The sequence below is a fragment of the Anser cygnoides genome, chromosome 28 (genome assembly GCF_040182565.1).
Source record: "Anser cygnoides isolate HZ-2024a breed goose chromosome 28, Taihu_goose_T2T_genome, whole genome shotgun sequence".
In the NCBI taxonomy this organism is placed as follows: domain Eukaryota; kingdom Metazoa; phylum Chordata; class Aves; order Anseriformes; family Anatidae; genus Anser; species Anser cygnoides.
This window is the reverse complement of record NC_089900.1, coordinates 3,301,514-3,440,826: the sequence shown is the minus strand read 5'-3', so window position 1 is coordinate 3,440,826 and position 139,313 is coordinate 3,301,514. Positions and strand designations below refer to the sequence as shown.

The 139,313-nt window shown below is 55.4% G+C and overlaps 8 protein-coding genes and 1 long non-coding RNA gene across 15 annotated transcripts; 3 read left to right on the top strand and 6 right to left on the bottom strand.

Moving 5' to 3' along the window:
- Window positions 1-10,981: 10,981 nt before the first annotated feature.
- LOC136787325 (olfactory receptor 14C36-like) lies at window positions 10,982-12,987 on the bottom strand. Its single transcript, XM_066984485.1, has one exon. The coding sequence runs from the start codon at window positions 12,819-12,821 to the stop codon at window positions 11,862-11,864; it is 960 nt and encodes a 319-aa protein (XP_066840586.1). The 5' UTR covers window positions 12,822-12,987; the 3' UTR covers window positions 10,982-11,861.
- Window positions 12,988-24,106: 11,119 nt separating this feature from the next.
- On the top strand, window positions 24,107-34,394 carry LOC136787247 (olfactory receptor 14A16-like). Its single transcript, XM_066984396.1, has 2 exons — window positions 24,107-25,086; window positions 33,311-34,394. The coding sequence occupies exons 1-2, from the start codon at window positions 24,305-24,307 to the stop codon at window positions 33,636-33,638; spliced, it is 1,110 nt and encodes a 369-aa protein (XP_066840497.1). The 5' UTR covers window positions 24,107-24,304; the 3' UTR covers window positions 33,639-34,394.
- Window positions 25,130-33,376, bottom strand: LOC136787248 (uncharacterized). The gene is made up of 2 exons (XR_010826863.1): window positions 32,575-33,376; window positions 25,130-28,361 (listed from the first exon to the last, which is right to left on the bottom strand). It is a non-coding gene; the product is annotated as an uncharacterized lncRNA (long non-coding RNA).
- An 854-nt stretch (window positions 34,395-35,248) lies between the features above and the next one.
- On the bottom strand, window positions 35,249-38,708 carry LOC125181780 (olfactory receptor 14C36-like). Its single transcript, XM_048056759.2, has one exon. It carries the CDS (start codon window positions 38,106-38,108, stop codon window positions 37,086-37,088), a length of 1,023 nt encoding a protein of 340 aa, XP_047912716.2. The 5' UTR covers window positions 38,109-38,708; the 3' UTR covers window positions 35,249-37,085.
- A 3,624-nt stretch (window positions 38,709-42,332) lies between these two features.
- On the top strand, window positions 42,333-48,971 carry LOC125181703 (coiled-coil domain-containing protein 81-like). Its single transcript, XM_066984301.1, has 12 exons — window positions 42,333-42,775; window positions 43,278-43,339; window positions 43,846-43,999; window positions 44,245-44,501; window positions 44,900-44,970; window positions 45,399-45,487; window positions 45,604-45,721; window positions 46,618-46,744; window positions 47,212-47,349; window positions 47,657-47,802; window positions 48,082-48,207; window positions 48,778-48,971. The coding sequence occupies exons 1-12, from the start codon at window positions 42,697-42,699 to the stop codon at window positions 48,896-48,898; spliced, it is 1,488 nt and encodes a 495-aa protein (XP_066840402.1). The 5' UTR covers window positions 42,333-42,696; the 3' UTR covers window positions 48,899-48,971.
- Window positions 48,972-55,891: 6,920 nt separating this feature from the next.
- On the bottom strand, window positions 55,892-64,050 carry LOC136787229 (olfactory receptor 6M1-like). The gene has a single exon (XM_066984377.1). The coding sequence runs from the start codon at window positions 57,395-57,397 to the stop codon at window positions 56,447-56,449; it is 951 nt and encodes a 316-aa protein (XP_066840478.1). The 5' UTR covers window positions 57,398-64,050; the 3' UTR covers window positions 55,892-56,446.
- Window positions 64,051-64,297: 247 nt separating this feature from the next.
- Window positions 64,298-65,258, top strand: LOC136787169 (olfactory receptor 14C36-like). The gene has a single exon (XM_066984300.1). It carries the CDS (start codon window positions 64,329-64,331, stop codon window positions 65,256-65,258), a length of 930 nt encoding a protein of 309 aa, XP_066840401.1. The 5' UTR covers window positions 64,298-64,328.
- Window positions 65,259-67,853: 2,595 nt separating this feature from the next.
- Window positions 67,854-122,278, bottom strand: LOC136787228 (kinesin-like protein KIF22). 7 transcript variants are annotated; one of them, XM_066984368.1, is made up of 11 exons: window positions 121,477-122,278; window positions 120,521-120,653; window positions 120,322-120,449; window positions 120,100-120,230; window positions 71,261-71,294; window positions 71,094-71,163; window positions 70,492-70,659; window positions 69,992-70,051; window positions 69,644-69,684; window positions 69,309-69,473; window positions 67,854-69,251 (listed from the first exon to the last, which is right to left on the bottom strand). In XM_066984368.1, the coding sequence occupies exons 1-11, from the start codon at window positions 121,559-121,561 to the stop codon at window positions 69,139-69,141; spliced, it is 1,128 nt and encodes a 375-aa protein (XP_066840469.1). In that variant the 5' UTR covers window positions 121,562-122,278; the 3' UTR covers window positions 67,854-69,138. The 7 variants fall into 7 exon arrangements, with proteins under 7 accessions (XP_066840469.1, XP_066840473.1, XP_066840472.1 ...); XM_066984372.1 differs by having other exon boundaries at window positions 67,854-69,308; window positions 69,347-69,473; window positions 121,477-122,272; XM_066984374.1 differs by lacking the exon at window positions 67,854-69,251 and adding an exon at window positions 69,766-69,893 and having other exon boundaries at window positions 69,373-69,473; window positions 121,477-122,269.
- Window positions 122,279-133,581: 11,303 nt separating this feature from the next.
- On the bottom strand, window positions 133,582-136,759 carry LOC136787230 (olfactory receptor 14C36-like). The gene has a single exon (XM_066984378.1). It carries the CDS (start codon window positions 136,449-136,451, stop codon window positions 135,510-135,512), a length of 942 nt encoding a protein of 313 aa, XP_066840479.1. The 5' UTR covers window positions 136,452-136,759; the 3' UTR covers window positions 133,582-135,509.
- Window positions 136,760-139,313: the final 2,554 nt, after the last annotated feature.

Sequence of the window (139,313 nt, the reverse complement as noted above, 5' to 3'; positions counted from 1 at the left end):
CGGGCTCTCTGTCAGCTGCCCTGTAGCTCCTGCAGCCATGGAGGTGCCCCTTGGCAGGGCCCTGTTGGGTGGCAGGGTGCTGCAGGGCAGCACTGAGCACAGCCGCGTGGGATGGGGTCTGTGAGCACGGGCGGGGGAAAGAAGAGGTGGGCGCAGAGCAGCAGCTCCCAGCAGGGACAGCTGCAGGCAGCAGAGAGAGGGGCAGGCGGTCAGAAGGAGCTGTTGCCAGAAATGCCGTGGCAGGGGGGATTCGGGCACCTCGTGGCCATGCCCTGCAGTACAGTCCCCTTCCCCTGGAGCAGCCCCTCCCTGGCCTCCTCTCCCCCCTGCAGCCCATGGGCTGTGGGGCAGGCATGGCCAGCACAGCAGGCAGAGCCCAGATGAAGAGAAGCTCCCAACCTCAGTCTGCCTCAGAGCTTCACCCAGAGACAAGGTGAGGATGCTGCACTGGGACTGGGGCTTCTCTGCTCTCAGCTGTCTCCAGTTTCGTCTCAGGGAAACACCTGAGTGGGATGCTCCTGCAGCTCACAGAGGGGTGACAAAGGGCAGCTGTGAACAGGACTGCTGGGCAGAGCTGCTCTGCTCAGTCTTCACCAAGGGACAGTCCCTTTGAATACTGGCACCCACAGGATTTCACCAGGTCTGCACAGGAAATCTCACGGAGTTCAACCACCCGTTACGTCTCCTAAGGATTATAGGGGCAAATGGAATAAAACACAGCAAACAAACCCCCTGAAGCTTTGCCTCTGCGTTCACATGAGCTTTTTGTAACAGCTCTGCAAATCTCATGGATCTGACAAGTGGACTGAACTTGAGTTTTCCCTGTGTTCCTTTTTCCCTCCCGATGCACAGCAGAAAGTACTCCACAGCAGCCCCCACTCCCAGTGCCACTCTCAGCTAGCATCATCTTGAGCTCAAGAGAGCTGCATAAAGGTTCTTTGCAAAGAGAGGCTCAGGCTGGGGGTGATCTAAGACTTCCAATATGTTTTCCTCAGAGAAGTCTGTTCTGACTTTGTTCTGCCTTCTCCTTTTTAACAGGCAACGATTTCCATTGTCAGCAAATGTCCAACAGCAGCTCCATCAGCGAGTTCCTCCTGCTGGCATTCGCAGACACGCGGGAGCTGCAGCTCCTGCACTTCGCGCTCTTCCTGGCCATCTACCTGGCTGCCCTCCTGGGCAACGGCCTCATCCTCACCGCCGTAGCCTGCGACCACCGCCTCCACACCCCCATGTACTTCTTCCTCCTCAACCTCGCCCTCCTTGACGTGGGCTGCATCTCCACCACTCTCCCCAAAGCCATGGCCAATTCCCTCTAGGACACCAGAGCCATCTATCAACGGTGTGTTGCACAGGTCTTTTTCTTTCTCTTCTTCATATCAGCAGAAATTTCTGTCCTTACTACCATGTCCTACGACCAATACGTTGCCATCTGCAAGCCCCAAGCAAGTTCTTTCAGCATCTCGGTCGTTCAAAAAGCACCTCTGTGAAGCATGCAGAGACCTCTCTGGAGTACCCTAACTTCTCCCTGGGGTAGGAGAGGTAGACCCCCAGGATCCCCAAGCATCGCTCTGTGTCACCCATCACAGCCTTGGTACGCACAAGCACCTCCCCGTGCTGCACAAGCAATTTGCTGAGGCAGCCAAAGATCTCCCCAGAGCACCCGGTCACCTGCGTGGGGTATTCAAGAACCTCCCTGGAGCACCCAAGTCTCTCAGCAAGCCACCCTGGTGTCTCTTGGAGCATGCAAACATCTCTGTGCAGCACCCAAGCGTCTGCCCCAGGCATACTTGGACATCCTAGAGCATTTTCCTGGAAACACAAGCGCCTCCCTGGGAGCACCCAAGCATATCCCCAGGCCACCCAGACACCTTCCTGAAACACCCAAGCATCTTCCTGTGGCACCCAGGCATCTCCCTGGGGAAACCAAGCACGTACTTGGAGAGCCCAAGCATCGTTGTGAGTCTCCATCTTTTGTGCGTGAGCAAACCAAGGGGCACCAAAGGATCACCTGGGGGCACCCAAGCATCTCCATGGGGCACCCAGGATCATCCTTGGAACACCCAAGCACCTGCACACAGCAGCCATGCACCTCCCTGGAGAAAGCATGCGTCTCCCTGGGGCACAGAAGCGTCGTCTTGGAGCTCCAGAACATCTCCCTGCATTGTTCAAGCATGTCTCTGGAGCACACAAGCAGCTTCCCACATCCCCAAGCATTTGAGCAGGTCACTCAAGCACCTCCCTGGATCCCACAGGCATCTTCCGCAGGTAGCCAGGCATTTCCCAGGCATCTCCCAGAGCACTCCAGCATCTCCACAGGACACTGAAGCACTTCCCTGGTGAAGCTAAGCACTTCCGTGGAGCACCCAGGCATCACCCCAGGGCACCCAAGCACCTCTCTTAAGTTGCCAAGCATAGCCACAGGGCACTAAAAAGATCTCCTTGGATGACACAAGCATTTCCTCAGAGCAAAGCAGCATCTCCCTGGAGTGCCCAAGAGCCCCTGGAGTGCCCATCCATCGCCCCAGGACCCCAACTCTTCCCCTGGTGCTCGCAAGTAATTCCCTTTGCACCCAAGTAGAAAGTCAGGGGAAAAAAGGGAAAGCGTCCCAGGGCACCCAAGCACATAACCCTAGAACGCAAGCTCTCACTTTGAGCACTGAAGCATCTCCCCATGCCATGCAAGCCCCATTCTGGAGCACTCAAGCATCTTCTAGGAGACGGTCTTAAACTACCAGAGCATTCATTTCCATTAGATATTAGGCATGTTCGTGGAGCACCCAGGCATGTCCCAGGGCAACCAAGGTTGAAATGGAGATTCCAGGGTGCTCCAGGGAGGTGCTTGAGTGCCCTGGGAAGAGCCTGGTGTGCCCAGGGAGCTTCTTGTCTCCTCCAAGGCTCTGCAGGGCTGATCCCGGGAGGTGCTTGTGTGCGCCAAGGCCATGCTCGGTTTCCAAAAGGAGGGAATTGCATGTTGCAGGGGGATGCTTGGTGTCACCCAGACACTGAGCAGCCCTGGGGAGATGGGTGTGTGCCTCAGGAGGTGCTTGGGTTCCCAGGGGAGATGCTTCGGTGCTGCAGTGAGATGCTGGTGTTGTGTCGGGAGGTGTGTTGGTGCTCCAGGCAGATGTTTGGGTGCCCTGGGGAGATGCTTGGGTTCCTCATGGAGGCGTCTGCATATTCAAGGGAGGTGTTTGGGTGTCCTGGGGAGATTCTTTGGTGCTCCAAGATAGTGCTTGTGTGCCCCGTGGACAGAGTATGTAATGAGCAAGGGAGGAGCCTTGGGGCTTTCGGAAAGTGTAGGGGTGACGTGGATTGATGCCCGTTTGCCCCGGGGAGATCCTGGGATGTCCAGGAAGATGCTTGGGTGACCAGGGAGATGCTTGGGTGCCAGATGGAAAATGCTGGCGTCCCCTCGGCTGATGGCTGGCAGGAGCGTGTGCATCCCACAGAAGCTCTTGGGTGCCAACGGAGGTGCTTCCCATGTCCAGTGAGATGTTTGTGTGCCCCAGGTGGTGTTGTGGAGCCCTGGGGAGATGCTTGCGTTCTCCACTCAGATGCACGAGTGCTGTGGGAAGAATCTTGGGCACTCCAATGAGGTGCTTGGGTGTTGCAGGCAGGTGCTTCTGTGCTGCAGGGAGATGCTTGGGTGATTGGGCAGAACTTTGTGTGATTAGGGGATAACTTTGTGTGCTCCAGGGAGGCTTTTCTTGTGGCCCAGGGCTATGCTTATGTACCCCGGGTAGATGCTTGTGTGCCCTGGGAATGTCTTCGGGCTCTCTAGGAAGATGCTCTATTGCTCTGGGGCCACTTGGGTGCCCCAGGATGTGCATGAGTACTGCAGAGAGCAGTTTGTGTGCTCCAGGGAGGTGCTTGAGCGCTCCAAGAGTGTTGTTGAGTTCCCTGAGAAGGTGTTTGTTTGCCCCGCTGAGGTGCTTGCATGCTCCAACGAGAGCGCTGAGCGCTGGAGAACGATGCGTGGGTGCTGTGGGGATATGTGTGTTTCCTCAGGTGAGAAGCATTGGTTTACTGGAAACAAGCTTGTGTCCGCCTGGGAAGTGCTTGTGGACCACAGGGAAGTGCTGGGGGTCCCCAGGAAGATAGCTGGATGCCCCTGGAGGTGCTTGTGTACCCTGAGGAGATGCTAGATTGCACGAAGGAGATGCTTGGGTGCTTTCGAGACATGCCTGGGTGCCCCTGTGTTGTGCTTTCTTGCTCCAAAGCGATGCTTGGGTGCTCTGGGAATGTTCTTGGGTGCCTCCAGGAGAAGACTGTGTGCTCCTGGAATGTGCTTGAACGCCCTGAGGAGATGCCAGCACGCCCTGGGAAAATGCTTGGGTCCCCCAGGGAGATCTTTGCTCTTCAAGGGAGGTGATTGCGTTCCCCAGCAAGGTGTTTGGCTGTCCCAGGGAAATGGGACGCAGGAAATGTGTCAGCCAGGCGTCACAATGGGCAGCGGGGCAGCGGTGGCTGTGTCACCCAGGCGTCACAATGGGGCCGTGACACGGCAGCCCAGTCGGGATAAAAGGCCCCTGGTTGCGGGCAGGCCCCAGTCGGGATGGAAGCCCCTGGCAGCAGGCAGCAGAGGGCAGAGCAGGGCAGGACAGGGAGGTGAGTGCGCGATGGAGCAGGGGCTGAAGTGCAGTGCGAGCCTGAATGGCCCAGGAACCGCTGTGGGGAGGAGATGCTTGTGTGTTCATCCCGGTGCGGAGATGATGCCTGGGTGCCTCAGCAGATGCCCGCGGGACTCAGGAGCTGCTTTCTTGCTCGATGGAAGTTCTTGGCTATGCCAGGAAGAATCTGGGTGCTCCCCAGGCTTCTTAGCTGCTGTGTCCAGATGCTCCCTGGGTGTGCAGGGAGATGCTTGGTTTCTCCAAGAAGACAGCTGGGTGATGCAGAGATTCTTTTGGATGTCTCAGGAAGATGGATTGGTGATCCTGGCTGTTTCTTGGTGCCTCCAGAGAAATGCTTGAGTGCTCTTTGGGGATGCTTGTGTACCCTAGGAGATGTGCTTGTGTGCCCAAGGGAGAGGCTAGTTTGATCCAGGGTAAAGCTTTGTTTCTGCAGGGAGGATTTTGGGTGCTCCAGGGAGATGGTTGGGTGCTTTTTGTGTGATGCTTGGCTCCAGGGAGATGCTGGAGTGCTGTGGGGAGATGCTTGGTTCCTGCTCTTTGGTGTCTGTGTCCCCTGGGGGATGCGTGCATGAGCATGGGGACGTACTTGAATGACCCTGGTAGGTACTTGTGCAGCCCTCGGAAGCTCTTGGGTGCCAAGGGAGGTGCTTCCCATGTCCAGTGAGATCTTTGTGTGCCCCAGGTGGTGTTTTGGTGCCCTGGGGAGATGCTTGGGTTCTCCAGTCAGATGTAGGACTGTGGTGGGAAGGTTCCTGTGGGAGGTGCAATGAGGTGCTTGGGTGTTGCAGGGGGGTGCTTCTGTGCTGCAGGGAGATGCTTGGGTGCCTGGGGCAGAACTTTGTGTGATTAGGGGATAGATTTTTGTGCTCTAAGGTGCAGCCAAACATTCCCCAACCAGTCCCCATCTTGGGAGCAGCCAAGCATCTCCCCGGAGCACCCAACTATTGTACTAGGAGTACCCAAGCAGCTCCCCAGAGTACACGAGCATGTCCAAGGAGCATTCAGGCACCTCCCTAGAGAAGACATGAACCTCCCTAGGGAAAGAACCAGTCTCCCTTGGGAATACAAGCACCTTCCTGGAGCACTCTCCACGACACCCAAGCCTCTCGCCAAGGAACATAAGCACCTCTTGAAATCACCGAGATTTTCCCCAGGGCACACAAGCCTTGTGTTGGAGTAGACAAGCATCTCCCCAGGACACCTAAGCACTACATTCTACCTGTGAGGCATCATCCAAGGGCATTCCAGCACCTTCCAGGAGATCCCAACATCACCCTGAGCTCACAAGGTTCTGCCTGGCTCAGCCAGACATCTCTCTGGAGCACCCAAGCGTCATTGCAGGGCATCCAAACGTGACCCTTTTAAGGACCCAAGCATTTTGGGTAGACCTGTGCGGTGCCAGGGGTTGCACTTGATCATCCTTATGGGTCCCTTCCAACTCGGGATATTCTGTGATTCTACGATTCCCCAGCAGCAGCAAAGCATCTCCCCAGGAACGCAGCTATTTCCCTGAGGCACACAAGCATAACCCCACGAGAACGCAAGCATCTTCCTGGAGGACCCACGCATCTCCCCGCAGCACTCAGGCACCCCACTGCAGCATTATTGAAACATCTCCCCAGGGAACCCAAGCACATCCCAAGGTACTCGGACGTCCCTCCAGAGCTCCCAAGCAAGTTCTTTCAGCATCTCGGTCGTTCAAAAAGCACCTCTGTGAAGCATGCAGAGACCTCTCTGGAGTACCGTAACTTCTCCCTGGGGTAGGAGAGGTAGATCCCCAGGATCCCCAAGCATCACTCTGTGTCACCCATCACAGCCTTGGTACGCATAAGCACCTCCCCATGCTGATCCAGGGAGGTGCTTGTGTGCGCCAAGGCCATGCTTGGTTTTCAAAAGAAGGAAATTGCATGTTTGCCGGGGGATTATGTCGAGTTCAGGGCGGCAATGTAGAGATTCAATCCAATGACAATTCAGGCAACTGTGGGGCTGGGACATACTGGCTGATAGAGTTCCAATAGGGTGAGGCTTTGGAAGAAGCCTGATGTGTCGTGGGGAAACCACAGGTATTGGGAAATCCTCAGGAAAACACAGGTTTGTGTTTGAAGCCAAAGCTAGTAAGGATGGAGAGAAATTAGGAGAGCTTTGGCAATCATGGGGTCAGAGGGAGGTGGGAATGTGAGTGTGCGGTAAAATTCTGCAGGGATGCAAGCACAGATACAGGAAAATGTACGACATGATGTGGAGGGGCATGGCGGAGGGCCACTGTGGGGCTGGAGCCCCCCAGTGGAACCGGTGTCTTTAGGGCTACAGCTGCAGCCTCTTCCTCTGAGGCCCAGCAGAGGACACCGGTCCCTTACAGCCCCTGGGCCTTGTTAGCTCCTCAACCCCACAGAGCCTGGCAAGTGTCCTACCAATGTCCTGCACTCGGAATTGCACACCCCCACATCACACTGCCCCTGCCAGAGCCCCGAGCAGCCCAGGAAGTGCAGGATGCCCCTTTCCAGGGGATGCGCTCAGGCCTTGGCCATCCCCCTTGGTGAAACACATCAAGGGCTTTCAGAGCCACATCCCCACTTGATTTTCCACCTGTAACCAGTGCCTCTGATTTCCTCCTTCACCATCTCCCAGGGACAGGCACCTTGTCCACTTGTTCCCATCGTGGTCTCTTCAGGGATGGCCCTCAGTGGAGCTGGCCAACACCCTCAAACAGTTGGAGGCTTGCTTGTCTTTTACTTCTTCAGAGGCTTGCTCGTCTTTTACTTCTTCAGAGGCTTGCTCCAGCTTTCTGGTTCTGCAGTTCAGGAACTTGGCAGCAGAAGGCCAATCAACATGCAAAACTCCCTCAGAAGCCAAGACTCTGGGCATAATTCTCCTGAAGTCTTCAATTCTTATGGGTTAATTAGGGAGATGCCAGGAGTCTTCTTAAAGGGAAAGAATTTAATAATAATAATAATAATAAACAACCTTCTAGGAAAGAATCTCTTCTTTCTGCCTTTTTTTTTTTTTTTTTAGTTGTCCTCCTACAGATAAAATGATATCAGCGACCTCCAACTGATATTAATTCTGAATGTCTTCTAAGGGACTCTGAAAATGTTTTTTTAAAGACAGAAGGTCCTGTGTCATATCTCATAGCCCCAAATGGGTGCTTCAGCTATTCCAGGGTATCCTTGAGGCAGCAGCAACATCTTTGTGGGCAACTGAATCAAGCCCTGAAGGACATTGTAGGCCAAACTGAAATGTATGTGGAAAATTCCTTAATGTAATAAATTTGTAAGAAGACTTCAATTTCAGAATTTTTTATGCTTGTCTACAAGTTATCATCATTTTTTTAAAAGGTGATGTACATGGAGCAGTGAGTTATGACACTTTCTCCCCCTTTATGTGAAGAAAAAAAAATGTAACTCTCTCCAAAAATATATTTCTTCCCAACACTTGAAAGGGAGATTATGTTCCCAGGACATGCGCATATTGGCACATTTCACCTTTACATCTCAGGTCTAAGCAGAGCAGAGAGCAATGAAGGTTAGAGAGGTTGGACACATCCTGCTTTTATCTCTTTGCTGTCAAGCAGCGGCCACACCTGTGCTAGGAATTCCCTCACACATCCTTCCTGTTTATGAACCAGCCAAATCTTTATGGCACAAGTGGCAGACTCCAACACCCAGAAGCCCGGAGCACAGAATTATCAGCAAATCACAGAATCATTTAGGTTGGAAACGACCTCTAAGATTATCCAGTCCAACCTTTGACCTAGCACTGCCATGTCCACCATTAAAACATGTCACAAAGCCCTACATCTTCATGTTTTTTAATGACCTCCAAGGATGATGACTCAACTACTTCCCCTGGCAGCCTGTTCCAATACTTCATAACTCTTTCAGAGAAGAAATTATTCTGAATATCAAACCTAAACCTCTCCTGGCACAACTTAAGGCTATTTCCTCTTGTCTTATCACTTGGTCTCCTGGCACAACTTAAGGCTATTTCCTCTTGTCTTATCACTTGGTACTTTGAGAAGAGACTGATCCCCACTTCACTATAGTCTTTTTAAGGTGATTGTAAAGCACGGTAAGGTCTCCCCTGAGACTCCTTTTTAAGGCCCAGGGCACAGCTGAGGAAAGCAAATGTGACCCCTGTCTTAAAGGAATGCAAGATGAAAGACCCTGGAAACTATAGCCCAGACAGCCTTTCCTCAGTTCCCGGGAATCGGATGGGGTAGCTAAACATGGAAAACATTTCCAAGCACACGGAGGATAACAAAGTGATCAGGAGTCAGCATGGATTCACCAAGAGTTTCTTGAGACTTACCAGCTTGACAGCCAGTGATATCCCTTTTGGGAAACTGGAATTCCTGGGCATCTCCCTGAAGTGCCAGGGCACTGATGTGTATAGTGCGTAGAACAAGAGGAAGAACCAGAGGTCTGTGTGTGGTTACAGAGCTCTCATTTTGGATAGCAGAGATGGTGTAACAGCCCACAACAGGGGTGCGTCCAGGGGTGGAGAGGATTGTAAGGCATGGAGGGAGAGCAGACCTTTCAGGGGGAGAGCAGCGGCAACATAAGGAGCTTTGCCGTGGTTTTGGTGATGAGAATTCATGGGTCTGGAATAGCAGGCACACGAACATGGGTGACCTTGTAGTTGGTGTCACCTAGAGACCTCCTGTAAGGAAGAAGCAGCAGGTATGGCCTTCCTCAGACAACTGGAAAATGCCTCAAGTTTGCAGGAAATGGTCCTCACGGGGGAAGTTGAAACACTCAGATTTCTGCTAGAATACCAGTACAACAGAGCACAAGCCATCTAACGGGTTTCTGGAGGGCATCAATGCTAAATTGATGAGCATGCAAAGATATTGTTAGGACAGCCAAAGCCCTCCTGGAGTTGAATCTGGCAAAGGACGTGAAGAACAACAAGAAGGACTTCTACAAGGACATCAGCATTGAATGGAAGGCTGGATAAAATGCAGACTCACTGCTAAATACAGAGAAGGCCCAGGTGGCAGAGGACATAGAGAAGGCTGAGGCACTGCTCACTGTCCTCTTTGCCGCATTCTTTCCTACCTTGGCCTCTGGAACGGCAAGTCCTTGAGATCAGAACAAAAAAAGCCTGAAGCAGGGAAGTCGTACTTTGTGAGGTGGAGGAACTTGTTAGGGAACCCTTGGGCAAACTGGATTCCAAAGAAGTGGTGGTTAAGAACACGACTGGGAGGAGTAAGTAGGAATTTATAAAGCGGAAAATGTGTTTAACAAACCTGACTGCCTTCCACTAAAAGATGTCCTCAGATCGTGGAGGCTTGTGGTTGCTCAGGGAAGTTGTGGAGCCTCCATCCCTGGAGGTATTCAGAACCCATTTGGACATGGACCTGGGCAACCTGCTCAGGCTGATCCTGTTTGAGCAAAGGGGTTGGCCTAGGCAATCTCCAGAGCTCCCTTCCAACCTCAAACATTCTGTCATTCTATGATACCTGACAGTGTTTCTGGAAACTTTTCCGTGGTACCTCAAACCAGTCTGAGTCCTGGTGCCCATGGAACAGAGTTTGCTTTTAGGATGACCTCACTCACTAGGTAACCCTGATGAGCAGAGATTACAAAAGCAGGCAGTGTCTCAACCCACAGCAGTATTCCCAGGTCCAGACTCCACTGACCAGCTCCTTCTTCCTTGAGGATTATGAATTGGAAGAACCTTTGGAGGCCTGTACCTTGGCCTGCCCTCAGCTGGGATAACTTGGCAGCTAGATCACGTTGGTCAGTGCTTGGTTCACCTCTCATGCCCAGAGGTGATTTTTTTTCCTCCTTTCATTTGATATCTTTCTGCTTTTTCTATCTTCTCTGCCCCAACTTGTGCCCCTGCCAGATCACCACACCTACTCAGACCAAGGGCAATCCCAGCCTGCTCTTGAAGCACAGCCTCACCAGGATCCCCTGGGACTCTGCAAGCAGGCTGTGAGGGCCTGCTCCAGGAAGAGATGCACTGCATGAGATCAGAGGAGGGCACGTGAGAAACCCAACAGCCAGTGCAGAGGGACAGTGGCAGTAATTGTGAGCTGATGTGGGGCCAGAGCCAGGGGCTACAGAGATCACCAGTGAAGCCCTCCAGCAGCTCCTTTCCACACCCAGGCAGGGAATAACACATCCAGCGGTGCTCCTGAGAGAGGTCAGGACACGGGACAGGAGGCACTGTGAGCTGTGGTGCCGGGCACTGACGCTCAGCCCTGGCTCTGGGGTCTCCCAGCAGGTGCTGCCAGTGCCTGCAGCCCCCAGAGCCCCCCAGCCCTGTGGGCAGCACTGAGGCCCGTCCTGACCTTTGGGAGCTGCTCTGGCTGCAGAGGGGCTGCCAGGAGCACTGGGGCTGGTGCTGCCCACCCACACATCCTGCCCCAGGTGTCTCCTGGTCCCTGCAGCCATGGCTGTGACTGAGGGGAGAGGCCGGCCTGGCTGGGACCTGGGGCCTGGCAGTAGTTTGGGGGTGGTGGCCGTGTGAGAACTTGCTGCAGTGCTGTGGCTCCTGTCCACAGGCCTGTCTCTGGGCTGGCCCAGCATCACTGCCCCACTCACAGCCCCATGTCCCCTCTGTGTCGGCACTGCTTGGGGCAGAGGGCATCAGGGCCAGGGAAACAACCCCCCTGGCACGGTCCCCACAACAGAGCTTGGTGCCTTGTCCCCCCACAGCCCTCCTGGTCTGGCTGCTTTTCCCAGTGCCAGGCCCCAGACCAGCCCTTGCTACGTCTCACACAGGGGCTCGCTGACAGCCCCACTCTAGAGTCTGTAGGGTCTGGGCATGGGTGACAGGGCTGGTTGTTCCTCTAGTGCAGACACAGATCATAGCATGAGGAAGGAGCCAGACATTTCCAGGACCAGTTCCCACCTGGGATTTTATACTTTCCTTTTGGTTGATGCCAGCTCTGCTGAGCTTTGAAAGAAAAGCCCAGCCTTCAGGAAGTGAAAAAATCCCATTTATTATATAGAGAAAGCAATTATGTTGCTATGAGACAGTCTGCACTGCTACACACTTTGAGACTGACTTTTATCCAAGCTTCTGCTGAGACAATGCAGGTTCATTCAGCAATAGCAGTGGGAGGAGTGAATATATATTTTGGGGGGGGGGTGGGGTGGAGGGGAGAACAGCAGAAGAACAAACAGTTAAAAATAATGAAATTAAAATAATGAAATATGGAAACAAGAAAAAATAATGGAAAAGAACAAAGCACAAGGCTGGAATGGGATATATTGAGAGTCACCTGTGGAGAGATACGGGAACTTTATGATTCCTAAAAAATATAATTAAAAACACTTTCAAAATAGCATCCTTTAGTGCTTCAATCCTCACACTGTAGATGAGGGGGTTCACTGCTGGGGGAACTGCTGAATACAGAATTGCAACTGCCATGTCTAGGGATGGGGAGGAGATGGAGGGGGGCTTCAGGTAGGCAAATATGGCCATGCTGATAAACAGGGTGACCACAGTCAGGTGAGGGAGGCACGTGGAAAAGGCTTTGTGCCGGCCCTGCTCAGAGGGCATCCTCAGCACTGCCATGAAGATCTGTACATAGGACACCACAATGAAAGAAAAACATCCAAACCCCAAAAAAGCACTGAACATGAGAAATCCAGCTTCCCTGAGATAGGAGTCAGTGCAGGAGAGCTTGAGGATCTGAGGAATTTCACAGAAGAACTGGTCCACAGCATTGCCTTGGCAGAGGGGCAGGGAAAATGTATTGGCGGTGTGCAGCAGAGCATAGAGAACCCCACTGCCCCAGGCAGCTGCTGCCATCTGGGCACAAGCTCTGCTGCCCAGGAGGGTCCCGTAGTGCAGGGGCTTGCAGATGGCAACGTAGTGGTCATAGGACATGACGGTGAGAACATAAAATTCTGCTGATATGAAGAAGAGGAACAAAAAGACCTGTGCAGCACATCCTGCATAGGAAATGGCCCTGGTGTCCCAGAGGGAATTGGCCATGGCTTTGGGGAGAGTGGTGGAGATGCAGCCCAGGTCGAGGAGGGCGAGGTTGAGGAGGAAGAAGTACATGGGGGTGTGGAGGCGGTGGTCGCAGGCTACGGCGGTGAGGATGAGGCCGTTGCCCAGGAGGGCAGCCAGGTAGATGCCCAGGAAGAGCGCGAAGTGCAGGAGCCGCAGCTCCTGCATGTCTGCGAATGGCAGGAGGAGGAACTCGGTGATGGAGCTGCTGTTGGACATCTGGTGCTGCCTCTGGGTATGGAGATCTGGACAGGTCGGAAAACAGCATGACAAGTCAGGGGAGTCTTCTCTGAGTTAAGCCTATGCCATTCCTTGTAGACCCTCCCCCTGCCAGACTCAAATGGTTCTTCTTTCTTTGTTGAAAAATGTCATTCAACTTCATGACATAAGCTTCATTTCTAAAGTTCAGTGTGCCGTGAGAAGCAGGGACCTCTGCTCCTGGACTCTTGAGGGAATCAGTCCTGACTCAGAGCAGTGAGTGCACAGGAACATGACAGCTGGGCAAAGTTTTATTTTCAGATTTTTTTCAGATGAAATCCTTTCTTACACAGAAGGCCATGTCAGCATCTGCATTCACAGTGCTACAGAATTGTTGTGGTTTAACCCGGCTGGCAGCTAAACACCACACAGCCGTTCGCTTACCCTCCCCCCTCCCTCTCTGGGATGGGGGAGAGAAACGGGAAAGTGAAGCCTGTGAGTTGAGATAAAGACAGTTTATTAAAACAGGAATATAATAATAACAATAATAATAATAGTGATAATGATAATAGTATTAATAATAATAATGTGTAAGAAACAAGTGATGCACAATGCAATTGCTCACCACCCGCTGACCGATGCCCAGCCTATCCCTGAGCAGCCGGCCCCCCCACCCCGGCCAGCCACCCCTATATATTGTTTAGCATGACGTCAGATGGTATGGAATACCCCTTTGGCCAGTTGGGGTCAGCTGTCCTGGGTCTGTCCCCTCCCAGCTCCTGCTGCACCCCCAGCCTGCTCGCTGGCAGGACAGAGCGAGAAGCCGAAAAGTCCTTGGCCTGGTGTAAACACTGCTCTGCAACAATTAAAACATCAGCATGTTATCAGCGCTCTTCTCATCCTAATCCAAAACATAGCACCCTACCAGCTACTATGAGGAAAAATTAACTCTGTCCTAACTGGAACCAGGACAAGAATGAAGTTGGCAGAAAGGAGTTTTAGAGACATTTTTTTTCTACATACCCTTTTCCCCCTCTTCATGTTGAAGCAGTGTTCTCTGAAGTCAGAAATCCTGAGCATTTCTGCTGCACTCACAGGGAATGGTTTTGAGACCTGAGAGGCAAAGGGATTCCCTGTGGCTCAGAGCAGAGTGAGGGAGCTGGCTGGACTTGTTCCCAACTGCCCTGAACCTGCAGCTTTTGGACAGCAATCACATTTCTGTTACCTGAAAAGTTGCCAGACACTGCTGAGAGCAAAGGAATCCACTGCCAGTCACTGAGTGCCCAGCCTTTCTCTAGGTACCTGAGCAAGGTCTCAGCATCACAACTCTAGCCAAGGACACCTATCACTCATTTCACCAACCCAACGGCATGTCCTTGCATGCAGCATCTCTCTGCTTCTTTCCTGGGCTTTCAAATAACATGAAGATGCTATGGAAAATATTTGCATCCTGCAGGGCAGCTCACCACTTGAAAGGACACCTCAAGGAGATAGCCAAGTGTCCTAATGACAATGTCTCATTAAGGGAAAGTCAACTCATTCCCCAGCCTCACAGAATGCATTGCCCGTGATCCTAGGCAGCCCCCCTGCACCACAAAGGAAAATGGGCACATGGCTGGAGAGATGCGCCTCTGCTCTGCTGGAGGTGTGGCTGCAGAGGACGTGCTTCATGCCTTGGAGCCACGGCCACCAGGGCAGGGGTTTTCCTGGGTGGGAGAGGAGACAAGGGGACTTGCTCAGAGGAAGGGCTCTGCACTGATTCGAAAAAAAATATGGTCGTTTCTGATGAATTCTCCTTCTGACAACATTTTTGGTTTTAATTGCTTATCATTCCTTGATCGTATCCCTGGAGGTTTTATTTCCAGGTTTCCCTGTCTCATATCTTAGTCCTGTTTTTGCTCACAGCCCCAACCCAATCCCTGTGCAGTAAGCTTTGCCCTTCAGAAACTTGCCTGTATGCAGGGCACCAGCTAGGGGCACGTGCATCTTTGAAGGTGTAAAACAACATGTCAGAAAGCACTGATGGGTTCAGCAAACTTGATGCTGAACCTGTCCATGAACAAAATGGAGGTTGAAGGCAATTTATCAGCCCCCTCAAAAACCTTCCGATGATCAAAGTTACAGTTCAGGAATCCCAGAGATGTGTTCAAACCTCACAGTTACTTTTCCATTTCATTCTGCAACCTCTCTCCATCCCGTAAGTGTTGGAAAGTGAAAACAAAGCAGAAAATTCCTGCCTTGAAATTCCTCATGAAAAGTCCCCTTGGATACAACCAAGGGTCAGGAAACCCCCTTGGGTTGTGCTGCGGATCTGTGAGCAGGCTGCCCCAGGCAGCAGCCTCCCGCCAGAAGCAGGACCCTGCCCTGCCGGGGGGGCTCCTTCCACCCGCAGCTTCTCCCCACAGCGCCCTGGGCAGCTCCCCGCGCAGGCTGAGTGCTGAGCCTGGCAGGCGGCAGAGGCCCTGCCCCGGCACACAGCCCCTGGGGCACAGCAGGGACCCTGCTCTGCACCACAGCCCTGGGCACCCCTGCCTGCACCCGCGGCTTCTCCTTCCTCCAGGAGCTGCGGCTGCATTGCCCTCCAGCCAGAGACTTACCGGGGTCAGGGCTGGCAAGTGTTCTCCCCCAGCGAGCTCTGTGCATCCTGCCACTTCTGCCTGCCTTTACCCACTCTGTCTCTGCAGGCAGTGCCCCCAGCCCTGCTGCGCTGGGCACAGGAGCTGCTCCTGGGCAGAGCTGGCTCTCTGCAGCGCTGCCCGCTTGCCAGGAGCTCCCCTTGGGCCCAGGAGCCCGGCCCAGCTCAGCAGCACAGGCCCAGCCCAAGGCCTCCCTTGCTCTGCCCCCCACCAGGCTCCCTGCCCATGGCCCTGGGGCTGCAGGGGAACCTGCTGGGAAACAGCCCGAAGGGATCCCTGGAGTTCCCTCCCTCCCCTGGGCACACACACTTCTTGCTAGCATGCTCATTTCTCCTAGGAAAAAGTGAATTAGCTGTAACAATAACTTCTTCATGTCCCAGTATCAGTTAGGACATGAAGTCATGGTCAGGGACTGATCTCCTTCATCCCCCCTTAAGGAAGGAAGTCAGCAGAGTCAGTCGAGGCATCTCATGCTGCTTGTTATTCCTGGGGTTGGAAGGGGTCTCAGCTCCCTCCCATGTCTGCCACAGATTCACAGGACCCTGGATTCCTCTGGCGTCAGTTCAGGTGTCCACAACATAGGCAGCTTAATGCGAATTACTGAGCCACAATAGCTCCTTAGTGGAGATGGAGGACAGGCAGGAGCTGTTCAGATGCAAACATCTGGTGAAATTTGTGGATGATCCCCTGCGAGTGTGGTGGAGGCATATGTCCTTTGGGTAACTGAAATGGCAGCAGATGCCACATGTAGGACAACTGAACCTGTCCCTACTCCTTTTGTGCAGGGCAGCCTGCAGAGGCTGTCAGCAGAGCAAAAGGAGTCATGTGTCACAGGGAGAGCTAAACCATTTTCTTCATTTTCTACATGCCCCATGGCTGTAATGGCTGTTGTGTCTCAGACATCTCCACAGGGCCTCAGCTCTCACCAGCAAGGTCTCCCTGCCCTTTGTGCCTTGAGGCAGGACTCTGCAGGGGTACAACAGGTGGTGGGTGGGGACAAAATCAGTGGTTACTTTGCAAACTACACCCTTAACAGTTCATGGGACCTTAGGGCGTGCATCCACGGGTACAGGGAGAGTGTTCTGGCCAGGAGGTACTGGTTCCTTACGATCCCAGGAAGGGATCGGACAGCAGCATTCAGATACTGTAAGGGATCATTTAACTGCTCTTAGAGCTAAGACTGTAAGGAGAGAAGACTATAGATGACCTACTGAATCTGGTGTGACTTCATTCTAGACACAGTACTCCACTGTTAGTTGCAGCTCTCCATTAGACATTTGCACTGACCCTATGGGATTATTAAAGGGTGAGCGAGTTTTGCTGATCAGTCCTTGGCTCTCCAGTAATGAAGCAGCATATATATGGTAATCAGGGAGTCTCGGATAGTTCCATATTGCCACTGGTGCACCATTTGGCTAGCTAATGGCACTTTGACCGTGAGCAACTCCGCAACAGAAGGATCCCATTGGGGACCGGGCAAGGTAGAAAACTGTTTAATGTGCATAAATCACCATAAATCACCTCCAGCATGGCCAATTCCATCAGATACGGGCTGCCTCTCTCCCTGGTGGTCCATTTGCCTGGGTGACATACAACATCTTCCTTGAAGGGATACCTTTCCTTTACACCTGACAGGAGTTGCCTCAAGAGAGTGAGGGTGCCCCCTTTCCAACTGCTTTGTCAACGCCCCCTTCCCTGGGGAGGGATCCAGCGGCTTGGCATCCCTGTCCTCTAATTCCAGGCTACTGGCCCTGTTATCCCAGTATCAGATCAGCCAGGTGACAATGTGCTGGCCTAGATGATGGATGAAATCTTTTCGCACATCTCACAGCTCCCCAAGGAACAGTGATCAGGTGCTTACTGATGATTTTATGATATCTCACTCTTCCATCCACCTGTTCCTCTGACAGCCCTACTTGGGAGTAGCCTGCCTCATCTTCTTCTTCCTCCTTCCCTGTATGAGTAGGAGCTTCTTTCATTGCTAAACAAGGTGGTTTTTTTCTCACGTATACGTATGACTGATACAGGCACAGGTTGGTTCTGTGGCCCAGTCACAGGGATTGGAGTTGTGTAGATTGCAACTCAGTAAGCAAAGGCCAAGCCCCAGCACATTGCAGTGATTTCTGTCTCTTTGGAATTGCCAGAGTGATGACACTCCTTTTTCAAGCATTCTGTGATTATTTTTTTTAGGATTCTGCACTTGTTCATGGGTGAAGTAACAAAGCATTGCAGGTGCCTACAGTTCTAGGTGTCCGCCCATATCCTCCAACATTCCCTGCCACTCATAATTATCCTGCCTCAAGGCACATCACTGTGTGGCATTCTAGAAATAGGTTACCCTAACCTTAAACAAAACCTGAAACACATTCAGGAGAAATAAGAATAAGAAGAAGTTGGTTTGAACATCCCAAGGATATTGAAAGTTTTGAAGAGCTATTGTACCTAGCCTGGAGGAGAAAGGGGGAGGTGAAGGAGAAAGAGAAAGGGAAGAAGTGGGGAGAAGAAGTGTCCCCCCTCATCCCTCCCATAGATTGTCTCCACGAGGAGAAAAGGTAGAGACTGTTAATTATGAACAGTTTCCGAGAGAAGGTTCCTCAAGTATGGAGGTGACAGCAATGCTGAGTACAACTACCAGATTAGTCTCATGACCAGCAATTTCATCATAACATAAGGTAGTGTTACCCAGTAGAGTAAACTAATAACCATAAACCAGCCCCCAGAAAGCCCCCAGCACAACAGGGAATACACCGAGTACGTAATGTGCTATCTAACAGAATTCTGAGGCGAAACACAACTACTACACCGAGATTAAAAAATAAATAAAAAAATACACCTTGTGGTCAGCAGCTATGAAGCAGATATAATGCTTGTAACCATTTTATTTTAACATGATCTGGTCATATCTGTTATTATCTCAACCCTTTGGGCCCCACGCAGGACCCATTCAGGAAGGAGGGCATCCTGCAGGAGAGACCCAGAGAGGGCAGAGATGGATTGTCAAGGAGCGGTGGAGACAAGCGTCATGGACTGACTGCAATCCCCATTCCCCTGCACCACTCAGGGGAAGGAGTTACAAGAGGCTGGATGGGGGGAATGGTGTTTTTAGTTTGCTTGTGGTTCCTGATGGTTGTAGTCCACTGGTAATAGGCAATAAATTCTATTAATCTGCCTCTGCTAAGTCTGTCTTGCCGGTGATGATAATTGATGCCCATGATGGTATTTGGTGGGTGACCTCGTGCTCTACCTCAACCCCTGAGCTCTTGTCATCATATTTTCTCCCCTTTTTCCTTGTAGGTTGGACGTGAAAGAGCAGTTGCCGTGGAGTTCACCTGCTTAGCTGGATAACACCACCACAGTAACGGACATGGAAAGGGTTCAGCACCAGGACTGTGGCCACCCAGGGATGGCATCTCAACACCCAGAACATGCTCTGCCAGCCTGGCTGCACAGAAAAGAAGGAACAGAGGTTCCCCTGAAGGAGAGCAGTAGAAGAGGAAGGCTTGATTTCCAACACAGGCATTTCTGGCACATCCCTGAGAGGCCTGGGGGAGCTGCAGGCCACACCAGTCTCTGGGACACCAGAGGTCTTTCCTCCCAGAGACAGATCCCAAAGAGGCACCAGCTCCCAGGGAAACCTGGCCCTGGACTGTCCCACATCAGGAGGAGGCTGAGCCATGGCCAGAGGAGCCCCGGGGATAAGGGCAGCCCTAGCATCAGGACCCAGGAATCCTGACTGCCACATTGTCCCCTGAGCCCAGAAGGACCCTCAGGCAGGGCTCTTGCAGCAGCCATCAGCCCTATCCAGCCTCCTCCCAAAGCCCTGGACTTGGAGCTCTGGACAGCTGACAGCCCCTGGGACACCCCTTGGGAAGGGGCTCCTGACACCCTCACCTTTGGAGGAGAGCTGCAGGAGCACTGGGAACATGGAAGTCAGATCAGAGGTGATGGTCACCCTCCAGCAGCCGTCCATCTCGCTTGCTGCTGGCCCTCAGCTCACGACAATGGATGCCCGCCCTGGCTCCTCAACCACAGCTCCTCTGCAAGGTGCCCCTGCTCCTCCGCCTGTCAGCGAGGGTCGCCCAGTGCAACCTTGCTGCCTGCTGCCCCCACTCCTGGCCACAGAAGGACAGCAGTGGGGAGCACCCAAGGAGTGCCCAGCAGGGACCAGGCCTTGCAGGGAAGTGCCGGCACTGGCGCTGCTCCAGTGATGATATCCTGGTGATGCAGTGCATCCCCCTGTGACATCAGCACGTGTCATCTGAAGGCCTGTGAGGTCAGCAGTAAGGAGATGGCGCAGGTCGGGAGAGAGACGAGAGATTTCCCTTCTTGTCCTGAGAAACTGTCACCTCCCTTCTGCCCAGTTCTTTACTAGCAGTTTCTGACAAATCCACCAGGAACATCTGCAAATGGTGACCAAGCCCATGGAATATAGGAGGTGGAGCCCTGGAGACGTCACTACTGCCACCCTGCCCCAACACACCTCTGCTCTTGGGAGCCCTTCCAGGAAGGTGGGGTTTGAGGCTTGTCCTGGGCCTGGGCTTTTTTCAAAAGATGGGAGCGAAGGCACCTGGGATGCAGCAGCCCCTCACCACGCCCGAACTCCTTTTCACTGCATGTCCCTCACTTGGAGAAGTAGGATGTGTTATATGGATGGAATTGCAGTGCATGCCAGGGCCTTCCTCCCTGGACATCCCACAAGGCTCTGTGCTCTGAGAAGGCCTCAGCAACATCCCCCAGTCTGCCATGCAGGAGGCAGAGGTGGTACACGAGGGAATGGCAAACGTAATCGCTGTTGATCATCCCCACCTGTCTCTTCTGAAGAATCTGCACCCATCCAGCACAGCACCCCAAGCTGAGGGACCTGTCCCCGACACCTCAGCAGCTCTTCCATCCATGTCCCAGCCCTGTGACAGCAGGCGGGGATCCAGCTCCTCCTGCCTGTGCCCCACGCTGAGGGCATTGGGGCACATCTGGGCTGCAGCACCTCAGCTGTGGCACAAGGGCCAAACTCAGCCTTGTCCCAGATCTTGTGCCAGGAGCCTGGGCATGCAGAGGCTTTCCTTCAGAGCAGAGACCTGCTGCCGTGGATGGCAGATGGCCATGGGAGGATGAAATGAGGGGCCCGAAGCAGAGCACGCCCTGGTGTTCCCAAGTCCAGAAGGAAACAGGCCTGGGCTGTGCCGCCCTGACAGCAGAGGGCCTTTTGTGGTGTTGGTGCAGCCCTGAGGGCCAGTGCTGGAGCTGGGGCTGATCTCCAGGCAGGAGAAGGGGCTGCTGCCAAAGTCCTTGGCTACGGGCATCCTGTGATCCAGGGACACAGAAAAAATCACTGGGCTGTGTCTTGAGTAAAGGATGGGGGTGAGAAGCAGAAGCAGTGTTGGCAAACACAAGTGGAAACCCCGGTGTGATGTGCCTCATATCCATGCACTGCCTGCCTCTTCTGGATAGAGGAGGGACAGACCTTGGCTTGCTGCAGCCCTGGGAAGTGGCCACTTGCTCATAAGCACCAGATCTGTCGGAGATGCCATCGGGGCGCCCGTTAAGTACCAGCTATGAATGGCCAGAGCTGTCCTGTGGGTCCTGTGCTGCCCGTGTCAGCTGCATGCTCCAGTGGTGCTGGGCAGCGTTGGCATCTCAGGTAGCACTGCAGGCCTGGAACTGGCTATTACATGGAGCAGCTGCCCTGAACGAGGTTAGGCAATGTAGGGATGTCCGTGAGACAAGTGCCATTACAGTCACTGGAGATGGAGGGAAAACCAGATGGAGAAGAGGGAGAGAGAGACTCAGGTCTCCCTGTGGCACAGTTCTCCATTGGGTCAGGTGGATACCTCTACAGGCTGCCCTGAGCCTACTGAGGAGGGACAGGTTTAGTTGTCCTAAATGTGTGCATTTGCTGTCACTTCAGCTGGCCAGAGGCATTCCCCACCAGCCTCAATGGGATTCCTCCAGGGCAATATTATTGCCCTGTCCCTCAGGGTAGAGCAGGGTAGATACCTGCACATCCCTCTGCCCCCTGACATGTCACCAGGTGTTTGCAGCCCCCTGATTGCCTCCATCTCCATTAATGATGCTGGAGCTGAGAAAAGGAGCTCACCTTCAGGTGCCCATGTGGTGTACATTAAAGGGAGGGCAGAGGAATCCCAGGTCCTGTGGGTCTGGGGCAGGCATGGGAGTGAGATGAGCACCCTTCTATCCACAGGACTAAAATCCTGAATGAGATGCTTTAACTGACTCTGCTGGATCTCTACCTTAAGAGGGGATGAAGGAGATCAGTCCCTGACCATGACTTCATGTCCTAACTGATACTGCGACATGAAGAAGTTATTGTTACAGCTAATTCACTTTCTGCTAGGAGAAAAGACCCTGGTGTGAAGAAGTGTGTGTGCCAGGGGAGGGAGGGAAGCCCATCTGCTGCCATTTCAGTTACCCAAAGGACATATGCCTGCACCTGACTCGCAGAGGATCAGCTACAAATTTCACCAGATGTTTGCATCTGAACAGCTCCTGCCTGTCCTCCATCTCCACTAAGGAGCTATCATGGCTCAGTAATTCGCATTAAGCTGCCTATGTTGTGGACACCTGAACTGAGGCCAGAGGAATCCCAGCTCCTGTGGGCCTGTGGCAGCCATGGGAGGGAGCTGAGACCCTCTTCCAGCCCCAGGAATAACAAGCAGCGTGAGATGCCTCGACTGACTCTGCTGAATTCCTTCCTCAAGTGGGGATGAAGGAGATCAGTCCCTGACCATGACTTCATGTCCAAACTGATACTGGGACAAGGAGATGTGATTGTTCCACTTAATTGGTTTTCCGCAAGGAGAAATGAGCATACCCCCAGGAAGTGTGTATGCCCAGGTGAGAGAGGGAAGCCCAGGGATCCCTTCAGGCTGTTTCCCAGCAGGTTCCCCTGCAGCCCCAGGGCCATGTGCAGGGAGCCTGGTGGGGGGCAGAGCAAGGGAGGCCTTGGGCTGGGCCTGTGCTGCTGAGCTGGGCCGGGCTCCTGGGCCCAAGGGGAGCTCCTGGCAAGCGGGCAGCGCTGCAGAGAGCCAGCTCTGCCCAGGAGCAGCTCCTCTGCCCAGCGCAGCAGGGCTGGGGGCACTGCCTGCAGCTGGCACTGGGAGAGGAGAGATAGGAGATAGAGGTTACGGGCTGAGTGGAGTGAGGATATACTGAGAGATCATTGGAGATTCAATGCCTAAAGCAAAACACTTACCAGTTTCTAGCAGAAGGAAAATGCACGGAGGCCAGGCCCCGAGGGTTCCCTTGTCACGGGCTGGCTGCGGGCTGTGAAGCTGGGGGTGCAGGCAGGGGTGCCCAGGGCTGTGGTGCAGAGCAGGGTCCCTGCTGTGCCCCAGGGGCTGTGTGCCGGGGCAGGGCCTCTGCCGCCTGCCAGGCTCAGCACTCAGCCTGCGCGGGGAGCTGCCCAGGGCGCTGCGGGGAGAAGCTGCGGGTGGAAGGAGCCCCCCCGGCAGGGCAGGGTCCTGCTGCTGGTGGGGGGCTCCTGCCTGGGGCAGCCTGCTCACAGCTCCGCAGCACAACTGGTATGTATCCAAGGGGACGTTGCAAGAGCAGGGATAATGATAGGAAATTCCTGCTGCACTCTTAGCTTTCCAGACTCTCTGCTTTCAGTTTTCTCTTCTTTGGCTCAGTGAGAATAGAAATAAAGGCTGTCACTTCAGGTCACTTCAGGAGCATTACAAGGACCCCCAACAAGTCCCTTTCCTGCCCCTCAGCCCACAGAAAGCTCCACCACCACACGTGCAGTGCCAGCAGGGTCTGTGTGACCTGGTCTCTAGGACGTGCCCCCAGCGAGCTGCCCCTGGGCAGAGCCCTGCTGCCAGGAGGTGTCTGCAGGGCAGAGCTGAGCACCCAGCGGGTGGGATGGGGGCTGTGACCTGCAGGCAGGAGGTGTGGGGACAGAGACCCAGCTGCAGGCAGGGACAGCTGGAGGCAGCAGAGCCATGGGCAGGGAATGGCAGGACAGTGCTAACAGAATACTCTGGTACTTCCCTTTCCGCCCTCAGTCCCACAAGATTCAGGACGTGACTCATAACCTCAGCAGCACGACTTCCAGCAGAGCAGACTCTCCTGAGTTTCTGTCAGTACCTCTCTGGCTTTGCCTCTCCTGGCAGAAGCCCTGTGCTATTTTTCTCTGCTCCTACACCTACTGTTGCTGTTGTTGCTTTATGGCTCCCTGTAGATCTGGCTTTCAGCTGCAGCTCAAGCTCTGACCCTCTGGGTCCCACCACGCAGACCTGTCCTTAGGGGAAAGGTGCCCAAACCCCGTTCTAAACTCTGGGGCTTGGGGCAATGCAGTCTATGGGGAAGGAAAAAGCTGAATCACTTTCCAGGGTGTTCCTGAAGCCACAATAATTGAGCAGCTCAATGTGGGCAACTGGACTGAGCCCTAGAGGAGTCTGGCTGAGGCCAGGGTAGATGGACAGACTGGCTACCAACACTGCACTAAGGACATTCACTTTGCCCCTGGGACTCACAAAATTGCACCTGGAATATATTACAAACGCCACGGTATTCTACCCTCAAAAAAACTCTTCCGAGTGTCACACATGCAGTTGGAACAAATTAAACCACAAATGCTGTTTGGCAGTCAAGAGTGTTGAGAGTGGTAATGCTGGGAAGTCGACATACATCGGAGGTAGATTTAATCAGAGGTCACTCCTGATTTCTTTATACCTAGAATTGTAGGGCAGGCGTGACGCCTCCAAAGTGCACAGCAGGGTCCCCTGCTCCCAGAGGCACTCTCCTCCAGCACCATCCAAAGCTCAAGCAACAGAGCAGCAGAAAGGTCTCAGAAAGGGGAAAGTCACTGTGGGGGGTTTCAGTGAGAGATGGAGTAAGGTTTTCTCAGAGATGTCTCTGCTAATTATCACTGTCTTTTCTTCCTTGGATCGTCCCTTTGTCCAGGAGGATCAGATGTCCAACAGCAGCTCCATCACCGAGTTCCTCCTGCTGGCATTCGCAGACACGCGGGAGCTGCAGCTCCTGCACTTCGCGCTCTTCCTGGCCATCTACCTGCCTGCCCTCCTGGGCAACGGCCTCATCCTCACAGCCGTAGCCTGCGACCATCGCCTCCACACCCCCATGTACTTCTTCCTCCTCAACCTCGCCCTCCTCGACCTGGGCTGCATCTCCACCACTCTCCCCAAAGCCATGGCCAATTCCCTCTGGGACACCAGGGCCATTTCTTATGCAGGATGTGCTGCACAGGTCTTTGCATTTGTCTTCCTGATATCAGCAGAGTATTTTATTCTCACCATCATGGCCTATGACCGCTACGTTGCCATCTGCAAGCCCCTGCACTACGGGACCCTCCTGGGCAGCAGAGCTTGTGCCCAGATGGCAGCAGCTGCCTGGGGCAGTGGGGTTCTCTATGCTCTGCTGCACACTGCCAGTACATTTTCCCTGCCCCTCTGCCAAGGCAATGCTGTGGACCAGTTCTTCTGTGAAATCCCCCAGATCCTCAAGCTCTCTTGCACAGATTCCTACCTCAGGGAAGTTGGACTTCTCATGTTCACTTCCTTTTTGGGTTTTGGATGCTTTGTTTTCATTGTGCTCTCTTATGTGCAGACCTTTAGGGCTGTGCTGAGGATGCCCTCTGAGCAGGGCCAGCACAAAGCCTTTTCCACGTGCTTCCCTTGTTAGCGTTCATGAAAACACATAATCCACAAAGTGATAATATGAAGGTGCTTTATTAGGCGCCGGAAGTTAGGGGCATGCCTGCCCAAATCTAACTTCATCTGATTTGTTTTCTTAGTTCTCTTTTATCTCCTAAGATACTACATATGCATTAGGTTTCACAACTCATCTATGCATATTCATTTCCTAGCTCCGCCTAGCCTCGCTTCGTATGCTAATTATCTTATCAGTCCTTCTGCGCTTGCGTATTACTCTCTGGTGATCGTCCGGGTGGTCGTCGGGATGAAGTAAGATGTCTTCATCAGAGTTGAACTTTTTAACCTTTCCTTCTCACACATGCTCTCTGAGCCCTTGGTCTCAGTCCAAACCGCAAGGTTGGTTTGATCCAGTTCCCAGGGTCCAAGAAGCCCCAGTTATCTAGATGTCTTGCAAATTGAGCATTCTTTTAATCCTCCTTACTCCTCATCATGAATTGGTGCATTCTCATGTTACCCTTGCACATATATTTTGTATCTTCCAAGCGCAGCCTCGGAACAGTACATCGCAAATGTAACATATTAAACAATATTGTATTATTTCTTCTTCTATTACTAACATTTCCCCCCTTTGAAAGCATTTCACTCCTTTCAAGGAGGGCAAATGCTTTCACTAACTAACTAAAATGTTTTACACTGAGTGCTCACCAATAATATAATCAAGGAAAAGTACTTCATTAGGAATCAAGAAAATTACAAAGATTAGGATTGTCACAACATTTCATAAGTCCACCACTTCTGCTTTATGTTACGTTCACTCTTCTGGTTGGGTTCACTTGATCTGAAACTGATCTTGTCTATTCGGTTTTCATTCCATTTCACCTCCTGGGTTCCTCAGATTCTTTCTCTGAAATCCAAAGTTGTTAGATGCCGGTGGAGGATATTGAGAATGTGGTTCCATTTGCCGAGCAATAGTTTGCATCACTGTCCGGTTCCAGGTTGTCTTCCTTAGAATCAGACTTTTCAGCATTATAAATGTTAACCAAATTAGTACCCCTACAACCACCAATATAATTATTGTCTCCAGTAAGGACTTAACCCAATTACTAATATTCCATCCACTAAAAATTTTATCCAACCAGCTTGTTGTCATATCTTTCTCTTCCTGTTCTGCATCTTGTTCCACTCGAGCCAGTTGTTCTATGTCATGTTCTACATCAATAGTCACATTTGGAATGTGGATGCAGCAATGATCAATATGATCTTTTAGAAATCCACATACTCCATGTTCCTTTAATAACAGTGTATCTAATGCCAATCGATTTTGTAGCACCATTTTAGTTGTAGATTGTAGTTGGATATTAAGGTCTCTAAAGCCTTCTTTCGTGGCTCTCGTGCGCCTACTCACTTGTCCTGTAAGTTTATAAATCATTTCCCTATTTCAATAAGTAGCTACCTTTGCAAATAGAGGTTCTAATGCCCAATTGAATTTTACTCCATCCGAGGGTTCATGCCATATATCTTCATCTGCCCCTTCTTCTAAACTTCTTTTTGCCCTACTAATTTGTAGGGTTTCCAACTTTCCCTTAAAAGGAGACTTTTTCCATATTGGATGCAGTGTGGGGAGGGAGTCCTAGAGTTATTTCTTTTACTTCCCCATCTATCGGCGGGTGTGTAGTCCAAGTTCCATTACTGGCTGCCCATACAAATTGTCCTGGACTTTTTATGGTACTATAGCTACAATCCACTGCGACTTGACTAGCCTGGCTATTTCTTTCCGAATTGTACTTAATTCCTCGGCAAGCACATCCTGCCCTAAGAGCTATCAATACCGGAAGTAAGTGCTCGATATCTTCATTATTACTGTCGCAAGTATATTTCTTCTCACAAGTCCACCAAGCTACCTTTGTTGACTCTTGTCTACCACTACTATCAACCCGGCTTACTGTATAAAACTGATCAGTTCCATTCTGCTTCCCCTGCCATTTAATACACCATGATGTATTCCCTCCATACTGGAATTTCTGCAATAAACTTACTGTCCAATCACTATCCCACCCTTTCATTCCTTTTGGCTCATTTTTCTCTTGACATTCCCAAACAATCTTTTCTCTAACTCCTTCTACTACACGTAGTTCGTCGTAATAACACTGTCCCACATTCTTAAATCTGCCTATCGTTATGAAATGATAGTTCTTCTTTTCACATTCAGACCTCGATGTTGGGGGGCTCAGTTTCCTATAGTATTGTGTACCATTTATCCTCTCTAAAACTTTCACTTCTTTACATTGAATTGTTTCATTTCCTTTTACTTGGGGCAGTGGGGAGGTTATTATACCCCACTCAAGCGGGTCCCCTGTTGCTTTTCGGATGGGCAAACAAGCAGTAATTCTATCAGTTCCTTTCATTATGGCAAAATCTTTAATCAATCCTACCAGTAAATTCTCTGATGGTTGCCTAGGTGGGATCTGTACCACTTGTGTCCATGGTGCCTGGCCCTCTCTTCTTCTTCTAGATCCTTTTTGGTGGGCTACCAATATTCCTTTATCCAATTTCGTATATACCAATATCTCTCTTATCCCGTAATCTGTGCTATTTTCATGTGTTACCATGCACCGGTAGTTTCCTTTGTTGGCTTTAGTAATACTAAACAGGGTTCATGTGGTAGCTCCTCTCAGTTGTTGGCCCAATTCTATGGTTTTACGTATGCCTTACGTATGCCTTACGTATGCCTTACGTATGCCTTCCCCTTCCATCCAGGCTTCAGTCCAGTATTGTCCCTGGTTGTGTCTACGTATATTTCCTGGCTCTGTCCGGAGTCATTTATTTTTCCCCAGACCACCTGTAGAGAGCTAATTGTTATTGGTTTATCGTTGTGCATTCCACATTCCAAAGTAACATTTTCTCCTTTGAATATTTCCTCTTTCTTATATTTTCCTGGTATTTCTAGGAACTCAATTACAAGGTATTTACAAAAAACAATTACTGTTATCATTACTGTTGTTAAGAACCCCAACATTGTATGGTTATACGCGCCTCATCTGTAGTTTTGTATCTCCGATTGCTCGCACTGACCAAAATTCGGGAACCTTTTTCACCCGAGTATAATGAATCCAAGCATCCACCCCTTCTACCTTTAAAAGTAGTCAATAATACTTGATAAGGTCCAGCCCACCGTTCTCTCAGGGGTTCTTCATTCCGGTTTTTAATGTACACTTGGTCACCTGGCTGAATGTCGTGGACAGGATTTTCCAGTGCCAACGGTTGGTTCCACACCAGAACACTTTGAAGTTGAGCTAAAGTTTACCAAGAGACAATATATAATTATAAACATCCTGGCTCCCTGTTATATGCATATTAGGATTTGGTTCTGGGGATTCATAAGGCTTTCCATATGTAATCTCATATGGGCTTACTGACATTCCACTCCTTGGCTTTATCCTTATTCTCAGTAAAGCTATAGGGAAAGCTTGTGGCCATTGTATTTTGTCTTCCTGGCAGATTTTACTGATCTGTCCCTTTAGAGTTTGGTTCATCCTTTCTACCTGTCCACTAGATTGGGGTCTCCATGCAGTAAGTAAATTCCAAGAAATTCCTAATAGCCGACTTACGTCTTTAACCACAGATGAAACAAAGTGCGGCCCCCTATCCGAGGATATTCCTAATGGTACCCCAAACCTCGGAATGATTTCCCGCAGTAACCATTTTACTGTCTCTTTAGCTTGATTGGTGCGACAGGGAAGGGCTTCTGGCCATCTGAAAAAGGTGTCAACCCCTACTAACAAATACCTACATCCCCTAGTCCTAGGCAACTCTACAAAATCAACTTGCCAGTAATCTCCTGGTTCTATTCCTACTCTAACTCTTCCCATTTCAGCATGTTTTCTTGCTACTGGATTATTTTTCAGACAAATCTCACACTTTGACATTACTGATTTTGCCATTGTTAACATATGTGTAGAGATAATGCTACGTTTTAAAATGTTACCATTGCCTCTGCACCCCAGTGACACTCATTATGTCTTGTCTGAAGTATTTCTCGCATCACCAAGGCGGGTATTACTACTTGGCCCGTAACGGTTACATACCGTCCGTCAGAGTTCTTTCGGGCCTTTAGGAGATTTGCTAATTTCTCATCCTCTGGTGAATATCTTGGTTCCTTGGGAAGATTAAGACAAGTGGGGCCTACCTTAAGTGGTTCCAAAGCCATTACATTCCACACCTCCCGAGCAATTTGTCGAGCTGCTCGATCTGCCAGCCGATTCCCTTCTGATATTTTCAAGGTTCCTCCTTGATGAGCTTTACAGTGCATAATAGCCACTTGTTTTGGTTTTTGTACCGCATTTATCAAATTTAACACCTCCTCTTGATAGCTTATATTGGCTCCTTGTGAGGACAACAGCCCTCTTTCTTTCCATAATGCTCCATGAACATGGACTACTCCAAAAGCATACTTTGAATCTGTCCAAATATTTACCATCTTTCCTTTACTCAGTTCCAGTGCTTGAGGTAGGGCTATCAGTTCCGCTCGCTGTGCTGATGTTCCAGGTGGTAAAGGTTTTGCTTCGATCACTCTCTTCAGGGTTGTTACTGCATACCCTGCATATCGTGTTCCATTCTCCAAAAAACTACTACCATCAGTAAAAAGTTCCCAGTCATACCTTTCAAGGGGTACATCCTTCAAATCCTCGCGGCTGGCATGGGTATGTTCGATTATTTCCACACAATTGTGTTCCAACGGTCCTTCTTCTGGAACAGTTCCTAGAAATACTGCTGAATTTAACAGGTTAGTTGTTTTCAAGGTTACGTCATCTTGTTCAGTTAGTATTGCCTGATATTTCATCATTCGGCTGGGTGATAGCCAGTGGCCCCCCTTTTGTTCTAAAACAGTTGTTACCATATGTGGTACAAAAACTTCAATATGTTTTCCCATTTGAAGGCAAATAATTTTCTACTATCTTTATCAAGAGGTATGCAAAAGAAGGCATCCTTTAAATCTATCACAGTAAACCATTTATATATCTCTCTCACAGATGTTAACAATGTGTAAGGATTAGCCACTACCGGGTGAATGTCCTTTGTTATTTCATTTATTGCTCTAAGATCTTGTACCAATCTATACTCACCATTCGGCTTCCTTACTGGAAAAATTGGAGTATTGTATTCCGATTTACATTCTTCCAGAATCTGATGTTTGAGAAATTTGTCAATAATTTTCACTGTCCCCTGCCTAGCTTCTATCTTAAGTGGATATTGTTTGATTCGAACAGGTTTGGCTCCTTCCTTTAATTCCACCTTTACCGGTTGTGCCAGTTTCGACTTCCCTGGTATATCTGTTTCCCGTACTGTTGCTATAACTGCATTTTCTACTTCTCTTGGAATATTAACAAAGGGTTTATCTTTGATCATTAGGATTTGTCCTACTTTGGACTCAGGTACCTTCATTATTAATTCTCCATCCTCAAAGGTTATTGTTGCATCTAATTTAGCTAATAGATCCCGTCCCAAGAGTGGAATCGGGCATTCTGGTACATACAAAAATTCATGGGTTAGTTCCTTACCCCCAAAACGCAAATCAAGGGGTTGTAAGAATGGCCGTTCCTCCTCCTTCCCTGTGGCTCCAATTATTGTAGTTGTCTTAGTTCCAAATCGTCCTTTTAAACTATTTAACACTGAATATGTTGCTCCTATTACATTTACAGACTAATTAACACAGAGAAAGAAGCTCCTGTAACCAACAACAACAAAAAAATTCAAGCCTCTCTCTTCGTTTCCTAGCTTTATTTCAACTAGTGGACCTGCTAGGGTAGATGCCCCAGGTCCCCGTCATTTCTGACTGTTGTAAGTTTATCCTGCAGCCTAAAACAAATTCTTTCTGATATCAGGGGCCGATTGCCCTAGAAAGAGGCTAGCCAATTGCCTCTGTTTGTTTTCTGAAGCCAGGTCCAAATTTTCTGTCTTTTTTTTTTTTTTTTTCCATTGCATTTCAAAGTTGGTCCAAAAATTCAAAAATTCCATAGGGTTTTCTTTTGGACCTTGTTGGAACAGATTCTCATTTCCCAATTTAACCAGATTTTGGTATTTACATAATTTCCGGGGTGGTAAGGGTCTCGGAGGGGGGGGGGGTCGGTCAGGGGAATGCAATGGTTGAAAGTTCCCTGAGCAGTCCCATTGGCAATCTGAGCTCACACAGGAACTCAGGTTGTTTTAAGAGTTAGCTGCTTTTCTGTTTCCATGACAACTCTCTCCCGGACCCATCATGGTCCCTCCGCCCCAGAGGGCTCACACCGCGATTTTGAGATCTCAGCCTCGGGTTGAGGCGGAACTATTAACATTCCTACATCCTCTTCCCCTGCTCATTCAACTTCAAACAGCTCTGTTAAATACTACATGCCACACAGCCTTTAACACCTTCAACAACCCTTTTAACACTTCCTTTATCTTCTTCCAGCCTGTACTTTTCTAATGCCAACACCAAAGGCTCAGTCAGGGACCAACTTAATTCCATACCTTTTCCCTCCAAGATGCTGAAACAACATATCAGTATACAACATTTCATCCTATTTTCCTTCTCTCCTCAAAAACAACATTAATTGCAAGACACTGTTATAGTCGATTGATCCATAAAGTGGCCATTTAGTTTATATAGTGGCCACAATTGATTGCAATACTTAGTGGAAATCCTCTTGCTTTCCGCGCCCGCCTCCCCCGATACTTGGGAAACTGACCAAACACCACCGCAAATATACCGAAACTTTTAAACTGTTACTTAGATAATGCTCCCACCTTCCTCCTTGTCACACTCAAAACATTTAAGAACGAAATAGGATTGCAAGATGCACCGCCGGGCCCGTGTATTGGGCACCACCAATCAACATTTGGATAAAGCAGCACTTCTTTTCGGTCTGTCATGCGCTTCGTTCATCTCCGGCCGCTCCCCTCGCGGAGAATACGGAACCGCGGATCAGAACTCCGCACTCGCTTCGCAGCAATGCTGCGTCTCACTCACAACACAATCACGCAAGCACACAGAGAGGCCCCTTGCACTCTCGCTCACCAAATAACATTAATTGTAAGATAGTATTGTACTGTAAGGTTCCGTTTTCTGGCCAACTTTCTTGATCTTCTAGTTCATACTGTGGCCACCAAACATTACAGTAATCAACCAGTTTACCCTTTCGTAACTCCTGCCCGAAACACCCCTCCTTCCAGTGTGCTAGTAAACAGCCCAAAGGGGAGGATCGCGGTACCGAAGCATTACCGCCCAGAATACTTTTAAATTTTTCCATTATCAGCTATAGCTTTTACCGAACCGAACCAGATGCTGAGCCTGCAGCAAAACCAGACCACTGATGCCGAACCTGCAGCGCTTTCGCGACTGTCTGACGGACGGCGCCTAGGCTTACCACGGGAATTCCCTAGCCCAACCGTGCATGGCTTTCGCCGCGTCTGACCGGCAGGCTCCCAGACCAGATCGGTACCGATTACCAGAAAGCACCTTTTTCTTACCCTTTCAGAGGTACGTTGTGAGCAGCGGGGGTCGGTCGCGGCCAATGGCTCCCCGAGAAACTCCTCGGTGCCGGCTGGAGCGTGATCAGTTCGCGAGCCGCCTCAGCAGTGAACACGAGGTCCCATCTGGGTCGCCAAAATGTTAGCGTTCATGAAAACACATAATCCACAAAGTGATTATATGAAGGTGCTTTATTAGGCGCCGGAAGTTAGGGGCATGCCTGCCCAAATCTAACTTCGTCTGATTTGTTTTCTTAGTTCTCTTTTATCTCCTAAGATACTACATATGCATTAGGTTTCACAACTCATCTATGCATATTCATTTCCTAGCTCCACCTAGCCTCGCTTCGTATGCTAATTATCTTATCAGTCCTTCTGCGCTTGCATACTACTCCCTGGTGGTCGTCCGGGTGGTCGTCGGGATGAAGTAAGACGTCTTCATCAGAGTTGAACTTTTTAACCTTTCCTTCTCACACATGCTCTCTGAGCCCTTGGTCTCAGTCCAAACCGCAAGGTTGGTTTGATCCAGTTCCCAGGGTCCAAGAAGCCCCAGCTTTCTAGATGTCTTGCAAATTGAGCATTCTTTTAATCCTCCTTACTCCTCATCATGAATTGGTGCATTCTCATGTTACCCTTGCACATATATTTTGTATCTTCCAAGCGCAGCCTCGGAACAGTACATCGCAAATGTAACATATTAAACAATATTATATTATTTCTTCTTCTATTACTAACACCCTCACCTGGCCGTGGTCTCACTCTTTTTTAGCACTGTCATATTTGCCTACCTGAAGCCCCGTTCCATCTCCTCCCCAAACCTGAACCTGGCAGTGGCAGTTCTGTACTCCATGCTGCCTCCAGTAGCGAACCCCTTCATCTACAGTATGAGGAACCAGGATCTCAAGGATTCAATATGGAAAATGTTGATTGGGTTTTTATCTGTGGTGACAGACTGTCTACCTTTTTCTGCAAATGACTCCCACTGTATGTCACGACAGGCAGTCTTGCCTTTCTGCTTTGTGTTTGTTGGTTTGTTTGGTTGTTTTTCCCTTGTGTCCCTGTGATAATGTTCTCTATGCAGAAAAGCCCTTCACTAGCTGAGTATTCCGTTGTCTGTGTGACCTATGGTTTCAGTAAAAAAAGGCTCCAGGCTCTGTGTATTTAATCAAAATAAATGAAGCTGGAGCAATTTCTTTCTCTGAGACCTACGTTCAGTGGATTAAAAACAGGAATAATAAACTGTTTTCTCTCTGCAGCAGGTCAGGGCAGGCTGCCCTGGCCCTGGGGTGGCAGGAGCTGCCTGAGGGCCCCCAGGGATGGCACAGAGGGGCTGAAGGCCTCTGAGGATGTGCTGCAGAGGAGATCAGGGGACACAGCAGGGGACACTGACCTTCGTATGCTTGTGCCATGGTACCAAGGTGAACTGTTCCTGTTACAGTTAAAGAGGAAACAAAGATAACACAGGGCCACTGCCGAATTTATCAGGAAGGGCTGTATAGAGGTCAGAGTTTGTTAGCTTGTCGTCTTTGGCCTGAGCCAAATGATCTGAGAGGTCTTTTCCAATCTACATGGCTCTATTGTTCTATGGTTCTATGAGTGTAAATAAGTCACAATCATTGGAAGGCAGCCACTGCAGTCTGGGAACTCGAGACTATGGCCTGGACAAGACCATAGGTTCTGCAAGGGATTCCTGTGGGCTGGCACCATGCATCCTGGCACACGTTCCAGTGGATTCCTGGAGTTAACTACACTTGAAACAGCCATTGAGACCCCGAGAAACTCGTGTTGGGTCATGTGTGATAAACTCAGGTGGAAAGACTCAAGAGCAGGTGATTTTGAGTGGCCGTGGCAGAGCCCAGCAGCTTGCCCCAGTCTGGGAATATGTCCCCTTCCAACTAGGGAATAAAAAGAGATTAATATGAAGAGACCTATTGGGTCAATCCGCACAGTAAGGGAAAGTAACAGTTCTTGTGCTGTAGGTGCAGCAGGCAGGAGGCCTTGGATTTGGCCTCAGAAGACTCAAGCAGATCTCATGCAGTTCATCCATGAGCTAAGACAAACACTGTGAGCAGAGCGAAGGACACCGAGTGGTGCCCTAGCATGAAGGAGGACGCAGAGCACAGCTGTAAGAGGCGTCTTTCTTGTGCCACGACCGACGCAGGTTCGTCTGAAGCGAAAGCCCCAGCCCAGGACCTATGGAGTGAAGGTCCCTGGGCACAACTGCAGAAAGACTTTGCAAGACCTCTGCTAGTGACAGCTTGAAACACCAAATGCATCTTGGCAGTAGCAGGTCCTTTTGGCTCAGGGGCAGATGTCCTCCCTGGCAACACCACCACGGAGGCCACCACTGCAAAGCTGCTGCGTGACACCGACTGCGTGACACCCCGGGGTCCAGAGAGGGGAGAGGGGAAGGGGAGAGGCAGGCCGTGGGGAGGGGGCTGGAGTGAGGTCACTGCCACTGCAGCAGCCTGACTGGCCCTCAGAAGGGCTGGCCGGCAGGCACTATGACATCATCCCGCGCATCAGAGAGCCCCTGGGCAGAAATGACGTCACTGCAGAGGGGAGGGCGAGGGGCTGGCAGAGCCCCATCGAGGGGCTGGCTGTGGGTCCCCTCTGCTACAGCCACCTGACGGCGCGGGGCAGGCAGGAGGGCAGGCAGGGCTCGTGGCCGCCTTGCTCAGGACGAGCCCTGGGCGAGCTGGGTGGGAAATCTGTGCCTTAGCTCCAGGCCTGGCACCTCTGGTTTCACCGAACACCCGTTGTCTGTCATCCTCCCGCTGTGCACCACGGATGGGGAGCCTGGCCCTCTGTTCTGCATGACCTCCTCATAGGCAGTGCGGTGAGGTCCCCTCAGCCTTCCCTTCTCCAGGCTGGACAGGCCCAGCTCCGTCAGCCTCTCCTCACAGGCCAAGGGCTCCAGGCCCTGACCATCCTGGGGGCCCTTTCGTAAACCTGCTCCAGCTCGCTGAAGTCTTTCCTGTGTAGGGGATCTGAATGGATGCAGCACTGTGCCACTCTCCAAGTCCTGGCCATGCCCCTGGTTGTACAGCCCAGGAATCTGCTGGCCTCTCTTGATGCCAGGGCACACTTCTGCCTCCTGACCAGCTCCTTGTCCACCAAGACCTTTCTCGCGGGGCTGCTTCCAGACAGGAAGCGTGTGCTGGGGCCTCGGTTATTGAAGTTCTGGTCAATAGGTTTCCTTGTCCTCCTTGAGCACTTTCCCCGAACAGAGTAGCCTGGAGACCTTTTCAGTAAGGACTCGGGCAAAGAAGGCACAGAGTCCCTCAGGCTAAGCTTTGGCTGCTCTCATTAAATCAGCCTCCCCACTCAGCAGCAGCCTTGCATTTCCCTTCTTCATCCTTGGTCTCCATTCCAGTAATCAAAGATCTTCTCTTTGACCTTGACTTTTCTTGCAAACACCAATTGCAGATGAGCTCTGCCATTGCCAAAACCATACCTCCACCACCATCGTAGGTTACTTTTTTTTGGAGCCAGTCTTTGCTGTCATTCCCTGGAAGCTGCTTCATGGTCCCTGCTGCAGCCCAGCCCCACTGCCCCACACATGCTCCCACAGCCGTGCTGCCAAGGCACCGCACATGGCAGTGCACATCCAAGGCTGGGTCAAGCTCCCTCTGTTACAATCCCAATGGCACCCTCAGGCCCCTTCCCTCCATGTCCCTCCTGCTTTTGCAGCCTTCTCCAGACCCCGGCCCATGTCATGTCCCAGCCACGTCCCATGGGGGCCTCTGCAGACAGCCCTGCTCCAGGTCTGCAGGGCTATGGGCCAGGACAGAGGCCGAAAGGGCTGGCTGTTCCCCTGACACAGGCCCTGAGCCTGGCATGAGGATAGAGATGGCCTGGCAGCCAAAAACACCCCTAAACATGGGGGGAGTGGCCAGTGCTGGACATGGCCGACAAGAGAGGCTGCAGGTGACAAAGGCACTGGGCCCTGTCCATTCCACCAGGGCACAGCCTGGCCTCCTCCCTCCTGCATCGGCCTGTTTTCCATCCCTGCCTCACGACCCAAAGCCAGCAGTGTGTGTCCTCCCCATGCATGGCCACACATCCCAGCTTGACACGGATGTTTCTCTGTGCTGGGTAGCTTCCAGCCCAGCCCAGCTGCCCCCCAGCTCTCCCACCTCCCTGCCCTCTGCCCACCTCCCTGCCCTCTGCCCAGCCCAGCCCAGCAGCCCAGGCTGGGCTGGCCCCACAGCAGTGCCCACCACAGGCTGCTGCAGGGCTCTGGGCACTGCCTCCACAGCCCCAGTTCCCATTCACTCCTGATCTGCTGAGACTGGGTCTCAGACCAAGGTTTATTTGGTTTAAATACACAGAGAGCCTGCCTTCTTGGCTACAGAAACCCTGGGTCACATGTACAGGCAGATGGATACTCAGATAGAAGGGCATGAAGAAGGGCATTTCTGGGTAGACAACAGTATCACAAGGGCAGAAAGGAAAACCAACAAACTGAACAAACAAGCAAACTCCTTATAAAAGGGGGAGATAGATTGTCACGACATACACGGAGAGTCATCCGCAGAAAAAGGAAAACAGTCTGTGGTCACTGATAAACACCTTGTTAGGAGTTTCCATATTGAATTCTTGAGCTCCTGGTTCCTCATGCTGTAGATGAAGGGGTTCAATACTGGAGGCAGCACGGAGTACAGAACTGCCACCACCAGGTTCAGGGATGGGGAAGAAATGGAGGAGGGGTTCATGTAGGCAAAAATTCCGGTGCTGACAAAGAGGGAGACCACGGCCAGGTGAGGGAGGCATGTGGAAAAAGCTTTGTGCCGTCCCTGCTCAGAGGGCATCCTCAGCACAGCCCTAAAGATCTGCACATAAGAGAAAAGAACGAAAACAAAACACTCAACCCCTAAAAAGGAAATGAACGTGAGAAGCCCAGCTTCCCTGAGGTAGGCATCTGAGCAGGAAAGCTTGAGGATCTGGGGGATTTCACAGAAGAACTGGTCCATGACATTGCCTTGGCAGAGAGGCAGTGAAAATGTATTGGCAGTGTGCAACAGAGCATTGAAAAAAGCAGTACCCCAGGCAGCTGCTGCCATCTGGGCACAAGCTCTGCTGCCCAGGAGGCTCCCATAGCGCAGGGGCTTGCAGATGGCAACGTAGCGGTCATAGGCCATGATGGTGAGAAGAGAATACTCTGCTGAGAGGAAGAATAGAAATAGAAAGAGCTGTGCAACACATCCTGTATAGGAAATGGCCCTGGTGTCCCAGAGGGAATTGGCCATGGCCTTGGGGAGAGTGGTGGAGATGCAGCCCAGGTCGAGGAGGGCGAGGTTGAGGAGGAAGAAGTACATGGGGGTGTGGAGGCGGTGGTCGCAGGCTACGGCGGTGAGGATGAGGCCGTTGTCCAGGAGGGCAGCCAGGTAGATGCCCAGGAAGAGCGCGAAGTGCAGGAGCTGCAGCTCCCGCGTGTCTGCGAATGGCAGGAGGAGGAACTCGCTGATGGAGCTGCTGTTGGGCATCTGATGCCTCTTGGCCTTTGGGCCTGTCCAAAGACAAAAGCACATGGAGAACTTTGGGCAGACTTCTCTGAGAAAATCTCTGTCCTTTCAGCAACAGCCTTCCTTTCTCACCCACCTCCACAAATACGCGCTTTCTCAGCAGCATCTTCATTCTCCTTCCTGGCTGAAGCTCTGGTTTGTGCTGGCTGAGCACTGTTTGGAGCCACGGCCTCTGCCCATGAGCTCCATCGGACTCAGCACTGCTGCGCAGCAGTGGGTACCTGGGAAAGCTGGTGACCCATTCTGAAACTCATAGTTTGGTTCAGATGCTGTGCACCTGTAATACAGAGGGGCTGTTCAACATCCTCCAGCAGGATAACCCCAGGGACACCGCTGGATGTCCGTAAACCAGAGTGACCTGAACAGAGCCAGCTCATTTCCCAGCACTAGGCACTGCAGTGACCAGAGCCATTTTGGCTAGAGCCGGCTTGGGCACTTTGCTCCCAGGGATGCACCTCCAGAGCAGGACTCACTATTCTGCTGTTTGAGCTCTACCTTTAAACCCACTGCCCCGGGAGTCTGAGGGAAATAGCAAGGGCAGGATGGATGGGAGGGGAAACACAGAGAAAAGGTCCAGGGTTCCTAGTGAGGGAGGCAGGAAATGGAGTGAGAGATGGGCACTTGGGGGTGTTCTCTGTTCTGAGGGTCCTGCTGCCAAGGGGACAATGCAGCCTGAGATCCCATAGTTGTGGGGACAGAGGCTTTGCTGGATGGCAGTCGAGATAATGGAAGGTGTCAGCAGTGCAGGGATGGTGCTGAGGTGCCCAAATTCCCCTACCATGGAGTTTCTGGGAGCAGCTCCCGCTCACTCCCTGCCCATGGCTCTGCTGCCTGCAGCTGTCCCTGCCTGCAGCTGGGTCTCTGTCCCCACGCCTCCTGCCTGCAGGTCACAGCCCCCATCCCACCCGCTGGGTGCTCAGCTCTGCCCTGCAGACACCTCCTGGCAGCAGGGCTCTGCCCAGGGGCAGCTCGCTGGGGGCACGTCCTAGAGCCCAGGTCACACAGACCCTGCTGGCACTGCACGTGTGGTGGTGGAGCTTTCTATGGGCTGAGGGGCAGGCAAGGGAATTGTTGGGGGTCCTTGTAATCCTCAGTGGGAAGGCTTAGGCGTATCAGCCTCTTCTTGGAAATAGCAGCCTCTATTTCTATTCCCACAGAGACAAAAAAGAAAAAACTGAAAGCAAATAGTCTGGAAAGCTGAGCCTAAAGTATCTAACCGCTGATTGCCTTCTCGCCTTAGATACATCCCAGTTGTGCTTTGGAGCTGTGAGCAGGCTGCCCCAGGCAGCAGCCTCCCGCCAGCAGCAGGACCCTGCCCTGCCGGGGGGGCTCCTTCCACCCGCAGCTTCTCCCCGCAGCGCCCTGGGCAGCTCCCCGGGCAGGCTGAGTGCTGAGCCTGGCAGGCGGCAGAGGCCCTGCCCCGGCACACAGCCCCTGGGGCACAGCAGGGACCCTGCTCTGCACCACAGCCCTGGGCACCCCTGCCTGCACCCGCGGCTTCTCCTTCCTCCAGGAGCTGCGGCTGCATTGCCCTCCAGCCAGAGACTTACCCCGGTCAGGGCTGGCAAGTGTTCTCCCCCAGCGAGCTCTGTGCATCCTGCCACTTCTGCCTGCCTTTACCCACCCTGTCTCTGCAGGCAGTGCCCCCAGCCTCCCTTGCTCTGCCCCCCACCAGGCTCCCTGCCCATGGCCCTGGGGCTGCAGGGGAACCTGCTGGGAAACAGCCTCAAGGAATCCCTGGGGTTTCCTCCCTCCCCTGGGCACACACACTTCTTGACAGCAGGCTCTTTTCGCTTAGCACAGAAATAATTATCTGTAACAATCACCTCTTCTCATCCCAGTTGACGATGGGACACCCAGACATGGTCACAAAAATAACTCCTTTAACCCCCTGCTTACGGAAGGGATTCAGCAGAGTCACTTGAGGCATCTCATGCTGGGTTTTTGTCCTGGGGCTGTAATGGGGCTCAGATCCCTACCATGCCTGCCACAAACCCACAGTACCTGGGATTCCTCTGCCCTCAATTTAGGTGTGCATAACATGGGCACCTGCAGGTGAGCTCCATTTCTCACCTCCAGGAAGCCACATGATCACCAATGGAGATGGAGGAAATCAGGGGGCTGCAAACACCTGGTGACATGTCAGGGGGCACAGGGACGTGCAGGTATCTGCAAGCTCTCATGGAGGAACCCTGAGGGACAGGGCAGCACCTGGGGGCATCCCCTTGGAGGCTGGTGGGGAATGCCTTTGGCCAGCTGAAGTGACAGCAAATGCACACATTTAGGACAACTAAACCTGTCCCTCCTCAGTAGGCTCAAGGCAGCCTGTAGAGGCATCCACCTGACCCAATGGAGAGCTGTGCCACAGGGAGACCTGAGTCTCTCTCCCTCTTCTCCATCTGGTTTTCCCTCCATCTCCGGTGACTGTAATGGCACTTGTCTCACGGACATCCCTACATTGCCTAACCTCGTTCAGGGCAGCTGCTCCATGTAATAGCCAGTTCCAGGCCTGCAGTGCTACCTGAGATGCCAGCGCTGCCCAGCACCACTGGAGCATGCAGCTGACACGGGCAGCACAGGACCCACAGGACAGCTCTGGCCATTCATAGCTGGTACTTAACGGGCACCCCTGGTGGCATCTCCAACAGACTTGATGCTTATGAGCAAGTGGCCGCTTCCCAGGGCTGCAGCAAGCCAAGGTCTGTCCCTCCTCTATCCAGTAGAGGCAGGCAGTGCATGGACATGAGGCACATCACACCAGGGTTTCCACTTGTGTCCTTTGGTTTGCAAACACTGCTGCTGCTTCTTACCCCCATCTTTTACTCAGCCAAGACACAGCCCAGTGATTTTTTTCCGTGTCCCTGGATCACAGGATGTCCATAGCCAAGGACTTTGGCAGCAGCCCCTTCTCCTGCCTGGAGATCAGCCCCAGCTCCCGCACTGGCCCTCAGGGCTGCACCAACACCACAAAAGGCCCTCTGCTGTCAGGGCAGCACAGACCAGGCCTGTTGCCTTCTGGCCTCAGGAACACCAGGGCGTGCTCTGCTTCAGGCCCCTCATTTCATCCTCCCTCCTTTTCAGCACATGGAAAGAGATGAGGTTTCGGGGCCCAGCCCTACACCCAGCGCTGCACTGGCTCACTCTTGTCTTTCCCTGCAGCCCATTTGTCATAGTCCAGCTGACACAAGACCACGTGCCTCTGCGTGCGGTATGCCACAGGTCTCCTGAAGTGACAGACTTTGATCCTAAATCATGACGGGTTCCTCCTTCGTTGTGCACACAAAGGCACAAGTGGTCTCCTGCAGGCAGATCTGGCAGCCTGGCTGCAAGGGGCAGGCTGCCCCTCCACCTCAGCCTCTTCCACGGGCTCCTCCTGCTCTGGAGGCCCATGGCCACGGGCCGTGGGGAGGCTGCGGCAGCCTTCAAGAGCACGCTGCGTCTGTCCCAGACGGTTCTCCCCACTCTCCTCTTCATCTGCAGCGCATGCCCTACTCCTCTCCCTCACCATGACGTGCTGAGGGTATGTTTGCCATTCCCTCGTGTACCACCTCTGCCTCCCGCATGGCAGACAGGGGGATGGTGCTGAGGCCTCCTCAAAGCACAGAGCCCCGTGGGATGTGCGGGGCTGCAATTCCCTCCGTATAACACATCCTACTCAGACAACAGCAAAGGCTGGCTGTTGTTCAGCCAAGTTCAGGTGCGGTGAGGGACTGCTGTATCCCAGGTGCCTTTGCTCCCATCTTTTTCTTGAAAAAGGCCCAGCCCCAGGACAGGCCTCAAACCCCACCTTCCTGGAAGGGCTTCCAAGAGCAGAGGTGTGTTGGTGCAGGAACACAGCGGTGACTTCTCCAGCGCTCCACTTCCTATATCCAATGGCCTTTGTCACCATTTGGAGATGTTCCTGGTAGATTTGTCAAGATCCTGTGGAAAAGAACAGGGCAGAAGGGAGGTGACAGTTTCTCAGGACAAGAAGGGAAATCTCTCGTCTCTCTCCCGACCTGCGCCATCTCCTTGCTGCTGACCTCATAGGCCTTCAAATGACACGTGCTGATGTCAGAGGGGGATGTCAGAGGGTCAGAGCAGAGGCGTGTTGGGGCAGGCAGACAGTGGGGACTTCTCCAGCACTCCAATCCTTTATTCTATGGCCTTTGTCACCATGTGGAGATGTTCCTGGTGGCTTTGCCAGGAACTGCTGCTAAAGAACTGGGCAGAAGGGAGGTGACAGTTTCTCAGGACAAGAAAGGAAATCTCTCGTCTCTCTCCTGAGCTGTGCTGTCTCCATGCTGCTGACATCATAAGCCTTCAGATGACACGTGCTGATGTCACAAAGGGATGCACTGCATCACCAGGATATCTTCACTGGAGCAGCGCCAGTGCCGGCACTTCCCTGCAAGGCCTGGTCCCTGCTGGGCACTGCTTGGGTGCTCCCCACCGCTGTCCTTCTGTGGCCAGGAGTGGGGGCAGCAGGCAGCAAGGTTGCACTGGGCGACCCTCGCTGACGGGCGGAGGAGCAGGGGCACCTTGCAGAGGAGCTGTGGTTGAGGAGCCAGGGCGGGCATCCCTTGTCCTGAGCTGAGGGCCTGCAGCAAGTGAGATGGATGGCTGCTGGAGGGTGACCATCACCTCTGATCTGACTTCTGCATTCCCAGTGCTCCTGCAGCTCTCCCCCGAAGGTGAGGGTGTCAGGAGCCCCTTCCCAAGGGGTGTCCCAGGGGCTGTCAGCTGTCCCAAGCTGCAGGTCCTGGGCTGGGGGGTGGTGGTGCTGCACAGAGCTGGTGGCTGCCATGAGAGCCCTGCCTGAGGGTCCCGCTGGGTTCAGGGGACAATGTGGCAGCCAGGACTCCTGGGTCCTGATGCCAGGGCTGTCCTGAGGCCCAGGGCTCCTCTGGCCATGGCTCAGACTTCTCCTGATGGGGGACAGTCCAGGGCCAGCTTTCCCTGGGAGCTGGTGCCTCTTTGGGATCTGGCTCTGGGAGGAAAGACCTCTGGTGTCCCAGAGACTGGCGTGGCCTGCAGGTCCCACAGGCCTCTCAGGAATGTCCCAGGAGTGCCTGCATGGTGTTTTTCTGGGATGCTTGTGTATGCCTGCATGTGTCATCGCCTGGGTGAGGTGCTTGCCAAGAGGTTGTGAGCTGGCTGGCCTGGAGCCTGACGTGTCTTTTCCTTGCTTTCCAGAGACTGAGGCTATCTGGGATGCTGTATCCAAGTACATCCTGGAAGAGCTGAAGCGGGATAAGGTGGGTTGGTGTCCTGGGCCCTGCAGAGCAATCCCTGCCCGAGCACCGTGGCAGTGCTCTGAGACTGCCCGGGGTGCCCGGAGCAGCTTCTTGGCCAGCTGGGAGAGAAACCAAGGCCAGATGTGCTCTGCCTCTCAGGTGTTTGGCACACCCTAGGGCTTCACTCTTCCCTGCGGTCTGAGTGGGGAGGGCGAGCAGAGAGATGGGGGAATATCCTGGCTCCGTGCCTAGGACAATTGCTGGGAGTCAGTCCCAGGCCTAATCCGTGTGCTGGAAACCTCCGGGCGATTCTCTAGCCAAGGGATGTTGGCAAATCCTGTGAGGGGGGTGACGAAAGAAACAGAGGATGCGGCTCTTTTGCAAAGCTTTCCAAAGTGCCCCACCTTGCCCCATTGTCCCTGAGGAGCGGGCAGGGCACAGAGCAGTGTCCCCCTGCTCTGACAGTCATCCCTTTTCCCGTCTCTCAAGAACTCCCTCATCGGCCTTTCTGTCTTTTCTGTGTGCAGGGCGTTCGGGTTGTGGGACTCGGGACCTTTGCTGTTGTCCAAGAGCAATTCCATAGCAAAGAAGAGCCGCTCTTGGTTCGAAGGCCTTTCTTCGAGCTAGACATCGACGAGTTGTGGCTGGAGGAGATCTACTGTCCCACTGAGCTCCTCCCTGGTGAGAAGGCAGCAGCCCCCCTCTTCCTGCCCCATGTCCGGAACGGTTTGTTCTCCCTGCTCTTTGGAAAGGCCCGGGAGAAGTAGAGGATTGTCTCCGACGGTCAGGGTACAGCTTGAGTTCCCCAAAAGAAACTGTGCCCCAGGAGCTCTTTCTCTTAGCGACCCTTTCTCTGGGAACTTGTTCTGAATGTTGCAAGCAACTTGGGCTTGCTGTGGCACTGAGGATGTTGCTTCTCCTTGCAGATGGTGTCAAGATCGAGCCGCTGAACTACGTGCAGCTATCGCGAGCCACCTCCTTCCCACTGCACGTGGTGAAGAACTGTGTGCAAGAGACCATCCTGTTGTACTGCTTCCTCCTGAGGAGCAAGGAGCACGTCCCCTTTGCCTTCAGGGACATTGGTGTTCTGACGTGCAAAGATGGTTTCCTCTGCATGAACTTTTATCTGGACTGCGTCAAACGTCTGGAGAGCACTGCGGGCCTTGTTGCACTGCTCCACAGTGTAAGTTGGTGAGGTTTTGGGGGCTACTTCAATTTCTTTGGGAATCCTAGTGAAGGGTGAGGAATCCGACCGCTGTTGGCCAGCCTGGACATGGCAGGCCAGTCAAATGCCTTTCCCCACGCTTGCCCCCTTAGCTGCTTTCTCCATTAACAAAGAGAGTTTCTTCTGAGCATCTGGGCGCTTGCCCCTGCAAAAAGCCTGGCAGTGTTACTGTACAGCCTCCATATTCTGCCATGCAGCTCCTCCAGAGCAGAACAAAGGTTCATGGAAGAGGCTTTGGAGGAGGGCTTTGGAGAGAAGGCTTTCTTTTGGCTTGGGAGACAGGTTTGCTTCCTGTCAATGAGAGCCGTGAGAAAACCGCCTCAGAAACCCTCCAGCAGGTCTGTGTCTCTTTGCAGAGAATGTGGCCGGCACATCTGACCGCCTTCAGTGGAGAGACCACCGCTCGTGGGATCCAGATGTTCCCAAGGTGAGTGCGTTTCCTCCGCAGCCCTTGGCTGACCCAGCGGGAGGCTTCCCACCTCCTGCTTTGGAACGTGCGCGCCTGGGTCTCCACCTTCAGCACCCAGTCAGGGCTAAATCCCGGGGAGACTGGTTCCTGCTTAACTAATGCTGAGTTTCGGCTACGAGTGTCTTCACCTGGAGAGGAGGGGCATTGTGGTTGTGTTTCTTGTGCCCGTGCTGCCGCGATTCCCGTCAGAGAGAGTTGCCTGCATGTGGAGGGGAATTTAGGCTACCTTTTCTGGTGCTGCGGGAAGACTGACAACAAACCCCATGCATGGACATGACGGAAAAGGGATGCCATGCCTTGTGCGACACCAGGAGGATTACTGCCAGCAAGCTGCAACGGGTAGGAGGCCAGCCTTCTTCAAGCCCGTGTCATCGTTTGTTTTCCAGGTTTCATCTGACTGTGAGGAGAAGGCCAGAGGCCAAAGCTTCCACCACCTCACAGGAGGAAGCTGCAGGAGAGCGCAGGATGAGAAGAGGTAAGGGAACAGGTCCCTGCTGTCTGGAGGTGGTCCCTGTCCCGTGCTGGCTGACTTGAACCAGGTTAAAAGGCAGTGCCCACGCGGCTGCTCTGAAGAGCTTCCTCCTTTTCTAGTTTCAGAGTGCCATCCTGGCAAGCTGCTGCAGAGGAGGAAGAGGCTTTCCGTCCCCATCCTGACAAGCTGGGAGCCGGGCACAAGGCAGCAAGATGTGGAGAAGAAGCCGTCTACCAGGTGAGAACCCTGGGGGAAAGGAGGAAGGAGCCACTTGCAGCCACACAGGAGAGATGTCCCCTTTGGACCCACCAGCCGCAGGGTGGCTCCTGACACACGTCCCAGCGGAGGCCGCTCTCTCAACGGATGGCAAGCGTGCAGCACGTTTGCCTGAGACTGGCACACCAGCTTCATTTTCCACCAGGGCCCCGATCCCTGGGGGAGCTGAATGCAGGGCCTTGTTGCAGAAGCTCTTCTCCCTTCAGGAGTCCCCCCACATTGCAGCAGAGTCCATCTTCTTGTCTGTGGGAGCAAATGTCCCCTGTCTTCATTCTAACATGTCTCACCGTGGCTTAGGATTGCCGTGGCCCCATCTCCCCTGCTGTTTCTTCCAGCCTAAGGAGCTGTGATACCAGATGGAAAAGTTTCTTTCAGGCATTTTTTTCAAATGCTATCCCAAACGTTGTGGCAGGCACAAGAGAGTGCTGAGGTAGGGAGATGGCATGACTGCCCTCCTTACCTGACGGTTTTCTCCGATGCTACTGGCTCCCCAGCGATAACCTGTTTTCCACCCGTAAGCGCACCGTGTTTCAGGGCCACAGAGGAGAAGCTGAGGTAAAGCCCGGGTGGGCCATAATGGTGTCTCTCGGCTCCTGTCCTTGCACAAGACACCGCTCCTCTCCTTCTTCCACCAAAAAGGGCCTGGATGCGGGCATCCCGAGCCTTCCTGAAGGCAGGTGGTGCCACAGCTTCGCGTTTGGCTCTCTCTGTCTCTGCTGAAGAGAACACGGCCAGTCCAATACGCCCGCTCGCTGCGGAACTGCCGTCTGCTGCAGAGGCTGACGCAGCTTGCGAGCGCGGACTGGAGACCGAATTCCCCTGGGCTCATGCAGCCTCCTCCTGGTGTCTGTTTGCAGCGTGCTCCCCCCGTGTCCAGGCAGCTCCCCCGGGACGAAGAGGACAGACAGGCAGGAAACAGCTCCTGAAGCCATGTCCACCACCACTGCGCTCCCTGCTCCTGAAGCCTCCAGGAGAGCGCTGCAGGTACCTGCTCTGCCTTGCTGCAATGACCGTGCTGTTTGGGCCTGTGCAAAAGCCTCTTTGTGTGGAGCGATCCCGAGCAGGTCCCTTGGGATGCGTTCATTTTCACGTTTGTTACCTCCTTCATCTCTTCCTCAGGAGACAGAAGGTGGCATCCCGCACACCTTCCCTGCCTCTTACTGCCTCCCGTGTTGCCACGAGCCACTTCATTTTGACCAGGGGCCATGGAAAAGGAACAAGGCCTTTCTGGGTCATTGATGGCAGAGGGCTTTGGTCACCGCGGGCTGTTCAGCTGTGTTTGTCACGAGTTGAGGAGCCTGGCCTAGCTTCAGGGCCCCTCATCCTTGAGGGTCGAAGCACTGCTGACAGACCGGCTGAGGCGAGGGGGCAGGAGTGCGGGTTAGGCCTGAGGGACAGCTGAGACCAATCCTGTCTGCTGTTGTGTTTTTGTTTTTTTTTTTTTCCTCCAGGAGGTCTGGAACCTGTCTTCACAGTGGGACCAAACAGACTGCTCATGGCCCACGTACCAAAAGCTACAAGAGCAAGCCCGGGCAGAAATGGCTGCATGGGAAGCCTGGTCTGATGGGGAGGACCAACAGATACCCCAGGTACTGGCAGTGATCAACAGCGCTGAGAACAGCAGCGATCCTCTCCGCCAGGGCTCCGAGGGCGGCAGGTCCCAGGGTGGTGGGAGCAGGACGGGCACCAGGCCGCAGGGCAGGGCTTTGCCTGCTCCTCCCTGTGAGGGAGAGGTTGTCAGCAGAAAGGGAGGGATAAAAGCAGCAGCCAGACGTGGGCTGGCAGCGCCGAGTCGCCTGGTTCCCAGGTCCTGGCGCAGGGTCCTTTCAAGAGGTCCTCTGGGAAACAGCACCTGTGTGTCCAGTCCTGTTTGATGAGAGTGTCTTCTCCTTGCAGCGATTCAACAGCCAACATGCTTGGACCCCCCATCCTCCAGCCCAGCCCAGGAGCAAGGAGGTCAGGAGGAGGTGGAGGAAGGCTGAGAACCCTGCCCCAGCAGAGGATTTGGGAGCAGCAGCCAAGCTGGAGAGACTCCGGCCTGAGTAAGTGTGTGCCGGCTCCGTTCCCGTCCTGGGGCACTGGAGTAGCTGTTGAGTGATGTCAGGACATGTCCAGGAGCCTGGTCCCTGAGTCCTGGGCTTGCCTCTGACACCCTTTGATTCCTCCTAAAGCGGGCATGACCTTGGTTACCACCAAGGCCTAAAAATCAGGTTGGAAGGGTGGGTGCAGGTGGCACTGCATGGGTGCAGGGTCTGGATGACGGGAGAGGCAGAAGGGGTGTCTGAGAGAGGCTGAGGGATCCCTTTCTCCTGTTGTTGCAGCCGCCTTTCCCCACGAGCACGCCAAGTTTTGGAAAGGCTGGAGCCACATCGCCATCAACAAAGCGTATTCAGAAATGTTGCGGAGGCAAACCGGCTGCGGCAAGAGCAGCAGCAGCAGCTCCCCTGGTAAGTATCTCCAAAAAGGGATGGTGCTTCCCACTGCTGCAAGGCCCATCCTTCCCCTGGGGGCAGCACTGGGAGAAAGAGGGCACGTCTCCAACACCCCTCCCGAGACAGACGCGGGCTTTGGAGACTCTGGAGACTTTGGGACTGGAGCTCCCTGACACCTGACGGGGAGCGGCTGGGCACCCAGAACAGGCTTTCCCATGTGGGATGTGAAAGTCCTGTCTGAAAACAGAGGGGTCCCCTGGATGGCTGCCTCTCCCCTTTCCAAAGCCAAGAGTCTGTCCTTCCTTTGGAGAGCGCTGACACCAGGACACCTTGCCCTGAGGGGGAATACCTGTACAGAATACCCAGGGTCCTCCGCTCCACCTGACCCAGCCCCAGGCTGGTGAGCTGCACCCCTGGGGACCTTGTCGTGAGCTTGGGCACAAGGCATCTGTCTCACTTCACGGCAGCCTTGAAGCTTCCTGGGAAGCAGACCCCTACGTGCACGGCCCGAGCTAAGCCTGCAGTATTTCTCTGTGTTCAGCCTGTACACAACCTGCTGATCCTCTTTTTCTTTTGACTCCCTAGCGCTAGATGCTGGTACCGCAGTGGAGGGGAAGGTGCTGGGAATGGTGACGGCGGCAGCAGCGGAGCTCTGAGCAAAGGGGCTGGGACGCTCCCCCGCTTTCCACCCCTGAATGGAAAATAAAGAGCACCGGGGCTCTTCCCAAACAGACTGCTTGTGTCACTTCATCCACCCTAGACTTGAGTACGCATAAGCTGGATCTCTGCTTTGAAAGAGGAGTTTGGGTTGAAAGGAGAGCTCTTTCCAAGGCTCCCATTGCTATGCCTGCGCTAAGTGTGGCTTCCCGTCATGATACTCATCGCTGCCAGTTGCGCGCATTTCCAGTGCAGAAGTCTGTGTCTCAGCCCACGTCCCCATAGCTCCCTCCTAGCTAGGGGAGCTCCGTGGCAGACCTGCAGGGGAGGCCCATGGGGACGAGGAGCAGGCAGAGGCATGGGGAATCTGAGGGCATGTGAAAGGACTCTCAGGGCCAGGTGTGCGGGTGTGTATGTGCTTGTGAACCCCGAGAGTGCCGTGTGTGTGCCTGCAGCAGTGACCTGCTGTCTCTGCCAGCCCCAGTCAGGAGGGGACTCGGCTGTCTGTGCCTGTGTGTTACGTGTGTCCTGTGTGTGGGTGCTGTTGCAAGCAGCGCCTTGTCTGTGGTCATCTGTGTGACCGGCTGTATCAGTGTCCTCCCTGGGTGTCCCTGGCACAGGTGCTCAGCTTCGTTGCTGGTTGAACCTGCAAAGGGGAAACTGGCAGCCGTGTCCCTCAGCCTGGGCGGAGAGCTGGGGACCCTGGGCACTGGGCTGGGTTCCAGTGGCCGGGCAGGACCATGCTGGGTGGTATCGGTCTGTACTGGGCTCCAGAGCATCTGGGGTAGTCAGCAGGATCTGGTCAAGTTGTGTGTCTTGCTGAGATTGCGTGTACATAATGCTTATAATATGCTGGGGGACCGATCCTTTGCTTCTGTTCCCTTAGGGTTATATTTACAAGGAAGGTAGAGCATTGTGTGGGCACCCAAATGGGACCTGTGCTAGTAAATTCTTGGGTTGATTGGAACAAGTGGATTGAAAAGATGTTTACAGAGCATGAGGAGACAAGTAAGAGGCACAGATGGCTCAAACTGCAGGCCTGGTGGCTGGTATTCAGCGTTTAGGGGCTGAAAAGAAATGCTCACCAAAGCACATACAAGACCTCCTGGATCCTGATCACTTCCAGCTCTGGAGATGAGAAATGATAGTAGAGAGCTGGAAGAAAACTGACAGAATCAGGCAAAGGCTGAGCCTTCTACAGACTGAACTTTCCAAATGCCTGAAGAATCAGGTAGAGACGGGAAATGCACAGTTGCAAAGAAGTAGCCTTAACGTTCAGAGATTTAGACCTGGTGGAGCCGAGTAGCCCTATATCTACTCCAAATCTACTCCTTTTTAGTTTAAAACCACTAGTCCTTGTCCTATCACTACACCCCCTGAGAAAGAGTCCCTGCGCAGCTTTCTTGGAGGCCCCCTTTTGGTACTGGAAGGCTGCAATGAGGTCTGCCCAGAGCCTTCTCTTCTCTAGACTGAACAACTCTCCCAGCCTGTCTTCGTGGGACAACCCTCTGATCAGCCTCGTGGCCACACTTCTTTTGATGCAGCCCGCGATACGGCTGGCTTTCTTTTTTTTTATGGCATGTGCACATTGCCAGTTCATGCAGAGTCTCTCACCCACCAATGCTCCCAGGCCCTTCTCAGGGCTGCTCTCAACCCATTCTCCACCCAGCCTGGATTTGTGCTTAGGATTGCCCTGATCCAGGTGCAGGACCTTCCACTTGGCCTTGTTGAACCTCACGAGGTTTGCACTGGCCCAGCTCTCAAGCCTGTGCAGGTCCCCCTGGATGGCATCCCTTCCCTCCAGCATGTCGACCGTGCCACACAGCTTAGAGTCATCAGCAAACGTGCTGAGAGTGCACTCAATCTACCGTCCATGTCGCTGACAAATATATTAAATAATGCCGGCCCCATACTGACTCCTGAGGGACACGACTCATCACTGATCTCCACTTGGGCATGAAGCCGTTGACCACAACTCTCTGAGTGCAACCATCCAGCCAATTCCTTGCCCATGGAGTTGCTCATCCATCATATCCACGACTCTCCAATTTGGAGACAAGGATGTCATGCAGGACAGTGTCAAATGCCTTGCAGAAGTCCAGGTAGATGACGGCAGCTGCTCTTCCCCTATCCACCAGTGCTGTAACCCTGCTGTAGAAGGCCACCAGATTTTTCAGGCATGATCTGCCCTTACTGGAGCCACGCTGACTGTCACCAAGCACCTCTTTGTTTTCCACGTGCCTTGGAATAGTTCCCAGGAGGCTCTGCAGTACCTCATTCTCCCAGTCTGTTCCTTTGTATTCTGTGAATTGGCTAGTGTGGCTAGAGCACTTGACAGTGAAGACTGAAGCAAAAAAGTCGTTGACTACCCCAGCCTCCTCCGTGTACCATGTAACCAGGTCTCCCATTTCCTTCAGCAGAGGGCCCACGTTTTCCCTAGTCTTGCTTTTATCACCAATATACCTGTAGAAGCCCTTCCTGTTGCCCCTGACGCTCCTGACAAGAGTCAATTCTAGTGGGGCTTAGCTTTCTGAACTTGATCCCTGGCTGCTCGGTAAATGTTCCTGCATTCCTCCTAGGAGGCTCAAGGGAGACCTTATCGCCCCACTGCCCCACGCGTGGTCCCACAGCCATGCTGCCAAGGCACCGCACATGGCAGTGCACGATCAGGGCTGAGTCAAGCACTTACTGACCGCACCAGGGACAATAGACATGGAAGACAGAATGCAATGCACAGGAAAAATTACACATAATAAGCAACCAAATAACAGTAGTTTTGTAGCCACGGCCACCCTCATGTCCAGTCTCCAAATGGGGTCCTGCTATCATTTGTCTTCAGTTGTTTGGTTAATTCTTGTAATTCCTGTATCTTCACGTGTACCAAGTGGGAATGATCACTCGGGTTCATATAAGACATACCTGCAAAGTCCTCGCAACCATGACCATGGACAAGTAACAAAAATCAATCCCAGCTCTATTTTGTAGCGTAGCATGCCTTATTAACATTTACGTCAAGCAGCAAGCCAGGTAGCGCAGCACTAGTGGCATCACTAAATTTACTTAGTCAGCACGCTAGGCGATTCAGGGTGGTTAACGCTCGAGCACTAGCCAAACCGGGTTCCGTACTATTCACCCACCATGACACTAAGTTGTTTTTCCCTGTATAGGTGAAAAATGCGCAGTAGGTCGCTGACAACGAGCCCAGGAGGCTCAATTCTTGGGACGGGAGGCTTGGTGTCTGCCCAGCTCTGGATAACCAACCATTCCAGGAGTCGCTCCAGGCCTCGCAGCGTGGCTCTCAGGCCATGGCTTGGTCACATAAGCGGGCTAGGCGTTCCCGTCTCAGCAGCGCTCCGACCCGACAGATGCAAAAGGGGTGCTGCGGTGCAGCAAGACTCAGGCACATAATATCCTGGCCTGTGGCATTAGCCATGGTCACCCATACGTTCTGTTGAGGCTGTGGGATGATCCACGCTGACCTGGAAAACAGCCGGGGGGGAGTGGGGGTGGGGTGATGGCAGGGGGGGGAACCATGGCCACGGGCCGCGGGGAAGCTGCAGCAGCCTTCAGGAGCACGCTGCGTCTGTCCCAGACATTTCTCCCCACTCTCCTCTTCATCTGCAGCGCATGCCCTACTCCTCTCCCTCACCATGATGTGCTGAGGGTATGTTTGCCATTCCCTCGTGTACCACCTCTGCCTCCCGCATGGCAGACAGGGGGATGGTGCTGAGGCCTCCTCAAAGCACAGAGCCCCGTGGGATGTGCGGGGCTGCAATTCCCTCCGTATAACACATCCTACTCGGACAACAGCAAAGGCTGGCTGTTGTTCAGCCAAGTTCAGGTGCGGTGAGGGACTGCTGTATCCCAGGTGCCTTTGCTCCCATCTTTTTCTTGAAAAAGGCCCAGCCCCAGGACAGGCCTCAAACCCGCCCTCCCTGGAAGGGTTACAGCTGTGGCTGTACAAATATATACATCACTATACAGACAGAAAATGTGAATATTTCCACCAAGAAAGGCAGATAATACAGATATGATTGGCACAAATTTACCCATTCGAAGATGGAGCATTTCAGGGAATCTTTTTAACTCTGTTTTTTCTGCTCTAACAGGCAGGAGAGTTTGACAAGTCACAGATTTTCTCTGTGCCAGGAGTGAGGGGTGGCATGAACAGTCCTGGGCAGGGAGGGTTTTGTGGCATCAGGGCTCTATGCAGGACAGAAAATTGTAATTTTATTACTGTAGGCCTGAGTATTACCTACTTGTTTTTAAAGCAGTTCAAACATTTCACCTCAATCAGCACATTACAGTCAGCTGAAATGACTGAACAATTCTAATACAATATAAGAGGTGTCCCATGACATCAAAATTATCATATTTCAGGATGCGTATTACAGCGAGAGAAAAATATTGATCTTCCCCTGTACTGGCATTGCCAGAATTTCTCTTATGCACTGCACTTCATCTTCTCAGTCTTTGAGGCATTTCCACCTGGCCTTATGAAACAGACCATGCTGGAAGTCACTTTTCCAGCAGAATGTGTGGACATGTGCAGTTTCCATTGTTCTGCAGAGTTCCCCTCCACTTGCTCTTGCTCTTTGGTCATTCAGATACTTCTCATTTACCCAGTTGCTTCTAGGGATTTCGGGGAGGTTGAGTTTGCCTGTGTTTCATCAGTCCCTCTCATCATCCCTGTAGCTAACTCTGTAGCTGTATTTCTCTTTTACCATTTCCTATCACTCTGTGACAAAAATTACTTGTACAGTCATCCCTTGTGGATGGTGCACCTCATTGGAGGCAACTTGGAGTTGGCTCACTGTTGTGGGCTCTGGTTTGTTTGTTTCTTTTCCTTTTGTTGATGTTTGTTTCTTTTATATATATATTTTTATAAATACTGAAAACAAAGACAGCCACACACCAAAATAACAACAAAAAACTGTGTGCAGACAGATGTCTGAGGAAAGGAGGCAGGAGTTAGTGCAAAAAACCTGTCACATCCAGCTGCAGATTTCAGTGGAGAAGCCCTGTGTAAGGAAAAGTGATGCAAGTCCCAGGTGGCTGATGAGAGAAGTGGTGGGGATGGGGAGCTGAGCAGCAAGGTTGTCCATAGAGTCTGGGACTGCAGGGGGCTGCTTTTCCTACACATCCAGACCTCCTTAGGAGGCACATTGGATCCGTGTCAACTAGAGAATGATTCTGTCACTTCTTATGAAAACTCAAGATTAATGGAAACTAATCTTAAATAAAGAAAATGCTTTCTGTAAAGTGCTCATAGAAAACTTCCTCTTTAAACTGCATTCTTGAAACCTCACTAATTATTTGTACAAGTCTGGAAGACTGGATGAAAATGGCTGAATGGTAATGAGCCCCATGGTGCATTTGGTGCTGAGACCATGAACCTCAGGTAGTGAGAGGAGAATGATGTAACTGCAGGAGAAGTTAAAGTCAGAAGGAGACTTTGAAGTGTCTGGGAGTATTAATGGGCCCCAGTGAGGGTCATTACTGACAAAGCCTCCCCATGGACTTGTTAGAGCAGACAATTGGAGGCCATGATTGCAGGTAGGCAAAGGCACTGGGCAGGAGACTGATGCTCAGTAAAGGCCTTGGTTTGTTTGGTGAAGCACAAAGGCCAAGCCTTGTCCACAGCCCCTGGGAAGGGAGGCCCTGACCCTCACCCATGGCTCAGGGCTCTTCCTGGGGCAGTGGGATGTGGGGTGTGTGATGCTGTGTGAAGGACAATGCTATGACACCTCCTGGCCTCCCCACTGGGTTGCAAGGAGGCAACAAGGCCCCAGTGTCATGAGCACAGCAGGTCTCCTCATGAGCCTCAGTAGCAGACAGCTGCCATAGGCAGGGGGACAAAGCCCTTGGTTCTGCTGGGGCCTTCCAGCCTTGCCAGTGCTCTCAGTCTTCACCACCATAGGTCCTGCCCTGTCCTATCCCTTCCCACTTTTCCCTGCAGGCTGTAGGCGCCCACCTCACTTTTCCACCTTGCTCTAATACTTGCGTTTCCTTATTTTCACTGACGTCTGTGTAGTGGGTTTACATGGTGAGGTTTTTTTGTAGCGGAGGACTGCAGGGATGGCTTCTGTGACAAGAATGCAGAAGCTGCCCCATGTTAGATAAGGGCCAATTTCAGCTGGCTCCAAAGGGACCCACCGCTGGGCAGATCAGAGCCAAAAGACGATGTTGCTTGCACCTCTGTGAGAGCAGATCTAAGAAAAGGGGTAAAACAAAACAACAACAACAAAAACCTCCTGCACAACAGCAGTTTGGGAGAGAGAGGAGTGAGACCCAGCCCTGCGGACCCCAAGGTCAGATCAAGCATCAGGGACTGACCACAGCCCCTATTTCCCATTCCCCTGCACTGTTTGGGGGATAGAGGTAGAAGAGGGTGGATTGTTGGAGGGTGTTTTCTAGTTTTCTTTTAGTTTCTCACTGCCCTAGCCTGTTAGTAATAGGTAAGAAATTATATTAATCTCCCTATGCTGAGTCTGTTTTGCCCATGGCAGTAATTGCTGCGATATCCCTGTCCTTATCTCAACCCTTGAGCCCTTTTCATCATATTTTCTCCCCCTTTCCCTTTGAGGAGGGGGAGTGAGAGAGCAGCTGTGGTGGAGTTCAGCTGCCCAGCTGGGTAAAACCACCACACCTGCTCTAGCTGACTCTGCTTGATCAGGGAGATTGGACAACACAGTCTCCAAGGTTCCCCTTCCAACCTCAGCTATAGTAAGAATCTGTGAATATGTGATTACTCATTCAGCACGGATCCTCTCAGTCCTTTAGAGTATCACTTGGAAAACAGCTTTAAAAACAAACAAATAGACAAACAAGAAAGAAAAACCATACAAAACCAACCAACCAAAACCACCCCCAAACTCCCAAAAGAACTACAAAGGCCATTAGGTTATTGTGGGTTTGGAGAATGTCTCAAAAATTTGTCTATAAGATATGAAATCACTTAAGATTACTTTAAGTTAGTCACAAATTACTTAAGATTGAACCATTCCTTTTATTTTATTATTATTATTTTTTAATGTAATATCTTTACCACCTCGCTGAGCATTTCTAGTTTGGATTATTTCTGCAGTAATTTTGGTACTTGAAGCCACTGTATCTTTGGAGTTTGGTCTTTTTATTTATTAATGGAGATATTTTTCTCTTCTTGGCAGCTATGCTTTCAGAGCTCCTGTCTGTTTTTCATCTCAGGATTAGTTTGTGTAGCAAGGCAGGCTGTGTTAGTGATGTTGTTTTCACAGCTCAGAGTTCTTCCAGTAGGATATTCAGTTTCTCCAGCTCTTTTCCTTGTCTCTTTAACACTTTCTTCTTTTTCTCCATTTACTTCTTGAGAGTCCCCCATCTGCTCTGCATCAGGCACAACATTCACTCCAAAGGCTAAGCATTATATTGATGGAGGTGTTCGTATCCAGTAGAATAAAGTTGCCTTATTTTTTTTTTCCCCACTCTAATCCTGCATTTAAGAAAGTAAAAGCAAGATATGGTCTCCAACAGTCTGTCAGAAAAAGTGAAGAGACTTGAACAAAAATGTCCTGGGGAGATTTTTCCAGGAGTGACTCATGGTTTGGACTATGGTCCATACTCATGGTTTTCCCGCCTGCTTAGTCACCCCCAGGAGCTTGCACAAAGTACGTTTCAAGGCTTCCTTCATCTGCTCATTCCTTAGACTGAATATGAAAGGGTTTAAAAGAGGTGTGACAGTGCTGGAGAGAACGGAGAGGGTTTTGTTGAGGTGCACAGAGTTCATCTGGGGTGGCCTGAGATAGATAAAGATGGAGATACCAAAGCCCAGGGAAACCACAATGAAATGTGAAGCACAAGTGGCAGATGCTTTCTGTCTGCCCTGGTTAGATGGGATCCAGAGTATGGTTGAAATGATCCAGACGTAGGATGCTGCAGTCAGTGCCAGGGAACCAAGGAGCAGGACCAAAGACACCACCAAATCATTCAGCTCGACAAACCAAACATCTGTACAAGCGAGGTGCAGGAGAGGCGCGCTGTCACAGAAGTAGTGGTCAATGACATTGGGACCACAGTAGGGCAGCCTGGCTCTGAGGACCACTGACGGCAGGATCATGACCAAGCCACCCACCCACACAGAGAGGACGAGCTGGTTGCACACCCTTGCTGTCATGATGGTGGGATACCTCAGGGGGTGGCATATTGCCACATACCGGTCGTAGGACATGATGGCAAAGAGGATGAACTCGGCTGCAACAAGGAAGAAGTAAAAGTAGAGCTGGCTAAAGCAGCCCGCAAAGGAGATGGTTTTCTTCTCTGATAGAACATTTGCCAGCATTTTCGGCACCACAGTGGAGGTTGTGGAGATCTCAATGAAGGAGAAATTACTGAGGAAGTAGTACATGGGAGAATGGAGATTGCAGTCTACATATACAAGTACAATGATAAGAGCATTTGCCAGGACAGTGACTAAATAAACAAGCAGGAACACCACGAAGAAGACAATCTCTACCTCAAGGCTGTTAGGAAATCCCACCAGGATGAACTCTGTCACAGTTGTGGTATTCCCCATTGTTCCCCACACGTCCTCTGTCAGCTCTTCGAAAATTCAGTTGAGTCATTTTAAATAAAGATCTTTTCTTAACAGTCACGTCTCCATTCCTCCCCATTTAGCAGTCACCGATACTTGTTACAGCTTTTCGCTTAAAAAGGACTGAGCAGACAAGTCCTTGCTGCCAAGCTGCTTCAGTGTCTCTGTTACCGTCAGTCAAAATTACCATCAAACATCAACATATGACTAGTTATTTTCACCCTGCATTTCCTACAGCTGTATTTTCAGTTATGCATGCTCAAAGTGGCAAAACATTGCATTTGCAAGGGAAATGCCCTTGCTTAGACATTGGTTGCTTCATGATTGCCTTCATCACGAAGGACATCCTACGTATTTAGTTTGGGTGCCTTCCTGAAAGCTGTTGTGCCTGAATTCCCGATGAGAGGTTCCGTTCTGGAAACCGAGAGGCAAAATACAGAGACAGACTGAGAGAGAGAGGAAAAGATGATCCCGCGTTCCTGGTTTCTGTTGTAACAGCAGCAGAACTCACTCTTTAGCTGAGTTACTTATTGCACAGCACCCAGCATGAGAAACACGGAGGAGCAAATGCAGGTGCAGGGTGATGGGGCTTGGAGTATCAGAATAAAAAGGGGCTCACACTCTCATTGCCAATATAACCGTGGCTCTCCTTCAGGTCTGACAAGCTGTACTCCATCCTGTGAGAATGGAGCAATGTTTTCTACGGTCTGCGTAAGTCCTGGCTGCAGATTCCTGTGGGAATTAGATTAGTCATGGCAAAAAAGCCTAAACGATTAATGTTTGAAGCCTCTCAGGGAAGGAAGCCCCAAAAGTAATGTTCAGGAGTGGGGCAGAAGTGATTATATCATTATTTTTTTTCTCTGTTTCGTGAAGAGGACACATTTCACAATGGGACAAGAATACTTGATAGACTGTCTGAGAAATTCCAAAGGAAATGATAAAATAATTCCCCTCTTCACAAATATTTGCACCCATCCTTCAGAGATACAACGGCAATGGGTAGATTCCAACCACTTTGTCCAAGGGACTTTGCAGGGTGAATGTCTTGTTTTTTTAACTAGCACAAAAGTGCACACTCACGGGGAATTCCAGGGTCCAGTTCATCTTCCTGGTTTAGGACAGAGCTAGCTGAGGACTAGGAATGTTAATGCCTCTCTGGATAGACATTTTCGTTGAAGAGGCAGTTCCCCCAGTTCAGATGGATCATATTAAATCACATTAACCCTGAAAAACTGTTCAGGCGGATGTCCTTCAGGGCTCATGGTGCTGTCTTGAGCAGTCCTAGTTCACTCATACCCAGTAACAAATGTGTGTGTGCATATTTGTGTGTTTTGTTTCATTTTGTTACCCTCGGAACACCTGAAATAAGGGCTCTAACTAAGTGATGCTGAGGCTGAGGCTGTGTGTCCCGGTTTGTTGCAGGACAGCCCGTAGGGCATTGGAGTGTATGGGTCTGGTAGGACAATCTTGCAGAATTACCCTGGGTGAACATTGCCAAGGGGACTGGAGGGGATAAACTGACGCGACAGAGGGGTGTACTGGTTTTGGCTGGGATAGAGTTAATTTTCATCTTCATAGTTCCCAAGAAGCTATGTTTTCTAGTTGTGTGTGCTGGTTTAACACTGGTAGGTAGCTAAGCACCACCATGCCATTCTCTTACTCACCCTCCTCAGAAGGGGGAGAAAACACCAAAAAAAATAAAATAAAAAATAAAGAGATAAAGGTAAAAATAAAGAGATAAGGTTGAGATAAAGACAGGGAGATCACTCGTACTCATAGTACCGTAACAGGCAAAACAGGCTCACCTTATGGGAGATTAATGTAATTTATTGCCTATTGATAACAGACTGGAGCAGTGAGAACCAAAGGCAAACCAAAACCACCTTCCTCCCATCTACCCTCTTCTACCTTCTCCTCCCAAGCAATGCAGAGGAATGGGGAATGCGGTCAGTCCATACTGCTTCGTTGATGATAATCCTTCATCCTCACTCTCTTCCCTTACTCCAGCATGGGGTCCCTCCCAGAGAAGTCCTTCCCGAACTGATCCAACATGAGCATCCCACAGACCGCGTGCAGTTCTTCCTATGGGGCACTGTTCTTTGGGAATGGGTGGCTCCAGTCCTCTTAGTTATGTTAGCACAGAAAAACTGTGTTGGAGCTGTGGCCGTGTCCTCGGGCTGGTGATGGCCATTACTGCTGTCCCTGTGCTGCTGTACTGAACAGGCTGGAAGTCCAGTGTCAGCTTGAGGGACTGTGGCCTGTGGATGAATCTACGTGGGAGCACGGATACCCCAAAGGGTCTGCATCTGTGGATATGTCCACAATGCAGAAGGTACATCCCTGAAGGGCTATGAGTCTCTGAGTCGATGAGTCGATGAGTCTTTGAGTCTACTAGGAGTCTACTAGGAGTCTATGCATCTACTAACAATGAGTCTGAGTCTACAAGTCTACGTCTACGAGTCTATGAGTCTTTGAGTCTGTGAGTCTGTGAGTCTATGAATAAGGCCACAGAGGAGCAGGTGAGGTGACATGAAGTGACTGTGGCCATGGATAAGTGCACACTGCAGCAAGTACACCGCTGAAGGAACTGTGCCTCATGGATAAGGCCACACCAGAGCAGGCACACCCCAAGGGGAGGGAGGCCTCTTAATAAGCCAGCACCGGAGCAGGGGCAAAGGGAGGAGTTCGCTGCAATGTTAAAACCTGTGGCCCTTTTGATTCTCTACCTCATCCAACTGCAGGGGAGTGAGTGTCTGTGTCGTGCTTTGCTTTCCACCAAGGTTAAACCACAACAGGTCTTTGTGGATGCATCGGGAGTGTTGCCAGCAGGGGAAGGAAATAAACTTTCCCCCTCAAGCCTAGTAAGACCTCAGTTGGAATGCTGTGTCCAGCGTTTGGCTCCCCGTTACAAAAGAGACATGGGACATACTGGAAAGAGTCCCAGGAAGGACCACAAAAATAATGACAGGACTGGAGCATCTCTCCTGTGAGGAAAGGCTGAGAGAGCTGGAACTGTTTAGTCTAGAGAAGAAAAGGCTCAGGGAGATCTCATATAGAAATACCTGAAGGCAGGGTGCAAAGAGGATGGAGCCGTGCTTTTTCCAGTGGTGCCCAGCGGCAGAACAAGACGCAGGAGGTTCCCTCTGAACATCAGAACATTCTTTACTCTGTGGGTGACTGAGAACTGGCACGGGTTGTCCAGAGAGGTTGTGGAGTCTCCCTCCTTGGAGATATTCAAAAGATGTCTGGACATGATCCTGGACAAGCGCATCTGGGTAGCCCTGCTTGCCCAGGGGGGTTGGACAAGACGACGCCCAGAGGCTCCTTTCAAGTTAAACCATTTTCTGACATATTTGCAGGGCCCCGGGGTGTCTCTCTTAAACCCAGCTCAGGAAAGTTATGGCTTTCCTGGATATCATGTGGTATATCCCAGCTGTAGGCAATTGTGCTGGGCACCTGACAAAGCCCTAGACACCTTTCTTATGCCATTAAAATGAGACCCCTTGGATTAAATAACGTTCATACGCGGGGATATGTACTTGTCTTAACTTAGTTTGCCCTAAGTATACACGTCTGGTCTAATTTTGGGTGGTCAAGGATATTCAATTTGGTCAAGGATATCCACTTTTTCACAAGGATATTTCACTTTTATTCACAGCGGTCAAAGAATTCCCTTTGAGAAACAGCCAAGAGCAGGTTGAGAGGCTGTGGGTAAAAATTAAGGACCAGACCAACAAAGGACATCTTGTGGTCGGGGTCTACTGCAGGCTGCCTGATCAAGAGGAGTCTGTCGATGAGGCCTTCTTGCTCCAGCTACAAGAAGCATCGCGCTCACAGGCTCTCATCCCCCTGGGGGATTTCAACCACCCGGATGTTTTCTGGGAAAGCCACGTGTAAGCAATCCAGGAGACTCCTGGAATGCAGTGAGGACAAATTCCACGTCCAGGTATTAGGCAAACCAAGCAGAGGAGAAGCGTTACCGGACCTGGTGCTCACCAGTGTGGAAGATCTCATTAAAGAGGTTAAGATTGGAGGAAGCCTGGGTTGCAGTGACCATGCCGTGGTTGAGTTGGTGATCTCGAGGGATATGGGCCCTGCTAAGAGCAAAGTCAGGACCCTGAACTTGAGGAGAGCCAACTTCCAGCTGTTCAGAGAATTAGTAGGTGAGATCCCATGGGACACGGTCCTTAGGGACAGGATCTGATCAGAGCTGGCAGCTCTTTAAGGGTATTTTCTTTGGAGCGCAAGAGCTCTCTGTTCCCATACGTAATAAATCACGCAGGGAAGGCAGGAAACGGGCACGGCTGAACAAGGACCTGCTGGTCAAACTTAGGCAAAAGGAGGAAATGCACAGACAGTGGAAACAGGGCCATGTACCCTGCAAGCAAAGAGCAAGTTTGGGACCTCCTGACACAACTTAGCAACTAGAAGTCTGTGGGGCCTGAGAACATGCATCGCAGGGTCCTGAGGGAATTGGCTGATGTAGTCGCCAAGCCACTCTCCACCGTATTTGAAAAGTCCTGGCAGTCAGATGAAGTCCCTGGTGACTGGAAAAAGGGAAACATCACTCCCGTTTTTAAAAAGGGAAGAAAGGAGGACCCAGGGAACTAGAAACCAGCGAGCCTCACCTCTGTGCCTGGCAAGATCATGAAACGAATCCTGAAGGCAACGTTAAGGCACACGCAGGACAAGGAGGTGATCCGGGACAGCCAGCATGGCTTCACCAAGGGCAAATCCTGCCTGACCAGCCTGGTGGCCTTCTCTTATGGAGTGACTGCATCAGTCGACAAGGGAAGACTGACCAATGTCATCTACTTGGGCTTCAGTAAGGTCTTTGACACAGTCCCACACAACATCCTAATCTCTAAATTGGAAAGATGTGGATTTGAAGGGTGGACCATCCGGCAGATAAGGAATTGGCTCAATGGCTGCACGCAGAGTAGTGGTCACTGGTTCTATGTCCAGGTGGAGGCCAGTGATGAGCGGTGTCCCTCAGGGGTCTGTCTTGGGACCGGTGTTTTCACTATTGACCTATTAAAGCAGGTCCAGAAGTGGGCCACAAAGATGATCAGAGGGCTGGAGCGCCTCTCCTGTGAAGAGAGGATGAGAGAGGTGGGGCTGTTTAGTCTAGAGAAGAGAAGGCTCCAGGTAGACCTTACTGCAGCCTTTCAGTATTTAAAGGGGTCTTATAAAAAGGACGGAGAAAGACTCTTTACTCAAGTAGATAATGATAGGACAAGGGGGAAAGGTCATAAACTAAAAGAAGATAGATTTAGATTAGACATTAGGAAGAAATGCTTCCCTCTAAGGGTAGTGAGGCACTGGAACGGGTTGCCCAGAGAAGCTGTGGATGCCCCATTCCTGGAGGTGTTCAAGGCCAGGTTAGATGGAGCCTTGGCCAACCTGATCCAGTGGGTGGCATCCCCACCTATGGCAGGGGGGTTGGAGTTAGATGATCTTCCAACCCGAGCCATTCTGTGATTCTCTGATCTCTGGCCCACAGTCAATAATAAGGAAGGCTGTAAGTACGCTCAGAGGGTTTCCATTACAGCTCACAAAAACTAGCAGTTATCTTGGAGTCACCGAGTGTTTGCGTCTCCCCATGGAATAAAGAGCAGGGGCTCAGAGCAGCAGCTCCCATGCAGGCACATTTGCATGCCTGGACTGAACCAGGAGGAATCTCAGCTCCTGTGGGTGTGGGGGGTGCACGGGGGGAGCTGAATCCTGCCTAGCCTGCAGGCCTCCAGCTCGAGAGGAGATGCCTGCATTGCATCAGCTAGTCACTGACCTGAACAAGGGCAACAAACAACCCGTCTGGCCTTTTTTTTTTTTTTTTTCATGGGTGTCCAGAGGGAACGTGTACACTTTACAAAGCACGCTCTGGTAAGACAAACTATGCCGCTGGAATCAGTCTCTGTTGTTTAGAGAAGGCCAAGTGGTGATTACTTCAGATGCTTCAAAGCATAATCCCCAGAGGGACCCTGCTGTCAGCCCTGGAGCCCCAGGGACATGTGCAGGGAGCCCAGAGGGGCAGAGCAAGGGAGGCCTTGGGCTGGTTCTGTGCTACCCCTGGGCAGGAGGGAGCTCTTGGCAAGTGTGGAGAGCCAGCTCTGCCCAGGAGCAGCTCCTCTGCACAGCGCAGCAGGGCTGGGGGCACTGCCTGCAGCTGGCACGGGGAGAGAAGGGAGGCAAGGAGAGCAGAGCGGCGGGATGGCCGAGCTCACGGCGTGGGAGGAATCTGCACGAGCCTGGACACAGTGAGTCCCCGGCAGCAGGGCAATGTGGATGAGGACTCAGCCTGCCCAGGGAGCTGCAGGGAGAAGCTGTGGGGGGAAGGAGCCTGCCTTCATTTCTGTGTTCTTGTTGCAGGGCAGGCTATATGCTGAGGGTTGATGAGGACCTTTGTGTTGTCCGAGAGCCCTTGCGCAGCCCCTGTGGATCAGCATCCTTGTCGTGGCCTCTTCATTACACCCTGCACAGCTAAAAGGGCGGCGATCGTACCTGCTCCTTGAGCTGCTCCCCTCTTCTCCCAGAACAGCCTGGTTCCTTTTTCAGCGTAACCGCTGAGTGCAGCACCTGAGGATGCTGCAAGCACCAAGCAGCTGGGCACAAGGGTTAAAACTAAACTCTAAAACTCTTTGTAAATAGACAGATGTGCTGCACCTCTCCTTCCACCTTCCTCTGTGGAAGAAGGTGCTGTGAAGTAGACATGACCCACCAGGAGCCGATGGGCAGAGGTGCCCCTTCTGTACAGGACACTCAGCCAGCACAAACCAAGGAGATGCACAAAGATCCTCCTGGAAAGAAATGCAATGTGAGGGTTTAGGAATGAAGGGAGCTTTGCTCAGAGAAGCTTGTTGCAAATGTCTGTTTTTTTTTCTACTTTGGCAGCATCCACCAGCAGAGGCATCAGATGTCCAACAGCAGCTCCATCACCGAGTTCCTCCTGCTGGCATTCGCAGACACGCGGGAGCTGCAGCTCCTGCACTTCGCGCTCTTCCTGGGCATCTACCTGGCTGCCCTCCTGGGCAACGGCCTCATCCTCACCGCCGTAGCCTGCGACCACCGCCTCCACACCCCCATGTGCTTCTTCCTCCTCAACCTCGCCCTCCTCGACCTGGGCTGCATCTCCACCACTCTCCCCAAAGCCATGGCCAATTCCCTCTGGGACACCAGGGCCATCTCCTATGCAGGATGTGTTGCACAGGTCTTTCTGTTTGTCTTCTTTATTGGAACTGAATTTTCAGTTCTCACCATCATGGCCTATGACCGCTACGTTGCCATCTGCAAGCCCCTGCACTACGGGAGCCTCCTGGGCAGCAGAGCTTGTGCCCAGATGGCAGCAGCTGCCTGGAGCTGTGGTTTTTTCAACGCTGTGCTGCACACCGCTGATACATTTTCCCTGCCCCTCTGCCGTGGCAATGCTGTGGACCAGTTCTTCTGTGAAATCCCCCAGATCCTCAAGCTCTCCTGCTCAGATGCCTATCTCAGGGAAGTTGGGTTACTTACGGGTAGTATTTCTTTATTCTGGGGTTGTTTCACTTTCATCATGCTGTCCTACGTGCAGATCTTCAGGGCCGTGCTGAGGATGCCCTCTGAGCAGGGCCGGCACAAAGCCTTTTCCACGTGCCTCCCTCACCTGGCCGTGGTCTTCCTGTTTATCAGCACTGCCATCTTTGCCTACCTGAAGCCCCCTTCCAACTCCTCCCAATCCCCGGACCTGGTGCTGGCAGTTCTCTACTCGGTGGTGCCCCCAGCAGTGAACCCCCTCATCTACAGCATGAGGAACCAGGAGCTCAAGGATGCAGTGAGGAAACTGTTCGCACACTTCCAGCATCAATGAGGCGCCCATCATTCTAACAGGCCACTCACCACAGACAGAAGAGACTTTAGGACCTTTGTATCCCTGATGCTGCCTTACTCACTAATTAGCTTTATTTGTAGGAATGTACGGGCTTGTATCGCAGAATGAGGGCGAGATGACCCAGGCCTGGAGGATGTGTCAGAAGATCAGGTGAGGAACTCCTGCTGTGCGCGTGGCCTTGGGTGTGTAACCAACGACGGTGATAAAAAGAACGAGACCTGAGCACGCGCAAGAACTGGGTTCCACCAGCAAACACGGTGAGGATGCCTACCGACGACCACCAGAAGACCCCAAAAGACCACCAGTAGAAATAAACGGGGACGTTTACATATTCTAAGGAGTTCCAGGAAGTAACAGTACCAATGTGTTAATTATTTTTTGGAAATCTAATGGATATGTATGCTCTGACTGCATATAACCTCTGTAGCTTGAACAACTCGGCGCGCACACCAGGTGGAGCAATCCCCTGTGGGCCCGGCCCCACAATTAATGACATTTCTGCTTTCTACTCCAAATTGAGTCTCAGAGTTTCTTCGACCCGCTTTTACAGTCTTACCAGCTGCTAAGTCCAGGTTGATCTTCCTGGGAGCAGCGCCGGTACTTTGATAACCCACCAACCAATGTGACCGGGAGCTCTGCTCCTTGCCGTTGTCTCCATGTTCGTTTTGCCAGCTCTGTGCCTCAGTTTTGCTGATTTCTTTCTTTCTTTCCTTTCTTTTTTCTTTTTCTTTTCCTTTCCTTTCTTATTTTTAGCCTAATCTTTTCTTCTTAACCCAAACTTTTATTTTTTAACCCAATCTTTTCTTTTTAACCCAATCGTTTCTTATTGTTAATCCAATCAACACTCCCACATTCTGTCTCTTTCCTTATCAATCCGTACACCTGACCACCTCAGCCCTGCGAGGCTCCGTACTTACAAAGATGAGCTGCTCAGGAATTTAAAAGCCATGGGGGAGAAGGTAGAAATGAGGATCCTGAAAGAGGGAGACGAGGCACAGCAGAGGACTTGAGGTGAACAGGATCAGGTGCATGGGTGGTGGTTTCCTCCTTCCTTCCAGTGGCGGGGATCAATATTGAAAGGAAGGGGCAGATCAATACGTGGCGCCGAGGCTGGTGCCACTGACAGAGTTTTGGGTTTCTTGATGGTGGGGAGGTCTACGTGACACTGAGCCTACTGACTCCTGATGGGGACCATCTTTCTTTGAGGGATCTTTGCCCAGGAGTCAGCAGGGCTGATGGACAGGGCTTTAAACTGGATCTGAAGGGGGACAGGGACAAAACCGGGCCCAGCGGTGCCAAGCTGTGGGACTGCATGACAATTTTGGAGGAACTGCACGATAATGAGGCCCTTCAGTCTTGGCTGCAGTGAGAGTGAGATGGCGGAGTTCAGGATCTTAGAATCATAAAATCATAGAACATCCCCACTAGGAAGGGACCCATAAGGATCATCGAGTCCAGCTCCTGGCACCGCACAGGTCTACCCCAAAATTCAGACCATGTGACTAAGTGCACAGTCCAAACGCTTCTTAAACTCTGGCAGGCTTGGTGCAGTGACTCCTTCCCTGGGGAGCCTGTTCCAGCGGGTGACCACCCTCTCGGTGAAGAACCTCTTCCTGATGTCCAGCCTGAACCTCCCCTGCCGCAGCTTGACACCGTTCCCTCGGGTCCTATCTCTGAAGAGAACAGATCGGTGCCTTCCCCTTCGCTCCCCCGCGTGAGGAAGCTGTAGGCTGCGATGAGGTCTCCCCTCAGCCTCCTCTTCTCCAGGCTGAAAAGGCCAAGTGACCTCAGCCGCTCCTCATACGTCTGCCCCTCTAGGTCCTTCACCATCTTCGTCGCCCTCCTCTGGACACTCTCCAACAGTCTCACGTCCTTTTCGTACTGCGGTGCCCAGAACCGCCCCAGGTGGTGTTCTGGAGCCCCGGGGAGGCGCTCGGGTTCTCCGCTCAGCTGTAGGAGTGCGGTGGGGATGTTCTTGGGTTCTCCGGTGAGAGGCTTGGGTGCTCCAGGGAGGTGCTTCTGCGCTGCAGAGAGATGCTGGGCGACTCGCGGGAGAACTTTGGGTGCCTTTGTTGCCCAGAGAGGTGCTTGGGTCTTCCGAGGAGTTGATTGGGTTTTCTATTTAGGGGCTGGGTTCTTCAAAGTAACGCTCGTATGCCACTGGGCGATGTCTTAGCGCCTCAGGAGGCGATGGGTTCGCAGAGGAAGTTTTCAGTGCTCCAATCACGTGCTTGAGGGCCGTGGGGAGGTGCACGTGTCCTCCAAAAAGAACCTTGGGCTCCCTGGGGAGAAAGAGCTGAAATGTGGTTGCTCCAGGCAAGTGCTTTTATGTCCTGGGGAGATGCAATTCTCCACGGAGAGATGCTTCGGTCCCCTTGGGAGATACTTCACGGCTCGAGAGAGACGCTCAGAGATGTCGCCGCAGGGCACCGCGCCCTCGCGTCCTGCCCCAGAGTCACAGCGGGTTTTGGGGTGGTTTTTCCTTGCTGGGCAGCTGAACTCCGCCACAACCGCTCTCACTGCCCCTCCTCAGAAGAGGAGGGGAAGAAGAAAAGGAAAGAAACAGCTCACGGGTACATGTAAGGATAACTTTATTAAAGGAATACATAATTATTAAGGGAAAATTATTATTAATTATATAATTTTTAAAAAGGGAAAGGGGGAAAAGGAAAAAACAACAAGCGGAGGCTGTGCGGAAGTGCAGAGGAAAGAATTTACGCTCTACATCCCAAAAACGAGCGATGCTCCTTTGGGCATTCTGCAGGTCCGGGAGTCCTCCGGTGCCAAGATCCTGAACCGCAGCATCCTAAAATCGGGTGGAGGATTTGGAGATCGAGTCCCACCATCACCGTGACCTCCCAGGGAGGGCAAGGTCTTCTGCATGACGAGGTCCCGATGGGTGAAGTCTTCTGCATGAGATCCCGATGGCAACTCGAGGAACGGAGGCTCTTGAACCACAGGGGGAGTGCTGGGAGAGGTGGAACCCCACCACGAACGCAAGGTGGAGGAGCTCCAATGCCCAAGTCTTGGTCCCTCAAGGGTCCTCTTGCAGGAGGAAGCGGCCTGCGGGCACCAAGGCGAGCGTAGGATGGAGAGGAGGTCCTCTGGGTGCGGAGAGCCCTCTGCGGTGTGGGGTGGAGGTTGTGCTGAGGCGCCACGAAGGACCTGTCCCATGGCTCTGGTCATCTTGGTGGCTTGCGGTCACTTGGTGGCACGTGGTCACCTTGGTAGTTTGAGGGTCACCTTGGTGGCTCAGGATCACCTTCAACTCTTGTAGTCACCTTGGTGGCTCAGAGTCATCTAGGTGACTTTGGGTCACCTTAATATCTGGAGGTCAGCCTGGTGACTTGGGGTCACCTTGATATCTTGTGGTCACCTTGGGGGCCTGGGTTCATCTCAGCATCGTGTGGTCACGGTGGCTTGGGGCTATCTCAGTATCTTGTGGTTGGGCCCAACTTGATGGCTTGGGGACACCTTGGTGGCTCACCATCATCTGGGTGGCCTGGGGGTCACCTCCTTGGCTGGGGTCATCTTGGTGGCTTGGGGGTTACCGCCTTGACTTGGGGACACCTTGGTGGCTTGGGGTCAACCCCTTTGTGTTACTTTGGAACCTTGGGGTCACCTCCTTTGCTTGAGGACACCTTGGTGGCTTGGGGTCACCTCCTTGGCGGTTTGGGGTCACCTTCTTGGCGGTTTGGGTTTTGGTGACTCAGGATCACCTTTGTTTGGGGACCCTTGAAGGCTGAGGGGTGACCTCGATGGCTTGGGATCACCTCCTTTGTATCACCTTGGAACCTTGGGGTCACCTCCTCAGCCTGGGGACACCTTGGTGGCTCGGGGTCACCTCCTTGGCTTGGGGTCACCTTGGTGGCTCAGGGGTCATCTCCTTTGTGTTACCTTGGAACCTTGGGGTCACCCCCTCGGCTTGGGGACACCTTGGTGGCTTGGGGTCATCTTGGTGCTTGGGGTCACCTCCTTGTCTCAGGGGTCACCTTGGTGGCTTGGGGTCATCTTGGTGCTTGGGGTCACCTCCTTGGCTTGGGGACATCTTGGGGACTCGGGGTGACCTCCTTGGTTTGGGGACACCTTGGTGCCCTGGGATCACCTCCTTTGTATCACCATGGAACCTTGGGGTCACCTCCTTGGCTTGGAGACACCTTGGTGGCTTGGCGTCATCTTGGAACCTTGGGTCACCTCCTTGGCGGCTTGGGGTCACCTCCTTGTCTCAGGGGTAACCTTGGTGGCCACCTCCTTGGCTTGGGGACACCTTGGTGGCTTGGGGTCACCTCCTTGTCTCAGGGGTCATCTTAGTGGCTTGGGAACACCTTGGTGGCTTGGAGGTCACCTCCTTTGCTTGGGGCCACCTCCTTGGCAGCTCAGGGCCACCTCCTGAGCTTGGGGCCACCTGGGTGGCACGAGGTCACCTTGAGAAGGAGGGCACCAGGAAGCCCCACCCCCCCCCACCCGGCCAATCGCCTCGTCTCACCTCCAGGAGCCCCTCCCCTTGTCCCCGCCCCCACGCGCACGCAGCCAGGCGGGGTCGGCGTTCGCGGCTGTTTATTGGGGTCCGGGGGACAACGACGGGGCTGTCCCCAGGGCAGCGGGGACATTGGCCTGCGGAGAGGGGCACCGCGTCACCGCCGTGGCGCCCCCCGCCACGCCCGCGTGGCCCCTGCGTGGCCGCTGTCCCCCAGCCCCGCGTCCCCGCTCACCTGCAGCAGCGTGGCCACCTGCGCCGCCGAGAAGCCGGGCACCGCCGCCAGGTCCTGCACCTGCGGGGACAGGGGCGCCCGTGGGGACAGGGGCACCCGGGGACAGCACCGGGCGGGGGGGGTGGCAGGGACACTGGGTGCCCCGGTGGGTTGGCACGGGGTGACGCGGGGCATGCCAGGGGACACCCAGGGGTGGCACAGGGTGACATGGGACACGCATGGGGACACTGGGAGGTGACACAGTGCCGTGGGACATGGCAGGGGACACCTGGGAGTGGCACAGGGTGACACAGGACATCCGGGGGTGGTGTGGGACACGCGTGGGGACCCTGTGAGGTGACACCGTGACACGGGGCACACCAGGGGACACCCGGGGGTGGCACAGGGTGACAACAGGTGACACACCGAGGGTGACACAAGGTGACCCGGGGAGGTGACAAGAAGACACGGGGGGTGACAGCGGGGAGGGGGGTGACAGCGGGGAGGTGACAGGCACTGACCGTGCGGAAGGGGCCGTGCTCCTGGCGCCAGGCGTGGACGCGCCCCCCCCGGCGGGGCCCCAGCCCCCGCAGCTGCGCCGGGTCCCCCCCGTTGAGCGCCCGCAGGACGTGGGCCCGGACCCCCGCCTCCAGCCGGGGGGCGGCCACCGCCTCCCACTGGGGACAGCCCTGGGGACAGCAGGGGACACTGAGCGGGGGGGGGGCACAAATGGACCCCCCCCACGTGTGTCACACCCCCCCACCCAGGGACCCACCTTCTGCCGCCGCCGCAGCACCACCAGGGAGGCCGGGGAGGGGGGCGCCTGTGGGACAAAGCGTCAAGGGGGGGGGACATTTGGGGACGGGGGGGGGGACACTTTGGGGGGGGGAGGGGACACTTTGGGGGGGGAGGGGGACACTTTGGGGGGGGGAGGGGACACTTTGGGGGACCACCGTACCCGGAGGAGGAGGAGGCGGAGGAGGAGGGGAGGGGCGTGGGCGCCGCTTCTTCAGCCTCTGTGGGGGGGAGGGGGGTGAGCACCCACGGGTGCCCCCCCCCCCCGGTGGGGTGCTGGTGTTGTCACCCCCCCGCCCCGTGTCCCCCTGTCCCCTCCCCGTGTCACCTGCAGCGTGTTCTCAGCGTCCTCCAGCCAGCGCTGCAGGGCCTGGTCCTCCGGGGGGGGCGTGGGGGACCTGTGGGGGGGGGGGGGACAGGGAAGAGGGGGTCACAGGGGGCCCGTGCCACCCCCTTGTCCACCGCCCCCCCCCCCCAATGTCCCCAAATCCCTACCTGGGCTCCGGGGCGTCGCTGGCAACGGTGGCATCTGGGGGGGGAGGGGGGGGGTCAGGGGGTGCCAAATAGCCCCCCTGCATCCCCCCCCCGTCCCACATCCCCCCCCAGTGCCCCCCCCATGTCCCATGCTCCCCCCTTCCTCCTCGTGTGTCCCCCTCACCCCTCCCCCACGTCCCCAGTGCCCCCCCCATCCCTCCCCATAACCCCACAAACCCCCCAGTGCCCCCCCACCCCTCCCCAAAGCTCCCCAAAATCCCCCAGCTCCCCCCGTCCCTCCCAGAGCCCCCCCAAGCTTTCCCCACCCGTCCCCAGAGCCCCCCCAAACCTCCCCAATACCTTCCCATAGCCCCCCCAAACTCCCCCATAGCCCCCCCAGCTCCCTCCACCCCTCCCCAGAGCCCCCCCACACCCCTCCAGACCCCCCCAGTGCCCTCCCACCCCCTTGATACCCTCCCCATGTCCCCCAGCCCCCCAGTGCCCCCCACCCCTCCCTACAGGCCCCCAACCCCCCCAGTGGCCCCCACCCCTCCCCAGAGTCCCCCCCCAAACCCCCCCAGTGTCCCCCCACCCCTCCCCAGAGCCCCCCAACCCCCCCATAACCCCCCACCCCTCCCCATAGCTCCCCCAACCCTCCCATAACCCCCCCCACCCCCTTGATGCCCCCTCATCCCTCCCCCATAGCTCCCAACCCCCCCCCCCCCGGACGCCCCCATCCCCATGACACCACCCCCAACACCAACACCCCCATAACCCCAACCCCCCCCCCCCCCAAATAACTCACCCCCCCCCCTCATCCCCCACGGGGGGGGGGGGCACCCGGCGCACCCCCCGGGCAAAGCTGAGGGCTCGGCAGGCCTGGGGGCGCCCGGGGGGGCGGGGGCAGAGGGCGAGGAGGAGGAGCAGGAAGGGGGGGCCGGGGGGGCGCGGCGCCCCCCCCAGCAGGCGGGTGAGGCGGCTCTCGCGGAGGGGGGGGCGCCCCCCCCCGCCGCAGCGCCCCCAGCACCCTCCGCAGCACCCCCAGCGAGGCGTTGGTGGCCCCCCCCTCGCGCAGGCGAACCCCCCCAGCCCCGCTGCGCCGGGGGTCTTCCAGCCCCGCCAGGTCGGCCAAGGTCAAGGTGGGGGGGGGGGGGGCACCCCCGGGTGCCGGGGGGGTCCCGGGGGGGTCGCAGCGCACCCACAGCACCAGGTGGCCCCGGCTGGACGAGGCGTTGAGGAGGGTGGGGGCGGCGCGGCGGCGGGCGCCCAGCGAGGCCGCCAGGAGGGCGGGGGCCGGGGGGGGGCCCAGGGGGAGGCGGGTGAGGCCCCGCACCTCGGGGGGGCCCCCCCGGGCCTGGAGGATGCGCAGGGGGGGGCCCCCCGGGCACAGGAGGTCGCGGATCTGGGGGGAGAGGGGGGGTGAGGGGGGCTGGGGGGAGTATGGAAGGATTTGGGGGGATTCAGGGGGGATATGGGGGGATTTGGGGCCGTATGGGGGGTATGGGGATTTGAGGGGGATGTGGGGGTCTGGGGGAGCTATAGGGGGGAAATTGGGATTTTGGGGAGGGATATGGGGGCCGTATGGGGGGCATATGGGGATTTGGGGGTGGGATGTGGGGGTATGGGGTTTGGTGCGGGGATGTGGGGGCTATACGGGGGATTTCAGGGGGGTATAGGGGGAATTTGGGGGAGGTATATGGGGATTTGGGGGTTTTGGGGGAGGATTTGGGGGTCTTGGGCGATTCTGGGGGAGATATGGGGCAGTTACAGGGAGGAAAGGGGGATTTTGGGGAGGGATATGGGGATTTGGGGGGTATGACGGTTTGGGGGCAGATAAGGGGCCATATGGGGGGTATGGGGATTTTGGGGGAGGATATGGGGATTTGGGGGGATATTGGGAGGAGATATGGAGGGATGTGGGGGTTTGGGGGGAATATAGGTGGGATATAGGAGGATTTGGGGGGGGGTGGGGGGAAATGGGGATTTGGGGGCAGATATGGGGCATTATGGGGGGATATGGGGGGTTACGGGGGGAAATGGGCATTGGGGGGGCATATGGGCATTTTGGGTGGGTTATGGGGGGAAATGGGGGAATTTGGGGGGGGTATGAGGGGTTTGGGGGCAGATATGGGGCCGTATGGGGGGATATGGGGAGTATGGGGGGAGATATGGGGCCCTATGGGGGGGATATGGGGAGTATGGGGGTAGATATGGGGCCGTATGGGGGGCAGATATGGGGGGATTTCGGGGGATTTGGGAAGATTTTGGGGGGATATAGGAGGTTTGCGGGGATTTGGGGGGACATAAGGGGGAGTATGGGGGTTTGAGGGCGTACTGTGGGGGCTGGGGAGGATATGGGGGGGTTGGGGGTAATTTGGGGGGTCTTTGGGGGAAGTATGGGGCTGTATGGGGGGGTATGAGGATTTTGGGGGAGGATATGGGGTTTTTGGGTGGGTTATGGGGGGGAAATTGGCATCGGAGGGTGGATATGGGGATTTGAGGGGGGTATGGGGGAATTTTGGGGGGGGATGTAGGGGGAATGGGTTTGAGAGGGTTATGGGGGTTTTGGGCAATTTTGGGGGGATTTGGGGGGATATGAAGGGATGTGGTGGATATGGGTGGGATATAGGAGGATTTGGGGGGGGTGTGGGGGGGAAATGGGGATTTGGGGGCAGATATGGGGCATTATGGGGGGGATATGTGGGGTTACGGGGGGAAATGGGCATTGGGGGGGCATATGGGGATTTGGGGGCATATGGAGATTTTGGGAGGGATGTAGAGATTTGGGGGGAATGTAGGGGGAAATGGGATTTGGGGGGATATGGGGGTTTGGGCAATTTTGGGGGGGGGATTTAGAAAGGGAAGAGGGGTTTGGGGGCAGATATGGGGCCGTATGGGGGGTCATGGGGATTTTGGGGGAGGATATGGGGATTTGGGGGGGATACTGGGGGAGATATGGAGGGATGTGGGGATTTGGGGGCAGATACGGGGGGGATATGGGGGGTTACGGGGGGAAATGGGCATTGGGGGGGCATATGGGCGGGTTATGGGGGGAAATGGGGGGATTTGGGGGCAGATATGGGGGAGTATGGGGGGCAGATATGGGGGGTTCAGGGGGAACATGGGGCGATTTGGGGGATTTAGGGGGGATATGGGGGGTATGGGAAGATTTTGGGGGGATATAGGAGGTTTGCGGGGATTTGGGGGGGACAGGGGGGAGTATGGGGGTTTGAGGGGGCAATGTGGGGGCTGGGGAGGATATGGGGGTTGGGGGGAAACAGAGTGGTTATGGGGATTTGGGGGGAATATGAGGGAAACTGGATACGATTTGGGGGGCACTGAGGGGATATAGGGGGTTTGGTGGGGGATATTGGGGGATTTGGGGGGATATGAGGGGTTTGGGGGGTATGGGGATTTGGGAGGAGGATATGGGGATTTTTGGGGGGCTTACATGGGGCAAATTGGCATTGGGGGGGGATATGGGGGCATGTGGGGGATTTTGGGGGGGATGGGGGGGGATATGGGAGGTTGGGGGTGTATAGGGGGGATTTGGGGGGGTATGGGGAGTTACAGGGGGGAATGGGCATTCGGGGATTTTAGGGGGTGCTATGGGGGTTTTGGGGGATTCTGGGGTGGGATATGGGGGCGTATAGGGGGGCTCCAGGGGGGAAATGAGGGTTTTGGGGGGAATATGGGGGTGTATGGGGGGGTTACGAGGAGAAAATGGGCACTGGGGATTTGGGGAGGGGTATGGGGATTTGGGGGGAATATGAGGGGGGTGAAGAGGGGTGTGGGGGCAGATATGGCGGGGTATGGGGGGATCTGGGGGATATGGTTTTTTTGAGGGGGGTATAGGGTGGATTTGGGGGGTTTGCGGGGATTTGGAGGACGTATGGGGGGAGTATGGGGGGTTTGGGGGTGTATGGGGGGATTTGGGGGTCTGGAGAGCATTTGGGGGGATAATCGGGATTTTGGGGAGGGATATGGGGGCCGTATGGGGGGCATATGGGGATTTGGGGGAGATTTGGGGGGATATAGGGGGGATTTGGGGGGGGTTGGCGGGAGTAGAGGGGGTTTGGGGATGGATATGGAGACGTATGGGGGGTATGGGCATTTTGGGGGAGGTTATGGGGATTTTGGGGGGTCACGGGGGAAATTGGCATTGGGGACGATATGCGGAGGGATATGGGGGGTGGGGGATTATGGGGGGTTATAGGGGCATTGGGGGTATCTGGGAATTTTTGGGGAGGATTTGGGGGGATCTGGGGAGGAAATGGGCATTGGGGGTGGGATATGGGGGGGTTGGGGATTCGAGGGAGGATACTGGGGGCTATGGGGGGGATTTGAGGGGATATGGGGGGAGTATGAGGGCTGGGGGGATATGGGGGGATTTGAGGGGGATATGGGTTTTTTTGGGGGGGAGATATGGGGAGGCATGGGGGGGATTTGGGGGAAGTATGGGGGGTTTGTGGGGGGATGTGGGGATTTGGGAGGGGATATGGGGGGTATCGGGGCTGGGGGGGATATGCGGGTTTGGGGGTGGATGTGGGGGGAATATGGGGGTTTTGGACGATTCTGGGGGGAGATATGGGGCGGTTACGGGGGGAAATGGGCATTGGGGGGCATATGGGGATTTGGGGGAGATATGCAGATTTGGGGAGGGATATTTGGGGGTATGGGGATTTTGGGGGAGGATATCGGGATTTTGGGGGGGTTTGGGAGCAGATATGGGGCTATATGGGGGGTATGGGGATTTTGGGGGGGGTTATGGGGGAGAAATTGGCATCGGGGGGGGGATATGAGGATTTGGGAGGGTATGAGGGGTTTGGGGGATTCTGGGGGGGCATATGGGGTTGTTATGGTGCGGGAATGGGCATGGGGGGAGCATACGGCGATTTTGGGGGCATTTTGGGGGGGATGTAGGGGGAAATGGGATTTGGGGGTTTTGAGCAATTTTGGGGGGATATGGGGGTTTGGGGGCAGATATGGGGGGGATATGAGGGGCTACGGGGGGCAAATGGGCATTGGGGGGCATATGGGCATTTTGGGTGGGTTATGGGGGGAAATGGGGGAATTTGGGGGGGTATGAGGGGTTTGGGGGCAGATATGGGGCCGTATGGGGGATATGGGGAGCATGGGGGGTAATGGGGGTTTTGGGGGGAAGATATGGGGATTTGGGGGGGAAAATGGGGGGTTCAGGGGGAAATATGGGGGGGCTGTGCGGGGGAAATGGGGACTTGGGGGCAGATATGGGGCATTATGGGGGGGTATGGGGATTTTGGCGGAGGATATGGGGAGGAAATGGGCATTGGGAGGGATACTGGGATTTGGGGGGAGATATGGGGGTTGGAGGGTTATGGGGGGGATATGGGGTTTGGGGGATGATATGGGGATTTTGTGGGGGATGGGGGGGAAATTGGGATTTTGGGGAGGGATATGGGGGCCGTATGGGGGGCATATGGGGATTTGGGGGGGGGATGTGGGGGTATGGGGTTTGGTGCGGGGATGTGGGGACTATACGGGGGATTTCAGGCGGGTATAGGGGGATTTTGGGGAGGGATATGGGGATTTGGGGGGGTATGACGGTTTGGGGGCAGATAAGGGGCCGTATGAGGGGTCATGGGGATTTTGGGGGAGGATATGGGGATTTGGGGGGGATATTGGGGGGAGATATGGAGGGATGTGGGAAGGAAAGGGGGATTTTGGGGAGGGATATGGGATTTGGGAGGGGGTATGAGGGGTTTGGGGGCAGATAAGGGACCGTATCGGGGGTATGGGGATTTTGGGGGAGGATATGGGGATTTTGGGGGGTATGTGGTGGATATGGGTGGCATATAGGAGGATTTGGGGGGGATGTGGGGGGGAAATGGGAATTTGGGGGCAGATATGGGGCATTATGGGGGGGATATGGGGGGTTACGGGGGGAAATGGGCATTGGGGGGCATATGGGCATTTTGGGTGGGTTATGGGGGGGAAATGGGGGGTATGAGGGGTTTGGGGGCAGATATGGGGCCGTATGTGGGGCAGATACGGGGGGGATTTGGGAAGATTTTGGGGGATATAGGAGGTTTGTGGGGATTTGGGGGGACATAAGGGGGAGTATGGGGGTTTGAGGGCAGACTGTGGGGGGGCTGGGGAGGATATGGGGAGGGTTGGGGGTAATTTGGGGGGGCTTTGGGGGAACTATGGGACTGTATGGGGGGTATGAGGATTTTGGGGGAGGATATGGGGATTTTGGGGGGGGGGTTACGGGGGGAAATTGGCATCGGGGGGTGGATATGGGGATTTGGGGGTACGGGGGAATTTTGGAGGGGGATGTAGGGGGAAATGGGTTTGAGAGGGTTGTGGGGGTTTTGGGAAATTTTGGGGGGGATTTGGGGGGGGGAATTTGGGGGGGAAGAGGGGTTTGGGGGCAGATATGGGGCCGTATGGTGCGTCCTGTGGATTTTGGGGGAGGATATGGGGATTTGGGGGGATATTGGGGGGAGATATGGAGGGATGTGGGGGTTTGGGGGGGGTATGTGGTGGATATGGGTGGGATATAGGAGGATTTGGGGGGGGGATGTGGGGGGGAAATGGGGATTTGGGGGCAGATATGGGGCATTATGGGGGGGATATGGGGGGTTACGGGGGGAAATGGGCATTGGGGGGGGGTATGGGCATATTGGGTGGGTTATAGGGGGTATGAGGGGTTTGGGGGGCAGATATGGGGGAGTATGGGGGGCAGATATGGGGGGTTCAGGGGGAATATGGGGGCGATTTGGGGGGATTTAGGGGGATATGGGGGGTCTGGGAAGATTTTTGTGGGATATAGGAGGTTTGGGGGGATTTGGGGGGGACAGGGGGAGTATGGGGGTTTGAGGGGGCAATGTGGGGGGGCTGGGGAGTGATATGGGGGGGTTGGGGGAAACAGAGTGGTTATGGGGTTTTGGGGGGAAGATATGGGGATTTGGGGGAGAAAATGGGGGGTTCAGGGGGAAATATGAGGGGGATGTGCGGGGGAAATGGGGATTTGGGGACAGACATGGGGCATTATGGGGGGGATATGGGGTTACGGGGGAAATGGGCATTGGGGGGCATATGGGCATTTTGGGTGGGTTATGGGGGGGTAATGGAGGTTTTGGGGGGAAGATATGGGGATTTAGGGGGAGGATATGGGGGGGAAATGGGGATCTGGGGAGGGATACGGGGCCATATGGGGGGGATGGAGATTTGGGGGAAGGATATGGGGATTCTGGGGGGCTTACATGGGGCAAATTGGCATTGGGGGGGATATGGGGGCATGTGGGGGATTTTTGGGGGGATAGGGGGCCTTGGTGGGGATACAGGGGGGATATGGGAGGTTGGGGGTGTATAGGGGGGATTTGGGGGGGTATGGGGGGTTACAGGGGGAAAATGGGCATTGGGGATTTGGGGAGGGGTATGGGGATTTGGGGGGAATATGGGGGGTGAAGAGGGGTGTGGGGGCAGATATGGCGGGGTATGGGGGGGATCTGGGGGATATGGTTTTATTGGGGGGGGTATAGGGTGGATTTGGGGAGTTTGCGGGGATTTGGAGGACGTATGGGGGGAGTATGGGGGTTTGGGGGGGGTGTATGGGGGGATTTGGGGGTCTGGAGAGCATATGGGGGGGATAATCGGGATTTTGGGGAGGGATATGGGGGCCGTATGGGGGGCATATGAGGATTTGGGGGAGATTTGGGGGGATATAGGGGGGATTTGGGGGGGGGTTGGCGGGAGTAGAGGGGGTTTGGGGATGGATATGGAGACGTATGGGGATTTCGGGGGAGGTTATGGGGATTTTTGGGGGATCACGGGGGGAAATTGGCATCGGGGGGGATATGGGGAGGGATATGGGGGGTGGGGGATTATGGGGGGTTATAGGGGCATTGGGGGTATCTGGGAATTTTTGGGGAGGATTTGGGGGGATCTGGGGAGGAAATGGGCATTGGGGGTGGGATATGGGGGGGGTTGGGGATTTGAGGGGTATGGGGGATTTGAGGGGATATGGGTATTTTTGGGGGGAGATATGGGGAGGCGTGGGGGGGATTTGGGGGAAGTATGGGGGGTTTGTGGGGGGATGTGGGGATTTGGGAGGGGATATAGGGGGGTATGGGGGCTGGGGGGGGGATATGCGGGTTTGGGGGTGGATGTGGGGGGAATATGGGGGTTTTGGGCGATTCTGGGGGGAGATATGGGGCGGTTACGGGGGGAAATGGGCATTGGGGGGCATATGGGGATTTGGGGGAGATATGCAGATTTGGGGAGGGATATGTGGGGGTATGGGGATTTTGGGGGAGGATATCGGGATTTTGGGGGGGTTTGGGGAGATTTGGGGATTTTGGGGAGGGATATGGGGATTTGGGAGCAGATATGGGGCTATATGGGGGGGGGTATGGGGATGAAATTGGCATCGGGGGGGGATATGAGGATTTGTGGGGGTATGGGGGGTTTGGGGGATTCTGGGGGGGATATGGGGTTGTTATGGTGCGGGGAATGGGCATGGGGGGAGCATACGGCGATTTTGGGGGGATTTTGGGGGGGATGTAGGGGGAAATGGGATTTGGGGGTTTTGGGCAATTTTGGGGGGATATGGGGGTTTGGGGGCAGATATGGGGGGGGATATGAGGGGCTACGGGGGGCAAATGGGCATTGGGGGGCATATGGGCATTTTGGGTGGGTTATGGGGGAAATGGGGGAATTTGGGGGGGTATGAGGGGTTTGGGGGCAGATATGGGGCCGTATGGGGGGGATATGGGGAGCATGGGGGGGTAATGGGGGTTTTGGGGGGAAGATATGGGGATTTGGGGGGGAAAATGGGGGGTTCAGGGGGAAATATGGGGGCTGTGCGGGGGTAATGGGGACTTGGGGGCAGATATGGGGCATTATGGGGGTATGGGGATTTTGGCGGAGGATATGGGGAGGAAATGGGCATTGGGAGGGATACTGGGATTTGGGGGGAGATATGGGGGTTGGAGGGTTATGGGGGGGATATGGGGTTTGGGGGATGATATGGGGATTTTGTGGGGGATGGGGGGAAATTGGGATTTTGGGGAGGGATATGGGGGCCGTATGGGGGGCATATGGGGATTTGGGGGGGGGATGTGGGGGTATGGGGTTTGGTGCGGGGATGTGGGGGCTATACGGGGGATTTCAGGGGGGTATAGGGGGATTTTGGGGAGGGATATGGGGATTTGGGGGGGTATGACGGTTTGGGGGCAGATAAGGGGCCGTATGAGGGGTCATGGGGATTTTGGGGGAGGATATGGGGATTTGGGGGGGATATTGGGGGGAGATATGGAGGGATGTGGGGGTTTGGGGGGTATGTGGTGGATATGGGTGGGATATAGGAGGATTTGGGGGGGATGTGGGGGAAATGGGGATTTGGGGGCAGATATGGGGCATTATGGGGGGGGGATATGGGGGGTTACGGGGGGAAATGGGCATTGGGGGGCATATGGGCATTTTGGGTGGGTTATGGGGGGAAATGGGGGGATTTGGGGGCATATATGGGGGAGTATGGGGGGCAGATATGGGGGAGTATGGGGGGAATATGGGGGCGATTTGGGGGGATTTAGGGGGATATGGGGGGTCTGGGAAGATTTTGGGGGGATATAGGAGGTTTGGGGGATTTGGGGGGACAGGGGGGAGTATGGGGGTTTGAGGGGGCAATGTGGGCGGGCTAGGGAGGATATGGGGGGGGCTTTGGGGGGAAACAGAGTGGTTATGGGGATTTGGGGGGAATATGAAGGAAACTGGATACGATTTGGGGGGCACTGGGGGATTTTGGGGGTTTGGTGGGGATATTGGGGGATTTGGGGGGGATATGAGGGGTTTGGGGGAGGTATGGGGATTTGGGAGGAGGATATGGGGATTTTTGGGGGGCTTACATGGGGCAAATTGGCATTGGGGGGATATGGGGGCATGTGGGGGATTTTTGGGGGGGATGGGGGGATATGGGAGGTTGGGGGTGTATAGGGGGATTTGGGGGGGGTATGGGGGGTTACAGGGGGAAAATGGGCATTCGGGGATTTTAGGGGGTGGTATGGGGGTTTGGGGGGATTCTGGGGGGGGTATGGGGGTGTAAAGGGGGGCTCCAGGGGGGAAATGAGGGTTTGGGGGGAATATGGGGGTGTATGGGGGGTTACGAGGAGGGGCATTGGGGGCATTGGGGATTTGGGGAGGGGTATGGGGATTTGGGGGGAATATGTGGGGGCTGAAGAGGGGTGTGGGGGCAGATATGGCGGGGTATGGGGGGATCTGGGGGGATATGGTTTTTTGGGGGGGGGGGTATAGGGTGGATTTGGGGGGTTTGCGGGGATTTGGAGGACGTATGGGGGAGTATGGGGGGTTTGGGGGGGTGTATGGGGGGATTTGGGGGTCTGGAGAGCATTTGGGGGAGATAATCGGGATTTTGGGGAGGGATATGGGGGCCGTATGGGGGGCATATGAGGATTTGGGGGAGATTTGGGGGGATATAGGGGGGATTTGGGGGGTTGGCGGGAGTAGAGGGGGTTTGGGGATGGATATGGAGACGTATGGGGGGGTATGGGCATTTTGGGGGAGGTTATGGGGATTTTGGGGGGTCACGGGGGAAATTGGCATTGGGGACGATATGCGGAGGGATATGGGGGTGGGGGATTATGGGGGGTTATAGGGGCATTGGGGGTATCTGGGAATTTTTGGGGAGGATTTGGGGGGATCTGGGGAGGAAATGGGCATTGGGGGTGGGATATGGGGGTTGGGGATTCGAGGGAGGATACTGGGGGGCTATGGGGGGGATTTGAGGGGATATGGGGGGAGTATGAGGGCTGGGGGGATATGGGGGGATTTGAGGGGGATATGGGTTTTTTTGGGGGGGAGATATGGGGAGGCATGGGGGGATTTGGGGGAAGTATGGGGGGTTTGTGGGGGGATGTGGGGATTTGGGAGGGGATATGGGGGGGTATCGGGGCTGGGGGGGATATGCGGGTTTGGGGGTGGATGTGGGGGGAATATGGGGGTTTTGGACGATTCTGGGGGGAGATATGGGGCGGTTACGGGGGGGGAAATGGGCATTGGGGGGCATATGGGGATTTGGGGGAGATATGCAGATTTGGGGAGGGATATTTGGGGGTATGGGGATTTTGGGGGGGGGTTATGGGGGAGAAATTGGCATCGGGGGGGATATGAGGATTTGGGAGGGTATGAGGGGTTTGGGGGATTCTGGGGGCATATGGGGTTGTTATGGTGCGGGAATGGGCATGGGGGGAGCATACGGCGATTTTGGGGGCATTTTGGGGGGGATGTAGGGGGAAACGGGATTTGGGGGTTTTGAGCAATTTTGGGGGGATATGGGGGTTTGGGGGCAGATATGGGGGGGATATGAGGGGCTACGGGGGGCAAATGGGCATTGGGGGGGCATATGGGCATTTTGGGTGGGTTATGGGGGGAAATGGGGGAATTTGGGGGGGTATGAGGGGTTTGGGGGCAGATATGGGGCCGTATGGGGGGGATATGGGGAGCATGGGGGTAATGGGGGTTTTGGGGGGAAGATATGGGGATTTGGGGGGAAAATGGGGGTTCAGGGGGAAATATGGGGGGGCTGTGCGGGGGAAATGGGGACTTGGGGGCAGATATGGGGCATTATGGGGGGGTATGGGGAGGAAATGGGCATTGGGAGGGATACTGGGATTTGGGGGGAGATATGGGGGTTGGAGGGTTATGGGGGGGATATGGGGTTTGGGGGATGATATGGGGATTTTGTGGGGGATGGGGGGAAATTGGGATTTTGGGGAGGGATATGGGGGCCGTATGGGGGGCATATGGGGATTTGGGGGGGGGATGTGGGGGTATGGGGTTTGGTGCGGGGATGTGGGGGCTATACGGGGGATTTCAGGGGGGTATAGGGGGATTTTGGGGAGGGATATGGGGATTTGGGGGGGTATGACGGTTTGGGGGCAGATAAGGGGCCGTATGAGGGGTCATGGGGATTTTGGGGGAGGATATGGGGATTTGGGGGGGATATTGGGGGGAGATATGGAGGGATGTGGGAAGGAAAGGGGATTTTGGGGAGGGATATGGGATTTGGGAGGGGGTATGAGGGGTTTGGGGGCAGATAAGGGACCGTATCGGGGGTATGGGGATTTTGGGGGAGGATATGGGGATTTTGGGGGGGGTATGTGGTGGATATGGGTGGCATATAGGAGGATTTGGGGGGGATGTGGGGGGAAATGGGAATTTGGGGGCAGATATGGGGCATTATGGGGGGGATATGGGGGGTTCCGGGGGGAAATGGGCATTGGGGGGCATATGGGTACTTTGGGTGGGTTATGGGGGGAAATGGGGGGTATGAGGGGTTTGGGGGCAGATATGGGGCCGTATGTGGGGCAGATACGGGGGGATTTGGGAAGATTTTGGGGGGATATAGGAGGTTTGTGGGGATTTGGGGGGGACATAAGGGGGAGTATGGGGGTTTGAGGGCAGACTGTGGGGGGCTGGGGAGGATATGGGGAGGGTTGGGGGTAATTTGGGGGGGCTTTGGGGGAACTATGGGACTGTATGGGGGGGTATGAGGATTTTGGGGGAGGATATGGGGATTTTGGGGGGGTTACGGGGGGAAATTGGCATCGGGGGGTGGATATGGGGATTTGGGGGGTACGGGGGAATTTTGGAGGGGGATGTAGGGGGAAATGGGTTTGAGAGGGTTGTGGGGGTTTTGGGAAATTTTGGGGGGATTTGGGGGGAATTTGGGGGGGGAAGAGGGGTTTGGGGGCAGATATGGGGCCGTATGGTGCGTCCTGTGGATTTTGGGGGAGGATATGGGGATTTGGGGGGGATATTGGGGGAGATATGGAGGGATGTGGGGGTTTGGGGGGGGGGTATGTGGTGGATATGGGTGGGATATAGGAGGATTTGGGGGGGATGTGGGGGGAAATGGGGATTTGGGGGCAGATATGGGGCATTATGGGGGGATATGGGGGGTTCCGGGGGGAAATGGGCATTGGGGGGGTATGGGCATATTGGGTGGGTTATAGGGGGGTATGAGGGGTTTGGGGGCAGATATGGGGGAGTATGGGGGGCAGATATGGGGGTTCAGGGGGAATATGGGGGCGATTTGGGGGGATTTAGGGGGGATATGGGGGGTCTGGGAAGATTTTTGTGGGATATAGGAGGTTTGGGGGGATTTGGGGGGGACAGGGGGGGGAGTATGGGGGTTTGAGGGGGCAATGTGGGGGCTGGGGAGGATATGGGGGTTGGGGGGAAACAGAGTGGTTATGGGGTTTTGGGGGGAAGATATGGGGATTTGGGGGAGAAAATGGGGGGTTCAGGGGGAAATATGAGGGGGATGTGCGGGGGAAATGGGGATTTGGGGACAGACATGGGGCATTATGGGGGGGATATGGGGGTTACGGGGGGGAAATGGGCATTGGGGGGGCATATGGGCATTTTGGGTGGGTTATGGGGGGTAATGGAGGTTTTGGGGGGAAGATATGGGGATTTAGGGGGAGGATATGGGGGGGAAATGGGGATCTGGGGAGGGATACGGGGCCATATGGGGGGGATGGAGATTTGGGGGAAGGATATGGGGATTCTGGGGGCTTACATGGGGCAAATTGGCATTGGGGGGGGGATATGGGGGCATGTGGGGGATTTTTGGGGGGATAGGGGGCCTTGGTGGGGATACAGGGGGGATATGGGAGGTTGGGGGTGTATAGGGGGGATTTGGGGGGGTATGGGGGGTTACAGGGGGAAAATGGGCATTGGGGATTTGGGGAGGGGTATGGGGATTTGGGGGGAATATGGGGGGGTGAAGAGGGGTGTGGGGGCAGATATGGCGGGGTATGGGGGGATCTGGGGGGGGATATGGTTTTATTGGGGGGGGTATAGGGTGGATTTGGGGAGTTTGCGGGGATTTGGAGGACGTATGGGGGGAGTATGGGGGGGTTTGGGGGGGGGTGTATGGGGGGATTTGGGGGTCTGGAGAGCATATGGGGGATAATCGGGATTTTGGGGAGGGATATGGGGGCCGTATGGGGGGCATATGAGGATTTGGGGGAGATTTGGGGGGATATAGGGGGGATTTGGGGGGGTTGGCGGGAGTAGAGGGGGTTTGGGGATGGATATGGAGACGTATGGGGATTTCGGGGGAGGTTATGGGGATTTTTGGGGGATCACGGGGGGAAATTGGCATCGGGGGGGATATGGGGAGGGATATGGGGGGGTGGGGGATTATGGGGGGTTATAGGGGCATTGGGGGTATCTGGGAATTTTTGGGGAGGATTTGGGGGGATCTGGGGAGGAAATGGGCATTGGGGGTGGGATATGGGGGGGTTGGGGATTTGAGGGGTATGGGGGATTTGAGGGGGATATGGGTATTTTTGGGGGGAGATATGGGGAGGCGTGGGGGGATTTGGGGGAAGTATGGGGGGTTTGTGGGGGGATGTGGGGATTTGGGAGGGGATATAGGGGGGGTATGGGGGCTGGGGGGATATGCGGGTTTGGGGGTGGATGTGGGGGGAATATGGGGGTTTTGGGCGATTCTGGGGGGGAGATATGGGGCGGTTACGGGGGGAAATGGGCATTGGGGGGCATATGGGGATTTGGGGGAGATATGCAGATTTGGGGAGGGATATGTGGGGGTATGGGGATTTTGGGGGAGGATATCGGGATTTTGGGGGGTTTGGGGAGATTTGGGGATTTTGGGGAGGGATATGGGGATTTGGGAGCAGATATGGGGCTATATGGGGGGGGGGTATGGGGATGAAATTGGCATCGGGGGGGATATGAGGATTTGTGGGGGTATGGGGGTTTGGGGGATTCTGGGGGGGATATGGGGTTGTTATGGTGCGGGAATGGGCATGGGGGGAGCATACGGCGATTTTGGGGGGATTTTGGGGGGATGTAGGGGGAAATGGGATTTGGGGGTTTTGGGCAATTTTGGGGGGATATGGGGGTTTGGGGGCAGATATGGGGGGCATATGAGGGGCTACGGGGGGCAAATGGGCATTGGGGGGGCATATGGGCATTTTGGGTGGGTTATGGGGGGGGAAATGGGGGAATTTGGGGGGGTATGAGGGGTTTGGGGGCAGATATGGGGCCGTATGGGGGATATGGGGAGCATGGGGGGTAATGGGGGTTTTGGGGGGAAGATATGGGGATTTGGGGGGGAAAATGGGGGGTTCAGGGGGAAATATGGGGGCTGTGCGGGGGTAATGGGGACTTGGGGGCAGATATGGGGCATTATGGGGGGTATGGGGATTTTGGCGGAGGATATGGGGAGGAAATGGGCATTGGGAGGGATACTGGGATTTGGGGGAGATATGGGGGGGTTGGAGGGTTATGGGGGGGGATATGGGGTTTGGGGGATGATATGGGGATTTTGTGGGGGATGGGGGAAATTGGGATTTTGGGGAGGGATATGGGGGCCGTATGGGGGGCATATGGGGATTTGGGGGGGATGTGGGGGTATGGGGTTTGGTGCGGGGATGTGGGGGCTATACGGGGGATTTCAGGGGGTATAGGGGGATTTTGGGGAGGGATATGGGGATTTGGGGGGTATGACGGTTTGGGGGCAGATAAGGGGCCGTATGAGGGGTCATGGGGATTTTGGGGGAGGATATGGGGATTTGGGGGGGATATTGGGGGAGATATGGAGGGATGTGGGGGTTTGGGGGGTATGTGGTGGATATGGGTGGGATATAGGAGGATTTGGGGGGGGGGGGGATGTGGGGGGGGAAATGGGGATTTGGGGGCAGATATGGGGCATTATGGGGGGGATATGGGGGTTACGGGGGGAAATGGGCATTGGGGGGCATATGGGCATTTTGGGTGGGTTATGGGGGAAATGGGGGGATTTGGGGGCATATATGGGGGAGTATGGGGGGCAGATATGGGGGAGTATGGGGGGAATATGGGGGCGATTTGGGGGGATTTAGGGGGGATATGGGGGGTCTGGGAAGATTTTGGGGGATATAGGAGGTTTGGGGGGATTTGGGGGGGACAGGGGGGAGTATGGGGGTTTGAGGGGGCAATGTGGGCGGGCTAGGGAGGATATGGGGGCTTTGGGGGGGAAACAGAGTGGTTATGGGGATTTGGGGGGAATATGAAGGAAACTGGATACGATTTGGGGGGGCACTGGGGGGATTTTGGGGGTTTGGTGGGGGATATTGGGGGATTTGGGGGGATATGAGGGGTTTGGGGGAGGTATGGGGATTTGGGAGGAGGATATGGGGATTTTTGGGGGGCTTACATGGGGCAAATTGGCATTGGGGGGGATATGGGGGCATGTGGGGGATTTTTGGGGGGGATGGGGGGGATATGGGAGGTTGGGGGTGTATAGGGGGGATTTGGGGGGGGTATGGGGGGTTACAGGGGGAAAATGGGCATTCGGGGATTTTAGGGGGTGGTATGGGGGTTTGGGGGATTCTGGGGGGGGTATGGGGGTGTAAAGGGGGGGCTCCAGGGGGGAAATGAGGGTTTGGGGGGGGGGGAATATGGGGGTGTATGGGGGGGTTACGAGGAGGGGCATTGGGGGCATTGGGGATTTGGGGAGGGGTATGGGGATTTGGGGGGGAATATGTGGGGGCTGAAGAGGGGTGTGGGGGCAGATATGGCGGGGTATGGGGGGATCTGGGGGGATATGGTTTTTTGGGGGGGGGTATAGGGTGGATTTGGGGGGTTTGCGGGGATTTGGAGGACGTATGGGGGGAGTATGGGGGGTTTGGGGGGGGTGTATGGGGGGATTTGGGGGTCTGGAGAGCATTTGGGGGAGATAATCGGGATTTTGGGGAGGGATATGGGGGCCGTATGGGGGGCATATGAGGATTTGGGGGAGATTTGGGGGGATATAGGGGGATTTGGGGGGGTTGGCGGGAGTAGAGGGGGTTTGGGGATGGATATGGAGACGTATGGGGGGTATGGGCATTTTGGGGGAGGTTATGGGGATTTTGGGGGGGTCACGGGGGAAATTGGCATTGGGGACGATATGCGGAGGGATATGGGGGGTGGGGGATTATGGGGGGTTATAGGGGCATTGGGGGTATCTGGGAATTTTTGGGGAGGATTTGGGGGGATCTGGGGAGGAAATGGGCATTGGGGGTGGGATATGGGGGGGTTGGGGATTCGAGGGAGGATACTGGGGGGCTATGGGGGGATTTGAGGGGATATGGGGGGAGTATGAGGGCTGGGGGGATATGGGGGGATTTGAGGGGGATATGGGTTTTTTTGGGGGGAGATATGGGGAGGCATGGGGGGGATTTGGGGGAAGTATGGGGGGTTTGTGGGGGGATGTGGGGATTTGGGAGGGGATATGGGGGGGGTATCGGGGCTGGGGGGATATGCGGGTTTGGGGGTGGATGTGGGGGGAATATGGGGGTTTTGGACGATTCTGGGGGGAGATATGGGGCGGTTACGGGGGGAAATGGGCATTGGGGGGCATATGGGGATTTGGGGGAGATATGCAGATTTGGGGAGGGATATTTGGGGGTATGGGGATTTTGGGGGGGGGGGGTTATGGGGGAGAAATTGGCATCGGGGGGGATATGAGGATTTGGGAGGGTATGAGGGGTTTGGGGGATTCTGGGGGGCATATGGGGTTGTTATGGTGCGGGAATGGGCATGGGGGGAGCATACGGCGATTTTGGGGGCATTTTGGGGGGATGTAGGGGGAAATGGGATTTGGGGGTTTTGAGCAATTTTGGGGGGATATGGGGGTTTGGGGGCAGATATGGGGGGATATGAGGGGCTACGGGGGGCAAATGGGCATTGGGGGGGCATATGGGCATTTTGGGTGGGTTATGGGGGGAAATGGGGGAATTTGGGGGGTATGAGGGGTTTGGGGGCAGATATGGGGCCGTATGGGGGGGATATGGGGAGCATGGGGGGGTAATGGGGGTTTTGGGGGGAAGATATGGGGATTTGGGGGGAAAATGGGGGGTTCAGGGGGAAATATGGGGGGGGCTGTGCGGGGGAAATGGGGACTTGGGGGGCAGATATGGGGCATTATGGGGGGTATGGGGAGGAAATGGGCATTGGGAGGGATACTGGGATTTGGGGAGATATGGGGGGGTTGGAGGGTTATGGGGGGGGATATGGGGTTTGGGGGATGATATGGGGATTTTGTGGGGGATGGGGGGAAATTGGGATTTTGGGGAGGGATATGGGGGCCGTATGGGGGGCATATGGGGATTTGGGGGGGGATGTGGGGGTATGGGGTTTGGTGCGGGGATGTGGGGGCTATACGGGGGATTTCAGGGGGGTATAGGGGGATTTTGGGGAGGGATATGGGGATTTGGGGGGGTATGACGGTTTGGGGGCAGATAAGGGGCCGTATGAGGGGTCATGGGGATTTTGGGGGAGGATATGGGGATTTGGGGGGATATTGGGGGGAGATATGGAGGGATGTGGGAAGGAAAGGGGGATTTTGGGGAGGGATATGGGATTTGGGAGGGGGTATGAGGGGTTTGGGGGCAGATAAGGGACCGTATCGGGGGTATGGGGATTTTGGGGGAGGATATGGGGATTTTGGGGGGGGGGTATGTGGTGGATATGGGTGGCATATAGGAGGATTTGGGGGGGGGGGATGTGGGGGGGAAATGGGAATTTGGGGGCAGATATGGGGCATTATGGGGGGGATATGGGGGTTCCGGGGGGAAATGGGCATTGGGGGGCATATGGGTACTTTGGGTGGGTTATGGGGGAAATGGGGGGTATGAGGGGTTTGGGGGCAGATATGGGGCCGTATGTGGGGCAGATACGGGGGGATTTGGGAAGATTTTGGGGGGATATAGGAGGTTTGTGGGGATTTGGGGGGGACATAAGGGGGAGTATGGGGGTTTGAGGGCAGACTGTGGGGGGGGGGCTGGGGAGGATATGGGGAGGGTTGGGGGTAATTTGGGGGGGGGCTTTGGGGGAACTATGGGACTGTATGGGGGGTATGAGGATTTTGGGGGAGGATATGGGGATTTTGGGGGGTTACGGGGGGGAAATTGGCATCGGGGGTGGATATGGGGATTTGGGGGGTACGGGGGAATTTTGGAGGGGGATGTAGGGGGAAATGGGTTTGAGAGGGTTGTGGGGGTTTTGGGAAATTTTGGGGGGGATTTGGGGGGATTTGGGGGGGGAAGAGGGGTTTGGGGGCAGATATGGGGCCGTATGGTGCGTCCTGTGGATTTTGGGGGAGGATATGGGGATTTGGGGGGATATTGGGGGGAGATATGGAGGGATGTGGGGGTTTGGGGGGGTATGTGGTGGATATGGGTGGGATATAGGAGGATTTGGGGGGGGGATGTGGGGGGAAATGGGGATTTGGGGGCAGATATGGGGCATTATGGGGGGGGATATGGGGGGTTACGGGGGGAAATGGGCATTGGGGGGGTATGGGCATATTGGGTGGGTTATAGGGGGGTATGAGGGGTTTGGGGGCAGATATGGGGGAGTATGGGGGGCAGATATGGGGGGTTCGGGGGAATATGGGGGCGATTTGGGGGGATTTAGGGGGATATGGGGGGTCTGGGAAGATTTTTGTGGGATATAGGAGGTTTGGGGGGATTTGGGGGGACAGGGGGAGTATGGGGGTTTGAGGGGGCAATGTGGGGGGGCTGGGGAGGATATGGGGGTTGGGGGGAAACAGAGTGGTTATGGGGTTTTGGGGGGAAGATATGGGGATTTGGGGGAGAAAATGGGGGGTTCAGGGGGAAATATGAGGGGGATGTGCGGGGGAAATGGGGATTTGGGGACAGACATGGGGCATTATGGGGGGGATATGGGGGGTTACGGGGGGAAATGGGCATTGGGGGGCATATGGGCATTTTGGGTGGGTTATGGGGGGTAATGGAGGTTTTGGGGGGAAGATATGGGGATTTAGGGGGAGGATATGGGGGGAAATGGGGATCTGGGGAGGGATACGGGGCCATATGGGGGGGGATGGAGATTTGGGGGAAGGATATGGGGATTCTGGGGGGCTTACATGGGGCAAATTGGCATTGGGGGGGGATATGGGGGCATGTGGGGGATTTTTGGGGGGATAGGGGGCCTTGGTGGGGATACAGGGGGGATATGGGAGGTTGGGGGTGTATAGGGGGGATTTGGGGGGGTATGGGGGGTTACAGGGGGAAAATGGGCATTGGGGATTTGGGGAGGGGTATGGGGATTTGGGGGGAATATGGGGGTGAAGAGGGGTGTGGGGGCAGATATGGCGGGGTATGGGGGGATCTGGGGGGGGATATGGTTTTATTGGGGGGGTATAGGGTGGATTTGGGGAGTTTGCGGGGATTTGGAGGACGTATGGGGGGAGTATGGGGGGTTTGGGGGGGGGTGTATGGGGGGATTTGGGGGTCTGGAGAGCATTTGGGGGGGATAATCGGGATTTTGGGGAGGGATATGGGGGCCGTATGGGGGGCATATGAGGATTTGGGGGGAGATTTGGGGGGATATAGGGGGGATTTGGGGGGGGTTGGCGGGAGTAGAGGGGTTTGGGGATGGATATGGAGACGTATGGGGATTTCGGGGAGGTTATGGGGATTTTTGGGGGATCACGGGGGAAATTGGCATCGGGGGGGATATGGGGAGGGATATGGGGGGTGGGGGATTATGGGGGGTTATAGGGGCATTGGGGGTATCTGGGAATTTTTGGGGAGGATTTGGGGGGATCTGGGGAGGAAATGGGCATTGGGGGTGGGATATGGGGGGGGTTGGGGATTTGAGGGAGTATGGGGGATTTGAGGGGGATATGGGTATTTTTGGGGGAGATATGGGGAGGCGTGGGGGGATTTGGGGGAAGTATGGGGGGTTTGTGGGGGGATGTGGGGATTTGGGAGGGGATATAGGGGGGTATGGGGGCTGGGGGGGATATGCGGGTTTGGGGGTGGATGTGGGGGGAATATGGGGGTTTTGGGCGATTCTGGGGGGAGATATGGGGCGGTTACGGGGGGAAATGGGCATTGGGGGGCATATGGGGATTTGGGGGAGATATGCAGATTTGGGGAGGGATATGTGGGGGTATGGGGATTTTGGGGGAGGATATCGGGATTTTGGGGGGGGGTTTGGGGAGATTTGGGGATTTTGGGGAGGGATATGGGGATTTGGGAGCAGATATGGGGCTATATGGGGGGGGTATGGGGATGAAATTGGCATCGGGGGGATATGAGGATTTGTGGGGGTATGGGGGGTTTGGGGGATTCTGGGGGGATATGGGGTTGTTATGGTGCGGGAATGGGCATGGGGGAGCATACGGCGATTTTGGGGGATTTTGGGGGGGGGATGTAGGGGGAAATGGGATTTGGGGGTTTTGGGCAATTTTGGGGGGATATGGGGGTTTGGGGGCAGATATGGGGGGATATGAGGGGCTACGGGGGGCAAATGGGCATTGGGGGGCATATGGGCATTTTGGGTGGGTTATGGGGGGAAATGGGGGAATTTGGGGGGTATGAGGGGTTTGGGGGCAGATATGGGGCCGTATGGGGGGGATATGGGGAGCATGGGGGGGGTAATGGGGGTTTTGGGGGGAAGATATGGGGATTTGGGGGGGAAAATGGGGGTTCAGGGGGAAATATGGGGGGGCTGTGCGGGGGTAATGGGGACTTGGGGGCAGATATGGGGCATTATGGGGGGTATGGGGATTTTGGCGGAGGATATGGGGAGGAAATGGGCATTGGGAGGGATACTGGGATTTGGGGGGAGATATGGGGGGGTTGGAGGGTTATGGGGGGGATATGGGGTTTGGGGGATGATATGGGGATTTTGTGGGGGATGGGGGAAATTGGGATTTTGGGGAGGGATATGGGGGCCGTATGGGGGGCATATGGGGATTTGGGGGGATGTGGGGGTATGGGGTTTGGTGCGGGGATGTGGGGGCTATACGGGGGATTTCAGGGGGGTATAGGGGGATTTTGGGGAGGGATATGGGGATTTGGGGGGGTATGACGGTTTGGGGGCAGATAAGGGGCCGTATGAGGGGTCATGGGGATTTTGGGGGAGGATATGGGGATTTGGGGGGGATATTGGGGGGAGATATGGAGGGATGTGGGGGTTTGGGGGGGGGTATGTGGTGGATATGGGTGGGATATAGGAGGATTTGGGGGGGGGGGATGTGGGGGGAAATGGGGATTTGGGGGCAGATATGGGGCATTATGGGGGGGATATGGGGGGTTACGGGGGGGAAATGGGCATTGGGGGGTATGGGCATATTGGGTGGGTTATGGGGGGAAATGGGGGGATTTGGGGGCATATATGGGGGAGTATGGGGGGCAGATATGGGGGAGTATGGGGGGAATATGGGGGCGATTTGGGGGGATTTAGGGGGGATATGGGGGGTCTGGGAAGATTTTGGGGGGATATAGGAGGTTTGGGGGATTTGGGGGGACAGGGGGGAGTATGGGGGTTTGAGGGGGCAATGTGGGCGGGCTAGGGAGGATATGGGGGTTGGGGGGAAACAGAGTGGTTATGGGGATTTGGGGGGAATATGAAGGAAACTGGATACGATTTGGGGGGGCACTGGGGGGATTTTGGGGGTTTGGTGGGGGATATTGGGGGATTTGGGGGGGGGATATGAGGGGTTTGGGGGAGGTATGGGGATTTGGGAGGAGGATATGGGGATTTTTGGGGGGCTTACATGGGGCAAATTGGCATTGGGGGGGATATGGGGGCATGTGGGGGATTTTTGGGGGGGATGGGGGGGATATGGGAGGTTGGGGGTGTATAGGGGGGATTTGGGGGGGGGTATGGGGGGTTACAGGGGGAAAATGGGCATTCGGGGATTTTAGGGGGTGGTATGGGGGTTTTGGGGGATTCTGGGGGGGGGTATGGGGGTGTAAAGGGGGGCTCCAAGGGGGAAATGAGGGTTTGGGGGGGGGAATATGGGGGTGTATGGGGGGGGGGTTACGAGGAGGGGCATTGGGGGCATTGGGGATTTGGGGAGGGGTATGGGGATTTGGGGGGGAATATGTGGGGGCTGAAGAGGGGTGTGGGGGCAGATATGGCGGGGTATGGGGGGATCTGGGGGGGGGATGTGGTTTTTTGGGGGGGGGTATAGGGTGGATTTGGGGGGTTTGCGGGGATTTGGAGGACGTATGGGGGGAGTATGGGGGGTTTGGGGGGTGTATGGGGGGATTTGGGGGTCTGGAGAGCATTTGGGGGAGATAATCGGGATTTTGGGGAGGGATATGGGGGCCGTATGGGGGGCATATGAGGATTTGGGGAGATTTGGGGGGATATAGGGGGGGATTTGGGGGGTTGGCGGGAGTAGAGGGGGTTTGGGGATGGATATGGAGACGTATGGGGGGGTATGGGCATTTTGGGGGAGGTTATGGGGATTTTGGGGGGGGTCACGGGGGGAAATTGGCATTGGGGACGATATGCGGAGGGATATGGGGGGGTGGGGGATTATGGGGGGTTATAGGGGCATTGGGGGTATCTGGGAATTTTTGGGGAGGATTTGGGGGGATCTGGGGAGGAAATGGGCATTGGGGGTGGGATATGGGGGTTGGGGATTCGAGGGAGGATACTGGGGGGCTATGGGGGGGATTTGAGGGGATATGGGGGGAGTATGAGGGCTGGGGGATATGGGGGGATTTGAGGGGGATATGGGTTTTTTTGGGGGGGAGATATGGGGAGGCATGGGGGGATTTGGGGGAAGTATGGGGGGTTTGTGGGGGGATGTGGGGATTTGGGAGGGGATATGGGGGGGTATCGGGGCTGGGGGGGATATGCGGGTTTGGGGGTGGATGTGGGGGGAATATGGGGGTTTTGGACGATTCTGGGGGGAGATATGGGGCGGTTACGGGGGGAAATGGGCATTGGGGGGCATATGGGGATTTGGGGGAGATATGCAGATTTGGGGAGGGATATTTGGGGGTATGGGGATTTTGGGGGAGGATATCGGGATTTTGGGGGGGTTTGGGAGCAGATATGGGGCTATATGGGGGGGGTATGGGGATTTTGGGGGGGGGTTATGGGGGAGAAATTGGCATCGGGGGGGATATGAGGATTTGGGAGGGTATGAGGGGTTTGGGGGATTCTGGGGGGGCATATGGGGTTGTTATGGTGCGGGAATGGGCATGGGGGGAGCATACGGCGATTTTGGGGGCATTTTGGGGGGGATGTAGGGGGAAATGGGATTTGGGGGTTTTGAGCAATTTTGGGGGGATATGGGGGTTTGGGGGCAGATATGGGGGGGATATGAGGGGCTACGGGGGGCAAATGGGCATTGGGGGGGCATATGGGCATTTTGGGTGGGTTATGGGGGGAAATGGGGGAATTTGGGGGGGGGGTATGAGGGGTTTGGGGGCAGATATGGGGCCGTATGGGGGGATATGGGGAGCATGGGGGGGGTAATGGGGGTTTTGGGGGGAAGATATGGGGATTTGGGGGGAAAATGGGGGGTTCAGGGGGAAATATGGGGGGGCTGTGCGGGGGAAATGGGGACTTGGGGGCAGATATGGGGCATTATGGGGGGGTATGGGGATTTTGGCGGAGGATATGGGGAGGAAATGGGCATTGGGAGGGATACTGGGATTTGGGGGGAGATATGGGGGTTGGAGGGTTATGGGGGGGGATATGGGGTTTGGGGGATGATATGGGGATTTTGTGGGGGATGGGGGGGGGAAATTGGGATTTTGGGGAGGGATATGGGGGCCGTATGGGGGGCATATGGGGATTTGGGGGGGGATGTGGGGGTATGGGGTTTGGTGCGGGGATGTGGGGGCTATACGGGGGATTTCAGGGGGGTATAGGGGGATTTTGGGGAGGGATATGGGGATTTGGGGGGTATGACGGTTTGGGGGCAGATAAGGGGCCGTATGAGGGGTCATGGGGATTTTGGGGGAGGATATGGGGATTTGGGGGGGATATTGGGGGAGATATGGAGGGATGTGGGAAGGAAAGGGGGATTTTGGGGAGGGATATGGGATTTGGGAGGGGGTATGAGGGGTTTGGGGGCAGATAAGGGACCGTATCGGGGGTATGGGGATTTTGGGGGAGGATATGGGGATTTTGGGGGGGGTATGTGGTGGATATGGGTGGCATATAGGAGGATTTGGGGGGGATGTGGGGGGAAATGGGAATTTGGGGGCAGATATGGGGCATTATGGGGGATATGGGGGGTTACGGGGGGAAATGGGCATTGGGGGGGCATATGGGTACTTTGGGTGGGTTATGGGGGGGAAATGGGGGGTATGAGGGGTTTGGGGGCAGATATGGGGCCGTATGTGGGGCAGATACGGGAGGGATTTGGGAAGATTTTGGGGGGATATAGGAGGTTTGTGGGGATTTGGGGGGGACATAAGGGGGAGTATGGGGGTTTGAGGGCAGACTGTGGGGGGGCTGGGGGAGGATATGGGGAGGGTTGGGGAGTAATTTGGGGAGAGAAATGCTTTGGGGGAACTATGGGACTGTATGGGGGGGGTATGAGGATTTTGGGGGAGGATATGGGGATTTTGGGGGGGGGGGGGGTTACGGGGGGGGGGGAAATTGGCATCGGGGGGTGGATATGGGGATTTGGGGGTACGGGGGAATTTTGGAGGGGGATGTAGGGGGAAATGGGTTTGAGAGGGTTGTGGGGGTTTTGGGAAATTTTGGGGGGGGGATTTGGGGGGGGGGATTTGGGGGGGGGAAGAGGGGTTTGGGGGCAGATATGGGGCCGTATGGTGCGTCCTGTGGATTTTGGGGGAGGATATGGGGATTTGGGGGGGGGATATTGGGGGGAGATATGGAGGGATGTGGGGGTTTGGGGGTATGTGGTGGATATGGGTGGGATATAGGAGGATTTGGGGGGGGGATGTGGGGGGAAATGGGGATTTGGGGGCAGATATGGGGCATTATGGGGGATATGGGGGGTTACGGGGGGAAATGGGCATTGGGGGGGTATGGGCATATTGGGTGGGTTATAGGGGGGTATGAGGGGTTTGGGGGCAGATATGGGGGAGTATGGGGGGCAGATATGGGGGGTTCGGGGGGAATATGGGGGCGATTTGGGGGGATTTAGGGGGATATGGGGGGTCTGGGAAGATTTTTGTGGGATATAGGAGGTTTGGGGGGATTTGGGGGGACAGGGGGGAGTATGGGGGTTTGAGGGGGCAATGTGGGGGGGCTGGGGAGGATATGGGGGGGTTGGGGGGAAACAGAGTGGTTATGGGGTTTTGGGGGGAAGATACGGGGATTTGGGGGAGAAAATGGGGGGTTCAGGGGGAAATATGAGGGGGATGTGCGGGGGAAATGGGGATTTGGGGACAGACATGGGGCATTATGGGGGGGATATGGGGGGTTACGGGGGGAAATGGGCATTGGGGGGGCATATGGGCATTTTGGGTGGGTTATGGGGGTAATGGAGGTTTTGGGGGGAAGATATGGGGATTTAGGGGGAGGATATGGGGGGAAATGGGGATCTGGGGAGGGATACGGGGCCATATGGGGGGGGGATGGAGATTTGGGGGAAGGATATGGGGATTCTGGGGGGCTTACATGGGGCAAATTGGCATTGGGGGGGATATGGGGGCATGTGGGGGATTTTTGGGGGGATAGGGGGCCTTGGTGGGGATACAGGGGGGATATGGGAGGTTGGGGGTGTATAGGGGGGATTTGGGGGGGGTATGGGGGGTTACAGGGGGAAAATGGGCATTGGGGATTTTAGGGGGTGGTATGGGGGTTTTGGGGGATTCTGGGGGGTATATGGGGGCGTATGGGGGGGCTCCAGGGGGGAAATGAGGGTTTTGGGGGGAATATGGGGGTGTATGAGGGGGTTACGAGGCGAAAATGGGCATTGGGGATTTGGGGAGGGGTATGGGGATTTGGGGGGGAATATGGGGGGGGTGAAGAGGGGTGTGGGGGCAGATATGGCGGGGTATGGGGGGATCTGGGGGGATATGGTTTTATTGGGGGGGGTATAGGGTGGATTTGGGGAGTTTGCGGGGATTTGGAGGACGTATGGGGGGAGTATGGGGGGTTGGGGGGTGTATGGGGGGATTTGGGGGTCTGGAGAGCATTTGGGGGGGATAATCGGGATTTTGGGGAGGGATATGGGGGCCGTATGGGGGGCATATGAGGATTTGGGGGAGATTTGGGGGGATATAGGGGGATTTGGGGGTTGGCGGGAGTATAGGGGGTTTGGGGATGGATATGGAGACGTATGGGGGGTATGGGCATTTTGGGGGAGGTTATGGGGATTTTTGGGGGGTCACGGGGGAAATTGGCATCGGGGGGGATATGGGGAGGGATATGGGGGTGGGGGATTATGGGGGGTTATAGGGGCATTGGGGGTATCTGGGAATTTTTGGGGAGGATTTGGGGGGATCTGGGGAGGAAATGGGCATTGGGGGTGGGATATGGGGGGGTTGGGGATTTGAGGGAGTATGGGGGATTTGAGGGGGATATGGGTATTTTTGGGGGGAGATATGGGGAGGCGTGGGGGATTTGGGGGAAGTATGGGGGGTTTGTGGGGGGATGTGGGGATTTGGGAGGGGATATAGGGGGTATGGGGGCTGGGGGGGATATGCGGGTTTGGGGGTGGATGTGGGGGGAATATGGGGGTTTTGGGCGATTCTGGGGGGGAGATATGGGGGCGGTTACGGGGGGAAATGGGCATTGGGGGGCATATGGGGATTTGGGGGAGATATGCAGATTTGGGGAGGGATATGTGGGGGTATGGGGATTTTGGGGGAGGATATCGGGATTTTGGGGGGGGGGTTTGGGGAGATTTGGGGATTTTGGGGAGGGATATGGGGATTTGGGAGCAGATATGGGGCTATATGGGGGGGTATGGGGATGAAATTGGCATCGGGGGGGATATGAGGATTTGGGAGGGTATGAGGGGTTTGGGGGATTCTGGGGGGGATATGGGGTTGTTATGGTGCGGGAATGGGCATGGGGGAGCATACGGCGATTTTGGGGGGATTTTGGGGGGATGTAGGGGGAAATGGGATTTGGGGGTTTTGGGCAATTTTGGGGGATATGGGGGTTTGGGGGCAGATATGGGGGGGATATGAGGGGCTACGGGGGGCAAATGGGCATTGGGGGGCATATGGGCATTTTGGGTGGGTTATGGGGGAAATGGGGGAATTTGGGGGGGGTATGAGGGGTTTGGGGGCAGATATGGGGCCGTATGGGGGGGATATGGGGAGCCTGGGGGTAATGGGGGTTTTGGGGGGAAGATATGGGGATTTGGGGGGGGAAAATGGGGGGTTCAGGGGAAATATGGGGGGGCTGTGCGGGGGTAATGGGGACTTGGGGGCAGATATGGGGCATTATGGGGGGGTATGGGGATTTTGGCGGAGGATATGGGGAGGAAATGGGCATTGGGAGGGATACTGGGATTTGGGGGGAGATATGGGGGTTGGAGGGTTATGGGGGGGGATATGGGGTTTGGGGGATGATATGGGGATTTTGTGGGGGATGGGGGGAATTGGGATTTTGGGGAGGGATATGGGGGCCGTATGGGGGGCATATGGGGATTTGGGGGGGATGTGGGGGTATGGGGTTTGGTGCGGGGATGTGGGGGCTATACGGGGGATTTCAGGGGGGTATAGGGGGATTTTGGGGAGGGATATGGGGATTTGGGGGGGTATGACGGTTTGGGGGCAGATAAGGGGCCGTATGAGGGGTCATGGGGATTTTGGGGGAGGATATGGGGATTTGGGGGGGATATTGGGGGGAGATATGGAGGGATGTGGGAAGGAAAGGGGGATTTTGGGGAGGGATATGGGATTTGGGAGGGGGTATGAGGGGTTTGGGGGCAGATAAGGGACCGTATCGGGGGTATGGGGATTTTGGGGGAGGATATGGGGATTTTGGGGGGGGGGGTATGTGGTGGATATGGGTGGCATATAGGAGGATTTGGGGGGGATGTGGGGGGGAAATGGGAATTTGGGGGCAGATATGGGGCATTATGGGGGGGATATGGGGGGTTCCGGGGGGAAATGGGCATTGGGGGGCATATGGGTACTTTGGGTGGGTTATGGGGGGGAAATGGGGGGTATGAGGGGTTTGGGGGCAGATATGGGGCCGTATGGGGGGCAGATACGGGGGGATTTGGGAAGATTTTGGGGGGATATAGGAGGTTTGTGGGGATTTGGGGGGGACATAAGGGGGAGTATGGGGGTTTGAGGGGCAGACTGTGGGGGCTGGGGAGGATATGGGGGGGTTGGGGGTAATTTGGGGGGGGCTTTGGGGGAACTATGGGAGTGTATGGGGGGTATGAGGATTTTGGGGGAGGTTACGGGGGGAAATTGGCATCGGGGGGTGGATATGGGGATTTGGGGGGGGTACGGGGGAATTTTGGAGGGGGATGTAGGGGGAAATGGGTTTGAGAGGGTTATGGGGGTTTTGGGAAATTTTGGGGGGATTTGGGGGGGATTTGGGGGGGGGAAGAGGGGTTTGGGGGCAGATATGGGGCCGTATGGTGCGTCCTGTGGATTTTGGGGGAGGATATGGGGATTTGGGGGGGATATTGGGGGAGATATGGAGGGATGTGGGGGTTTGGGGGGGTATGTGGTGGATATGGGTGGGATATAGGAGGATTTGGGGGGGATGTGGGGGAAATGGGGATTTGGGGGCAGATATGGGGCATTATGGGGGGGATATGGGGGGTTACGGGGGGAAATGGGCATTGGGGGGTATGGGCATTTTGGGTGGGTTATAGGGGGGTATGAGGGGTTTGGGGGCAGATATGGGGGAGTATGGGGGGCAGATATGGGGGGTTCGGGGGAATATGGGGGCGATTTGGGGGGATTTAGGGGGATATGGGGGTCTGGGAAGATTTTTGTGGGATATAGGAGGTTTGGGGGGATTTGGGGGGGACAGGGGGAGTATGGGGGTTTGAGGGGGCAATGTGGGGGGGCTGGGGAGGATATGGGGGGGTTGGGGGGAAACAGAGTGGTTATGGGGTTTTGGGGGGAAGATATGGGGATTTGGGGGAGAAAATGGGGGGTTCAGGGGGAAATATGAGGGGAATGTGCGGGGGAAATGGGGATTTGGGGGCAGATATGGGGCATTATGGGGAGGATATGGGGGTTTATAGGGGGAAATGGGGGAATTGGGGGGACATACGGGTATTTTGGGTGGATTATGGGGGGAAAATGGGGGGTATGAGGGGTTTGGGGGCAGATATGGGGCTGTATGGGGGGGTATGAGGGGTTTGGGGGCAGATATGGGGCTGTATGGGGGCTTACGGGGGGAAATTGGCATCGGGGGGTGGATATGGGGATTTGGGGGGTTATGTGGGAATTTGGGGGGGGATGTAGGGGGAAATGGGTTTGAGAGGGTTATGGGGGTTTTGGGCAATTTTGAGGGGGATTTGGGGGGGGGAAGAGGGGTTTGGGGGCAGATATGGGGCCGTATGGGCGTCATGTGGATTTTGGGGGCAGATACGGGGATTTGGGGGGATATTGGGGGGAGATATGGAGGGATGTGGGGGTTTGGGGGGTATGTGGTGGATATGGGTGGGATATAGGAGGATTTGGGTGGGGATGTGGGGGGAAATGGGGATTTGGGGGCAGATATGGGGCAATATGGGGGGAAATGGGGGGTTACAGGGGGGAAAATGGGCATTGGGGGCATATGGGCATTTTGGGTGGGTTATGGGGGGGAAGTTGGGGGATTTGGGGGCAGATATGGGGGAGTATGGGGGGCAGATATGGGGCCATATGGGGGGCAGATATGGGGGCTTCGGGGGGAATATGGGGGCAATTTGGGGGGGATTTAGGGGGGATATGGGGGTCTGGGAAGATTTTTGTGGGGATATAGGAGGTTTGGGGGGATTTGGGGGGACAGGGGGAGTATGGGGGTTTGAGGGGGCAATGTGGGGGGCTGGGGAGGATATGGGGGGGGGGGTTGGGGGAAACAGAGTGGTTATGGGGATTTGGGGGGAATATGGGGGAAACTGGGTGCGATTTATGGGTCACTTGGGCGGATATAGGGGGTTTGGTGGGGGATATGAGGGGTTTGGGGGGATATGAGGGGTTTGGGGGGGATATGAGGGCCGCATGGGGGGTATGGGGATTTGGGAGGAGGATATGGGGATTTTTTGGGGGTTACATGGGGTAAATTGGCACTGGGGGGGGATAGGGGGGTCTTGGGGGGGCTCCAGGGGGGATTTGGGGGGGGCATATGGGAGGTTGGGGGTGTATAGGAGGAATTTGGGGGTGGTACGTGGGGTACGGGGGGAAATGGGCATTCGGGGATTTTGGGGGGAGTATGGGGGTTTTGGGGGATTCTGGGGGGGGATTTGGGGGCCTTGGGGGGGGTATATGTGGGGTTTGGGGAGGTTGGGGAGATATAGGGTGGATTTGGGGGGGGTTGGGGGGATTTGGGGGATGTATGGGAGGAGTATAGGGGGTTTGGGGATGGATATGGAGACGTATGGGGGGGTATGGGCATTTTGGGGGAGGTTATGGGGATTTTGGGGGGGGTCACGGGGGAAATTGGCATTGGGGGGAGGTGGGGGGGATATGGGGAGGAAATGGGCATTGAGGGTGAGATATGGGGGGGTTGGGGATTTGAGGGAGGATACTGGGGGGATATGGGGGGGATTTGAGGGGATATGTGGGGGCATGGGGGGGATTTGGGGGAAGTATGGGGGGTTTGTGGGGGGATGTGGGGATTTGGGAGGGGATATAGGGGGGATATGCGGGTTTGGGGGTGGATGTGGGGGAATATGGCGGTTTGGGCGATTCTGGGGGGTATGGGGGAGAAATTGGCATCGGGGGGGATATGAGGATTTGGGAGGGTATGAGGGGTTTGGGGGATTCTGGGGGGGATATGGGGTTTTTATGGTGCGGGAATGGGCATGGGGGGAGCATACGGCAATTTTGGGGGCATTTTGGGGGGGATGTAGGGGGAAATGGGATTTGGGGGTTTTGGGCAATTTTAGGGGGATATGGGGGTTTGGGGGCAGATATGGGGGATATGAGGGGCTACGGGGGGCAAATCGGCATTGGGGGGGCATATGGGCATTTTGGGTGGGTTATGGGGGGAAATGGGGGAATTTGGGGGGGTATGAGGGGTTTGGGGGCAGATATGGGGCCGTATGGGGGGGATATGGGGAGCATGGGGGGGTAATGGGGTTTTGGGGGGAAGATATGGGGATTTGGGGGAAAATGGGGGGGCTGTGCGGGGGAAATGGGGACTTGGGGGCAGATATGGGGCATTATGGGGGGTATGGGGATTTTGGCGGAGGATATGGGGAGGAAATGGGCATTGGGAGGGATACTGGGATTTGGGGGGAGATATGGGGGTTGGAGGGTTATGGGGGGGATATGGGGTTTGGGGGATGATATGGGGATTTTGTGGGGGATGGCGGGGGGAAATTGGGATTTTGGGGAGGGATATGGGGGCCGTATGGGGGGCATATGGGGATTTGGGGGGGATGTGGGGATATGGGGTTTGGTGCGGGGATGTGGGGGCTATACGGGGGATTTCAGGGGGGTATAGGGGGAATTTGGGGGAGGTATATGGGGATTTGGGGGTTTTGGGGGAGGATTTCGGGGTCTTGGGCGATTCTGGGGGGGAGATATGGGGCAGTTACAGGGAGGAAAGGGGGATTTTGGGGAGGGATATGGGGATTTGGGGGGTATGACGGTTTGGGGGTAGATAAGGGGCCGTATGAGGGGTCATGGGGATTTTGGGGGAGGATATGGGGATTTGGGGGGGATATTGGGGGAGATATGGAGGGATGTGGGGAGGAAAGGGGGATTTTGGGGAGGGATATGGGATTTGGGAGGGGGTATGAGGGGTTTGGGGGCAGATAAGGGACCGTATCGGGGGTATGGGGATTTTGGGGAGGATATGGGGATTTTGGGGGGGGTATGTGGTGGATAAGGGTGGCATATAGGAGGATTTGGGGGGGATGTGGGGGGAAATGGGGATTTGGGGGCAGATATGGGGCATTATGGGGGGATATGGGGGGTTACGGGGGGAAATGGGCATTGGGGGGGCATATGGGTACTTTGGGTGGGTTATGGGGGGAAATGGGGGGTATGAGGGGTTTGGGGGCAGATATGGGGCCGTATGGGGGGCAGATACGGGGGGGATTTGGGAAGATTTTGGGGGGATATAGGAGGTTTGTGGGGATTTGGGGGGGACATAAGGGGGAGTATGGGGGTTTGAGGGCAGACTGTGGGGGGGCTGGGGAGGATATGGGGGGTTGGGGGTAATTTGGGGGGGGCTTTGGGGGAACTATGGGAGTGTATGGGGGGGTATGAGGATTTTGGGGGAGGTTACGGGGGGAAATTGGCATCGGGGGGTGGATATGGGGATTTGGGGGGTACGGGGGAATTTTGGAGGGGGATGTAGGGGGAAATGGGTTTGAGAGGGTTATGGGGGTTTTGGGAAATTTTGGGGGGATTTGGGGGGATTTGGGGGGGGGGAAGAGGGGTTTGGGGGCAGATATGGGGCCGTATGGTGCGTCCTGTGGATTTTGGGGGAGGATATGGGGATTTGGGGGGATATTGGGGGGAGATATGGAGGGATGTGGGGGTTTGGGGGGGGGGGGTATGTGGTGGATATGGGTGGGATATAGGAGGATTTGGGGGGGATGTGGGGGAAATGGGGATTTGGGGGCAGATATGGGGCATTATGGGGGATATGGGGGTTACGGGGGGAAAATGGGCATTGGGGGGGGTATGGGCATTTTGGGTGGGTTATAGGGGGGTATGAGGGGTTTGGGGGCAGATATGGGGGAGTATGGGGGGCAGATATGGGGGTTCGGGGGGAATATGGGGGCGATTTGGGGGGATTTAGGGGGGATATGGGGGGTCTGGGAAGATTTTTGTGGGATATAGGAGGTTTGGGGGGATTTGGGGGGGACAGGGGGAGTATGGGGGTTTGAGGGGGCAATGTGGGGGCTGGGGAGGATATGGGGGGGTTGGGGGGAAACAGAGTGGTTATGGGGTTTTGGGGGGAAGATATGGGGATTTGGGGGAGAAAATGGGGGTTCAGGGGGAAATATGAGGGGAATGTGCGGGGGAAATGGGGATTTGGGGGCAGATATGGGGCATTATGGGGAGGATATGGGGGTTTATAGGGGGAAATGGGGGAATTGGGGGGACATACGGGTATTTTGGGTGGATTATGGGGGGGAAAATGGGGGGGTATGAGGGGTTTGGGGGCAGATATGGGGCTGTATGGGGGGGTATGAGGGGTTTGGGGGCAGATATGGGGCTGTATGGGGGGGCTTACGGGGGGGAAATTGGCATCGGGGGTGGATATGGGGATTTGGGGGGGTTATGTGGGAATTTGGGGGGGGATGTAGGGGGAAATGGGTTTGAGAGGGTTATGGGGGTTTTGGGCAATTTTGAGGGGGATTTGGGGGGGAAGAGGGGTTTGGGGGCAGATATGGGGCCGTATGGGCGTCATGTGGATTTTGGGGGCAGATACGGGGATTTGGGGGGGATATTGGGGGGAGATATGGAGGGATGTGGGGGTTTGGGGGGGTATGTGGTGGATATGGGTGGGATATAGGAGGATTTGGGTGGGGATGTGGGGGGAAATGGGGATTTGGGGGCAGATATGGGGCAATATGGGGGGAAATGGGGGGTTACAGGGGGGAAATGGGCATTGGGGGCATATGGGCATTTTGGGTGGGTTATGGGGGGAAATGGGGGATTTGGGGGCAGATATGGGGGAGTATGGGGGGCAGATATGGGGCCATATGGGGGCAGATATGGGGGCTTCGGGGGGAATATGGGGGCAATTTGGGGGGATTTAGGGGGGATATGGGGGGTCTGGGAAGATTTTTGGGGGATATAGGAGGTTTGGGGGGATTTGGGGGACAGGGGGGAGTATGGGGGTTTGAGGGGGCAATGTGGGGGGCTGGGGAGGATATGGGGGGTTGGGGGGAAACAGAGTGGTTATGGGGATTTGGGGGGAATATGGGGGAAACTGGGTGCGATTTATGGGTCACTTGGGCGGATATAGGGGGTTTGGTGGGGGATATGAGGGGTTTGGGGGGATATGAGGGGTTTGGGGGGGATATGAGGCCGCATGGGGGGGTATGGGGATTTGGGAGGAGGATATGGGGATTTTTGGGGGGTTACATGGGGTAAATTGGCACTGGGGGGGGATATGGGGTCTTGGGGGGCTCCAGGGGGATTTGGGGGGCATATGGGAGGTTGGGGGTGTATAGGAGGGAATTTGGGGGGTGGTACGTGGGGTACGGGGGGAAATGGGCATTCGGGGATTTTGGGGGGGGGAGTATGGGGGTTTTGGGGGATTCTGGGGGGGGGGGATTTGGGGGCCTTGGGGGGGGGGGTATATGTGGGGTTTGGGGAGGTTGGGGAGATATAGGGTGGATTTGGGGGGGGTTGGGGGGATTTGGGGGATGTATGGGAGGAGTATAGGGGGTTTGGGGATGGATATGGAGACGTATGGGGGGTATGGGCATTTTGGGGGAGGTTATGGGGATTTTGGGGGGTCACGGGGGAAATTGGCATTGGGGGGAGGTGGGGGGGATATGGGGAGGAAATGGGCATTGAGGGTGAGATATGGGGGTTGGGGATTTGAGGGAGGATACTGGGGGGATATGGGGGGGATTTGAGGGGATATGTGGGGGCATGGGGGGATTTGGGGGAAGTATGGGGGTTTGTGGGGGGATGTGGGGATTTGGGAGGGGATATAGGGGGGATATGCGGGTTTGGGGGTGGATGTGGGGGGAATATGGCGGTTTGGGCGATTCTGGGGGGTATGGGGGAGAAATTGGCATCGGGGGGGATATGAGGATTTGGGAGGGTATGAGGGGTTTGGGGGATTCTGGGGGGATATGGGGTTTTTATGGTGCGGGAATGGGCATGGGGGGAGCATACGGCAATTTTGGGGGCATTTTGGGGGGATGTAGGGGGAAATGGGATTTGGGGGTTTTGGGCAATTTTAGGGGGATATGGGGGTTTGGGGGCAGATATGGGGGGGGATATGAGGGGCTACGGGGGGCAAATCGGCATTGGGGGGGCATATGGGCATTTTGGGTGGGTTATGGGGGGGAAATGGGGGAATTTGGGGGGGGTATGAGGGGTTTGGGGGCAGATATGGGGCCGTATGGGGGGGATATGGGGAGCATGGGGGGGTAATGGGGTTTTGGGGGGAAGATATGGGGATTTGGGGGGAAAATGGGGGGTTCAGGGGGAAATATGGGGGGGGCTGTGCGGGGGAAATGGGGACTTGGGGGCAGATATGGGGCATTATGGGGGGTATGGGGATTTTGGCGGAGGATATGGGGAGGAAATGGGCATTGGGAGGGATACTGGGATTTGGGGGGAGATATGGGGGTTGGAGGGTTATGGGGGGGGATATGGGGTTTGGGGGATGATATGGGGATTTTGTGGGGGATGGCGGGGGGAAATTGGGATTTTGGGGAGGGATATGGGGGCCGTATGGGGGGCATATGGGGATTTGGGGGGGGATGTGGGGATATGGGGTTTGGTGCGGGGATGTGGGGGCTATACGGGGGATTTCAGGGGGGTATAGGGGGAATTTGGGGGAGGTATATGGGGATTTGGGGGTTTTGGGGGAGGATTTCGGGGTCTTGGGCGATTCTGGGGGGAGATATGGGGCAGTTACAGGGAGGAAAGGGGGATTTTGGGGAGGGATATGGGGATTTGGGGGGTATGACGGTTTGGGGGTAGATAAGGGGCCGTATGAGGGGTCATGGGGATTTTGGGGGAGGATATGGGGATTTGGGGGGATATTGGGGGGAGATATGGAGGGATGTGGGGAGGAAAGGGGGATTTTGGGGAGGGATATGGGATTTGGGAGGGGGTATGAGGGGTTTGGGGGCAGATAAGGGACCGTATCGGGGGTATGGGGATTTTGGGGGAGGATATGGGGATTTTGGGGGGGGGTATGTGGTGGATAAGGGTGGCATATAGGAGGATTTGGGGGGGGGGGATGTGGGGGGGGAAATGGGGATTTGGGGGCAGATATGGGGCATTATGGGGGGGATATGGGGGGTTACGGGGGGAAATGGGCATTGGGGGGCATATGGGTACTTTGGGTGGGTTATGGGGGGAAATGGGGGGTATGAGGGGTTTGGGGGCAGATATGGGGCCGTATGGGGGGCAGATACGGGGGGATTTGGGAAGATTTTGGGGGGATATAGGAGGTTTGTGGGGATTTGGGGGGGACATAAGGGGGAGTATGGGGGTTTGAGGGCAGACTGTGGGGGGGCTGGGGAGGATATGGGGAGGGTTGGGAGTAATTTGGGGGGGGGCTTTGGGGGAACTATGGGAGTGTATGGGGGGGTATGAGGATTTTGGGGGAGGGGATTTTGGGGGGGGGAAATTGGCATCGGGGGGTGGATATGGGGATTTGGGGGGGGTACGGGGGAATTTTGGAGGGGGATGTAGGGGGAAATGGGTTTGAGAGGGTTATGGGGGTTTTGGGAAATTTTGGGGGGATTTGGGGGGGGGGATTTGGGGGGGGAAGAGGGGTTTGGGGGCAGATATGGGGCCGTATGGTGCGTCCTGTGGATTTTGGGGGAGGATATGGGGATTTGGGGGGATATTGGGGGGAGATATGGAGGGATGTGGGGGTTTGGGGGGGGGTATGTGGTGGATATGGGTGGGATATAGGAGGATTTGGGGGGGGATGTGGGGGAAATGGGGATTTGGGGGCAGATATGGGGCATTATGGGGGGGATATGGGGGGTTACGGGGGGAAAATGGGCATTGGGGGGGGTATGGGCATTTTGGGTGGGTTATAGGGGGGTATGAGGGGTTTGGGGGCAGATATGGGGGAGTATGGGGGGCAGATATGGGGGGTTCGGGGGGAATATGGGGGCGATTTGGGGGGATTTAGGGGGATATGGGGTCTGGGAAGATTTTTGTGGGATATAGGAGGTTTGGGGGGATTTGGGGGGACAGGGGGGAGTATGGGGGTTTGAGGGGGCAATGTGGGGGGGGCTGGGGAGGATATGGGGGGGTTGGGGGGAAACAGAGTGGTTATGGGGTTTTGGGGGGAAGATATGGGGATTTGGGGGAGAAAATGGGGGGTTCAGGGGGAAATATGAGGGGAATGTGCGGGGGAAATGGGGATTTGGGGGCAGATATGGGGCATTATGGGGAGGATATGGGGGTTTATAGGGGGAAATGGGGGGTGGGGGGACATACGGGTATTTTGGGTGGATTATGGGGGGAAAATGGGGGGTATGAGGGGTTTGGGGGCAGATATGGGGCTGTATGGGGGGTATGAGGGGTTTGGGGGCAGATATGGGGCTGTATGGGGGGCTTACGGGGGGAAATTGGCATCGGGGGGTGGATATGGGGATTTGGGGGTTATGTGGGAATTTGGGGGGGGGGGGATGTAGGGGGAAATGGGTTTGAGAGGGTTATGGGGGTTTTGGGCAATTTTGAGGGGGATTTGGGGGGGGGAAGAGGGGTTTGGGGGCAGATATGGGGCCGTATGGGCGTCATGTGGATTTTGGGGGCAGATACGGGGATTTGGGGGGGATATTGGGGGAGATATGGAGGGATGTGGGGGTTTGGGGGGTATGTGGTGGATATGGGTGGGATATAGGAGGATTTGGGTGGGGATGTGGGGGGAAATGGGGATTTGGGGGCAGATATGGGGCAATATGGGGGGAAATGGGGGTTACAGGGGGGAAATGGGCATTGGGGGCATATGGGCATTTTGGGTGGGTTATGGGGGGGAAGTTGGGGGATTTGGGGGCAGATATGGGGGAGTATGGGGGGCAGATATGGGGCCATATGGGGGGCAGATATGGGGGCTTCGGGGGAATATGGGGGCAATTTGGGGGGGATTTAGGGGGGATATGGGGGTCTGGGAAGATTTTTGTGGGATATAGGAGGTTTGGGGGGATTTGGGGGGACAGGGGGAGTATGGGGGTTTGAGGGGGCAATGTGGGGGGGCTGGGGAGGATATGGGGGGGTTGGGGGGAAACAGAGTGGTTATGGGGATTTGGGGGGAATATGGGGGAAACTGGGTGCGATTTATGGGTCACTTGGGCGGATATAGGGGGTTTGGTGGGGGATATGAGGGGTTTGGGGGGATATGAGGGGTTTGGGGGGGATATGAGGCCGCATGGGGGGGTATGGGGATTTGGGAGGAGGATATGGGGATTTTTGGGGGGTTACATGGGGTAAATTGGCACTGGGGGGGGATAGGGGGTCTTGGGGGGCTCCAGGGGGATTTGGGGGGGCATATGGGAGGTTGGGGGTGTATAGGAGGAATTTGGGGGGTGGTACGTGGGGTACGGGGGGAAATGGGCATTCGGGGATTTTGGGGGGGGAGTATGGGGGTTTTGGGGGATTCTGGGGGGATTTGGGGGCCTGGGGGGGGGTATATGTGGGGTTTGGGGAGGTTGGGGAGATATAGGGTGGATTTGGGGGGTTGGGGGGATTTGGGGGATGTATGGGAGGAGTATAGGGGGTTTGGGGATGGATATGGAGACGTATGGGGGGGTATGGGCATTTTGGGGGAGGTTATGGGGATTTTGGGGGGGTCACGGGGGGAAATTGGCATTGGGGGGAGGTGGGGGGGATATGGGGAGGAAATGGGCATTGAGGGTGAGATATGGGGGGGTTGGGGATTTGAGGGAGGATACTGGGGGGATATGGGGGGGATTTGAGGGGATATGTGGGGGCATGGGGGGATTTGGGGGAAGTATGGGGGGTTTGTGGGGGGATGTGGGGATTTGGGAGGGGATATAGGGGGGATATGCGGGTTTGGGGGTGGATGTGGGGGGAATATGGCGGTTTGGGCGATTCTGGGGGGTATGGGGGAGAAATTGGCATCGGGGGGGATATGAGGATTTGGGAGGGTATGAGGGGTTTGGGGGATTCTGGGGGGATATGGGGTTTTTATGGTGCGGGAATGGGCATGGGGGGAGCATACGGCAATTTTGGGGGCATTTTGGGGGGGGATGTAGGGGGAAATGGGATTTGGGGGTTTTGGGCAATTTTAGGGGGATATGGGGGTTTGGGGGCAGATATGGGGGGGATATGAGGGGCTACGGGGGGCAAATCGGCATTGGGGGGGCATATGGGCATTTTGGGTGGGTTATGGGGGGAAATGGGGGAATTTGGGGGGGTATGAGGGGTTTGGGGGCAGATATGGGGCCGTATGGGGGGGATATGGGGAGCATGGGGGGGTAATGGGGTTTTGGGGGGAAGATATGGGGATTTGGGGGGGGGAAAATGGGGGGGCTGTGCGGGGGAAATGGGGACTTGGGGGCAGATATGGGGCATTATGGGGGGGTATGGGGATTTTGGCGGAGGATATGGGGAGGAAATGGGCATTGGGAGGGATACTGGGATTTGGGGGGAGATATGGGGGGGTTGGAGGGTTATGGGGGGGGATATGGGGTTTGGGGGATGATATGGGGATTTTGTGGGGGATGGCGGGGGGAAATTGGGATTTTGGGGAGGGATATGGGGGCCGTATGGGGGGCATATGGGGATTTGGGGGGGGGATGTGGGGATATGGGGTTTGGTGCGGGGATGTGGGGGCTATACGGGGATTTCAGGGGGGTATAGGGGGAATTTGGGGGAGGTATATGGGGATTTGGGGGTTTTGGGGGAGGATTTCGGGGTCTTGGGCGATTCTGGGGGGAGATATGGGGCAGTTACAGGGAGGAAAGGGGGATTTTGGGGAGGGATATGGGGATTTGGGGGGGTATGACGGTTTGGGGGTAGATAAGGGGCCGTATGAGGGGTCATGGGGATTTTGGGGGAGGATATGGGGATTTGGGGGGGGATATTGGGGGGAGATATGGAGGGATGTGGGGAGGAAAGGGGGATTTTGGGGAGGGATATGGGATTTGGGAGGGGGTATGAGGGGTTTGGGGGCAGATAAGGGACCGTATCGGGGGTATGGGGATTTTGGGGGAGGATATGGGGATTTTGGGGGGGTATGTGGTGGATAAGGGTGGCATATAGGAGGATTTGGGGGGGATGTGGGGGGAAATGGGGATTTGGGGGCAGATATGGGGCATTATGGGGGGGATATGGGGGGTTACGGGGGGAAATGGGCATTGGGGGGGCATATGGGTACTTTGGGTGGGTTATGGGGGGAAATGGGGGGTATGAGGGGTTTGGGGGCAGATATGGGGCCGTATGGGGGGCAGATACGGGGGGGATTTGGGAAGATTTTGGGGGGATATAGGAGGTTTGTGGGGATTTGGGGGGACATAAGGGGGAGTATGGGGGTTTGAGGGCAGACTGTGGGGGGGCTGGGGAGGATATGGGGGTTGGGGGGTAATTTGGGGGGGGGCTTTGGGGGAACTATGGGAGTGTATGGGGGGGTATGAGGATTTTGGGGGAGGTTACGGGGGGAAATTGGCATCGGGGGGTGGATATGGGGATTTGGGGGGGTACGGGGGAATTTTGGAGGGGGGATGTAGGGGGAAATGGGTTTGAGAGGGTTATGGGGGTTTTGGGAAATTTTGGGGGGGATTTGGGGGGATTTGGGGGGGGGAAGAGGGGTTTGGGGGCAGATATGGGGCCGTATGGTGCGTCCTGTGGATTTTGGGGGAGGATATGGGGATTTGGGGGGGATATTGGGGGGAGATATGGAGGGATGTGGGGGTTTGGGGGGGTATGTGGTGGATATGGGTGGGATATAGGAGGATTTGGGGGGGGGATGTGGGGGGAAATGGGGATTTGGGGGCAGATATGGGGCATTATGGGGGGATATGGGGGGTTACGGGGGGAAAATGGGCATTGGGGGGGTATGGGCATTTTGGGTGGGTTATAGGGGGGGTATGAGGGGTTTGGGGGCAGATATGGGGGAGTATGGGGGGCAGATATGGGGGGTTCGGGGGGAATATGGGGGCGATTTGGGGGGATTTAGGGGGGATATGGGGGTCTGGGAAGATTTTTGTGGGATATAGGAGGTTTGGGGGGATTTGGGGGGACATAAGGGGGGAGTATGGGGGTTTGAGGGGGCAATGTGGGGGCTGGGGAGGATATGGGGGGGTTGGGGGAAACAGAGTGGTTATGGGGTTTTGGGGGGAAGATATGGGGATTTGGGGGAGAAAATGGGGGGTTCAGGGGGAAATATGAGGGGAATGTGCGGGGGAAATGGGGATTTGGGGGCAGATATGGGGCATTATGGGGAGGATATGGGGGTTTATAGGGGGGAAATGGGGGAATTGGGGGGACATACGGGTATTTTGGGTGGATTATGGGGGGAAAATGGGGGGGGGTATGAGGGGTTTGGGGGCAGATATGGGGCTGTATGGGGGGGTATGAGGGGTTTGGGGGCAGATATGGGGCTGTATGGGGGGCTTACGGGGGGAAATTGGCATCGGGGGGTGGATATGGGGATTTGGGGGGGGTTATGTGGGAATTTGGGGGGGGATGTAGGGGGAAATGGGTTTGAGAGGGTTATGGGGGTTTTGGGCAATTTTGAGGGGGATTTGGGGGGGAAGAGGGGTTTGGGGGCAGATATGGGGCCGTATGGGCGTCATGTGGATTTTGGGGGCAGATACGGGGATTTGGGGGGATATTGGGGGGAGATATGGAGGGATGTGGGGGTTTGGGGGGTATGTGGTGGATATGGGTGGGATATAGGAGGATTTGGGTGGGGATGTGGGGGGAAATGGGGATTTGGGGGCAGATATGGGGCAATATGGGGGGAAATGGGGGGTTACAGGGGGGAAATGGGCATTGGGGGCATATGGGCATTTTGGGTGGGTTATGGGGGAAGTTGGGGGATTTGGGGGCAGATATGGGGGAGTATGGGGGGCAGATATGGGGCCATATGGGGGGCAGATATGGGGGCTTCGGGGGGAATATGGGGGCAATTTGGGGGGATTTAGGGGGGATATGGGGGGTCTGGGAAGATTTTTGTGGGATATAGGAGGTTTGGGGGGATTTGGGGGGGACAGGGGGGAGTATGGGGGTTTGAGGGGGCAATGTGGGGGGCTGGGGAGGATATGGGGGGTTGGGGGGAAACAGAGTGGTTATGGGGATTTGGGGGGAATATGGGGGAAACTGGGTGCGATTTATGGGTCACTTGGGCGGATATAGGGGGTTTGGTGGGGGATATGAGGGGTTTGGGGGGGATATGAGGGGTTTGGGGGGGATATGAGGCCGCATGGGGGGGTATGGGGATTTGGGAGGAGGATATGGGGATTTTTTGGGGGGTTACATGGGGTAAATTGGCACTGGGGGGATAGGGGTCTTGGGGGGCTCCAGGGGGATTTGGGGGGCATATGGGAGGTTGGGGGTGTATAGGAGGAATTTGGGGGGTGGTACGTGGGGTACGGGGGGGAAATGGGCATTCGGGGATTTTGGGGGGGGAGTATGGGGGTTTTGGGGGATTCTGGGGGGATTTGGGGGCCTGGGGGGGGTATATGTGGGGTTTGGGGAGGTTGGGGAGATATAGGGTGGATTTGGGGGGTTGGGGGGATTTGGGGGATGTATGGGAGGAGTATAGGGGGTTTGGGGATGGATATGGAGACGTATGGGGGGGTATGGGCATTTTGGGGGAGGTTATGGGGATTTTGGGGGGTCACGGGGGGAAATTGGCATTGGGGGGAGGTGGGGGGGATATGGGGAGGAAATGGGCATTGAGGGTGAGATATGGGGGTTGGGGATTTGAGGGAGGATACTGGGGGATATGGGGGGGATTTGAGGGGATATGTGGGGGCATGGGGGGGATTTGGGGGAAGTATGGGGGGTTTGTGGGGGGATGTGGGGATTTGGGAGGGGATATAGGGGGGATATGCGGGTTTGGGGGTGGATGTGGGGGGAATATGGCGGTTTGGGCGATTCTGGGGGTATGGGGGAGAAATTGGCATCGGGGGGGGATATGAGGATTTGGGAGGGTATGAGGGGTTTGGGGGATTCTGGGGGGGATATGGGGTTTTTATGGTGCGGGAATGGGCATGGGGGGAGCATACGGCAATTTTGGGGGCATTTTGGGGGGGATGTAGGGGGAAATGGGATTTGGGGGTTTTGGGCAATTTTAGGGGGATATGGGGGTTTGGGGGCAGATATGGGGGGGATATGAGGGGCTACGGGGGGCAAATCGGCATTGGGGGGGCATATGGGCATTTTGGGTGGGTTATGGGGGGAAATGGGGGAATTTGGGGGGGGTATGAGGGGTTTGGGGGCAGATATGGGGCCGTATGGGGGGGATATGGGGAGCATGGGGGGGTAATGGGGTTTTGGGGGGAAGATATGGGGATTTGGGGGGGAAAATGGGGGGGCTGTGCGGGGGAAATGGGGACTTGGGGGCAGATATGGGGCATTATGGGGGGGTATGGGGATTTTGGCGGAGGATATGGGGAGGAAATGGGCATTGGGAGGGATACTGGGATTTGGGGGGAGATATGGGGGGGTTGGAGGGTTATGGGGGGGGATATGGGGTTTGGGGGATGATATGGGGATTTTGTGGGGGATGGCGGGGGGAAATTGGGATTTTGGGGAGGGATATGGGGGCCGTATGGGGGGCATATGGGGATTTGGGGGGGGGATGTGGGGATATGGGGTTTGGTGCGGGGATGTGGGGGCTATACGGGGGATTTCAGGGGGGTATAGGGGGAATTTGGGGGAGGTATATGGGGATTTGGGGGTTTTGGGGGAGGATTTCGGGGTCTTGGGCGATTCTGGGGGGGAGATATGGGGCAGTTACAGGGAGGAAAGGGGGATTTTGGGGAGGGATATGGGGATTTGGGGGGGGTATGACGGTTTGGGGGTAGATAAGGGGCCGTATGAGGGGTCATGGGGATTTTGGGGGAGGATATGGGGATTTGGGGGGGATATTGGGGGGAGATATGGAGGGATGTGGGGAGGAAAGGGGGATTTTGGGGAGGGATATGGGATTTGGGAGGGGGTATGAGGGGTTTGGGGGCAGATAAGGGACCGTATCGGGGGTATGGGGATTTTGGGGGAGGATATGGGGATTTTGGGGGGGGGTATGTGGTGGATAAGGGTGGCATATAGGAGGATTTGGGGGGGATGTGGGGGGGAAATGGGGATTTGGGGGCAGATATGGGGCATTATGGGGGGGATATGGGGGGTTACGGGGGGGAAATGGGCATTGGGGGGGCATATGGGCATTTTGGGTGGGTTATAGGGGGGAAATGGGGGGTATGAGGGGTTTGGGGGCAGATATGGGGCCGTATGGGGGGGATATGGGGAGTATGGGGGGAAGATATGGGGGGTCTGGGAAGATTTGGGGGGGATATAGGAGGTTTGGGGGGATTTGGGGGGACAGGGGGGAGTATGGGGGTTTGAGGGGGCAATGTGGGGGGGCTGGGGAGTATATGGGGGGGTTGGGGGGAATTTGGGGGGGGGCTTTGGGAAGGAAACAGAGTGGTTATGGGGATTTGGGGGGAATATGGGGGAAACTGGGTGCGATATGGGGGGGCACTGGGGGAAATAGGGCGTTTGGTGGGGGATATTGGGGGATTTGGGGGGGATATGGGGATTTGGGAGGAGGATATGGGGATTTTTTGGGGGGTTACATTTGAGGATTTGAGTGGGGATGTGGGGATATGGGGATTTGGGGGGGATTTTGGGGGAGGATATGGAGGGATGTGGGGGTTTGGGGGGTATGTGGTGGATATGGGTGGGATATAGGAGGGTTTGGGGGGGGATGTGGGGGGGAAATGGGGATTTGGGGGCAGATATGGGGCATTATGGGGGGGGATATGGGGGGTTACGGGGGGGAAAATGGGCATTGGGGGGGCATATGGGCATTTTGGGTGGGTTATGGGGGGGAAATGGGGGAATTTGGGGGGGGTATGAGGGGTTTGGGGGCAGATATGGGGCCCTATGGGGGGGATATGGGGAGTATGGGGGTAGATATGGGGCCGTATGGGGGGGCAGATATGGGGGGGGATTTTGGGGGATTTGGGAAGATTTTGGGGGGATATAGGAGGTTTGCGGGGGTTTGGGGGGGACATAAGGGGGAGTATGGGGGTTTGAGGGCAGACTGTGGGGGGGCTGGGGAGGATATGGGGGGGTTGGGGGTAATTTGGGGGGTCTTTGGGCAAGTATGGGGCTGTATGGGGGGGTATGAGGATTTTGGGGGAGGATATGGGGATTTTGGGTGGGTTACGGGGGGGAAATTGGCATCGGGGGGAGGGGTATGGGGATTTGGGGGGGAATATGAGGGGGGTGAAGAGGGGTGTGGGGGCAGATATGGCGGGGTATGGGGGGATCTGGGGGGGGATATGGTTTTATTGGGGGGGTATAGGGTGGATTTGGGGGGTTTGCGGGGATTTGGATGACGTATGGGGGGAGTATGGGGGGTTGGGGGGGTGTATGGGGGGATTTGGGGGTCTGGAGAGCATTTGGGGGGGATAATCGGGATTTTGGGGAGGGATATGGGGGCCGTATGGGGGGCATATGGGGATTTGGGGGCATATGGCGATTTTGGGAGGGATGTAGAGATTTGGGGGGAATGTAGGGGGAAATGGGATTTGGGGGGGATATGGGGGTTTGGGCAATTTTGGGGGGGGGATTTAGGGAGGGAAGAGGGGTTTGGGGGCAGATATGGGGCCATATGAGGGGTCATGGGGATTTTGGGGGAGGATATGGGGATTTGGGGGGGGATACTGGGGGGAGATATGGAGGGATGTGGGGGTTTGGGGGCAGATACGGGGCGGATATGGGGGGGGATATGGGGGGTTACAGGGGGGAAATGGGCATTGGGGGCATATGGGCATTTTGGGTGGGTTTTGGGGGGGAAATGGGGGGATTTGGGGGGATTTAGGGGGGATATGGGGGGTATGGGAAGATTTTGGGGGGATATAGGAGGTTTGGGGGGATTTGGGGGGGACAGGGGGGAGTATGGGGGTTTGAGGGGGCAATGTGGGCGGGCTAGGGAGGATATGGGGGGGGCTTTGGGGGGAAACAGAGTGGTTATGGGGATTTGGGGGGAATATGAGGGAAACTGGATACGATTTGGGGGGGCACTGGGGGGATTTTGGGGGTTTGGTGGGGGATATTGGGGGATTTGGGGGGGATATGAAGGGTTTGGGGGGGATATGGGGATTTGGGAGGAGGATATGGGGATTTTTGGGGGGCTTACATGGGGCAAATAGGCATTGGGGGGGATATGGGGGCATGTGGGGGATTTTTGGGGGGGATAGGGGGTCTTGGTGGGGATACGGGGGGGATATGGGAGGTTGGGGGTGTATAGGGGGATTTGGGGGGGTATGGGGGGTTACAGGGGGAAAATGGGCATTGGGGGATTTTAGGGGGTGCTATGGGGGTTTTGGGGGATTCTGGGGGGGATATGGGGGCATATGGGGGGGCTCCAGGGGGGAAATGAGGGTTTTGGGGGGGAATATGGGGGTGTATGGGGGGATTACGAGGAGAAAATGGGCACTGGGGATTTGGGGAGGGGTAATGGGATTTGGGGGGGAATATGGGGGGGTGAAGAGGGGTGTGGGGGCAGATATGGCGGGGTATGGGGGGATCTGGGGGGGGATATGGTTTTTTGGGGGGGGGGTATAGGGTGGATTTGGGGGGTTTGCGGGGATTTGGAGGACGTATGGGGGGAGTATGGGGGGTTTGGGGGGGTGTATGGGGGGATTTGGGGGTCTGGAGAGCATTTGGGGGGGATAATCGGGATTTTGGGGAGGGATATGGGGGCCGTATGGGGGGCATACGAGGATTTGGGGGAGATTTGGGGGGATATAGGGGGGATTTGGGGGGGGTTGGCGGGAGTAGAGGGGGTTTGGGGATGGATATGGAGACGTATGGGGGGGTATAGGCATTTTGGGGGAGGTTATGGGGATTTTGGGGGGGTCACGGGGGGAAATTGGCATTGGGGGCAATATGGGGAGGGATATGGGGGGGTGGGGGATTATGGGGTGTTATAGGGGCATTGGGGGTATCTGGGAATTTTTGGGGAGGATTTGGGGGGATCTGGGGAGGAAATGGGCATTGGGGGTGGGATATGGGGGGGTTGGGGATTTGATGGAGGATACTGGGGGGCTATGGGGGGGATTTGAGGGGATATGGGGGGGCATGGGGGGGATATGGGGGGATTTGAGCGGGATATGGGGGGGATTTGAGGTGGATATGGGGGGGATTTGAGGGGGATATGGGTTTTTTTTGGGGGGGAGATATGGGGAGGCATGGGGGGGATTTGGGGGAAGTATGGGGGGTTTGTGGGGGGATGTGGGGATTTGGGAGGGGATATGGGGGGGTATGGGGGCTGGGGGGATATGCGGGTTTGGGGGTGGATGTGGGGGGAATATGGGGGTTGTGGGCGATTCCAGGGGGGAGATATGGGGCGGTTACGGGGGGGAAATGGGCATTGGGGGGGCATATGGGTATTTTGGGTGGGTTATGGGGGGGAAATGGGGGGGGTATGAGGGGTTTGGGGGCAGAGAGGGCGCCCTGGGGGGGGGGGGCAGAGAGGGCGCCCTATGGGGGGGCAGATGGGGGGGGATTTCGGAGGATTTGGGGGATTTGGGATTTGGAGGGGATATGGTGGGGAATTTGGGGGTTGAGTGGGGATGTGGGGGGGATTTGGGGGGGAAATGGGGATTTGGGGGCAGATATGGGGCCGTATGGGGATTTGGGGGGGGGGGGTAACGGGGGCTTTGGGGGGGATATGGGGATTTTGGGGGGAGAAATGGGGATGGATATGGGCATTGGGGGTAGATATGGGGATTTTGAGGAGGATGTGTTTTTTGGGGGGGGATGCGGGGGGGAAATGGGGATTTAGGAGGAGTATGGGAATTTTTTCAGGGGTATGTGGATTTGGGGGGGGGATAAGTGGGTGATATGGGGGTCTGGGGAGGGATCTGTCTATGGGGGAGAGCAGATCTGAAGACCCGGGGGGGACCTGGGGGTGGGACAGGTTGATAAATGTGGGGACACCGGTGTGTGTGTGTGGGGGGGGGGGGGGGACGTGAACAAAGGGAGGTGACATGGGGTGAGTCGGGGGGGGGGGGGGGGAAGCGGGGCCCAACGCACCTCCTCGCAGTACACCTCCATGCAGGCCACGGTGACGCGGCGGCTGTCCCCGACGGCCTCCAGCACGTCCTCGAGGGCGCGCTGCACCAAGCCGGGCTCCCCCTCGCTGCCCAGCATGGTGTGCGTCTTCCCTGGGGGGGGGTGGGCACCAGCACCGTGTCACCCCCCCAGGAGGGTCACCGCGGCACCAGGGACACTTGGCGGGGGGGTGACAACGCTCACCGGAGCCGCTGGGCCCGTAGGCGAGGACGGTGACATCGCGGCCGGCCAGGAGGTGGGACAGCAGCGGGCGGACGGAGCCCTCATAGACGGCGGCGGTGGAGCTGGCGGCACCGTAGATGGCATCGAAGCTGAGGAAGGAGGCGTTAGGAAGGGGGTGGGGGGCACCCATGGGTGCCGCCCGCCTTCCCCCGGGGCTCACCGGTAGCGGGAGGGGGCGTTGGGGGGCTCCTCGCGCAGCTCCAGGGTGTGGGAGTCGAGGGGGAGCAGGCAGGGCTCCTCGCCGGGGGGGCCGGGGCGCAGGCGGACGCAGACCTGCACCCGGCGGGGGGGCGCTGGGGGGGCACCAGCACCCGTTGAGGTGGTCCCGGCTGGACGACGAGTACTCACAGCCCCCTGTCACCTCAGGAAGTGTCCCCCCACAGCCCCCCTGTCCCCTCACAGCCCCTCATCCACCTACAAAACGTCCCCCCCCACACCATTCCCCTCAGGATTTGTCCCCTCACAGCCCCTTGACACCCCCAAAATGTCCCCTTACAGCCCCCGTCCCCTCACAGCCCCTCGTCCCCTCATGAGGTGTCCCCTCAGCACTTTTGTCTCCTCATGAAGTGTCTCCTGACGGCTGCTGTCCCCTCACAGCCCCTCGTCCCCTCATGAAGTGTCCCCTCAGCCCTTTTCTCCCCTCACAGTCCCTCCTCCCCTCACAAAACGTCCCCCCACAGCCCCTCTCCCCTGACAGCCCCTTGTCCCCTCACAAAACGTCCCCTTACAGCCCATCCTCTCAGGAAGTGTCCCCTCACAGCCCCTGCCCCCCGAAAACCCCTCGTCCCCCCACAAAATGTCCACTCAGCCCCTGTCCCCTCACAAAACGTCGCCTGACAGCCTGTCCCCTCATGAAGCGTCGCCTCACAGCCCCCTGTCCCCTCACAAAATGCCCCCCTAACAGCCCCCGGTCCCCTCACAGCCCCTCTCCCCTCACCGAACGACCCCTCAGCCCTTTTCCCCCTCACAACCCCTCATCCCCTCACCGCCAGAACCCCCTAAAGCCTCGCATCCCCTCCCCAGAACCTCCCTGAACCCCTCCGGCCGCCCAGATCCCCCCAATTCCCCTCAGATCCCCCCAAATCCCCCCCCCCGGCGCCCTCAGCCTCCCCGTACCGGCCGCAGCCGCCGCCGCCATCGCTCCCGCCCGACCGTTTGAAGCCGCGCGGCGGCAGCCAATGGGAGGCGAGGAGGTGCGCATGCGCAGTGCGGGCAGCCCGGCGGGGCAGGGCGAAATGGCGGCGGTTGCTTGGCAACGCGGGAAGGGGAGGGGACAAAATGGCGGCGGTTGCCTGGCAACGGAGGGCAAAGAGGCGGGAACAGCGGTGGCGGCGGCGGTTGCCTGGCAACGGGGGCGGGGCGAAGCCAAACGCGCCCAGTTCGTACTGGGAAAGGGCCCAGTTTGCACTGGGACTGCGCCCAGTTTGTATTGGGATTGGGCTGAGGGTCCCAGTTTGTACTGGGAGTGGGCCCAGTTTCTACTGGGACAGTTCCCAGTTTGTATTGGGATTGGGCTGAGGGTCCCAGTTTGTACTGGGAGTGGGCCCAGTTTCTACTGGGACAGTTCCCAGTTTGTGCTAGGATGGGGCTGGGGATCCCAGTTTGTACTGGGATGGGGCTGGGGGTCCCAGTTCATACTGGGAATGGGCCCAGTTTGTACTGGGATGGGGCTGGGGGTCCCAGTTCGTACTGGGAAGGATCCCAGTTCATTCTGGGAAAGGGCTGGGGGTGCAAGTTTGTATTGGGAAGTGTCCCAGTTTGTAATGGGATGGGGCTGGGGGTCCCAGTTCGTACTGGGAATGGCCCCAGTTCATACTGGGAAGGGGCCCAGTTCCCGACCTCCCGGCGGGCAGTGACCTCAAGGGTGTGACATCAGCAGTGGGGTGGTGACGTCATCATCAGGGCGGTGACATCATCGGGGCAGTGACATCATCGGGGCGGTGACATCACGATCCCCCCCCCCCCCCCCATGTCCCCAAGGAGGAGCCGGGCCGTCCCCAAAGTCCTTTAATGCAGCGGCCGGGACAGCGCGGGGGCACCCTGCGGGCACCCATGGGTGGGGGTGACTCCCCTGAGACCCCCAGAGGGACCTCAGGGTGCCCCTAAGGACCCCAGGACCCCCTTGGGACCCCCCAAAGGACCTCAAGGTGCTCCTTGAAGTCCCCAGATTCCTTTGGGTCCCTCACAAGGACCCCAAGGACCCCTTGAAGACCCCAGAACTCCCTTGGGACCCCCATAAGGACCTCAGGGTGCCCCCTGAAGACCTCAGGATCCCCCATAAGGACCTCAGGGTGCCCTCTGAAGACCCCAGGACACCCTTAGGACCCCCGTAAGGACCTCAGGGTGTCCCTGAAAGACCCCAGGACTCCCCATATGAGGACTGCCATATGAGGCACCCCATCAGGGTGCCTCATAAGGACCCCAGGAACTCCTTGGGACCCCATAAGGACCTTAGGGTGCCCCCTAAAGACCTCAGGACTCCCCACATTGACCTCAGGGTGCCCTATAAGGACCGCTGGAGACCCCAGGACCCCCTTGGGACCACCACAAGGACCTCAAGGTGCTCCCTGAAGACCTCAGGACCCCCTATATGGACCTTAGGGTGCCCCCTGAAGACCCCAAGACCCCCTTAAGGACCTTAGGGTGCCACCTAAGGACCCCAGGATCCCCTTGGGACCCCATTTTGGACCTCAGGGTGCTCCCTGAAGACCCCAGGACCCTCTTGGGACCCCCCAGATGGACCTTAGGGTGCTCCATAAGGACCTCAGGACCCCCTTGGGACCCCCTTAAGGACCTCGGGGTGCGCTCTGAAGACCCCGGAACCCCCTTGAGACCCCCATAAGGACCTCAGGGTGCCCCTGAGGACCCCAGAACCCCCTTGAGACCCCATTATGGACCTCAAGGTGCCCCCTGAAGACCTCGGGATCCCCCATAAGGACCTCAGGGTGCCCCATGAGGACCCCGGGACTCCCCATTAGGACCTAAGGGTGCCACCTAAAGACCCCAAGACCCCCGTAAGGACCTCAGGGTGCCCCACAAGGACCCTAGAGCCCCCTTGGGACCTCCATACGGACCTCAGTGTGCCCCCAGAAGTCCCCCCGCCCCCACAACCGCCCCAGGCCGCCCCCTAAACCCCCCCCTAAACCCCCCTCGAAGGACCTCAGGGTGCCCCCCCACCCCCACCCCACCCCACGGGATGCCCACCCCGCAGTGGCGGCGGGGCTCAGGGTGGGTGCCGGGGCGGGGGCTGGAAGAGGCGCCAGGCCCCCCGGCAGATGAGGCCGAACCAGTAGAGCTGGGGGGCCAGGAGGGCGGCGGCGGCGGCGTTGTAGGCAGGGGGCAGCGCCCCCGGCACCCGCAGCAGGGGCACCCCGAGGTGGCGCCCCTAGGCCCAGTACAGGTAGGGGAAGAGGAGCACGCGGCAGCCCAGGAAGGTCACCAGCATGGCCACCCCGTTGAGCTTGTGCAGCGCCGTGTGCTGCCGATTGTACTGCGGGGGGGTGGGGGGAAGGGGTGAGGGACACGTGGGATGGAGGCCCACCACCGTCCCATGTTCTCCCGGGGACCCACGTGGCGAGGGACACGAGGGGTTGGGGGCCCACCACCACCCCACGTTCTGCTGGGGACATGAAGGGTTGGGGACACAAGGGGTTGGGGACCCAAATATTGAGGGACGCGTGGGGTTGGGGGCCCACCAGCACCCCAAGTCATGCTGGGGACCCAGGGACTGGTGACACAAGGGGTTGGGGGCCTGAATGTTGAGGGACACGTGGGGTGGGGGCCCACCACCGTCCCAAGTCATCCCAGGGACTCAAGGGTTGGGGACCCGAACGTTGAGGGACACGTGGGATGGAGGCCCGCCACCACCCCATGTTCGGCCAGGGGTTGGGGACCCGAGGGTTGGGGACATGAAGGGTTGGGGACCCAAATGTTGAGGGACACGAGGGGTTGGGAGCCCACCACCACCCCACGTTCTTCTGGGGACCCAAAAGGTTGGAGACCCAACAGGTTGGAGACCCAACAGGTTGGAGACCCAAGGGGTTGGAGACATGAGGGCTTGGGGGCCCACCACCATCCCCTGTTATGCTGGAGACCCAGGGGTTGGGGGCCCAAGGAGTTGGGGACACGAGGGGTTGGGGGCCTGAATGTTGAGGGACATGAGGGGTGGGGGCCCAGATGTTGAGGGACACGAGGGTTTGGGGACCCACCACCACCCTATGTTCTTCTGGGGACCCAGGGGTTGGGGACCCAAGGAGTTGGGGACCCAAATGTTGAGGGACACGTGGGGTTGGGGGCCCACCTCCATCCCATGTTCTCCTGGGGACCCACGTGGTGAGGAACATGAGGATTTGGGGACCCACCACCATCCCGTGTTCTCCCAGAGACCCAGGGGTTGGGGACCCAAATGTTGAGGGACACAAGAGTTTGGGGACCCACCACCACCCCATGTTCTTCTGGGGACCCAAGGGGTTGGGGACACAAAGGGTTGGGGACCCAAATGTTGAGGGACACGAGGGTTTGGGGGCCTACCACCACCCCATGTTCTCCCAGGGACCCAGATGTTGAGGGACACGTGGGGGTGGAGACCCACCACCACCCCATGTTCTTCTGGGGACTCAAGGGGTTGGGGACCCCGGGGCTGGAGCCCCCCCGGCCACCCCATTGTCCCCCCGGGGCCGCGTTTTGGGGCTCACCAGGATGAGGACCTTGCCCAGGCAGATGAAGGGGGTGCTGAGCTCCGCCATCAGCAGGCAACCCAGGAAGAAGTCGCCCTTCCCCTGGCGCCACAGCTGGGGGGGGGACACGGGGACATTTGGGGACATGCGGGGACATTTGGGGACACTTGGGGACATGTAGGGACACGGGGACATGGGGACATGGGGACATGGGGACATGGAGAAGCCAACAAGCACCATGACTCCGTGGTGGACCTCCATGAGTAGCTCCGTACCAAGGAGGTGTTCCACCACAAGTGTCCCCAAGTGTCCTCAAATGTCCCCAAATGTCCCCAAGTGTCCCCATGACCACGGAGAAGCCCACAACAGCGTGGTGGACCTCCATGAGCACGTCTGTCCCCGTGGCCACGGAGAAGCCAGCAAGGACCACAGCGTGGTGACCTCCACGAGTAGCTCCATACCCAAGTGACATTCTTCCACCCCATGTCCCCAAGTGTCCCCAAGTGTCCCCATGACCACGAAGAAGCCCACGAAGGTGTGGTGGACCTCCATGACCACGTCCACACCCAGCCGCCATCCCTCCACCTCCACATCCCCACGCCGTTCCCGTGTCCCCACGCCGTTCCCGTGTCCCCACACTGTTCCCGTGTCCCCAAGGTGTCCCCCCGGTCCCTGTCCCCCACTCACGGTGGCCACGGGGAAGCAGACGAGCACCATGGCGGCGTGGTGGACCTCCATGAGCACGTCTGTCCCCGTGGCCACGGAGAAGCCAACAAGGACCACAGCGTGGTGACCTCCATGAGTAGCTCCATCCCCAGGTGACCTTTTTCTACCCCGTGTCCCCAAGTGTCCCCAAGTGTCCCCAAGAGTCCCCATGACCACGGAGAAGCCCACGACAGCATGGTGGACCTCCATGAGCACGTCTGTCCTCATGGCCATGGAGAAGCCAACAAGGACCACAGCGTGGTGACCTCCACGAGTAGCTCCATACCCAGGTGACGTCCTTCCACCCCATGTCCCCAAGTGTCCCCAAGTGTCCCCAAGTGTCCCCAAGTGTCCCCGTGACCACGAAGAAGCCCACGAAGGTGTGGTGGACCTCCACGACCACGTCCACACCCAGCCACCATCCCTCCACCTCCATATCCCCACGCCGTTCCCGTGTCCCCACGCCGTTCCCGTGTCCCCACACCATTCCCGTGTCCTCAAGGTGTCCCCCCCCAGACCCTGCCCCCACTCACGGTGGCCACGGGGAAGCAGACGAGCACCATGGCAGCGTGGTGGAGCACCATCAGGAGGTCCTTGCGCAGGTAGGCGCCAGCGGCTGCCCGCAGGGATGGCGGTGGCCCGGCTTCGTGTCCCTTGACGCGCCCGCGGTGCCAGTGGCACAGGAACATGGCGTAGACATTGTATACAAAGTAGGGGACGGCGAACTGGGGGTACGCCCCCGCCAGCCAGTGCCTGCGGGGGGGCACGGCGAGGACACCGGTGTCCTCGGAGGACACAGGGGGAGGGTCTCGGGGGGACACGTGGGGGGAGGGGCTTGGGGGCGGCACGATTTGGGGGCACGGACAGCCAGGGATTTGGGGAGACCCCAATTTGGGGGACCTAGACACCCAGAGATTTGGGGACACCCCGATTTGGGTGACCCAAGTGTCCCAGCTGGCTTTGGGACACCCCAGTTTGGGCACCCAGACACCCAGGGACTTGGGGACACCCCAATTTGGGGCACCCAGACACCCAGGGATTTGGGGACACCCCGATTTGGGTGACCCAAGTGTCCCAGGTGGCTTTGGGACACCCCAATTTGGGGCACCCAGACACCCAGGTGTGGGAAAGGAATTCACAGGTGGCTTTGCGCTGCTTCACACATCCCTGAATTAGAGATAATGAGGAAACAAGCGGTAGAAACAAAAACTTGAGCAAGGTGGAGATAAAGTAAATTGGCTACAGTGCTAAAGATGAGCTTTGGGCAGTGGCCAATTGCTGGCTGGCTCGAGGCGCGTGTCTGTGGGTCTCTAACCAATTGTATGACAGATTCGGGCGCGTGGACAGCGCGTGGGGCTACGGGGAAAGTTTATGCAGTAGTGAAAAAGGGCGGCAATAAACGTCTCCAGTTCAAGAGCCATCAGGAGTCTGGGTCTTGCATCCCTTCAAATGGTGACTCCGACGTGATCAGGGAGGAGCAGCGCTGCACGAGCGTCCGAAGGGAACCCAGCCGAATGAGTCAAGCTCGCAGCTGGACTGCAGCTTCAACCCCGGGACATCACCTGAAGGACAGGTGAGGGGCTGGGCATTGATCATGGGAGCTAGCCTTTCGGCAGAGGAAGAGGCTATAGTGAAACTACTAATGCAACTCCTAATAGACAGGGGAGTAAAAAATGATCCGTTTAAAATAAAGCTATTATTGAAATTTTTGCAAAAACAAGGGCTCCCCTCAATGGCTTCCACAGTATTTGATGTAAAAACTTGGGACCAAGCGGAGGAAAAAATATGGGAAGCAGCGTCCAGTGGGGATACTAATGCTGCTGAGGTAACGGCTACGTGGCGGCTGGTGACTGAGACTTTAGGATCGTGGCAGGCAGAAAAGGAAGTACAGAACGCCGCTGCCCAGGCAATAACAGCAGCCGAACCGAGATCAGAGCCTGCAAGGTCACCAGAGCGGTGCGATTTGATAGACCTGGGGGATGACAAGGAAGAGAGCCACGGACCGCCGCCGCAGAGCCCCTCCCCGCTGACCCCCTTGGCTCCCACCTTGCCTACCCCTGATAATGCCTCCCTGCAGGCCTGAGCTTTCGACCCGCGGGAACGATGGGAGCTAGTGCGCCGGGAAGCGCTAAAGGACGGGGACGCGGTAGGAATGCCTTTCCCGGTGCAGGTGCGACCTAATGGTCCAAATGAATATCATGCCTTCCAATGGGACCTAATTAAAGAATTAAGAAAGGCTGTGACTACATATGGATTACACGCACCATTTACTCAGTCATTGTTAGAAAATGTTATGACTGGTCAATTGTTGGTGCCGTACGATTGCCGTCAGATAGCTGCGCTAATTTTAACGCCAACACAAAAACTACTCTGGGAGCAAAAATGGAAAGAAGGGTGCGAATTAGCCGCCCTAGGTAACATAGAACGGCAGCCTGGCGACCCCCTCTGGGGAGCCGGGATCCCACAGTTGATGGGGACCGAGCCGTTACTTGATCCGAGATTGCAGGCTAGGCTCAACGATGCCGTCCTGTGGCAGTCCGCGTCTCTGGCCCTCCAGGCTATGCTGAAGTTGCCTGAAGCTGGAAAAGTCCAGCCATCATTTACCAGCATTAGGCAACAAGTTACCGAGCCTTATATGCAATTCATTGATAGATTGCGAGACGCTTTGGGCAAACAAATTGACAACCACGAGGCCAAAGAGGCCCTTATGCTAAAACTGGCAGTGGACAATGCAAACACAGACTGTAACAAAATACTCCAAGCCCTGCCTGCTAATACTACATTAGTACAAATGATAGAGGCACGCAGTTGAGTTGGATCCATAGAACATCACAGTGCCGCTTTGGCCGGAGCTTTTGGTGCTGTGCTTCAAATCGGAGGTAAACGGTGTTCCCACTGCCAAGCCACGGGACATTTTGCTGCTGACTGTCCACAGTGAGGAGCGGGAGGGGGGACGTGGTAACCCTGCTCCTCCCGCTGCTTGCCCACGGTGTGGCAAGGGATGGCACTGGGCTAGCCAGTGCCATTCGAAGCATAATGCAGAGGGACAACCTTTACGACGGCAGCGGGGAAACGGGAAGCGGAGCGCGAAAAGGCAATAGGTGTAATTGTTAATAGTTTCCGAGATATGGTTTCCAAAGGATAGAGTTGAACTGCAATGCTAACGCAGGGTCCAGCGCCACCTGCACCCCTGCTGTCACCTCCGAGCACCCGCACACCCACCCCGCCGCCGGCTGCTGCGTTTCTCAGGTTTGAGCGCACGCCCGCGCGCACCGGGCTCTGCCGTGTTCTGCCCGCTGCTGCGCCCGGGCCCTCCGCCCCGCGGGACCCCGCTCACCGCCGCCCTCCGCCGCCGCCGCTGCTGCCCCCCGCCATCCCCCCCACCCCCGGGCCGGCTCCCCCTCAGCCCGCCGGCCCCTCTGCTGGCGCTGCGGGCCGCCGGCGGCAGCTCGGCCGAGGGTGTGGGTGGATCCCCTGAAAAGGCAGCCACAGATCTCAGCAGCGAACGCAAACTCAGTAAATCCCAGCAGCTGAAAAAAGTTTTCAAAGAATGTGGTGCTGTAGGGGTTTCATTCCACGTTGGAATTTCACTAGTATCTCTAGGAATCTTCTACCTGGCTGCGTCAAGTGGCGTGGATATGACTGCGGTTCTCTTCAAACTTGGTTTCAGTGAGTCATCGCTGCAATCTAAAAGGGCTGCTGGTACAGGCACATTCCTGTTGGCATATGCTATTCACAAATTGTTTGCTCCAGTACGAATAATTTTTGTGCCAGCGATACAGATGGCAATGTTTAACAACAGGAAAACATCACATTGTTCCTTATCCAGCTAAATTAGACGGCTAAGCACCTGAATGTGCTTTCTCACAAACCACCATGTCCCCTGCTCACCACCTTTGGGTTTTTCCAACTAAGACAAGAGTTGCTGTTGTAACATCACAATTTGCGTGAATAACAATCTGTGTAGCTCAAAATATTACACTGTTTCTCTCTCTTGGGGTAGAATATTTGCATTGTGCCAAATGCTAGTAGATATTTTCATATATTTTCTATGCTCTGTGATACCTTAATATATGCGGATTTTCAGACTTGTGTCCTCTTGTGTTAGAGATAAAAACCATAAATGACGGAGAAATTACATTGTGAATGTGTCTTAGGATGTTAAATATTTTTCATTTTTTTTTAAATGTATGTATTTAAGTAAATTCGTTAGCATATTTTTGACAATTTATATTCATTAATGTTTTGAAGTAATTGTTTCAGGGAAAGTATCTGTGCTGCACTCTCAATAAAAATGTGCTAAATAAATAAAAAAAAAAGAGAGAGAAAAAAAGAAAAAAAAAGAGAAGGAAAAAAAAAAGAAAAGCCTAGTACCTTTGGATATTGTATCGGACTCGCAATATGCTGTAAGTGTCGCTCAGCGCATTGAGAGGGCCAATTTGAGACATATCCCAAAGGAAAACTTGTTTCTAAAATTTAAAGAACTGTTATTTTTGGTAGAGCAGCAAGTGCACCCATATTGTATTATTCATATGTGGAGCCACACCATGTTACCCGGTATTTTTGCAGAGGGTAACGCACATGCTGACCAGCTAACTAATATGACCCTGACTGCCCTGGTGCCTAAGGTGCTGGAGCAAGCACGGTTATCCCATGCCTTTTTCCATCAATCCGCCAAAGTCTTGGTGAAACAATTCACTATATCGGTCACTGATGCCAAATTGATTGCCCAAACATGTCCTGACTGTCAACAACATGTTTCGACCCGATCTTTAACGGTAAACCATAGAAGTCTACGGTCCTTACAGTTATGCCAGACTGACGTGACGCATATTCCAGAATTTGGTCGCTTGAAAAATGTTCACGTATTGGTAGATACTTTCTCTCATGCTATTTGAGCAACAGTTGTGGTGGGTGAAACTAGTTGCCATGTCCAGGCTCACTTCTGTGTTGCTTTCGCAGCGCTAGGCATCCCAAAGGAAATAAAAACCGACAGTGGCCCCGCCTATACTAGTCACTCCCTTCAAACCTTTTTTCAGACTTGGGTTATCTGACACACCACAGGCATTCCTCATTCCCCCACGGGTCAAGCCACTGTTGAGCGCACACATCGCACCTTGAAAACACTGCTAAATAAACAAAAAGGGGGAGACACCCAGGAAACACCACAGAACAGGTTGGGAAAGGCACTTTACATAATAAATCACCTATCATTACCCTTTCCTCACAAAGAGGTACCGCCCACAATAAAACATTACAAAAGTATGAATTCTGCGCTGTCATGGGTGCCACAGTCAGAGTAGGCCTTAGTAATAGTAAAAAATTTAAATACAGGTCTTTGGGAGGGTCTTTGGGAGGGACCCCAGCCCTAATAACTTGGGGTCGAGGGTATGCCTGTGTCTCCACAGGTCACGGACCAAGATGGGTACCAGCAAGGGAGGTAACGCCATGGTTGGCCTCCTCCTCACAATCGCCGCTGTCATCGATTATTGCCAGCCCTGGGTCTCCATCCAACCACGCTGCAACATCTGGGTCACCCTCGCCAACATGACAGGACAAGAAGCGATGTGCCTGTCCCGGGCTAGTGCTAACGAGCCATTCATGACATGTCTGGTGGGGAACCCGGCAGATAACAAAGACTGGACTGTCTACTTGCCGCAAGCGCCCCTAGAGCCACAGGAATTAGATATCCTGGGATGTGAAACAGCAACAGCATGTGTAAGGTTTAATTTCTCAGGCAAAAAAACAAATCATGAAACAAATGGTCAACGCCACACTTGCTCCTTATTGCAATGCATCTCTTTGCTGTAATTATACAAAACTATAATAGCATCATTCCTTGCGTCAGGAGCCGCTCTGCTCGGCTGTGGGATTGACTGTGGAATGCCCCTAGGTGCACCCCCAGCATTTTTCCTCGGAGGGGTCTCCACTCTCAGCCGCTCACCACGGGAGTAGACAAGGGCCTCCTGAAGCCACGGACAAATTATTTTAAGTGATATTTTCTTGTGGTATGAATGAGAAGTGCAAGAGGCCTCTTTGCGTGATTGTGTGATTGTGCTGTGCGAGTGAGATGCAGCATCACTGCGAAACAACATCCCTAGCGCTTAGTGGCTTGTTGACTGATGTAGATTCTAGTAGGCACGCTACTTTACAATTGTAATCCTGCATGTGATTTTCACCCTGTTGCTTATTGTACCTTGCTTATTGCAATGTCTGCGGTGATTGATAGAAAAATCTATAGAAAGCATTTGGTTGGTTGAAAATAAAAAAGGGGGAATTGTGGGAAAGGAATTCGCAGGTGGCTTCGTGCTGTTTCACACATCCCTGAATTAGAGATAATGAGGAAACAAGCGGTAGAAACAAAAACTTGAGCAAGGTGGAGATAAAGTAAATTGGCTACAGTGTTAAAGATGAGCTTTGGGCAGTGGCCAATTGCTGGCTGGCTCGAGGCACGTGTCTGAGGGTCTCTAACCAATTGTATGACAGATTCGGGCGCGTGGACAGCATGTGGGGCTACAGGGAAAGTATATGTAGTAGTGAAAAAGGGCAATAAACGTCTCCAGTTCAAGAGCCATCAGCAGTCCCTGTCTTTCATCCCTTCATTAAGTCACTGCTACAGCAGCACCAGCATAACCTGAACCCTCTTACCTCTACAAAATCCTTAATTTCTGCTGGGCAAGACCCTATTCCCTCCCCCAAATCTCATGTCTCTCCTGACCAGGGTTTCTCCTGACCTCCCCATATCAGTCATCTCATTGGGATCAGCTTTCTGATGGCTATCATGATCTCAGCGTATCCATCACACCTCTTGTTGGCTACTCTATTTCTGAGAAAAGCGGCACTTAAGACACGATGGAAAATGACAAAAAAGTCCATCAGAGCACCCTCCACAACGTGCCCAGCAGCTCTGCACCTCCAGAAAAGTGTGGTTCCTGCATACAAGTTTTCTTTCCAGAACGGCTCCTATGGATCGAGGGTAACTTTTCCCAGGCACTCACTTTCTCAAGCCACACCACTCTTGCCCGCAGGCCCCACGTGTCTCTCCAACCCTCCCCTCTTCCCCTGCAGTAGTGGCACCTCACCGCAGCAGGTCGGTGCGTCTCCAGGCTCAGGGGTGTTTCCTGAGGGCCTGCCCCGTGTGCGGAGTGGCGGGGAGGAAGAGAGCAAGGTCAGCTCCTGGGGCATGGCTGAGCACAGCCCAGCCATCCCGCACCGCGGGCAGGCCCCTTCTCCCAGGCTGAGGCACACATGCAAGGTGGACACTTCTCCATCAGCCCAGCTTCACGCAGGGACCTTCAGCCCTGCCCCAGATCCCGGACTCATCACTTCCTCCTTGTCCACCCACAGACATACATTGCTTTCCATTTGGGGACTCTTGCAGGACTTTAAGGATCTGCTAAAGCCCTGGATTTCCTTGTTTCTCACAGCCTTCTCACAAGTCTTTCTCCTGGCCCTCCCCGCTGCCCAGCACTGCCTCTCAGGTGGCACTCAGTGACCCTTCCCTTCAGAAGGGCCTTTGGGCTTCCTCAATTGTCCTGGTGCTTATTAGCACCTTCCTGGCTCCTTCCAGAGCTCAGAGCGAGCTTTCTTGTCCAGCATGGGGCCCTGCACTGGCTCTGGCTGGGACGGAGTTACTCTCTGCAGAGCAGCCCCTGTCGTGCTGTGTTTTTGATGTGACCAGAGCAGTGTTGGTCACCCACGGCTGTGCTCGCTGTTCCTGAGCAGTGCGTGAACAGCATCAAGGCCTTCTCTGCTTCTCACTCTGCCCTACCAGCGAGTTGGTTGTGGGTGGGCAAAAGGCTGGGAGGGGAACCCGCTGTGACAGCTGACCCAGCCTGACTCAATGGATGATCCATGGCACATAACATAGTGCTCAGCAGTACATGTTGGGATCATCTTTCCAAGACAAGGTGGCAGTTTCTCAGAGACTGCCTGCACAACGGTCTGCTAGTGGGAACTGATGAGTTACAAGATGCTCATTATGTTTGGCGTTTGATTTTCATTTCTTTCTTTTTTCTTTTTCTTTCCTATTCTTATGTGTCTTTCTCTCAATCTGTGAGTTTTACTTATTTATGGTGTTCCCTCCCCTCTGCCCTCTAGAGGAGGAGGAAGGAGGCAGCTCGTGCATGCTGCTGCCTGGGGTGAGCAAGGAGGAGGCTGGCCATGGTGCAAGGAAATGGAGGTCGGTGAAGCTGCAGGAGCCCCGTTCTCTTGCCTGGGAGATCCCCAGCACAGAGTGCCTGTGCCCCGCAGGGCCAGCCCTGCTCCCCAGGCCAGCACAAGAGGCCTGGCCCAGGCACAGAGCAGCCTGCCCCGAGCAGGTGCCTACACAAAGAGCTTACTCTTCTTCCTTTACCCATCTGTGCAGGCCCAGAAATGCTGCCCTGCTCTTTCCCAGGGCCATCCCTGCTCCCAGAGAGCCTTGCCCAGGGCAGTGTGTCCGTGCTGGCCTGGCCGGCCATTGCTGCTTCCCTGCCATGCTCCCCGCCAGGCCCTGAGCTGGCGGAGCTGCTGTGCAGAGCCAGGGGCTGTTGTGCCCTGAGACCCTGTGGGGACCCTCCCCTGCCCGTGCTGCTCAGGGTGCTGGACAAGAGCTGCACCAGACCTGGCCCACGAGGCTTCAAAGAAGGTCTCCTCAATTACAATGCAGTTTTATGGGCCTTCGCTTGCTGGCTCTTCACCACCTCCCCTGGCATTGCAGAGCCCTCCTTAGCCCACAGAGTTCTCTGATTGGCCTTTTCCTTTGCCAAAATCTTCTTTGGATGGTCACTAATTTTATGAGGTTTTAATCACTACCCAATGAGCACATTGTCCCAGGGTTGCCCTGATCTCTCCTGGCACCTCCAGATTCCTCTCCAGGCTGCCATCATCAATCCACCCCACTGCAGGGTGCCTAGTCCCATGAAGAGGAGTCCGAGACCAGTTGTTGTCTGATTAGACAGGTGAGGCCATAAAGGGAGCTCTTGGTCCAGTCCTTTGCTACTCACACACCGCCCTGGGACTTTCAGCCTGTGTCCTACACTCCATGAAGAACCCCAGAAAACAGAAGAGCACGGAGCAAACCCTTGGCTCTGTTCCTAACAGCAGCATTGGAAGAGGCATCCCGGCTTCTGGGTTTGCCCTGCAGAGCCCCATTTGTTACTGCCGTGGTATCAGGGAGGGCAGCTGTGACACAGGGCTGCACATTGCCTGCTGCTGCCTGCTGGGACAGGGATGCCACTGCAGAGACAACAGGACTGTCACCAAGGTACACAAGATCTGAGGGCTAACCCACGTACAAGAGCACAAGAGAACAATGAGGAAGCCAAAAGAGAGCAGCAGTGAAAAGGCCACATCCTGCTGCTGGCCATGGCCATGACTCCAGGGAAGCGGCAGCCCCGACCCAAAGGCAGCAGAGAGGCAGAGCCCAGCGGGCAGTGAGGGGCAGCCCCGAGGGCCACCGGGGCTGCTCCTCCATGTGGCAGCTGGGCTCTAGGCCCCGAGCCCCTCCTGCGTGCTGGGGCTGCTCCCCCAGCTCCAGAGGAGAAGGGATGAGATGGCAGCTGAGACCAATGAATTTCTGATGACTTCATTATTGGGTTTATCTACACAGGAAGCAGTGTTTTATCGGAAAATAATTAACCTGTAGGAGGCTAAGAATAATATTTTATAAATCAGAAAAAAAAAAAAGAAAAAAAAAGAGAAAATAATAGTACAGATAGATAATAATAAAAGAGTATGTAAAAATTTTTCTGAGAAAAGCTGGAATTTCTGAATATAGGCATATTATTATAGGCGAATATGCTGAAAGTTTGTGTATTCAGGCAGTGTCCTCACCGCATCCCTTAGTTCCTGGTTCCTCATGCTGTAGATGACTGGGTTCACTGCTGGGGGCACTACTGAGTACAGAACTGCCACCACCAGGTCCATGGATGGGGAAGAGATGGAGGGGGGCTTCAGGTAGGCAAACATGCCAGTGCTGACCATCAGGGAGACCACAGCCAGGTGAGGGAGGCACGTGGAAAAGGCTTTGTGCCGGCCCTGCTCAGAGGGCATCCTCAGCACTAACCTGAAGATCTGAATATAGGAAATAACAATAAAAACAGAACAACCAAATAACACAGAAACACTGAACACAACTACTCCAGCTTCCCTGAGATATACATCTGAGCAGGAGAGCTTGAGAATCTGGGGGATTTCACAGAAGAACTGGTCCACAGCATTGCCTTGGCAGAGGGGCAGGGAAAATGTATTGGCCGTGTGCAGGACAGCATTGAGAAAGCCACTGCCCCAGGCAGCTGCTGCCATCTGGGCACAAGCTCTGCTGCCCAGGAGGCTCCCGTAGTGCAGGGGCTTGCAGATGGCAATGTAGCGGTCGAAGGCCATGATGGTGAGAAGGGAATACTCTGCTGATGCAATGAAAAAGAGAAAAAAGACTTGTGCAACACATCCTGCATAGGAGATGGCCTTGGTGTCCCAGAGGGAATTGGCCATGGCTTTGGGTACAGTGATAGAGATGGATCCGAGGTCGAGGAGGGCGAGGTTGAGGAGGAAGAAGTACATGGGGGTGTGGAGGCGGTGGTCGCAGGCTACGGCTGTGAGGATGAGGCCGTTGCCCAGGAGGGCAGCCAGGTAGATGGCCAGAAAGAGCGCGAAGTGCAGGAGCTGCAGCTCCCGCGTGTCTGCGAATGCCAGCAGGAGGAACTCGCTCACAGAACTGCTGTTGGGCATTTTCTGACATTGGACACTGTTGTCTGTTGAAGAGGAGAAGGCAGAAAAAATTTAGAAGAGACTTCTCTGAGGAAAGCCTATAGCAAGTCTTAGAGCACTCTCATCCCAAGCCTCTCTCTTTGCAAGAGAACATTTCTGCAGCTCTATCACTTGATTCCCCGCTGATGCTGTCTGAGAGTGGCACTGGGAGCAGGGATTGCTGTGGGCTCCAGAGGAGTCCCTCCTGCTGTGAAGCAGGCGGGAAGCAGGAACATGAGGGAAACTCAAGTTCAGTCCACTTATCAGATCCATGAACTTTGCAATGTTGTTGCAAAGAACGCATCCAACCACAGTGTAGAGAAAGGCAGATTTTCTTTTGCTTAGGACAATGATCACACTCGTGTGTTTCCAAAGAAGTGGAGACAGCTTACAGCAGAGAAGCCCCAGTGCCAGTGCAGCTGGACAGAATCCTCACCTTGTTTCCAGGTGTCTGAGCAGGATCTCAGCTCTTCCCTCCTAACCAGGGGTGCAGAGGCCTCACTCCAGCTGCTCACAGACAGCCATCCAGCAGCACAAACATGGCCTTTGCAAGGAGGTGTCTTCTTCTTGGGGCACCTGGATAACACAAGGATGCTGCTAGAGAGCTGCATCCTGTTGGAGAGCAGCCTCCAACCCAGGAAGACACCTCACAAAGAGAGCTGGATATCTGCAAGAAAGGATGTCCCAGCTTCCCATCTACACCCCTGCAGTGTCTGGAGGAGTCTTGGACACTCTGCCCTTGGCTGACCAGGGGCACCTGGCTTAGAGCACTCCAAGGGGCTTCCGCCAGACTTCCTCACCTCGCTGTGAAATCCAGCAGGACTCTCAAAGCCTACTGCATTGCCCCCTGCCCTCCCAGAAACAAGACCCAGGAGGAGACCCTTCCAGGACGTGCAGCTGCATGGCCGTGCAGCCAGACACTTACCTTGTCAAGGGCTGTGCAGATTTCTCCTGCAGTCAGCTCTCAGCATCCTCCCACTCCCAACTGCCTCCAAGACCTCTCTCCTTCTCTCCTCTCCCCGTGCCACCTGCGGTCAGAGCCCCCAGCCCTGCTGCGCTGTGCAGAGGAGCTGCTCCTGGGCAGAGCTGGCTCTCTGCACCAGGGCCCTCTTGCCAGGAGCTCTCTCTGTCCCAGGAGCCCGGCCCAGCTCAGCACCAGAGGCCCAGCCCAAGGCATTGTAATCACCCCTCTGGGGGCTTTGGTGATGAGCCCACGAACCTCAGGCACTGAGAGACAATTGAAGAAATCTCTCAAGAAGTCCAGGTCAGATCCAAGTATCCTGCAGTGTCCGCCTGAGGGCCAGCACTGACACAGCCCCCTTGGAGCTCGTTAGAGCAGAACATTGGAGGCAGTAAGGACAAGGAGACAAAGGCAATGTGAAAGTGACACTGATGTGTAGACAACCTGGATGTGTTTCACCAAAGAAAAGGACTACACCTTGTCCCCTGGCTCCTGGGAAGGGAGATCCTTTCCCTTCACACCTTGCTCAGGGCTCTTCCTGGGGCAGTAGGAGATGGGGATGTGCATGGCCAAGTGCAGGAGAATGGTATGACCCCTGCCTGGTTCATGGGTGGGGTTGAGGAGGCAATGAGGCCCTGGTACTTTAATGACAAGCTGTCTCCTCATAGGCCTCAGTGGCAGAGACAACAGCCATAGCCATGGACACAAAGACCTGGGTCCTGTTGGGACTTTCAGCCTTGCCACAGCCCTCTATCCTGTCCATACCTGGCTGTTTGAAGGACTCGCAGACCTGCACATCTTTCCCTGCTGCCTGTAGACCCTTCTGTGGGTGCTGTCTTACCGGATCTCAGCTGAGTCTGATAACTCAGATTTTCTTGGTGGCCATGCTCCTCGTAAGGCAGCTCTGTAGGAAGCTGGCCTGGCTCCTGGTGAGCAGGCACCACTGCTCATATGGCATCCCTCGTGGTGCCCAGGCCCTCCTCCTCCTGGGCACTGCTCACTCAGCAAGGTCCCAGTCTGCTCTGATGTGTGGGGTTCCTCTTCCCCTGGTGCAGGACTGGGTTCTTCTTCTTGTAAAGGTCAAGATGTTCCTTTAGGCAAAATCCTGCAGTTTCTCAAGGTTCCCCCACAATGACACTCCATTCTGTCAGCTGTTCATGTCTGCAGGCAGAAAGTTCAACCTTTGTGTGATCTGTGACAAGATATCAGAATCAGGAGTTGCAGTAAAGTTTGGATAATACAGGAGTAACCAGTTGAATGGAATTGCAGCACAGAATCATAGAAGCGTAGGGGATGGGAGGCTGCCAGGTTCCACGTTTTCTGTGCTTCCTTCTCACGCATGCTGTCAGTTTGTCTGGAGCTGTGTCCTGAACTTTATGGGGCTGTGCAGGTCAAAGTTAGAACGGCCAAAGCCCAGCTGGAGGTCAATCTGTCTTAACTGTCAAAGACAATAAAAACTGTTTATATAAATATTTTAATAAAGGAGGATTAAGGAGAATCATCATATTTTATTGGATGTGGGGCGAAACCTGGTGAAAAGAGATGCGGTAAAGGCTGAGGCACTTAATGCTTTCTTTGCCTCAGTCTCTAGCAGCAAGACCAGTTGATCCCCTGGGCATTTCTTCCTCCTCACGGCCAGTGCCACCCTTCCAAGATACACTTTGTGGCAGTTTTTTCTCTCCTGCTCTTTCCCAATACCAAAGAAAGCTCCATAAGGGTGGAAACCGCTCCTGAAGTAGGCATCCCAACCCATCAGCCTTCTTGTGGCCTGTCAGCCAACCAGACACGAGTCACCTCACCAGCATCTTCCAAGCCATGGGCTTGCTGCTGGCCTTGCAGCTTCTTGTGTAGACACACCCAAGCCTTGTGCCTCCTGCTGTTCA

What these genes read in the sequence shown, in the direction of transcription:
- LOC136787325 (XM_066984485.1), bottom strand. Translation starts at nt 12,821, where the DNA reads ATGTCCAACAGCAGCTCCATCACCGAGTTCCTCCTCCTGCCATTCGCA.
- LOC136787247 (XM_066984396.1), top strand. Translation starts at nt 24,305, where the DNA reads ATGTCTCTGCTAATTATCACTGTCTTTTCTTCCTTGGATCGTCCCTTT. An exon ending in AAAGCCTTTTCCACGTGCTT is followed by an intron (nt 25,087 to 33,310) that starts CCCTTGTTAGCG and finishes CTATTACTAACA; the next exon opens with CCCTCACCTGGCCGTGGTCT.
- LOC125181780 (XM_048056759.2), bottom strand. Translation starts at nt 38,108, where the DNA reads ATGTGCTTTTGTCTTTGGACAGGCCCAAAGGCCAAGAGGCATCAGATG.
- LOC125181703 (XM_066984301.1), top strand. Translation starts at nt 42,697, where the DNA reads ATGGATGGCTGCTGGAGGGTGACCATCACCTCTGATCTGACTTCTGCA. An exon ending in CCTGCAGCTCTCCCCCGAAG is followed by an intron (nt 42,776 to 43,277) that starts GTGAGGGTGTCA and finishes CTTGCTTTCCAG; the next exon opens with AGACTGAGGCTATCTGGGAT. An exon ending in AGAGCGCAGGATGAGAAGAG is followed by an intron (nt 45,488 to 45,603) that starts GTAAGGGAACAG and finishes CTCCTTTTCTAG; the next exon opens with TTTCAGAGTGCCATCCTGGC.
- LOC136787229 (XM_066984377.1), bottom strand. Translation starts at nt 57,397, where the DNA reads ATGGGGAATACCACAACTGTGACAGAGTTCATCCTGGTGGGATTTCCT.
- LOC136787169 (XM_066984300.1), top strand. Translation starts at nt 64,329, where the DNA reads ATGTCCAACAGCAGCTCCATCACCGAGTTCCTCCTGCTGGCATTCGCA.
- LOC136787228 (XM_066984368.1), bottom strand. Translation starts at nt 121,561, where the DNA reads ATGCGCACCTCCTCGCCTCCCATTGGCTGCCGCCGCGCGGCTTCAAAC. An exon ending in AGCGACGCCCCGGAGCCCAG is followed by an intron (nt 71,164 to 71,260) that starts GTAGGGATTTGG and finishes CCCCCCCCACAG; the next exon opens with GTCCCCCACGCCCCCCCCGG. An exon ending in ACGCTGAGAACACGCTGCAG is followed by an intron (nt 70,660 to 71,093) that starts GTGACACGGGGA and finishes TGCTGTCCCCAG; the next exon opens with GGCTGTCCCCAGTGGGAGGC.
- LOC136787230 (XM_066984378.1), bottom strand. Translation starts at nt 136,451, where the DNA reads ATGCCCAACAGCAGTTCTGTGAGCGAGTTCCTCCTGCTGGCATTCGCA.